At 39.2% G+C, this 144,179-nt stretch overlaps 1 protein-coding gene across 1 annotated transcript; it reads left to right on the top strand.

Annotated features, from left to right (window-relative positions):
• Positions 1 to 55,972: 55,972 nt before the first annotated feature.
• Positions 55,973 to 136,558, top strand: htr2aa (5-hydroxytryptamine (serotonin) receptor 2A, genome duplicate a). The gene is made up of 3 exons (XM_063500041.1): positions 55,973 to 57,889; positions 112,542 to 112,742; positions 134,538 to 136,558. The coding sequence occupies exons 1-3, from the start codon at positions 57,448 to 57,450 to the stop codon at positions 135,398 to 135,400; spliced, it is 1,506 nt and encodes a 501-aa protein (XP_063356111.1). The 5' UTR covers positions 55,973 to 57,447; the 3' UTR covers positions 135,401 to 136,558.
• The last annotated feature ends 7,621 nt before the right edge of the window (positions 136,559 to 144,179 follow it).

The raw sequence follows: 144,179 nt of genomic DNA, 5'->3' as shown, positions 1-144,179 counted from the left end.
CAACGTCCTCAGTGTGTGAAGACCTTCAAACTAGATCAATATTTTGGCTTAAAATGCCTTGGCAAATTCTGTTTTACAGTGAATAAAGCACCATCATCCTCACTTTCACATTAATGAAACAAAATGTTTTTGGGTGAATGCAATAATAAGGTTTTGAAAATGACAGAAGGTGTTTATGGACTGAAGAAGTGAGGAGCAGGCAGGATGTCCTCCAAGGTGTCCTTGTTCTAAAACTCTAATTGGCCCTCACAAAATAAAGGAGTGAGCACACTCACACAAGCAGCTCTTCTGTCTCTTCCACAGCACCACAGACACAGTACTGCTCTCTCCATCTCATTATCTTCTTCACCGTTTACCATCAATCATAAGTTTGTTTACTGGCTGCTCTTCTTCACAATTTCACTCATCTGTTTTTCTCTTCTTTACCTCATGAAATCTCCTGCTCTCCTTTGTTTCCTCATTCCTTCCTGGCTCAACATCGGTGAATAAAACCTGGACTTTTGTGCTTGTCTTCCTGCAGTACAGTACACCCTGCAGGCTGCAGTAAATAGCAGTGTTTGTGTGAGCAGAATCTCCTGTAACTGGAACACAGATGGGTTCCTCCAGCAGCAGCTGAGCTACAGATGGACAGTAAGTCCAAAAGTAAATGTTAAATGGGAAGGGTTGAGTTTCTATCAAACTCAAAGGCTTAAACAAAGCAATGTGGGAATGGTGTTTATTGGGACAACTAGTAATGATGGAGCTCGGCTATACTGAACAGATACAAAATAGGCAAAACATAAGTGCCACAATGGTGGCAGGTTACTGCACATTAATACATGAATGTGATGTTTCAATCATGTTCTCTCAGTCTGTACAAGTCTGAGGTTGAGGTTTGCAGAGGTTCTATATAGAAAAGCTGGACATCAAAAAGTGGGACAACTGGGACTAAAATTGGTATTCTATCCACTGCTATTTGAACGTCACAAGGCAAGACTCATTAGTGTTTATTTTACTCTTTAGATTCAGATTTGTTATAGTCAACACCATTTAGCCAACAGCAGAATGTAGTGCATCCTCTACACTGTTAAAAAAATTACAACAAATACATATTAGAAAAGTTAAACAGAATAAAACACAGTCGCACGTAATGTAAACTGTTAATGTAAATCATGGAATGTATTAAATTATAAGACAAGTGAAAAGTAAAAGGCTTTGTGCTTCACTTATTCCCTTATCGACCTCTTCACAGTTCTTTTTGCTACCGAGACATCCGCCCTCTGTTGGTCATTATGAAGAATGCAGTTTAATGGCACTTTTTCAGACCTGAAGGCTGTGTTCAGCTTTTACATACAGTTGTTTCCAGTAATTTTGCCTCTGTACCGCACTGGCAGATTTTAAATCAAACAGTCAAGATGTGATTGAAGTGCAGACTTTCACTTTTAATTCAATACGTTTTACAGAGATTTTGCATTAAATGTTCAGGAATTACAGACATTTTTACATATTGTCTCTTATTTTCAGAGGCTAATTGTACAAGCTAACATTATTTTATTATGGATATAAGTTGTTCACTTTCACTAAATACCTGAAATCTAGAACCCATGGTGTTGTTGTATCTTGATTGTAGTCTTTATAATGAATAATAATGATGATGGATTGCATTTATATAGCGCTTTTCCAGACACTCAAAGCGCTTTACAATTCCACTATTCATTCACTCTAACATTCACACATCACCACACTGGTGGAGGCAAGCTACAGTTGTAGCCACAGCTGCCCTGGGGCAGACTGACAGAAGCGAGGCTGCCATATTGCACCATCGGCCCTTCTGTTCAACCAGGACAGACAGAGGTGGGGATCGAACCGGCAACCTTCCAGTTACAAGATGAGCTTCCCAACCCCCTGAACCACATTAGCACTTTTCTACACTCCTGGAGCACTCAAAAGGCTTCAATACAAGAGGCCTCTTTCACACAAGCACTTTCTTCTATGCTTTTTAAGTGCTCACTAACTAACATTCATACTCCGATGGATGCATCGGAGAGCAACTTGGGGTTAGTATTTTGCCCAAGGATACATGGCATGCAGACTGGGGGAGCCGGGGATCGAACCACGCTCAGTAGACGACTTGCTCTACCTCTTGAGCTATAGCCACCCCGCTGTAGCGGGCTTTATATTTAAAATTAGAATGAAAGGCAATGAAATACAAATTCAACACTTACATCAAATTCACCAGGCATTAAAACTGCGTGCCAGTCAATTGTCCAGTTAATTTGGAGCAAAGGGGAACTGTGTATATTAATGGTTACAACTCCTAAAAGGTTAATTGGAAATTTGTATAAAACTCCTTTAAGCTTAAACTGAAAGATTTATGGTAAAAAAAACTCTAACTTGTTCCAGAGCAGGCCATATTCAAGATAATACTGCACTGGACCCTGCAAGAGCACAAGATAGAGTGCATCCAGAAAGTATTCACAGCATATTCACAGACCTTCAGATGCACTGAAAACAGAAAGCTATTCAGAAAGCTATGGACAGTGTAAGGTTAGCCACATGAAGCATCAAAATAAGTCAAAATCATTCCTAAGTTTTACACTATTTGCATACTACTGGTTACTAAAGTCACTAAAGTCACTTTACTGGATCATCCCTTACCTTTTCACCAGATGTAATGTGACATCTTTTTCTACTCTATTTCCACATTCATTGAGCATGTTTTTTAAGTTTCTTTGTTTCTGAGTGCTGCTTCCAAATAACTCCTAAAGTCAAGCTCACCTCCAAGTGATGCTCCAAGCAAACGGAAATTGACGTGGCCCCGTTGACATTTCCGTGAAGCACAAGATGGTACGTGAACCGGCTGACCTCATCTGCGCCGGCGTCGTCTCTCTGTTTGTGTCGCTCCTGGGTCATTACCAAAACCGTCTGAGTCTGCGTTCATCCTCTGTAAAAAAACAGAGAAGAGGTTAACTACTTCCCATCGCATGTTTACAAAAAACATGCACACGCGTTCAAAGGCACCTGCTGAGCCACCTGAAGGGCACTGTCTAATACAGAGTTTGACTGACAGGTGGTATTTGAGAGGGCGAGCCGGGGGGAGCGAGGCGCAGCAGTCGGCACTCGGGATGTGAGGCGCCGAATCAGAAAACACAGCACTAATAACGGTGACACAAACATACACACTGAGGCACGCTGCAGTGCGTGCACGCTCATCACCATAGGGAGGAACACTGGATGAATATAGTTTTAGACTTCACCTTTAGGCTTAGAAAAAGCTGGAATTTTAGATGTGTGCTTTTGAGTGCGTGCAGTATATTTACATTTATAAATGAAACGGCCATAATGACATCCTAGCAATGACAAACAGGTGTGCTTAAGTATTGTTTCACCACATTTTTTTTTGTTTTCTCAGAGTATCAGCACACTAAAAATCAAACTGAGTCACTCACTTTATTATGCAGTCCAATAAGATTTATTTCCTTTCTTCTTGTTTGACCTAACTAATAACCAGTGCTGTGTGGTAATGCAAATTTTCGTATCGGTCTGATACCAAGTAAATCCGATGCCTTTAACCTTAAAGGTATCTTATGTAGGGGAGAATAGTGTGTCGTGATTTATGAAATCAGTCATCATAAATTATAATGACACACTTTTCAGCCTTTTCCAGCGTTTTGGTTTAGCTTCTGTTGTTAAACTGTGCTATAGGTTATAAATGAAATAGATGGAACAGTCAACACAAGAAAGATATTTTTCATAGCGTATGTGTTTTCATTTCCCACCCAAAAAAGAGAAAATATTTACACAGTTCAGGCTACATGGTGAACTTGGAGGATAGAAACAAAGTATCAGACCTATCACACTGGTATTGATCCAATACCAATACCAGCGTTGGTACCGATCTGCCGACCTCTAGAAACATCATCTGTTCCCAGTCAGCCAGTGTGTAACTGGTATAAAAATGTAGCTGTTCCTTAACTTAAATCTACTTTAAGATTAATTTTTGGGGCTCTTATATTTTATCATCATCATTATTATTAATGCTTTTTACTGATTGTAAAAAGTGAGCTGTCACTTATGACAGGCATGGTCTTTCAAATAATTATGGATTTTCCTTAAAATGCACCAATATGTACTCAAATAACCTACAGATAACAGCCACAAAAACCCCCGAATTAGCAGATTTGGAACTTTGCAGGTGGAGTTGAAGAAGGGTATAGGGCTAAATAAAAGTAAAGGCTCCAAATTGGAAGATCCAGAACACCAATTTCAAGCTTTTTCCAACATCGTGATGAGCAGGGAGAAACGATGAAAGTGGGAAATGAAAATGACAGCAAAGGATGGAAAAGAAGCACTATATCCTACAGTAGAAAAAGGGCGGAATGAAGATAAAAGGGGTAGAAATGGTGTGACAGCAAAAAAAAAAAAAAAAAAAAAGGCAAGAGGAAAAGAGGTGATTCAGCGCAGGTGATGCAAGTCTGCCTGGAACTAATTCTGCTTAATCTGTCTCACCTACAGCTGTGGAAAACAAACTGGCTAATGGGCTTAGGAAGCAAAGGCGGTATGTGTGGAGAGTGTGATTTAAGAGAGAGCAAAAAGGTGAAGACTTTAAAGGGATAGATGGGCAGACAGAAAGCCTGTGGTTACTTCAAAAAGGGGGGGTATTCACTTGGTAAAAATGATGGACAGGGAAATGACATAACAGAGATGTAGACTGTCAGGCAGAAACAGGGGATTTCCAGGACAAGTATTAAAGTCCTCCGGAAGCTTTCTTCCCTCCTCTGTCACTTTATTCACTGTCTCAGAAGAAATTAACTAGAAGTAAGAGTGTGTTTTGGAGTTTCTTGTTATCAAAGATCATTTGGTAGTATGTCAGTAAAATAGGACTAGCTGTAGCTCTCTGGGGGCTTTATAGCATCCTTGAGCTCATGGTTTAGGCATATAAATAATAAGTCTCAGTCACAGCCCATGGGTTTGTACCTCTCAAGTACAGGTATAAGCACGGCAAAACACAGAGCTTAGCACCTCAAAGACTCTTCTATCCATATGGATACAAAATGCATAGAAAAAGTGGTTTGCAGTATATGTAATGTGTACTTTTTTAGATACCACTGGATGTACAGACAGCAAACAGTACACTTAATAGGTGAAAACACACGTGTTAGCTCTGTTTTAATTTGACATTTTCTGTCACGTATTAAAATGACAGATCTTTTGAAGTGCTTCACTCAGCTTTGGACATATTGACTATAGTGAATATGATAGAACAAAACGGCACACATCTTTGGTGTTCAAAGTGCCAAAAAACCCAAAACGTTTAGAAAAACATGTACTAAAAATCCTAAAAACACACATCCCAACCAAAGAAAGTGTGCAGCTTATCAGTCCAGGAATGTTTACATCATGTCTCACTGTCACAAGCATGAGCTTCCTGTCGAGGGTAGATTCATGCTTTTATCTTCCCACTGACATGACTTGTGGGTGCAGTAGCAACAAACAGCTCCTCCATAAAACTGGTCATATCTGTATTTATTATCTAATGACAATAGTGATTGTCTTAAAAAAGAGAAGAGTCTTTTGAAGAGTGCATCACTGCTTCTGTAGTTGCTATGATGTCCCACAATGGCATTCTAACAGGGTCAACCGCAACGGTGTGCTGAGTGAACTCAAATAGAAAACAGTGCCACAATGGTGTAAAAAAATGTAATGTAAGAAAATGTAATGCTTAAGTTCTCACTTCAATAAATAACTGAATGACTTGGGACAAAACTATTCTGGTCTAAAGTAGTTCATGGCTTTGGAACTCACTTAAATGCAGAGACACCTCACCTTTTACTCACTAAACAATATACAATTCTACCTTATAAGTCACATGATTGATGACCCCACTGGTACTAGATTTGACTGCAGCATCTATTCCTTTCAGTTCAATCCAGTTTTATTTATATAGCACCAAATCACAAGAACAGTTGCCTCAAAACCCTTTATATATAAGGTAAAGTCCTCGACAATCATACTAACCATTTTGAGCAAGTCCTTTGGCGACAGTGGGAAGGAAAAACTCCCTTTTAGAAGAAACCTCTGGCAGAACCAGCCTCAGGGAGGGGCGGCCATCTCCTATGACATGTTGGGGATGAGGGAAGGAAGACATGACAAAGACATGCTGTAGAAGAGAGTCGGAGATTAATAATAACTAATGATTAAATGCAGAGGTATATAAACACATAGTGAGTGAAAAAGAAACACTTGTGTATATGTCACTTCCTGGGCTGATATTTTACTGACATACTACCAACTGATCTTTGATTTTTAATATCCCTCTGCTTCTACTGGTGATTCTGGCTTAAGATGCTGCATATTCAAATGAAAATCTACACTAAACCTGTCGATGCCTTCCAAGTGCTCCAACAAAAGATGTCAAACAGCAGATCAACGTCTTCTCAGCGAAAAACATAATGTTCATGTTGACCCCACACAACCTAGGAACAGTCTGAAATATTAAAACAAGGTTGTCACCATGTTTGTAATGAAACAGTAACTGTGAAAAGTCTTTCTTCATCTCCAGCCATCTTTCTTAGCAAGAGCTAATGTGGAGCCCTGCTCCAGTAACAAAGACATCTCTTACAATGAGGGTGTTCACAGAGAAAATCAGCTTCTAAATGGCATTTGGTAACCAAAGTAGGCCTTTATAATTCATCATTGTTCATTCATGCAAGCCTCATACATCATCACAGATAATGTTACAGGCATCAGGAATGATATTAACCGCTTCACAGATGCAAGGACAGCCATGGATTCACACACTGATGACGTCGTTAATAAAGCCCGTCGATACAGGAACAAACACGCTAACATTTAAAATGACATTTGAGTATAGCATGCCACAGCAACCACGCAAATTACATGTACATACACAGAGGGCAGATGCAGCAACATCATCATAACATCCATCATTCAACAGTCCAGCTTCATGGGCGCTAACACACAGGACAATGATAACTGCCAGTCGAGCTACTCACAGTGTTTCCAAAGCATCTTGTCCACCAGACCTACTTTTCTTATTGAATATGTTTAAAGCTAAGCACATTTTAAATGTAATATTTTGTTCAGTAGTAACAGTCTGTATTCCATAAAAATCTGTTTGCAGTGTTGATGTTGAAATCATGTTTTATTTAAAGATATAAAGACATTATTTTAGATGATGAACTCATCTTGAAGTTGCTTAGATCTAGGGAGCTGATTGGTTTCCAATAGAGCTCCAGTTTGTTTTGGAACCAGAACAGTGATCTCTGCTGGCCATCAGAAAGAAAGCAAGTTTAAGGCATTTTCATACCCAGAGCCTATTTCCATCGTTTCCAGTCCCACAGTAACATTGAATTGGAAAAAAGGAAGAAAATAGATAAGAATTCATCATTTTAGTATAACTGCTTTGCCCGATATGAGTGTAAGCTTGACCAGACAGTGAGTAGCATTCAAAGATATCAAGGCTGAACTCCATAACAACTATTAAGCTACATTCTCTGATTTCACTGAGACATTTTGATGATATTTATTATATTTTTCTGCGACTACTCTTGGGCATGTTTTTCTTAGTTTGTGATGTTTTTGTTATGTGGCTGTCTTTCTCAACTTTGTAAATATTTTTGTACACAGGTCTGTGCATCATCCTCAACTGTAGTAATCATTACTTTGACGTCAGCAACAGCAGAGGCATTTTACGAACGCGTAAGGAAAAACTCAGTGAGTGAGGATGCGGGACGCTTAAATGAGGATAACTGATATGTGTCTAAAAGCTGGCTTGTGATTGATAAATATTTCTGTGTCTAATGTTACACTTTGTTATGTCTCTGGAGGACAGAATGACAGTAAATGGCACAGGATTATCTTAGACGATCTGAATGAATATTATGAGAGGCTTCTAATGTTACACTGGCCATACAGAGTATCAGGCCATCCCTTACATAACTGGTTTCTAAGACTGGTTGATTTGGCTTTTGAAAACTTTATGGTGAATTATAAGTAGGACTGCTTACTTCTAAATACTGAGCACAGGGCTCAGGAGCTCTAGCAGACTGTTCTATTGTTTCTATATTTTATTTTTTAAGGCTATTTGCCTGTATTTGATAGTTCAGCAGTAAAGAGTAGAGAGGAAAGATAGCGCAGAGGGAAGCACTCATACTCGTGCCCTGGACACTGCATTTCAGGTGTAAGGTATATGGGGTACCTGCTCAACTAGTGAGCTAAACTAGTGCCCATATATCAGTTTTTTTTTTCATGTAGATGGATCTGTGTATGTTTGTGTGGGAGTTATATATCTCAAAACTCAAAACCAAACCAATACTGATAGTAGAGCATATTATGTTAATTTTATTGAATGTGAGACGGTTAAATGATCTTGTCAAGAGGCCTAAAGTCTTCCAACATATTAAACTCCACATAGCTGATACTGTCTTCCTCCATTAAACCCACCTTAAAATTAGTTGTCACATGAGGTTTAGGGGGTCATGGTTGAAACGAGTATTTCTTTCCTTGTTTAACTCAAATACCAGGGGGACACCTGTTTTGATTTCCAATAAGCTTCAGTTTATAGCAGAAAAAATAGTACCTGATTGCAAAGTGCTAGAGTCTTCATCACTGTCTCAGACTGAATCTTTAATATACCAGTTATTCTAGTCTGTGTGAATGCCCCCAGCTTTGATGATGACAAAGTTTTCATTGCACTTTTATCCTCTTTCCAAATATGAATACACATCATTTAATCTTTTGAGGAAATCTAAATTGTGTTATGGAAACCCAGCTGGATTGCTCAAACTCCAGGGGATATCACTCTGTCAGTGATGCCATGATGCTAAAATCATTTATGAAGGACTATGGAAGTTGCGATCCCCAGAGACTTTTGCATCCATATTCCAAAACGTTCTCATTTTTCTCATGTGCACATCACATCTAATCTAAGATAGATAATTTTGCAATGAAGAAGCTTTATTACCATTTGAACACTTCTTTTAGTATTCAGCAGTAGTCTTATAAGACCATTCCACTTTATTTCTTGACCTCAGATTTTATTCTTCTGCAGCTGGAATAAAGATTTACTCCTACTGTATAATGATGCCTTCTGCAGTTCAATAATACAATAAAAAAAGACAAACTGAATAATTATTATCTTTGGGCAACTCAGATGAGACAAATATATAATCAGTTTGGGAAACCTTAAAGGCTGTTCTCAGAGGAAGAGTTAGCTCATATTTAGAGACATAGAAAGACAGCTGAAATAATTCATAAAAAAATCTGATGTTGACAGGCAATTTGCGATTAATCCAACTTCAGAGCTGTACAAAGAGAAGGTTATCCCCCATTAGAGCACTTCGCTCTCGCACTGCAGGCTTACTTGTTGTTCCTAGAGTATTTAAAAGTAGAATGGGAGGGAGAGCCTTCAGTTTTCAGGCCCCTCTTCTGTGGAACCAGCTTCCAGTTTGGATTCGGGAGACAGACACTATCTCTACTTTTAAGATTAGGCTTAAAACATTCCTTTTTGCTAAAGCATATAGTTAGGGCTGGATCAGGCTGGACCAGGTGACCCTGAATCCTTCTCTCACCCCAACCGGTCGCAGCAGATGGCCGTCCCTCCCTGAGCCTAGTTCTGCCGGAGGTTTCTTCCTGTTAAAAGGGAGTTTTTCCTTCCCACTGTCGCCAAAGTGCTTGCTCATAGGGGGTCATTTGATTGTTGGGTTTTTCTCTCTATGTATTACTGTAGGGTCTACCTTACAATTTAAAGCACCTTGAGGCGACTGTTGTTGTGATTTGGTGCCATATATATAAAATCGAATTGAATTGAATTATCCAAAGTCAATTCCAGCTCTGTTGAGATTGAGATATATTGAGATTAAAGGGGACAATCCATGAATGCAGTGATAAAACAAGTACTCTGAGGCTCTTCAGGTCATTAGTTAAGCAGAGATTTGACACTCCTGTTAGATCTCATTAAGGGTATCAATAATAGTAAGTAAGACTGGCAACCTGTCCAGGGTGTACCCCACCTCTCGCCCTATGACAGCTGGGATAGGCCCCAGTGCCCCCCACGACCCTGAAAAGGATAAGCAGAAGTGAATGGATGGATGGATGGATAATAGTAAATAAATAAATGAGTTCTATGAAAAAATATTCTCAATCATTAAATATGTTTAATCACTCTCTGTCTACAGGAGTTCTGACCAAGACTTTAACAGAAGCCTCAGTTTCAGTTAATCTTAAAAAAAGAGCCCAACAGAATGCAATTCTTATCAATCTATTTTGCTTTTAAATGTTGATGTTAAAATATTAAGAAAAGTCCCAGCAATGTAAGTAGAAGAATATTGCTCCTCAATAAAATCTGAAGACCAGACTTCCTACATGATGGCATTTATTCTCAGACATAATCCATCTGCTCAACATCATTTTTGCCCCATTGGAAGCAACAGACCCTGAAGTGGTACTTTTTTTGGATGTGGAAAAAGTGTTTCACAGAAATGAGGATACTTCTGTAAAACTGGGGTTTTGTAAGAACTGCACTCCCATCGTAAGGCTTCTTTATTCATCACGCTAAGTTTGTGTTCATAGAAATAGTCAGTACTCAGCATACTTTCCACAATCCTGCAGAATCCATCAAAAATGATCATTCTCACCATCATTGTTCACACTCACAATTGAACCCTTAGCTTTAGTGCTGAAAGCAACAACACAGCTGCAGGGTAAAAGATGGGAAAATGTGGAGCACCATGCCTACCACCATAAAACTACTAGAATTAAGAAAGGCACTCTGCAGGTTTGAGAATCAGAATGCTTTTTAATTCCAGAAGAAATTATGTAAGTGGTAGCAAGATGGGAGGAGGGGTTTTTTTTATGCTTTACTACTGGGCAACAAATACAGAAAAAAATACTTAGTTGGAAATATGAGCATGCATTAGATTTGTATCAAATGGAGTCCAGTTCTTGTCTAACATCCTCACTGCTGCCCCTTGCCAACCTCAGCAATGAAACGACACATAAAATCTCCTGCAAATAATTTCTTTTCTGCTATCTTAAGGTTTGTTGTTTTGTCATATTACTGCAGCATATTCCCACATCTACATGTGGAAGAATCAAATATTCTAGATAAACCAGCAAACCCAACTAGGTTATATACTGTACCTATATTTTTCACTCTGACTGCTCTCCGCTCACTTAAATCAAACAAAAATGTGAGGCTGAGTTGGAAGTGCAGCTTTAGGACTCCTGGTGGGACAAAGTCAAATTGAAAGTTAATTATTCCTCATCCTGGACACATCTTAATATAATGCAATTTAAAGAGCTGCACAGAAATCATCAGAGCAAAGCTAAATTAGCCAAATGTTTTCCTGGCACTGATGAGGCCCACAATACCTGTGCCTCTGTCCTCACCCATGTACATAATATGTAAGACTGCTTTCTTCCATTTGCGCAACATCTCTAAAATTAGAAATATCCTGTCTCAGAGTGACGCTGAAAAACTAGTTCATGCCTTCATTACTTCCAGGCTGGACTACTGTAACTCATTATTATCAGGATGTCCTAAAAACTCCCTGAAAAGTCTTCAGTTAATCCAAAATGCTGCAGCAAGAGTACTGACAGGGACTAGAAAGAGAGAGCATATTTCTCCTGTTTTGGCTTCCCTTCATTGGCTTCCTGTTAAATCCAGAATTGAATTCAAAATCCTGCTCCTCACATACAAGGTCTTAAATAATCAGGCCCCATCTTATCTTAATGACCTTGTAGTACCATATCACCCTATTAGAGCACTTCGCTCTCGCTCTGCAGGCTTACTTGTTGTTCCTAGAGTATTTAAAAGTAGAATGGGAGGGAGAGCCTTCAGTTTTCAGGCCCCTCTTCTGTGGAACCAGCTTCCAGTTTGGATTCAGGAGACAGACACTATCTCTACTTTCAAGGTTAGGCTTAAAACTTTCCTTTTTGCTAAAGCATATAGTTAGGGCTGGACCAGGTGACCCTGAATCCTCCCTTAGTTATGCTGCAATAGACGTAGGCTGCCGGGGATTCCCATGATGCATTGAGTTTTTCCTTTCCAGTCACTTTCTCACTCACTATGTGTTAATAGACCTCTCTGCATCGAATCATATCTGTTATTAATCTCTGTCTCTCTTCCACAGCATGTCTTTCATCCTGTTTTCCTTCTTTCACCCCAACCGGTCGCAGCAGATGGCCGCCCCTCCCTGAGCCTGGTTCTGCCGGAGGTTTCTTCCTGTTAAAAGGGAGTTTTTCCTTCCCACTGTCGCCAAAGTGCTTGCTCATAGGGGGTCATATGATATGATTGTTGGGTTTTTCTCTGTATTTATTATTGTGCTATCTACTGTACAATATAAAGCGCCTTGAGGCGACTTTTGTTGTGATTTGGCGCTATATAAATAAAATTGAATTGAATTGAATTGAATTGTAGCCCATACCATCTGGTAGTGTTCAAAAGTAACAGGATTTTGGAAGAACTTTTCCACAATCATGTCTGAAATCCTAGAGACTGAAACCATACCCTATTCATTCACTGCTATTTTTGAAGTTGCCTTGTACTATCCTGAGTTAAAACAAGAACTGTTTTATCATTTGCCTCTTTGCTTGCCTGCAGATGTATCATCCTAAGGTGGACGCCTTTTGGAAGATCAATTTAATCTTTTTTCTTAAACTGGAAATATTAAATTTTCTCTTAGAGGACCAACTAAGAAATATTACACCAAATGGCAGCCTTTCTTTCACATTGTTGTAAAAGGCTTACAGTTTGTTTTATTCAGCATTATTCAGTATTCTGTAAAACACCAAAAGATTTTAAGTATATATGCTAACTGCATGCTTGGTATGCTATAATATATTCATTTACAAGAGCAAACTAATTTGGGATGGGATGCTGTTTATTCATTGGTTATATCCTTTTTTGGTTATTTCCCTGAAAAAGCAAATATACAGTTATAAGAAAATACAAAATACAGTTTATTATACAGTTTTATACAGCATTGGCTGAAATAATATTTGTACAAGATATACGAAGAATGGTGCAAATTTTTAAATAGTTATATACAAACAGTGATCAGTGAGTAAGTATATATGGGAGGCACATTAGCTGTATGACTTCCTGCTCACTATAACACTTACTAGAATGGGATGTCTGCCTCAAAACTCAGTGTAGAAAGGGGTCATGTTATTGCAGACATAGTGTGGCTTTTTTAGTTATTAATTAACTCCCTATTTCTTTGTAGAGATAATTTGGAGCTTAATGGGGAAAAAAAGAATGTGAAAAGACCATTACATTTTGGTAATATACTCCAAGAAATTGAGACTAACATCCAGAAATAGCATCTGCCACCATTACTGAAAAGAGCTCTCCAAATTATAAACATGGGTGTTAAATACCTGCTGCAATTGTCAGTCAGCAGTGATAAAATCAGCATATATATACATTTCCATTTCCCTTTGCCTTATTTATTGTACTCTGAATAGAAATGCCACATATTTTCAAAACATGTCATTGCATTCAGTGTACCTCTGTCTAGTCGTATGAGAAAACACAGTTTGAATACATACCCACTAGTTTTTCTAACCAAAATTCTGGTAGAATTCCCAGAGTAATAACTCATAGATTTGTCAAATAGGGGAAGTTAAAAAAATGCTGTAACACCACAGAAAACTCAGGGTATGTGGGAGTAAAAGCTTAATTTACCTCCACTTTGGCCATAAAATTTAACAGAAAATCAGAACAGTGCATGCTGCTCTGGCTCTCACAGCTCACAGGGTCAATGCCAAGCTCATGTCTTCATTTCTTTTCTTTCTCTTCCCCCGTCCTCTCCTGACTCATGCAGTCATCAGGTATTAGTCAGTCGGGCACATGTGGAGCATCAACATCCCTGTACAGCCTGTGGACAGACAGGTCCTTTGGGTCCAGGACCAGAGAAAAATACAACCTATGAGTTTTTATTTTAGTGCTATTTACAGATTTTGTTGCTTTTTTAAAGTTCAAACTCTTTAATAGTGTTCAACCTGGAAAGTTGTACGCTGCTTTCATACTTCCTTTAGCCATTTAACAGAGGAGCAAATGGCATGGTGATTTAAAAACCATGAAGTTTTTTTTAGGCTAGAAGACCAGCTTGAAAACAAACCTAACATTCTTATTAATAGGTACTGTTAATATGCTTTATGCATTCTTTTTCTTTCATGTGAATTCTAATGTATTAACACTTTCAGTTTCATTTCATTTTATTGTTAAACATGGAAGGAAAGTGAGCTTTATACAATGTTTAATATCATGTCTATGTTCTTCCAATTTTTGGAAAGTAGAAGTGCTAACAAGTGTCTAACCTGTCATGAGCAAAATGCACAGAAAAGTGCCATCTCTGACTGATATTTCTTTTTTACTTCTGGTAGCAGGTTTACTTTAGTGGTTTTCCAAACCGAGAACCTCCATAGTATCACTGTGAAATGACTAATGGGATTAATAAAGAAGACAACTTTAATTATTTGTTAATACACAAATCTAATCTGAAGAACTAATGAATTATCCACTTAAATAGGTGACAGTGAGTGAAGAGTCCTCCAGTTTATTGGATGTTGGGGAAATGGGCAGGTGTAAAGACCTGAGAGGTTTTAAAAAATGCTAAGTGATATCTTGTATGGTGCTTTGACCAATGGCTGTGTGCCTTTTTAAAAGTCATCCAAGACAGGGAGGGAGTTAATCAACTGGCAGCACAGTGTTCAAGGGTCACTGCTAAGGGATAAGAGGTAATCTGTCTGATATGAATTGAAAGAAATGCTTCTAGGGCAAAACATGCTTGCATCACATCCTGACGTGTATTAGGCAGACTAAAAGCCCATGCCGACGCTCTCTGCCATTGAAAGTGTAAAGAGTTGACATGTAACATTTCTCTAGACATAACAGATTGTTGCTTATTTTATGTAATAAGCTTCACGTCACATAAACAGGGATTTTAAGCTGTCCCCTGTCTACTCGGGGAAGTGATGGTACAGACTCAGTGTGGGAAGAAGACAAGTCAGAAGAAGAGGTGTGATGCTCTGGGATATATTCTGATGGGAACCCACAAGTACAGGCATGAATGTGGGCATTCATTAAGAAAACACCACTAACTTAGACACTTAAACCTAAATGGCAGGGCCTCTTTGTGCTGTAGAATGTCAGCCATACTGCAGATATCAGAATATGACATACTCATGAAAGTGTTGTCCCAGCCTCCAGATTCCTTAGATTTCTATCTGATAGGCTAAAACAAAGTTGTCAGTTTCTTTAAATGTTTGAAAAATTAGCTTTTCTGTAATTTTTTTCCCTTTTTTTCAATTAGAGGACAAAAGGGAGAAAAATGGTGAACTGAAAAAAAGAAGAAAGCTCTGTCATTTCTGCATTAACAAGCCTCCGTTTGATTTAGTTTCCAAGTCACATCTAACAGGACTTAAAAGATTTGCCTTTGTCTTCTTCCTTGTAGCTGCTTTCGCAGCACTCACAGCACATTAAGAAGGTAGTCATAATGTTTTTATTATTCTGTAATTTGATTACTCTTTCTACTTAAATTATTATGCTAAAATTAATTTACATTTGTCCCTTATACAGAACTGATTAATCATCTGAACATAAGTAGTAAGAGGTTAACAACTTATATAAACTTATGACACACTTTTTTAGATCTTATTTTTTTAGAACTTTAGAGGAGAAGAATAATTTCACTGAAATTATATTGTAGTAATGACAGTGATTCAATTATTTCCTGTAACCTTGAAGCCATTTAGTTACTTAAACAGAGTGTGGTGTTGGGACCTGCTGATGATGTAATGCATAATACATTGGGGATCAAATGAGTCAATCCCTTTTTTGCTCTGATGTTTGAGCTGTTCTTCAGTGAATGTGGATACTAGTGAAGATTATTTTCAAGTGAAGTGTTTCCCTCCTCTGTTTTGCTAAAAGTCTCCCTCTAAATGCTGTTGGATCATTCAGTGAATGACATTAAGGAAAAGAGAGAGCACATTTCTCCTATATTGGCTTCTCTTCACTGGATCCCTGTTAAATCCAGAATCTAATTTAAAGTCCTGCTCCTCACATAAAAGGTCTTGAATAATCAGGCCCCATCTGATCTTAAAGACCACATAGTACCATATCACCCCATTAGAGCACTTCGCTCTCAGACTGCAGGCTTACTTGTTGTTCCTAGACTAATTAAAAGTAGGAGGCAGAGCCTTCAGTTTTCAGGCCCCTCTTTTGTGGAACCAGCTTCCAGTTTCAGTTCGGGAGACACTATCTCTACTTTTAAGATTAGACTTAAAACTTTCCTTTTTGCTAAAGCATATAGGGGTGGATAGGGGACCTTGGATCCTCCCTTAGGTATGCTGTAATAGGCGTAGGCTGCTGAGGGATTCCCTATGTGTTAATACACCTCTCTGCATTTAATTATGTGTTATCATTAATCTCTGCCTCTCTTCAATAGCATGTCTTTGGCCTGTTTTCATCCACTCACCCTCAACTAGTCGTTGCAGATGGCCGTCCCTCCCTGAGCCTGGTTCTGCTGGAGGTTTCTTCCTGTTATACGGGAGTTTTTCTTTCCTACTGTTGCCAAAGTGCTGCTCATAGGGAGGTCACATGTTTGTTGGAGTTTTCTGTTTTCTTTGTATTATTGTAGGGTATACCTGATATTATTTCCCTGAGGAAACTGTTGTTGTGATTTGGCGCTGTATATATAAAATTGAATTCAGAATCAGAATCAGAAAGGGTTTTATTGCCAAATGTTGAGCAGGTTTACAACATTAGGAAATTGCTGCGGTACTTAGTGCAAACCTACTGTCAGATAACGCTTAAATAAACATAAAAATAAAAATTAAAAGTGCTAAGTAGATAGATATATACATGAATGCAGGTGGTGATCAGTGCCAAACATGGAATGATGCAGTGAACACAGTGTAGGGTCATGTTTTAGTGGTGGGAACAGTCATATGGTTATTGTTCATGAGTCCAACAGCAGAGGGGAAGAAACTGTTCTTATGGCGAGAGGTTCTGGTGCGAATGGACCGGAGCCTCCTGCCTGAGGGGAGCAGGTCAAACAGACTGTGTCCAGGGTGAGAAAGGTCAGCTGTGATCTGAGCTGCACGCCCCAGTGTCCTGGAGGTGTACAGGTCCTGCAGAGATGGGAGTCTGCAGCCAATCACCTTCTCAGCAGAGTGCACAACACGCTGCAGTCTCTGTTTGTCCCTGATAGTGGCTCCAGCGTACCACACGATGATGGAGGAAGTGAGGAAGGACTCGATGATTGCAGTGTAAAATTGCATCATCGTCTGTGTTGGCAGGTTGAATTTCTTCAGCTGCCTCAGGAAGTACATACTCTGCTGGGCTTTCTTTATGACGGAGGTGATGGTGGGCTCCCACTTCAGGTCCTGGGTGATGGCGGAATTGAATTGATTGTCAGTGCACGGCAGCACAAACAACACAAATCACAGAGGAGTGCTTAACTACTGCAGAGTAAAACTACTTTATAACTAATAAAAAACTGTTGTGTTGGTGTTTTCCACAATTCTACTGTGTCTAATTATCTGAAAGTCTGCACACTTATATACACACAGATTTCCTGGATTGTCACTGTTGATGTATTACATAAAGAAAAAAAAGACCAAAGAAAATGAACCAAAAAAGCTCCAGTCTCACCAGTCTAGAGACTTTGGCAGTGGCCATCTGGCAATCACTGGGCTCTAGAGCACAGTGGTTGGTTGAAATTGGTTCCAAAGACTTACACAGTGTTACACAGTAAATCTTGTGATTGCTTTGGCCACTAGCATGTTACCACAGTGATCAGTAGTTTAGATGGAGGATGCCGACTTTTCTGAAAACACTACTCACTGAAAAAGTGAGTGCAATGCAAACCAGAAGCACCTAAAACATGTTAAAACGTGTTGATTGCAGTAGCAATGCATGACTTTTCCTTTGGAAGTGAACAGCCTTCTTCTCTGGTTTGTGATGCACTGTTTAAATTTCACTACTTGGAGAGTAAAAGGTGAATGTTTGAAGATAAGTAAGCATCTTTGATGCAAACTTCAGGTGAATCTGCTAGAGCCAAAGTAATCACAAGGAGCTTTTTGGTGTGGCACCGTTTTTGGGAACAGCCAATAATTTTTATACTAGGTAGTACATTTGCAAGGAGCAGCAAGCAATAGTCAGTGTTAGCATACTTATTAAAAACTGCAAGAGGGTACAGTGGTGGATTCACTGCTAAGGTGCTTACATCTCTATTCAGTCCCAATGTATTACCACTTATAGGTTGGTCAAGGATCAGCTGATGTCTTGGGTGTTCAACCTGGTATTAGTTCTCTTCGGAAATATTAGAATTGATTTCATATGAATCTTATGAACAGTATGACCGCAACACCATGTAAAGCAAACCAGAAAACCAAGGGAAAGAAAGCCTGATAAGTCTGATAGATGAGCCACATCACCATGACACGTTTGAGTCCATGATTTTTACCCAGTTACTTGTTTCAGATGCCTTTCAACTATACAATGAGACATCAGCACAGAACAAAGGATAGTTATACATTTAAATCAGGGTCAGGAGCTCAGTGGAAGACAAACAACAGACGGACAGATGTGTGTCAGCTGTGAGCTATTATTAATCCTGCAGAGAAGTAGGGCCGGCTGATTCCTACAAAACACAAAATGTGTACAGTGTGTTCACATATTTCTTACATAAGACAAGCACTGCCGAAGAAGGATTTCTGCATCATAGCTTTGCAATATGAGTGTGAGGATCTGGCTGGTGACTTTATATTTAAAAAAACCCTTCTTGGAAATCAGTCAGGAGGGCAAAATATAGCTAGATTTGTGTTTCGCTCCAAGTCAGATTCCTGATATGTTTTAATCTCTCTTGAATCACAGGAAGAAACTTCATTAGCTTATTTTTTTTGCCTCAAAACGTTTGAGACTTGATTGCGAGATGTGATTTTCTGAAGTTCACAACATTTCACTCTCTCCTCAGCACTTCAGAAGTCTGTGGTGATTGTAGATTAACTTTTTAAACTTGAATTGAAAAGGTGGAAAAAAGCTTCATGCTTTGATTTTCACCCCAAATAAATTTATGAATAATAATGATTTGCCAAAAAGTACTATAACCTGACGGTGACCTTGCGGTTATATTTTTGTGTCTGTCAATAAATTTCACTGAAAGGAAAAAATATAATATAAAGATATATTTCTGCAATAGTTTAATTTTAATTGAATGAATACCTTAAAACCTGGAATGCCACATATCCATCTACCAGTCCCAGAACACAACCTCACCATATTCTGCAGCAAGACATCTCTATGTCTTTGTGTATTTCCATGGTGTTGAGGCTTCCTGAAGATCTGTGATCAGCACATGTACCAGAAACATTCAGTGGACAAGCTGTATTTCACAATTATGTTAACTGATGACATGCAAGCACACATGCATGTGCAAGCATTTTCAGAACATATACTGTATTAAAGTGTCTTGTAATGTAACTTTCTGTAGCCTAACAGCCTCAACTGATTTTGACGTGGACTGAAGCCTTCTTTTTCCCCGTCGAAAGGGTATGGAGTTTATGCTACCTCCCAAGGCTTTGCCTCAGGGCCTCTCTTCAGTACTGCACTGTTGGTAATTTGTAGCTAGCCAGCAAATGTTCAGTGTCTGTTTGGCAATGTTATATCTAACAAGATGCTAGTGGAGTGGTGTGGTGGTTAGCGATGTCACCTCATAGAAAGTAGTGATGTGTCAGTCGCGAACGAAATGGCTGCTAGATCTGGATCTTTGACGTGAACGACGCGAGCCGGCTCCTTATCGCGAGCCGTGGGTTTTTCTTTTTCTTTCTCTCACACTGTTTTTCCGCTTCACTCCGCATGCGAGCCTTGTGCTTTGCGCTGGGAAGAGGGGGGAGGGGCGGCAGTAGCACAGGAACAGAGCAGGAGGGAAAGAGAGAGAAAGAGAGCCAGGGACAACAACGTCACATTAGAAAGGTATAGTAATCATCCACAACTATTTTCAGTTGCGGATGATAAAGGATTCAGAAAGTTTATTCATGCAGGCCTATATGACAGAGAATATGCATGTTCTTTTTGTTTTCATATTTAAATTTATATTTAATTGTGTTGTGGTTTGTAGTGTTTTGTGTTGTTTCATTTTAAATTTGTTTAAAAGGAAAAAGCTTAAATAGTTAAAAGTTGAACTGTGACTAGTTGGTTTTTGTATTATATGACTTATTTATTACATTTTATGTGCAGTGAATAAATAAAAGTATATTTACGGTGGCCCCTAGAGACAAAGGACGTACAAACTCCAAAACACGTACGAACTCGTAAGCACGTACAAACCCTGAAGCACGTACAAACTCCAAAACACGTAAAAACTCCAAAACACGTAAAAACTCAGAAGCACGTAAAAACTCCAAAACACGTACAAAACACAACAGAAGTGCTCCAGAATGCTAGGCGCAGTGTTGAGCTTTTGTTACCTAGTGGCTACACAAGCCAGCAAGTACCAACGACCGGATTTGGTGTGTGGTAGTAACAGGTAAATGAACATTTTTTTTTTTAATTATTTGAATATATATGAGTGCTTGTGTATAAATACACAAACAATACACATATGCTTTCAATTGTGTAATTTAAATGATCTAGGTAGCTCTGTTTTGGAAGTTCAGTTAACTCTAGGAATGTGTTTTGGAGTTTGTACGTGCTTTGGAGTTTGTACGTGCTTTGGAGTTTGTACGTGCTTTGGAATTTGTACGTGCTTTTTGGAGTTTGACGTGCTTTGTCTCAGGGGGCCACCACATATATTTATATATAAACATATATAAATAAAACCACACTTTTTTTTTTACATTAGTAATTCCTTTTGTGCATAATTTTATATTATTGTTAATAATAAATTAATTAAAGCAACAAAACAACCTGAAGAGCCGGTTCGGAGCCGAAAGAGCCGGCTCTTTTTAGTGAGTCGAGCCGAAAGAGCCGGTTCTCTAAAAAGAGCCGGAAATCCCATCACTAATAGAAAGAAGGTCCTGGATTCAAAGCCTTTTTGAAAATGTAATTTATTAAGGGGAAAAAAGCTATCCACATCTACCTGGCTCTACACTGTAAAAAATGGCAGTGAAATTGACATAAAAACCATGTAAAATCCCTACAGAAATGTATAGTAAACCCCAAAACACAATTTTTCTGTTTCAATCACAGTGAACTTTTGTAAACTATTAAACAGAATGTTTTTGTTATATTTATAACATCAATGTGTGATTATAATCAAATTTATTTGTTAAAACTACAAATATTGGGAACAAAAACAGTGAAATACTTTAATACTCATAACAAAACAATTATGTTAATTTGACATGCAAATATTGTAAAAACTATAGTTTTAATCAGTTGTTTTTAAAAATACATGAATTATATGTAAGTCACTTTACAAGTTTATACTGTAGGCCTGTAACGGACCTACTTTTAACATGATTCATGAAATTATGCAAATTCAGGTATAGGGCTAATAAAAATGTTTTCACAGAAAATGTCATTGTGAACCTGAGAGGTTACTTCTCTATTTTTATGCTATATAAAGATATACAATTATAATGACATTGTCGGTTTTTTAATCATTCAGGCTATTTGCAGCCTATTGTAGAGTAACCTATAAGAAATTATTATTATCGATAGCCTAAGTAACACTTCTGTTCAGTCATAATCCTTGTATTCTTTATGTTTATTTTAATTGTAATGTGATACTTAGACTAGACTACTGTTTTTGGCTTAGGTTAGCAATGTATCATATCACAGGCTAAACAACCTAACAGTGCCTCCCATAGGATGTCTATGGTGCCTCCTCTCCACAGAGCTGTAGGCTACTGTAGCCTGCACTGCATTGTTGCCAACTCCTCAGTAAGGAAAATCGCTATTGGCTGTCCTAAAAGTCGCTAGAAGTCGCTAAATGACGTCATCGCCTAATTTGCATAATTGATCATGCTAATGTAATTGTAACCCATGTTGTTGGAGAGAGAAATAACAGCGTGGAAGAGACATAAAGTGAGTAAAAATGTCCTAAATGCATTTAGAATTTATTTAGAACTACAAATTAAATTTCTTTTAGCAATTATTGTTTTTTTAATGTCACAATTCCAACCCTGCTCCTTTACCCGGGCTTGGACCGGCAAAAGTGACCCGAAATTGGCACTCTGGGGGAGTTACTTTGCGTGTGTGTGTGTTTATAAGTAGTTTTAAACCTTGTGATCCACAAAACAGTAAAAGACGAACTGACTGCGTTGCAGTCATTGCGGGAGCAGCGGCCGTTTGGACGCATTGGTGTGAACGTCTCCTCCCCTGATAGCAGCTGGGGGAGGACTATCCTCCGCCTGTGAGCACTTTGGCACAGGTGAGGTGCCTATGGCAGCACCGCTGCTTGTTAAGAGTAAGAGCGATATGCGTTTTCACGTCAAAAAGTCGTCATAAATAAGTCTCCAATAACACCAGAAAAAGTCGCCAGATTTGTCGCTAGTCGCTTTTTAGAAAAAAAAGTCGCTAAGGGGTCTGAAAACTCGCTAAATATAGCGACAAAGTCGCTAAGTTGGCAACACTGCTGCACTGAGTGCGCCTAATTTTGAATGTGCATCTGTAGCTCATCTCTGATTGGATAATGACGTGAGGGCGGGAGGAGCGGGAGAAGAGCTGCTAGTTCACGGCTACAGCGAACGAACCAGCAGCATGCACCATCTGCAGAGTGGAGAGAGAACATGGGAGCAGAAAACGTTGAGGTTTTACCAACGACATTTTTAGGACAAATCACAATTATGCGATTTTAATTGTTTTTTTGAGGATCTGTGGTTGTTCATCTGAAAGTTTGCAAGGTAAGTTTAACATCTAGGCTACTTTTTTTCGAGACCAAAACATCACTAGCACCAGTTGATATTTAGACTAATACTTGATAACTTAGCGCTAGCATGCTAGTTCAGCTGAAAAGCACGGGCAAACTTTTTAAATACTAAAAATGGTCACCTGCGTCTTTTGTCAAAAGATATTGGTCACATTAAGAGGCTGCGTACAGTGGTCCCTCGTTTATCGCGGGAGTTACGTTCTAAAAATAACCCGCCATAGGTGAAATCGAAGTAGCCAGCTTTATTTTTTACAATTATTATAGATGTTTTAAGGCTGTAAAACCCCCTCACTACACACTTTATACACTTTTCTCAGACAAGCATGAACATTTTCACACTTTTCTCTCTTGTTTAAAAACTCTCAAAGTTCAAACCTTCGTAGAAAAATAAGTCCAGTATTATAGAATGGTTGTATGCATGTGTTTACAAAAAAGTAAGGAAAAAGTGTAGGAAGCATAAAGCATGTTCCCCAGATGGTATTGATGACATGTACAATCTCGCCCTCAGCCCCCAAATGACAGTACAGATTATTAAGAAAAAGGAGTTAGCAAAGAAAAGCGTCTGGACTTCTTAAGGTTGCTTGAAGACGTTTCACCTCTCATCCGAGAAGCTTCTTCAGTTCTAAGGTCAAATGGCCGAGAGTCCCAGATTTAAACCCAGTGGGAGTATCCCCCCAAAGAGGGACAAAGGACCCCCTGGTGATCCTCTAATCACATGAGCCAAGGTGTGAAAGCGGGTGTGGGACCTAATCAGCCAGGGTTTCGGGTGTGCTCATTGTGAAACCTGGCCCCACCTTGTTGTATGAATTCCTGAGGTCAGATGGCCCAGCATGTGAGTGGGCATTAAGGCGTCTGGGGAGGGAACTCAAGACTGGATTATAGATGGCAGACAGTTGGTGTCGTAAACCACCGCCTCTGTTCAAAGATGGTCGTTCACAGTGGACATAGATGGCCTCTTTCACTACTCTTTCAAACCATCTGTCCTCTCTGTCCAAAATGGGGTCCTTTGTCCCTCTTTGGGGGGATACTCCCACTGGGTTTAAATCTGGGACTCTCGGCCATTTGACCTTAGAACTGAAGAAGCTTCTCGGATGAGAGGTGAAACGTCTTCAAGCAACCTTAAGAAGTCCAGACGCTTTTCTTTGCTAACTCCTTTGACTACGATGACCTGGATGACTGAGAACCTTCACAGACATATTGCCGTACACTTTGGGAGGAACACCCTTCAACTGGTACGGGAGTATGAAAGGGAATCAAGAAAACTGGCGGATTATAGGAACCACCTTCGTTTCAACCTAAGATGCAGACAAAGCAGAGTTGTTCCTAAGAGCTTGCGCCTTGGATCCACTGTCAGGGGACACAGAGCAGACTTGATTCTACAGAGAGCACAAAATCACCTTCTAAGTGAAAGGATAAGACAGGTCCATTTCACTATAGATGCCCTCCAGATCAAGATCAGCCAGACTCTGCAGGAACTGGAAACCCTTCTACCCTCTCCAATCCTAGAAGAGGTTTACAAGTTTGTGGACAAGGCTCAGCGGGCCCAACACTCTAAAGGAAAAGAAAGACAATGCAGGAAATTTCACACCTTGCTTTCAAAAACCCACACTGCTCAGTCTGAACCCACACAACTCAGAGAAGAAAACACACCTGAAGACAGTCGGGAGAAATGGGTAAAGAACTTTTCAGACCGGAATCTCACTGAACCTGAAAAGAAAGTGTTAGCCAAAGGACTCAATTTCGCCATTTCTCCGCAACAGTTGCCCATAGTGGACCTCATAACAGCCACAGAAACCGCCATACGGATTAATAAATTATCACAGACAGAAGCGGAGCAAATCAGGATGAAAGTCTCAGCCACCCTCTCCAGTGACAACAACACCTACGAAGCTTTAAAGCGAGACCCCACAAGCAGCTACAAAAAGAAAGTTATAGCTTGCCTTCAAGACCTTGAAAAGGACAAAATCATTGACCGCCTCACATATCACCGCCTTTATCCAGGGGATGCCATACCCTGCATTTATGGACTTCCTAAAATCCACAAGGAAGGGGTCCCACTCAGACCCATAGTCAGTAGCATAAACTCAGCCACTTATAACATTGCGAAACACCTTGCTACCATGCTTGCACCTCTCGTGGGGAACACCCCACACCACATCAAGAACTCCACCGACTTCACCGACAAGGTCCAGAAACTTACCCTGGATCCAGATGAAACCATGGTGTCCTTTGATGTAGTCTCTCTCTTCACTTGCATACCCACCATGGAAGCAGTGGAGACTGTCAGAAAACGACTACAAGAAGACAGCTCCTTGGAAGACAGGACCAACTTCACACCCGATCAGATCTGCACACTGTTAGACCTCTGCCTCACCACAACATACTTCAAATACAACGAAGGCTTCTACAGACAAAAACATGGCCGTGCCATGGGCTCCCCCGTGTCACCTATTGTAGCCAACCTTTACATGGAGGAAGTGGAAAGGAAGGCTCTTGGCTCTTTCAAAAGAAGAGTACCCAGCCACTGGTACAGATATGTAGACGACACCTGGGTCAAAATCAAGACACAAGAAGTGGAATCCTTCACTGCGCACATTAACGCCGTGGATAAAAACATCAAGTTCACCAGGGAAGACACAAAGGATAACTGTTTGCCTTTCCTGGACTGCGCTGTGCACATTGAAGAGAATGGCAACCTCAACATCGAAGTTTACCGGAAGCCCACACACACGGACCAGTACCTCCTCTTTGACTCCCATCACCCTCTGGAACACAAACTTGGAGTAATTAGGACCCTACACCACCGGGCAGAACATAGTCCCTCTAAGTCTGAGGGAAAAAAGAAGGAACACACACACGTAAAGGAAGCACTCAAAACATGCGGTTATCCTAACTGGGCGTTCATAAAGTCAGCAAAGAGGCACAGAAAAGAAGATCAGACACCAGCGAGGGAGGATAAGAAAGACAGACGCAACAACGTTGTCATCCCCTATGTAGCCGGTGTATCAGAGAAACTCAGGAGAGTTTTCTCCAAGCACGACATCCCAGTGTACTTCAGACCCAGCAACACACTCAGACAGAAACTGGTTCACCCGAAAGACAAAACTCCAAAACACAGACTTAACAACGTGGTGTATGCTGTACAGTGCAACGAGGAATGCCCAGACCTCTACATTGGAGAGACCAAACAGCCACTTCACAAGCGCATGGCACAACATAGAAGAGCCACCTCCACAGGAAAAGACTCAGCAGTCCATCTGCATTTTAAGGACAAAGGTCACGCTTTCGAGGATGCCAATGTTCACATTTTGGACAGAGAGGACAGATGGTTTGAAAGAGGAGTGAAAGAGGCCATCTATGTCCACTGTGAACGACCATCTTTGAACAGAGGCGGTGGTTTACGACACCAACTGTCTGCCATCTATAATCCAGTCTTGAGTTCCCTCCCCAGATGCCTTAATGCCCACTCACATCCTGGGCCATCTGACCTCAGGAATTCATACAACAAGGTGGGGCCAGGTTTCACAATGAGCACACCCGAAACCCTGGCTGATTAGGTCCCACACCCGCTTTCACACCTTGGCTCATGTGATTAGAGGATCACCAGGGGGTCCTTTGTCCCTCTTTGGGGGGATACTCCCACTGGGTTTAAATCTGGGACTCTCGGCCATTTGACCTTAGAACTGAAGAAGCTTCTCGGATGAGAGGTGAAACGTCTTCAAGCAACCTTAAGAAGTCCAGACGCTTTTCTTTGCTAACTCCTTTGACTACGATGACCTGGATGACTGAGAACCTTCACAGACATTATTAAGAAAACACACATAAAACCATGTCATCTGCTAGTTCAGCCAGTGATACGCCAGAGAATGATAGTCAGTCTTATCTCAGAAACATGTGTCTCTTTTACCTGAAACTACAAGGACAACTGCTAATTCCTGCCTCTATTATACAGACTACTTGGATTTGAAGGGGAAAAGGTCTTCTGGACTACATGACCACAGTTGGTGTCAGCAAAAGCAAGATGTTCCTTCAGACTGATGCAAGGTTTAAGAGGATACGGGACCGCAGAGTGGCTGCTCAGATGATGTGAAAGAGGTGGTCCTGCTTCTGTTCAGCTATTTTGAAGGGAAGGAGGAGTTCATGCTTTTCCATGTAGAAGATACATGTCTGGCAGATGAGGTGCAACTGGAGCAAGTGTCTCTGACACCCACTATTACTGTCTTTGGTAAGTCTGTTTCATAGCTCTCTCTCTCTCTTTTTTTAATTGCACTGTTTATAGAATGCCATGTACTGCAGTGCTTATTAATATAACCTGTTAAATAATTTGTTCACAGGACAGTCCTGCTATTCCTTAAGAAGACACATGCTGAGTCTTGATCGGAACCTCGTCAGCACAAACATATCCTCCTTCATTTCTGCATTGTGCATCATGTTCGGGAGCTACTACAATTTTAACATCCATTATCTGAGCTGGCTTCCACTCTGGAGGTTCTTCAAAGGTGAGCAAATATGTCTTTCTTATTTCTCAGACCTGAGAATCTCGCATTACAGCAATTGTGATTGAGACTCTGGGATCTGGAGTCTGGCTCTGAGGTGGCTGGAATCCAGGTCTGGCTCTGACTCTTGGCTGGGTTTGGACCCGGATTAAGACTGTTTTTATAAATAACAGTCTGAATCTGGGTCCAAGCCTGGCTAAGACTCGGGGCCAGACCAAGACTCAGCTGACGTTTGACTACCTATAACCTTTGCGCTGGATTTTTAAAATGCAAAAGTGTGATTTATTACTGCAAAAGACACATGTTGTGAAGGATGCCAATACTTTTGACCATGCAGTGTTCACTTCCCAAAGCATTTTGGTTATATTTTGTCTTGAATTTGGGGAAACCAATTGTTGTTGCAGTTTGGCCATGACTGTGTATGTGTACGTATATGCTTGTACTTATTTTTTAACTGATCAATTAAAATGCTTAATATGCTCCTATATGATTTTATTCTACAGGTGTTTCTTCTTCATAAACCCAGAAAAAGGAACCAAAAAAGAGAACAAAAACTTGAAGCATCTAATTTATCCCCTGCAAGGGATTCAACAACTAAAATACCAAAAAGAAATGACTTGCATAACAAGCTGAAAGGCTGCAAAGTAGTTTGTTACTGCACTACAAATCCTGCTTTATAGTGCAGACCCCTGAAGTTGTTGAAATTAATCCAAATGAGAAAATCTGAGCTAAACAATCAAAAAGAGATTTCATCTGACACCAAAACTGGGAGTGAAATGTCAGATTGAATGACATTTTCATGGCAATTTAATGAAAAATCTGAGCCTGCACTAAAACTCACTGACTTTAACAATATTGAATATATAAAGTACTTCAGTTAATGCACATTATATTGATGTCATTCCTTGATTAAACCCAGAGTCCCAAAGGCCTGTTGCTAAAAGATACAAATTGCTTGTACAGTACACGGTTTGACCTTTGCTTGAAGACTCTGCTTATTTCCATTCTTAGAGACTTTGATTTGCTGGTGATTGATTTTTTTTTATTTTGTTTTACTTAGTATTCATTGTGGTTTAATAGCTCTCATGCAGACACCCTATTAATGTCCCGGGCTAATTACGACAGCCAATAAAACCAGTCAAGCACACTTGTAATTATGAAATATGAAGTAGTTTCAAAGGCAGAACGAGAACAAGGACGAGAACAAGGGTGGATCGAATTTCAACCAAAAAAGAAACATGTCAGAGTTCCCCTCCATTGTGTTCCACGTTACTCAGGGAGTGTAAGTTATTTGTTATTGTTTATCTTTCATAATATTGCTGTAGTTATTACCTAGTATAAAAACATGCAAGTTAAAATATTCATCTTATTCCTATTTTATTTTTTCTAGCACTAGCACCTTCAGAACAGTGATATAGAGATGTGAAGCCAGGTCCTTGTTTAATTTCTTTCACATTAATTGGAACAATACAGAGTCATTTCTGCGAGAGTCATCACAAACACAGAGGGCTAGTGGACAGAAAGCAGTACTCCTCGTGGCACATCTGGCAGAGATGACAAGGAGCCGCTGAAGTAAAGAAACCAGACTAAAGATGCATGGAAGATGTTTAACACTTGAAATCTTAACATAGGCTTGATAAGAACAGAAAATTACAGAACCAGGGCATTGAAAAAAATAGCATGCATACAGGTTTTCCTTTATATAATTACTGGGCTTTGTGAGATAGCTGAACATATGAGGATTGCTGGTTACTTGGACTAACCTGAAATTCATTTGTGGTCTGAAATAGCCTCACAGCCAGCTAACTTTACTAACTTCAACTAAGTTAAAGCAAAGTTAGCTATTATACCAATATGGCTGTTCTACAAAGAGTATGTAGTGGGATAATTTCATTTAGAGACAGTATAACTGAGTCAACTGTAGAAACAATTAAAACCAACAGTGACAGTAAGTGATGAATAAAATAAGATTGAAAATGACTAGAACAGAGACATGAAAGGCGCACATGGGCAAACATTATGAGACACAGAACATGAGCCTGCAAATTAAAGCAGGATCTGGTGCTTAACAATATAATTTCAGATTTAGCGCTCGGTTTTCATGGTTACTTCTTGATTTAGTCTTTAGTTTTTAGGAACTGCACTAAAGAGTATGAATGGCACGCAGATCGTCAGCAGAGCAATATGATCCTAAAAGAAAAGGCTCTAGAGTCTTGCAATTTTTAGTTTGTGTGAGCTGATGACAGTTGTGTATTTTTTTTTCTTTATTTTTTTCAGACCATGTTTACATTATAGTGATATCTATCAATGCCTGAACAGTGGAGCAGTGATAATGAAGAGTCTTACATCTACGGCTTAAGACCTATTAAGCTACAACGTCATGATATACTTAAGTATCTTTGGGAGTATTAGTATAGTATTGTGTATATAGTATTACAGTATTGTGAAAAAACTTGTGGATGAAGTTGTGGAATTATTCTTCCTGTCTGCTTCTTTATAGGCTTCGCATAGAATTGTTCTAAACCGCACAAAAAATAAGAAATAAAATAAGAGCATGTAAAATTACCATCAGATTTATGAAATGTGTTTATTGGTCAGTTTTTTCAATCTGTATAAATCCGCAGGCTGCACTCCCTTCCTACAATCTGCATAAACCCACACCTCCATTTGTCTGTATTAGGAGGCACACTTACATCCAGTTGAAGTGATGTCTGGCTGAATAAAATAGGAGGTGAAAGCCAGAAAAGACACACCTTTCTAAAATGTGCTGAAATGTTTAAAGACAGACAGTCCTTCATTATTTGTTTTTATGGTCTAAAGCACTTCTGAATTTGCTCATAGAGTACCCACAAATTCAGGGATTAATACTGATGAATTAAACCTTCATAAGTATTGTTTAAACACACATATGTGTGTTTCAGTGTTTGTGAGGGCCTACCTCTCTTTTTCACACACACACACACACACACACACACACACACACACACACACACACACACACACACACACACATTATCATTAAGCTTTCATGTGTTTCTCCTGATTAGCATATTTTTAAAACCAATTGATGACAGAATGAAAGAGGTTTAATATACAGTGGCACAGAGCATCTACTTGTCTGCAACTGAAAAAAAAAAACATGACTGTTAATGAAAAAATTGTATATAAAATAATTTAAAAAAGAGAGTAAAAAAAAAAAAATCCACCCATAATCGTGTTCCTGTGAGCTGAAACATCTATCAGAGGCGTAAAGCTGTGGCTGAACAAATACAAATTAAATGTTTTTGCCAGCACACATATAATTTACATTTCAGCCAATTACAGTTAGAGATATGTGTGTTATGCACCAGTGTGGGTGAGTTTTCATCATTGAATCACTGTAAATGTGCTGTCAGCATTTCAACTCTGTGACAGCTTTAATTGGCTGAGTGCTCATATTTGTACATATATGTTTATGAGGGAAAAAGATTGAACTGGGGGATGAAACTACAGGAGAGAATCCGGAGATGAGAACTAGAAGCGAACTGGAGCGCTCCTGTTGCGGTCAAACTAAGACGGAGTATTAATCTTTATAAGTCCCCACTCATAAATGGTAAAAGAACTTAAATGTTTAAAACTGAATATTTTTGACTTGGACCTGATTAGATAATCAAATCATTTCATTAACTTTAATTAAATTTGTATATGATATCCTGAAATAGTGGCTGGAACACCTGAAAATGGACCAAGACTGTCAGCTACAGATAAGATATCCCACTCTGATGCATCCTCAGTTTTCTATAATAGACTCATATACGTTATCAAACACATTATTTTTATTTCTATCGTTGTATCTGTGCGAGGAAGTCACAGTTTGAAAGTCTTCTTGAACATCTTTAGGCGGTGATGTCTTTTCTATTGTTCAGATAATTGTGTTTCAGATTGTGTCATAAAACCCTGCAGGCTTTATGTGGCAAAAAGCAATTCTTCACTCCAAGTTGTCAGTGTGATGCTGATGAAATAAACAGCCCGTAATGTAAAACGTATTCCACTCGATGAATTAATGACTTCCACGTATGTTTTTCAATTGAGGGATGGTACTGAATAATAACAGTGCATACACATGCAGGCAGAGTGTGACGTCAAGGTGTTTGAGCTGAATGGGACATTGGGGGCTTGCAGGCTGTTCGATAATGTAGCACGATTCACTGGTCCTGGTGACAGAACAAATGGTTAATTGAGAACTTTTCTTCTGGAAAACACTATGATGATGACATCAATTCCTGATACTGTCCGAAGTTCCAAAGCCAGACATCAATAACTCTCACAGTGAGTTCAGTGAACACTTTGGACCAAGGACCACAGATTTAAACACTTTTCTAAATGTAAACTTGACATGAAATTCTGAATTTTATGAATCCGAACTTGCCGTGGAACTTATATACACATTGAACTTGTTGTGTTTTTGTGGAAAATTTGTCCTCAAAAAACACAATGTGTAAAAAATGAAGTTGACATGAAGTGATTATGAACTGGTCTTCCTGCTCCTAAAGGAGAAAAGGAAAAAAGAGGAGACTCTGGGTTCATCCATTTCTCATGAGAAAGCAGCAGCAGGGAGAATACCATGGTTTGATCTAGGAGTTAAAGCTTTCATACACATGAAAGGATGTGAGTGGGACAGTTTGGACTCTTGTTATTTCCCTATCATTGTACATTTAGTACTGGTGCAATATTTGAGCTATGAATGCACTTGTTACCAAAAGCAGTGATCTGATTGGTCAAATCTTGGTTCAAATAAATAATTGCCACAAATTCGTCCAGTGAAAATACACTGGACGAATTTGTGGCAGCTGCGTTAAGAGTAGGCAAGTCTTAAAAACATTTCAAATGCACTAAATATTCTTATTGATTTTACAGGTCTTGGCTGGTCACTGTAAACTGGCCTGTCTGAGTTCATTTTAACCAAATCAAAAAGCTAATGGGTAAAATATATAGTGCAGTTAACTTTTTGTGCCACCCCTGGCAGCAAGAACTGCAATCAAACATTTCCTATAACTGGCAATATGTTTTTCACATTGCTGTGGAGGAATTTTGGCCCAGTCCTCTTTGCAGAATTATTTTAAATTGGAGGGTCTTCAGGCATGAACGGCCTGTTTTACGTGATGTCAGAACAGTTGATTCCAATTCCTGTCTTTGACTAGGCCACTTCAAAACCTTTCTTTTGGTTTTTTGGAGCTATTCAGAGGTAAACAATCAAATTGAAGAAATATAAACATTTTGTAATTTTACTTGATGTTTTGTCATTGCTTTACTATTCTACTGTGGTACGAAAGACCACAATATTCCCGCTTGTTCATGTTGACTGTACTAAACTATATAATCACTTAATCGATTCAATTAAATAGCCCTTGTTTTGAACAGCTTTAATTTGACAGTTTCCAGCTGTCACTCTTTGTCAGTGGGTTGTTTAAAAAGCTCATCGGCAGCTTCCAAACACAGGAAACAACTGGTGAAATGCTAACAGTGCAATTACCGATGGTAAAAACTGCTTTGCCTGCTCAGATCAGATCTGCTTTTATTACTTTACTTCAGTGTGTACATCAGATGAATAAAAGTCATATCAGTAAAATGTCATAAAATGTCTCAGGATCCTGGAAAAAACAAACTTTCCTTTTGCATTTGTCATTTAATCCATTGAGGCTTCGAAAGAACTTGGTGTGCCCCAACAGCTATAGAATTTCTTCACCAAAGAGGGCATGTAGTCCTTCACATCAAGTCTAAATATATCAGCTAAATCAGAACTGAAAAACTGTCATGCCTGGTGTGTCCCTCCCACGTTTCTTGTCATAGCTGTTTTCACCTTTGCTGTTATTGAAAGAACGCTACAGAAACATCAAACTTGCTCACAGGATCACCAGACACTGAATGGAAGGTACAAAACGTGTATTTTTGTGTTTTATTGTGGGATTTGTTTTCTCTGCATGAGTGCTCATCTGGAGGATTTTGTTATTTATATGTGAAGGATAACAGGTGATCCTCTGCTCCTCTTCATCCCTCTTTATCTCCTTCCTACCCCACTGACTCCATCCCTGACTCCATGACTTATCCCTGCTGTCCATCTCTCTCTGCTTCTCTTATTGCTATAAAGGTATTTCACTGTGTGTGTCGCATTTATTTTCTATATGTTCTACAGCTCTATTCACAGTTTTTCAATTTTAATACTGTTTTTGGTCATGCTTTTTTCACCAATGCACATCCATTCAAAATGTGTGTTTTGATGTGTCAGTGGGAGTGTCTGGTCTCTCCTAACTTGTCTTTTGCCTGCAGTCAAGGGTGTGTTGTAACCCAAACCTCTATCTTTTCCTAAACCAAACCAAGAACATTGTTGGGTCTGTTCCCACAAACCCCGCTAGTTCTAGAGACTTATTCATCATGAAAGAAAACAAGGCAACAGCGTTCGATCGATTACTTGCGCAAGGGAGGCCTCATCTGTGTCCAGCACGAAAATGACCCCCATGATGGCCTCCTCTCGCTGGCTTTTATTGAGAGACAGTTCACACAAAACACAGCAAAGCAACGCCCCCCGCATTGTATGTATATGTGTGAACTTCTATATGTAAGTAGGAATGTGTGTGTGTGTGTGTGTGTGTGTGTGTGTGTGTGTGTGCTGCTGATCAAAGGGTCATAAACTCAGGAAGCTTAGATCAAAAGTAGATCCTCCAGATAGGATGTATCTGCAATAAAACCTTACAGCCCCCTACCCAGAACCCCGAGAATCTGGGTGGAAGGACAGTGGAATCCCTTTCATCAAAGTTGGCAAGCAAAAAATGACAAACATTTAACAATCCACTCTAACAAACATTTTAGTGCTAAAACCTAAAAAAGTTGTTTTTAAAGCATAAACCCAACCACCCACCAAAGGTGACTAAACTAATGGAAAACACTAGGGTTCGACAGGGATGCAAGTAGGGATGGGTATTGATAAGATTTTCACGATTCCGATTCCATTTTCGATTCTGTTTAACGATTCGATTCTTTATCGATTCTCTTATCGATTCTTTTTTTAAAAAAAAAGGAGAACACTAAGGTCGATTAGCTTAGAACTTCGTTTTATATCTTCTCTTTGAACAAGATAGAAATTTAGGAGTAGCATGGCCTTACAAACCTAACAGTGAGATCTTAAGAGATCCTTAAGAGATCCACAGCCTATGGCTCTTCAATGGGGTGTCACAGGGTCCCCGGGGGAAAAAAATTGTAAATGTAAAATAATAAAATAAATATTCTTCTGTAGCAATAACAAAGTATAACATAAATTATTCTGTAGCAATTACACAAGAATATCCAGTAATGTCCCTGCCTACAATTAAACACATTCACTTACCAAAAATCGGGGGCATCTGCTGTGGCAAATGGGTGCAAGCCTTTGACCATGTCAGGGTCCTGGGGCTGAGCGACCCAGGATCCCTGGGCAGTCATGGACTGGTGATGTTATATGTATTTTTGGTGTTGCTGCTGCTCTTTTCCATGCTTGTCGAAGTGTGTGTGTTTGGGTGCAGGTGTGTATGTAAACTGGTTTACAGGTGCCTTCAGGCCTGGGGGGTGTGGCCCTGCTAGGGGACTGGCCACACCCGAAGCTACACACCTGCCGCTGATCAGGGCTCGTCGGGGGAGCTACTTAGGAGAGTCTTGGAGCTCCCACCGACGCGGGATCATTGCGTGAGACTCCACGTTAGTCACCCAGTTTAGGTCCAGTTGTAAAGTGCATGCCTGCCATTGTTTAGTGTCCTGACAGCTGCCACTATTGTTTCCCGCAGGAGGAGCGTGGAAGGTCTGAAGAGCAGCGAGCACCGGGAGTGCAGACACGGGAGCAGAGAGCACAAGGAGGACACGACACGGGAGTCTTGGGAAACACGGGGATTTACTGTTGTTTTGCACCATACACTGTAAATAAACGCACTGTCTACTCATAGAGCACCGCGCCTGGGTCCTCATTCCCTACACCCCCCACGGTCCGCCATGCCGAACCGTGACAGACCACAAACTTAGTCACTGCTCGGTGACATTCGTCTATCCTGGCCTGAAAGGAGATGCTACCGGTAGACTGCAGCGACAACTGCCAGTGAGCGCCAGCCAGACTCTGTCTGTCTCTCTCATCATGGTCACCTAAATGCAGCGCACAGTAATGGCAGATTTTGTAATAAGGCAGATCGCGCTAACATAATATGCACTGTTAGTTGATTATTTACCTGCCGCATTAATGGGAGAGGACGTGCAAACGTTACCGCTGCTGCTGGGTTGAGATTCACGAGTCCGGAGCAGAATTAAAAACACGACATTCATTTAAGGTCATCGCGTGTTTTGTGAGCAAATGCTTTTGCATATTCGTACTGTTTCCTCCCTTAAATGAAATATCTACTTTGCAAGTATTGCAAGTTGCCCTGTTGTCTTCCGTTCTCGTAAAGTATAACCAAACTTTTTAGCGTTTGAGCCGCCATGTTTCCTGCCAGGTAAATGACGCTCTGCAACGTGGTGACGTCATTCGGGGCGACTGGAATCGATAAGGGAATCGTTTGCAAAAATGGCAAACAATTCCAAGGAATTGAAACAGTGGGAACCGGTTCTCAACAAGAACCGGTTTTCGATACCCATCCCTAGATGCAAGCCCCTTCCCCTTTCACATCTGTAAAACAGGGCCGTTCAGTCCTGTGCATCAGAGCACTAATGCTAAAGGACTCCTTGCACTTAATGGGAGGATGCAGCAGGGATCTGACAAAGTTGCAGCACACACACATATTTGATATTTGTTGTATAAAAAGTTGCATATTAAATAGTGAAATGCCACATGCATTTTCTTTTCTCGCTTTTCTAGCAAACATGTACAGTATTATATGAATCAAAATGCACATTGCTTTGTATCTTGGTCTCCCTGACAACACTAATGATGTTTTGGTTTCTGTCACTTCTGCAGCTGATCCATAACCAGGGGTGCACATAAGTGGTCCGCAGGTGCGCATGGGCTGTCAAAATAAAAGACGTGCACCAGATAAGAAGTTGCAACGCGCGTTTGCGTACATAAGATTTTCTGGAGGAGGACAGACATTTGTTTAGAACTCTTAAAGATGTCGAAGAAGCAAGCTCCTTTAAGCAATTACTTTGGTGTTCCTCCACCTCCAAAGAAATGTCAGGAGTCCGAACCGCAAAAGAAGCGCATATTCTCGGAAAAGTGGTTGCAGGAGGTGAGCTGGCTTCAAACAAATGATGAATGCACAGAGATGTGGTGCAGAATATGCCGTAAAAATCCCACTCTAGCGGACAAAAACAGTGCCTTTTATATGTACGCAAACACACGTTGCAACTTCTTATCTGGTGCGCGTCTTTTATTTTGACAGCCCATGCGCACCTGCGTCCCACTTATGTGCACCCCTGTCCATAACATTATTGTGTCCTTAAAAATCTTCTATTGGGTTTTGTGGTAGCTTGGTTTTGTCTACTTCCACTGTGTTTTATTCAACTTCTGTTGTGTTTTGTGTGTTTTTCTATTTGATGGTGTTTTCTTAAGTTTCTTAAGTCTGTTTGATCTTTCAGGGCAAACATAATTGTTATCAGTTTGACCTTCAGAGCAATTTACCTTAAAGGAGAGGTCAGAGGTCAAATGCCACAATAATTTAAATATTTATATTGTAATTTCTATATGTTGGGAATACATGCCACACTTGAACCGAGCCTGAAGACCTTGGTGAATATAAGGGAAATATCAATGTGTTGTTAACATGACCCCACTCAAGACCCTTACAAAGGTTTTTATCAGAATTCATTCAAAACTGTGGTGTTTACAGACAGAATGATGATACGCATGCACACAAACACTAACAAAAGGAGGTACCACCTTGGCAGAGGTAATGACAAATTGGGCAAAAAGTGTTTTGTGCTTTGTTGAACTATAAACCTTATTGTACTGATAAACTGTTGCAAGGTGCAATTAAATGTGATGTGAAATGGTGAGAGTTAAAATAAAATCAAGAGAAAGTCACATTCTAAACACCAGTTTGGTGGACATGTGCATACGCGCGCACACAAACACACACAGTGTCAAACAGCGTAAGTCTTTTGGCCAAGGCTTTAGCTGATTGATCTGTCAATACAGGGTTTCTGTTTTTTTGAAAGGCTCTGTGAGGCTATAATTCCTGCTGTCGCTGCAAAACAGGGACAGGAAACAAATTAGAAAATGAAAGTGCAGAGCGATGGCTCTGCAGAGAGGTTGACACACAAGTCAGCTAGAAAGAGAATGAAACTGAGTAAATGAAAAAAAGTGCAAGAGACACTTGGAAACTCAGTGAGTGAACGAGGGAGACAGTAATTACCCTTCTGACTGAGAAGGACCATAAGGTAGAAAGTGAAGATGAGTTAATGTGAGAGACTAGCTGAAAAGGAGGGTACTTTATCTAAGACGCACTGCACCCTTAAAACCTCTGATACGGTTTCAAATGAGAAAATTATCCTCAGTGGAAAAAAGGCAACATTTGTTCAAATTACTGTTGTTGAAAAAAGCTGTTGAGATTTTACATAACTGACTAAAAACAAACAAAAATCACATCAAACACACCTTTGTTCCACTTATCAAAACCAGTGCTTGAATCAGACTAGAACACATGCATGGCTTGTTTTTCTGTTGAACTGAGGATGGAAAGCTCCCTGGAGAAAACCTTAAGAACATAAAATCTGTGGTATAGGCTCAAAGTTCTGAACAATTAAAGGGAAAAATCATTATCCACAAATAAAGTCTGTCCATTTTACTATATACATTTTAGATGTGCCTTGTTATTGCAATTCAAGTTTAAGTGGCTATAACTGAAATGTGACAAGAATGTTTCAGCTGAAATAAATCAACACAAAGTAATTTTAATTACTGATAATTTTGTGATTTCCCAGTCTGTAGCATTTTATACATCTTATTGATTAAGTTTATAGATTAGGTTAACATAAAGTTATGACTCATAGGTGAGCCTGAATCCTCCCTTAGTTACACTGCAATAGGTCTACGCTGCTGGAGCTTCCCATGATGCACTGAGTGTTTCTTCTTTAGTCACCTTTTTCATTCACTATGTTCATATACACCAATTCAATTTCAATTTCAATTCAATTTTATTTATATAGCGCCAAATCACAACAAAAGTCGCCTCAAGGCGCTTTATATTGTACAGTAGATCGCACAATAATAAATACAGAGAAAAACCCAACAATCATATGACCCCCTATGAGCAAGCACTTTGGCGACAGTGGGAAGGAAAAACTCCCTTTTAACAGGAAGAAACCTCCGGCAGAACCAGGCTCAGGGAGGGGCGGCCATCTGCTGTGACCGGTTGGGGTGAGAGAAGGAAAACAGGATAAAGACATGCTGTGGAAGAGAGACAGAGATTAATAACAGATATGATTCGATGCAGAGAGGTCTATTAACACATAGTGAGAAAGGTGACTGGAAAGGAAAACTCAATGCATCATGGGAATCCCCGGCAGCCTACGTCTATTGCAGCATAACTAAGGGAGGATTCAGGGTCACCTGGTCCAGCCCTAACTATATGCTTTAGCAAAAAGGAAAGTTTTAAGCCTAATCTTGAAAGTAGAGATAGTGTCTGTCTCCCGAATCCAAACTGGAAGCTGGTTCCACAGAAGAGGGGCCTGAAAACTGAAGGCTCTCCCTCCCATTCTACTTTTAAATACTCTAGGAACAGCAAGTAGGCCTACAGAGCGAGAGCGAAGTGCTCTAATAGGGTGATATGGCACTACAAGGTCATTAAGATAAGATGGGGCCTGATTATTTAAGACCTTGTATGTGAGGAGCAGGATTTTGAATTCAATTCTGGATTTAACAGGAAGCCAATGAAGGGAAGCCAAAACAGGAGAAATATGTTCTCTCTTTCTAGTCCCTGTCTAGTACTCTTGCTGCAGCATTTTGGATTAGCTGAAGACTTTTCAGTGAGTTTTTAGGACATCGTGATAATAATGAATTACAGTAGTCCAGCCTGGAAGTAATAAATGCATGAACTAGTTTTTCAGAATCACTCTGAGACAGGATATTTCTAATTTTAGAGATGTTGCGCAAATGGAAGAAAGCAGTCTTACATATTTGTTTAATATGTGCGTTGAAGGACATGTCCTGGTCAAAAATTACTCCAAGGTTCCTCACAGCATTACTGGAGGCCAAGGTAATGCCATCCAGAGTAAGAATCTGCTTAGATACCATATTTCTAAGATTTTCAAGGCCGAATACAATAACCTCAGTTTTATCTGAATTAAGAAGAAGAAAGTTAGCGGCCATCCAGGTCTTTATGTCTTTAAGACATTCCTGCAGTTTAACTAATTGGTGTGTGTTACCTGGCTTCATGGATAGATAGAGCTGTGTGTCATCTGCATAGCAGTGAAAATTTATGCTATGTCTTCTAATGATGCTGCCTAGGGGAAGCATGTATAATGTAAATAGAATTGGCCCTAGCACTGAACCCTGTGGAACACCATAATTGACCTTAGTGGGTGAAGAGGACTCTCCATTTACATGTACAAATTGGAGTCTATTAGATAGATATGATACAAACCACTGCAGTACAGTACCTGTAATACCTACAGCATGTTCTAATCGCTCTAATAGGATATTATGGTCGACAGTATCAAACGCAGCACTAAGGTCTAGCAGGACAAGCACAGAGATGAGTCCACTGTCAGAGGCCATAAGAAGATCATTTGTAACCTTCACTAAAGCTGTTTCTGTGCTGTGATGAGCTCTGAAACCTGACTGAAACTCTTCAAATAAGCCATTCCTCTGCAGATGATCTGTTAGCTGTTTGACAACTACTCTTTCAAGGATTTTTGATATAAAAGGAAGGTTGGAGATTGGCCTATAATTAGCTAAGACAGCTGGGTCTAGAGATGGCTTTTTAAGTAAAGGTTTAACTACAGCCAGCTTGAAGGCCTGTGGTACATAGCCGATTATTAGAGATAGGTTGATCATATTTAAGATTGAAGAATTAATTAATGGCAGGACTTCTTTGAGCAGTTTTGTAGGAATGGGGTCTAAAAGACATGTTGAAGGTTTGGAGGAATTAATTATTGAAGTTAACTCAGAAAGATCAATTGGAGAAAAAGAGTCTAACTTAACATTGATGGTATTAAGAGTAGCTGTAGACGATATTACATCTGTGGGATGATTATTGGTAATTTTTTCTCTAATGATAAAAATTTTATTTGTGAAGAAGTTCATGAAGTCATTACTAGTTAACGTTAAAGGGATGGTTGGCTCAACAGTGCTCTGACTTTTTGTCAGCCTGGCTACAGTGCTGAAGAGAAACCTGGGGTTGTTCTTATTTTTTTCAATCAGTGACGAATAGTAAGATGTTCTGGCTTTGCGGAGGGCTTTCTTATAAAGCAGCAAACTATTTCTCCAGGCTAAATGATGATCCTCTAAATTTGTGACACGCCATTTCCTCTCCAGTTTACGAGTTATCTGCTTTAGGCTACGTGTTTGAGAATTATACCACGGAGTCAGGTACTTCTGATTTGAGACCTTAGTTTTCACAGGAGCTACAGTATCCAGAGTCGTACGTAGTGAGGAGGTAAAATTTTTAACAAGATAATCGACCTCTGCATTTAATCATTAATTATTATTAACCATTTCACGCATAGTGGTCACAACAGTGGACAGCTATTCAGAGGCTGTTTTCTTGTATTTGCATCAGTTTTGATGGTATACTTGCACATAAACCACTACATTGGACACTGATGTGTCACTCCATACCCTGCCACCCACTGGTCAGCCAGTGTTGCCCACCTAATTGGACATGTAAAAAACTCTTTGAAAAGTACATGTTTACAAAAATGAAGTTCAAAAATCTTGTTTTCATGCCTAAAGATGAATAAAAATACTTAAGACAAAAAAATCCTGATTGAGGTTGTCATAATTCATGCATGAAAGGGTTAATCTCTGGCTCTCTTCCACAGTGTCTTTTGTCCTGTCTCCCTCCCCTCACCCCCAGCCGCTGGTCCCTGAGCCTGGTTCTCCTGTTAGAGGTTTTTCTTCCTTCCCACTGTCACCAAAGCACTTGCTCATCAGAGGTTATATGATGTTGGGGTTTTCTCAGTTTTTTGTGGGTTCTTTGCCTTACACCATAAATCACCTTGAAGCAACTTTTGTTACATTGTACAACTTTTCTCTTTATCATTAACCCCATGTTACCATTTTAACATAAAATGCTCCCAAAAATACATCTTATGCCTTTTCCCCCTAATGTCCCATGTTCTCTTTTCTGTCATTTCCTGTCAGCAGAAACTTGGACTTACTGCAAGCAGTGTAAAAACAACTAATGCAATATGATAATTCCAAATGTCACCTAAAAAGTGTAACATATTTATTTCTAATAAACTTGTTTCACATACATGTGGGCTATTTCTTTAAGATTTTTGTGGCACTGATAAAGTAAATAAACTGATAAACAGCTCGCCTATTTTCCAAAGAATAACAAAGGTGCAGTCCCTCTGCTGTGAAACGTAAACAGTTAATGTGGACAGTAAATCATTCTTCATAATGGATCTGTCCTCTCACACAAAGAGCAGTAATAATGAGTCTGAGCCTGGCTTTGTGGCGTGCTCGGTGTGGTGAGGAGGACGAGAAAAGAAATCAAGTCCTTGCCGTTAATTCATTTTACGTATGTGCCGCTGTATAGAGTGCAAAATGGACCAATACAAAATGAAGAATACACACTATTTGTTACAATTAGTGAGAAGCATGTAGCACAAAAACACAATTAACACAAATCGAAAGCTGCGTTCACTGCTGTTGTCAATGGGCTTTTCTTTGCCTACAAAGGGGAAACAAAGCATATTGATGAAAAAGAGATGGTTGTTAGATCAGACACTCATTACGCGCATGAGTCGGAGACAGAAAGAGGCAGTGCAGGAGAAAATGAGGCAAATCGTCGGAGAGAGAAAGAAAATGGTTTATGCTCTTCATTATGATTTTCCTTTAACAGCTTCTGCTTCATTGAAGAGCGTCTGTGTGGTGACGGCCTTTTGTTTCACCAGCTGTTTTGGAGCGTAAAAACACCTTTTTACCTCACCTAAAGGGAAGTGAAAGGAGAGTGTCAGCAGCACAGAGAAATTACACAGAGTCGGATTCAAACATCGCATAAGTGGTATCGCTGAAAAACACACCTGCTGTCGCCCGACACCTTTATTACAAGCAGTAGCATGTACCATAAAATCTCAAGTGAAAGCTGGAATTCAAAGTTAAACTGACATGAACAATTTTAAAATGAAAGGTTAAAGTATAAACATTCATATTCCCACCTGGTTAATGCACTTTTCAGGCTTTAATCGAGACACAGGCTGTTCTGTTATCTTGGTCACTTTAAGTTTAAGCAAATGACAATAAACCTTTTACTTCCTCATATAGTTGCCTTCTGCTCTGTGCAGAAGTCCTATGTACGTTACACACTTCACCTACAGTAGGCCTTGTAAGCATTAATAAAATATAACCTGCAGCACAGCTTTCCAGCGGAAACAAAAGAAGAAAAACTGCATGGAAATATCCACAAAGATACACTCTGAGATGTAAATACACGTGTGTGTTAACCAGCTGTCATTTCCAAGGCACTGACGCTCCAAATGAAATCATTATCTCATGATCAAAACATCGTCTGACAAAGGAAGAAAAACACAGGTTAATAAGAGCAGCCGTGCTGTGGGATCCGCCATGCTGACATTTAAAATGAGTGATGACAGAAAGTTAGTGGGTTGTCATGTTCAAGTACAGACGTGAAGCATCTCAATGGGCCCCTTGCAAAATGTTTTTATAGCATCAATGAAAACATGGGTTTTAGAAAGTGTATTTAAGCAGTGACTCTGTCCTCAGTGTTCACAAAAAAGGCGCTAATTGCACTGCTATCTCTAGTAGCTTATTTACTTGTGAATTTGTAGCACTTAAGTCTTGATGGAAATTTTATTTGATTGATTATTTGTTTTCCTTATCCTTCATCAGAAGTTCTTCAATAGAGATATGAAAAATAGTGAGAGTGTTTTTGTTGTTTCTTTTGTTTTTAGTGAATGAAAATTTCTAAGAATGCTTTGGTGATTATGCAGGGGAGTTTCTAATTTCTTCCTCCAACACAGCACAAAAAACACTAGAGAAAAAGCCTCTCTGAGTCTCCAGCTGAGGGATAATCTTAATTGTTCCCCTGCCCAGGAGTGAGACTATTTCCTTCTCCTGCAGTGTTGAATTGTGGGATTGTGGAAGCTCAAGCATAACCCCTCCACAGTCCATATGCATTTTTTCCCTACAATTCAGTCACCTTTTTCTGTTATTTTCTGTTATTTTCATTTCGTTGGGCATACTTGTCACTCACTTGCAGCAAACTCAGTGTTTTGTTACTGAAAAGAAATCTGTATCCAAGGGTCATTAATCAACCATAATCATTATGTTACTATCAGGCAGACTTTTTCTGTAGAATAGTCATCAAAAATGGGAATTGTGCAAGTTTTCCTTTTATATCACACAGCAGAAAACTTGTAGAATGGTGTGTGAGTTTGTGGCTTGACATTTCCCTCTTGTATCCAGCCTAGTATACGTCCCAACTGTGTCTTTGTTAATTTGAAAGTTCACACTATGATGGATAACACCAGGAATTCCATTTTTTCATTGTTGTTATTTTTTACTTCTCTTTGTATTTACGTGTAATTCACATTTCAAATCTGCTGTGTCCAAGCCAACACTTGCCATCCCAGGTGTTGACGACTTTGCCTCAGCTTGAATTTGTCTAATAAAAGTTTTACTGTCTGAACTGTCTGTTATCTATGTAGTGCACAGTATAGTTAATCGCCCATTTTGTAATGCTGTTCAAAATCTCAAATGTGAATTTGATCCAATGTACAGTGCACTATAAAAGCATCATATGAGACACCGAAACTGACAGAGACCTTCATGCATTTTGACTCTTAAATCCGTTTACAGAAGTTAAAAAAAAAAAGAAAAAAAAGAGGAATCAGATAGGCAGCTAATGTGATTTTCTTGAGTGGAAGCTCCTACTTCTCAGAAAAATGGGACAAAGGCTAATCTCTCCTTTCCAAGGAGCAAATTTTTTTTTAAGTCTTCTTCTGGATAAATCTGCGTACAATTCAGCCACATAAATAACAGTGTTCAGGTGTCCACGGCTTCAAATGTTGTTGTGATGACCAAGATACGACAAATTCAGTTTTATCTACATAGCACCAAATCACAACATTCACTCCAAGGCGCTTTATATTGTAAGTTAAAGAAAGACCCATTTGAGCAAACACTTGGAAACAGTGGGAAAGAAAAACAGGAAGAAACCACTGGCTGAACAAGGCTCAAAGATGGCAGCCATGATTTGAATGATGGGATAAATGATTATGTGGCAGTGGTACAACCATATAGAGCCCCAAATTATCATGAGCTGTGTGCTGTTGTACAGTATTTATGTCCAGACTTTTATTTCAGTCATTTATGTATTTGTGTGATGACTAGTCAAAGTGGTGGACCCAAACACAGACACAAAACACTCATTGATAGTGGTTGCAGGCTGAGCTCCTGAGTGGAGGGGTTAATAGAAGGGATGTACCAATCTGATATACAGTCCGATCTTGGCCCAAATTACTGAGTCTGCTGGCCATTTGGGTTCCCTTGGAGAAATTTGCAATGTAATCATATGCAAAGAACAACTCGAGTAAAACAAAAGCCTCATTGTTATGCTGATTATACTTAACTGATAAGTATTGATATGTTGTAAGTTGTCACTTTAACACAAACTTTTACCAAAATAACTGAACGAATGGGACTGTGTTTGCAGAGTAAGCACCACAAGTGTCAATGTATAGCCTATTACAATGAACTGAGATGAAGATAATACTTAAGACAATGCTACACCTAAAGCAGGACAGAGTGACAGAGAAACCTGTCAGCAGACAGTAACATACCAACTGGCTAGCACTAATGCTAGCTAAATGTGAATAGGATTTGCAGCCTATATTTCACTTTTCCCCTATCAAGCAGGCCACCCGTGCTGTTGACATTGACAATGAACGAGAGACTGAACAACAGATTAGGTTATCCTCAGGATAAAAATAAGAACTTTTTATGCTCTCCACTCGTAGTCTGCAATTTTGGTGATCAACGTCAGAACTTTTGGATTGACTGCAAGGTTTTTCTTAAACGTGTTCCACTCCACTTTGGATCCCTTGTCGGGGTTTATCTTAAGGCATCTGTCGAATGAAAAACAACAACTTCATAATTAAAGTGAGGACTGGACTGTGTGTGTTTTTTACATTTGCAATAAATCTAAGTGTAGATTGAGCTTGCTTTTGAGTGCGTGTTTGGACATACAGGTCATTGTGGAACAGAGGGGTGATGCAAAGATGTTTGATTAACCTGTGAGTCTATTGCAAATGCTGTTTCAGGGTAGTGAAACATCTGTGAACATCTACTACTCAAAGGTCTCTTTCTATAACTTGACATGAGCATGAATCAAGGATATTTCAGAGACAGCCATCTGAAATGCAAATATTAGTTATTTGTTGATTTATCAATCTACAAATCATCTCAACACTCAAGCATTGCTCATTCTTATGTGTTTTAGCTAGAAATGAAAGGAGATCTGATTATTTGATTTGGATTGCATAACTTTAGATTTCACTGTCTCACCAGTCTTATAATTCCATGCATAAAATTGACTGGTGCCGCCTTACCGTTGCAAGAATTCCAAGGTTGCTGCTTGGGCTACTGGATAAGAAGTGTTCATGCAGTAGTAAGAGCCAAACATCAGGATAAGTGCGTCGCTGAAGATGAAGTGATATGGCCATTCATAATGGCTTGGTCCACAGATAACATGAAGTGCTCAGCTGCCAAAGCAGAGTTTCCTGTTGTGTACATGAAGAAGAGACAAGGGCAGTGTTGGGTTACTGTAATTAAAATACTTTTCCACTGAAAAAGTAGAGTAACTAATTACTGTTCATTTTTAGGTATTTTAATTACAGTTACTTACAATGTACTTGCGTTACATTGTAAAATAATTAAACTCGCTGAATATCATTATTTAATTTCATTAATTTATCTTCTAAACGTAAAAGTAAACTCTGCCGCTTTAACATCGCTGTAGTGCAGCTGCACGTCATTTCGCGCCAGTTTGCTGCATAGTCGTATTCTACAGCGGAAGATGTCGGACTTGGCTGAAGCGAGTGGCTGTTTTATGACATGGACATATTCCCGTCTCTTCACTTTTCTGAAACAAGCAGACAAGAACATTACAGCAATATGTAAGCTATGTCCTGGGGAGAAAAAACTATCGGCTGCTGTTAATAGCGCGAGTAATCTACCGAAGCGCCTGACACAGAGCATAGACGAACACTTCTGACTGATTCTTGTTCATCATCCATGGATAACACCGCGGCAACTTATTTTCATTATGCTGACTTTTTACAGTCAGTTACAATAACTTGTTTCTATACTGCTGGGCGGATGATATGATATTATTGATGTTGAACTTGTTTTATCTTATTTATAAGGTTAGTTATTAGAGTTTCCAACCGTCCTGTAAAAAACGGAATCGTCTGGTGTACAGAGAAAATATTGCGCGTTTGGTATTGAGGTGAAAAGGAACACAGTTTGTCCCGTATTTCAGCTACAATGAAAAAGACACAAAGCTGGAGTTATTCTGTGTCTTTGCTGCACAGCTGCCTCTTCTCCTCTCATTCTCTCCCCCTCCCTCTCCTGTTTCTACTTCAATCATGAAACTGATCAGTGATCAGCTGATCGGCTTTTCTCTCTTGTTTGTTTATCGCTCTGAATCTTACAACAAACGTTTTCATCTGATGTAAAATGTATAGAAATCCATTATTGTACATAGTATTTTTTTTAGGGTCCCATCATAATTTCTTCAGAAGTAGCTAAGTACTGTATATGATGCCAGTATTTTCCCACATTTTCTAGATACTGTACCAGTACTGTGTGTGAAATGCCATCAAAAAGTCAATTAAGTTTTTCTTTCTCATCTGTCTTTCTGTCTCCTTTCACTTTTTAAAGGTTGCCATGTTAGAAAAAATATTTTGCCCTGCCATGCTGTTTATTGATGTGGTAAATGAATGGTTTATGAAAATATATCTAAATCTGTCATCAGTAATCAGCAATGATCATGTCTCCCCTCTAGTCTTCTCTGTCTTAATTTCAGGTTTTCACCATGTGTTGTAGATAGTTCAGGAGGTTAACTCGACCAAGCAGTCTACTTTCGGGTTCTGTTTAGAATACCAGAATAGGGAGGATGGTGAAGGTTTAAGTTTATTAGACTGATACATATATACCAACAAGACAGTGTACATCACTGTGACAACAGCGTTTGTTTTCATTCAAAGGCTTTATGGTTTTTCCTATAATACCTGGTGGGGCGGTCTCTAGTCAAAATGCCCTGGCCGATTTTTTTGTCCCAGTCCAGCCCTGGCAGGCTACATTGTGGAACAGATGCTACCGCTGCGTACTGTAGAGTGTCCATCTTTAAAAAAGTGTATTTATTATTTAAAGAGTTTAATTTCTATTGTTTGTCCACTCAAGGTTTATATGGATTTTAAGAAGTATTTAGTTAAATACTTATGTAGTACTTAAGTTACTTTTCTGACACAGTAATTAGATAAGTATTTTAAATACAATATTGACTAAGTAATTAGTAATAATAATTAATTACTTTTTTAAAGTAACTTACCCAACACTGGACAAGGGGACAAAAAAACAAGTCCACACATGACTCAAACAACTAACTGCAATGTTACAACTGATGTACATCAATTACATACACTGGCATGCAGTCCCCCCCCCCCCCCCCCCCCCCCCCCCACACACACACACACACACTGCAAGGTGTCCAAACTTTTGCTATGGGCCTTTTCCTTTTCTGTTTAAAAGAAAACAAAAAACAAATTAAATTGACTTTATTTAAAATTAAATGTCATCTGTAACTTCATGCCATTTGGAGATTATTTCATCTTCCACTTGCTTAACTTTTCACATTAACTGAAATTTTGACCATGGGTGCCCAAACATTTACATTAAAGCAACACAACTGCAACAGGTGTAATCTTTTGACATTCTTAAATGCAGCACAATACTCACCTTTACAGCTTACTGAATAAATTTGAGAACTCACGCCACTAATCTGTAGAGGAAGAAAAAAAAAAACCCTTATGAATCATGAAACCTGCCAAAATCCAAATACATATATGCAATGTACGTATATATGTAGTCAAATAATTCGCCTCAGCTGCTTTAGCCCTACTTACTTTCCACTAAATAGAAGGAAATACTTGGCTTACATGTCCATTTCATTTTACAGGGCAAAGCTAGCACAGTGAGCTACTTCCATTTCCTATTTCTCTCACTTCATCATGCAGCACATCTTGGTGCGCACGAGCTCTCTACAAGAGTGCAGGTGTGTTGCTAGAGTGGAACAGCTCACCTATTAGCTCTTAAGTTGCATACGTAATTTCACATTACCACAAATGCATCAGTGGCAGCTGTCGTCGCGGGCCCCCTAACGGGTATTAGCGGTGTAGAAACCGCGTAGCAACTGCTGTGTTTACACGGTCACAGAAAGCTGGCAGCTAACAAATTAGCGAACAACAACTCTGCTAGCCAGCAAGATAGCGGCTGGTCTAGCTGTATACTAACTGCACCTTATACTGACAGACGACATCCTTTGCCTTCATAGCTAGGGATTCTATGCCTTTTACCGTCTCAGTAAACTACTAGCCATAGTGGTCAAGCAATTCCAAGTTAAATCTACTAAGCTGAGTTTGATATACTTGCCTTGCAGCACTGCATGGATGATCTTTCACCAACCTCTCTCTTCCACCGCGCTTTCCACAGCCATATGCGCGAATCATGAACGAATCGTTCAATACTCGAGAATCACTTTACTGACTCATGAATCATGATTCACAAGTCCAACTGACTCACTGACTCATCCCTGTTGCTCTTAGCTAACTAATTTCATTAGTAGAAATATATCTAGCTTATAATTAAAATTGTGGGGAAAAAACAACAGCCAGTTTCTTAACAAAAACATTTCTGCTCTGGACAGGAAGAAAAAACCCTGAGTAGAAGCTCACATCAAGACAATAGCTCCTCGGTTCATAGTAGTATCACTCTGCTAACATGCTAACAGCACATTTTAGCTACTCACCCCCTCCCTCCTGTGCTGAATCGTAGCGTAAGCGAATCACTCAGGACTCACTCACCCCCTCCCTCCTGTACTGAATCGTAGCATAAACGAATCACTCACTCACTCGCCCCCTCCCTCCTGGCTCACAGCTTCTTCTTCTTGGTTGGCAACCAATGTTAAGGCCCATTACCGCCCCCTGGCTCACAGCTCAGTGGACATTTAGATGAGAAAATATATATTTGACACATTTGAGGAAAATACTAATAAAATAAAATAAAAAGAAATAAAATAAATGTTCCCTTTAGAAATTTTTTTTTGCTCTTTTTGCTCCATAAAAATAGTTGTTTTTCTTTTTCATCTTAGCAGTAGGATATACATGACAAGAGAAACAAATTAAGTTTGAGTGAAAATGTACATTTTTTGCACTCTCTGGTCAACTGACTCAGTGACTCAAATGACTCAAAAAACCCGATTCACTTTGGTGAGTGACTCATTAAAACTCGATTCAGTAAAAAGAATCAAATTTACCATCACTACTTTCCACAGTCATACCCACGACCTTGTGGTTGTTAGTTCACATTCATTGGCCGATGTTTAGCGTCATGTCGTTATGTGTCCCAACATCCAATGGCATGTCACATTGTTTTCATGGCCGCGCCCTCACCCCAGGTGCAGAGGCCTATTTCTGTTCAGGAATGTTGTGAATACTTTGAGATTTATATTAATTGCAATTCCTACCTCCGCATTTATTTTTTTAAATATATAATTAGCACAGCGTGGCCGTGCAATGTTTTATATGTTTTTTTTAGTTTTTATTCCTATTAATTATATTTTCACTTGTTACCTCTGAATTATTGAAACAGACCTAGATGACATAAAATTTTCAGCAAAATTATAATTCAAATACTCCTTTAATTATTAATTTTTCTCATTAATTTTCGATCATTTTATATATTTTTCCATAGTATTACATTTGAATTTAACAGATTAATCTCTCAATTAACAGACAAATATTTGTGAAATTATGATACATTTGTGAATGTATTTTTACAATCTAAATATGCATATGTACAAAAAATATATTTAAAAAACAAGAAAATTGTGTTTTATTACATTTACAGTGATGTTATGTTATTTTACATTTGACATGTAAAATCACAGTCTATTCATGTAAATTTAATGATATTCTAGAAAAACAGTACAAACCTGTAAAATATACAGTAAGATACTTTTATATTACTTTTTTTTTTTTTTCAGTGTATGAAGGAAATGTTGGAATGAAAAATTTCAAAGAATTAAGTCCACGTTATTTTGCAAAATAATGCCAGCAATATAACAAAGGTAATGGATCAGCAAGGAGTTACAAGTTTGGGATGCTTTGAGCACACGTTGCAAGTCGTGGTGAATGAGGGACTGCTAGCACCAATGTAGTGGATGTGATGCTGTGGTAGTTGGAAGAAAAATAGTGGGTCACCCTCAACACAGGCATATTCACGTTTAGAGGACATTTGAATGGACCTGAGTATGCCATCAAGAGGAGAGAGTGTGTGTCAGAAACGGTGACGTCATTCTAGATTAGATTAGATAGACTTGTCGTTCAGTCCATACACCACCAGTGCATATTAGAAAATATGCTGCCTGGCTCAAAATAGTACAGCAAAGTATGTTGAGATCCATAAAATGGACATGGAATAAAGAGCAAGAATGAGGGCCCAAGTTTAATCACCCTACCTGATGATATATTTAATATTATCATTTGGCTATTCTTATCATTTCAGGGACTTCACAAGTGTAGAAACCTCAAAACAATCAAAAGCTACTTTAATGGTAGAGGTATGGAACATGGACGAGGTTTTGAGGAGAACTAGATTAGATTCATCAGAGTGACATAATGTTTGGCAGTCTTGGAGTCAGCAAGGAAGACTCCTCAGGTGGAATCTACAAGTCCAAGAGACTTGAAAGTGTTTTGGATAAAATCCAGAAGGAAAACACTGTAAATCCTGTTCCTCAGTTAGCCATGACAATTGCAAATGTGCCTCAGTGAGCCAACCATTGAGCGCTCAGACAATCCACTGCTGTACTGGAAAGTCAACCAACCTAGATTGCCCACTCTGGTTTCTACAGCAGCTAAATTTCTCTGTGCACCTACAACAAGTGTGGAGAGTGAGAGACTCTTCAGTACAGCCTCTATTATTATTGATGAAAGGAGAAGCAGCCTGACAGCTGAGAAGGCTGAAATGCAGATCTTTCTAAAGAAAAACCTCCCTGTCATGTTAAAGTGGACACATTACAAAAGGGTTATTAAAAGAATGAGCTTTTTTTTTTTTGCATTAGAGTTTGAGCAGCTAACGTTTTATCATAAAAAAGTGGTATCGTGCCATCCCTAGTTAATAGCATAGGGACTGGGCAGGTAGAGAGCCTATGAGTGGACAGACGGAAATCGGCCGAAAGGGGAAGAGGAATCAAGAGGGTGCTCTCGAATAAACAGAAGCCTGAGACACTGAGACACATACTAGAGGAACCAGTACAAGGTTGAAATCACCAGAATGCTAAAGACAACTTAAACTAAACTGGTTACCACATCACTGCAATGTAATAATCTGGCAATCAATGAATGAGTCCTTTTATTCAGGCAGTGATCAACGGATGTTGCAGGTGTGCCAGCGAGAAGCCAGACTGGATAGAGAGCACTCCCTCCTGGAGGACATCACACAGCTGGAAAGACCTGTCTGTATTCACATGCTCACAAAAAATGGGTAAAAGGGGGAGAGAAAGAGAAGATGAGAAAGAGGAAGAAAATAAAGAAGAAGAAAGGAGAAGGATAGTCCTGTTAGAGGAGGATAAAAGGGGGAAATCTAGGAGCTGACAGGCACTGATTGACAGCCTGGCTCTAATGGATATCTACTCCCTTTTCAGAGCACAATCAGGTGAGGAGAGTGTGAATCATGCAGAACCCAGATGTTCAGAGGCTACCTTCTGGTCCTGAACACAGGTACTTTCACGCAACAGAGCACAAAAGCAATGTTGGAGGGGAATGAAACTTGTCCATTACAAGTCATGGTTGTACATAAGGCATTGTAAAAGGTACCTTTTAAAGTGAGCTGAATGGTTCCCAGTATTCCTGGGTTTTAGTCAGACTTCTACACAGAGATCAGTCCAGAAAAGCAATACTGCAACATCACAAATCATGCTCATGACTTCTTTTTTTGTTAAACTTCCTACTAGTATTAGATATTTAACGCAAGGTATTAAAATCTAGGTCGATATGTAATCATTGATGTCACTCACGTATCCGAAATGAGTTTAAAAAATATCTGAATTGTCTGAGTCATGTCCACTTTTGAATAACTAATGTGTTCTTGTACAATCTAACAGGTCCAATTGTACACATAAGTGGGTCTGTATGGCAGACTTTTGTTGTAATGAAGAATTCCTTCTCTGCGCTCCACCTGGGCTGTCAGATGTATCCAGAGAACAGTTGCTTTTCCTCCAAGACCCCACAGAGTGCCCATCAATTTCTAACAGAAGAGTTTGCCCTGATGTCACAACATCGATTTTTCTTAAGCTCTCTCTCTTTGATCTGAACTGCCATGTTGCTCTCAGAAACAAACACTTGAATAATACCTGCATTTTTATATTGGATTATGTTGGTTAGTATGTTACCCACTCCCGCTCATTTTTGATCACCTAATTTGCACTGCTTATGGTGGATGGCTTGCATTCATACATTTATGGATTTTTTTAAAAAAAAATTAGCATCCCAATAGCAGTGTGCTTGTGGCCTCTGTAATATGTACACGAGCTGAGTGTTCAAACACCAGCACAGATGGCAGCAAACTAAAATGCATCTGTTCAAATGTATCTGCACTTTTCGCCAGCCAACCAAATCATCAAAATATTGGCAGCCATCAAAAATCTTCTGGTATAATTCTGGCTGGATGTTTGACCATTTTTCTTGTCAGAGTTCGTTTAAATTGCTTTGTTTCCTGTCATTTACACAGCTTTTCAGTGTAGTCCACATATTTTCAACATGGTTAAAATCAGGGCTTTGGGAAAGCCTTTCAAGAAGCCTATGTCTGTGAAGGTTCTCAGTCATCCAGGTCATCGTAGTCTAAGTCTAACATTTCACCTCTCATCTGAGAAGCTTCTTTAGTGCTAAGAGCAATTTGTGGAGAGTCCCAGATTTTAAGCCCTATGGAAGTGTCCCCAAGAGGGTCATGGACCCCCTATTGATCTTCTACCTAATCACACGAGCCAAGGTGTGAAAAAGGGTGTGGGTCACAATCAGCCATGGTTTCGGGTGAACCCATTGTGAAGCCTAGCCCCACCCTATCATGTGATTTCCTGAGGTCAAATGGCCCAGGATGTGAGTGAGAGTTAAGGTGTCTGGGGATGGATCTCAAAACTGGATTATAGATGGCATACAGTTGGTGTCATAACCCACCGCCTCTGTTCAAAGATGGTCGCTCACAGTGGACATACATTGCTTCTTTCACTCCTCTTTCAAACCATCTGTCTTCTCTGTCCAAAATGTGAACATTGGCATCCTCAAAAGAGTGACCTTTGTTCTTTAGATACAGATGGACAGCCGAGTCTTGTCCCATTGAGGTGGCTCTTCTATGTTGTGCCATGCGTTTATGAAGTCCACTTCATAAATGTCTTCAAGGAAACTTAAAGAAGTCCAGATGCTTTTCTTTCCAAGGTCCTTAGACCTTTCCAGAAGCCTAATGTTAGCCTGCTTTATCCATTTAAAACATAGTTTTGATGTGTGTTTGGGATAACCATCCTGTTCGAAAACTGAGCTGTGTCAAGTTTCAGCCGTCTAGCTGTAGATTTGAGGGTAGGTTGAATCATTTGTAGGTAGTCCTCATTATTCAATCCACTTTAAGCAGTACTACTAGCAGAAAAACAGCTCCAGAGGCTTGATGCCATGATGATTGACAGCTGGTAAAATGGCCATAAAGCTCAATCTTTGTCTCATGTGACCAAAATTTTTCTCCAGAAGGCATTTAGCTTGTCCATGTCAACGGTTGGAGCAGGTCCTTCTTTGTTGGTTGGCACCTTCTCATTTCATAAAAATGTAAAACACCTCACTGTGGACAATGATGCTGGTGTTCCAGTGGTTTTCAGGCTTGAGTCCTGGTGGTTCCTGGGTTGATCCTGAATAATTCTGTCATGAGGGTGACAACTGAGGTCTTCTCCCAAACCTTGGCAGTGTGGTGGCGACATATCTAAATAATTTGAACTTATATACAGTTGTTTAAACTGATGATCCTGGAATCTGCAGGAAGTAAACTCATTTAAATGAAGTCTACTAATTTTGCCAAGAGGAATGGTCAAATAGCCAGGCAAGCTTTTTGATGGCTACAGCAAGTTTGACCAGTTGCACCTGGTCAAGGTACAACTTGCTAAAGGACATTTTACAAAATATTAGCACAAATGTATGTATACTTTTGACCCCTGTGTGGATTAGAAAAGATGTATATATATATATACATCTTATGTATATATATATGTTTGTATATATACACACATATACATGTGTATATATGTATGTGTATATATGTGTATATATGTATGTGTATATATGTGTATATATATATATATATATATATATATATATATATATATATATATATGTGTATATATATATATGTGTGTATATATATATATATATATATATATATATATATGTATGTATATATATATATATATATATATATATATATATATATATATATATATATATATGTATGTATATATATATATATATATATATATATATATATATGTATGTATATATATATATATATATATATATATATATATGTATGTATGTGTGTATATGTGTATATATATGTGTGTATATGTATATATATATGTGTATATGTATATATATATGTGTATATGTATGTGTATATATGTGTATATGTATGTGTATATGTATGTATATATATATGTGTGTATATATATATATATATATATATATATATATATATATATATATATATATATATATATATATATATATATGAGAGAGGGCTTTGGCATATTGCTGAATATTTTAATGCTAGTAAAGCCATTTGAAGTGAAGTGAATTGAGAGAGATGCAGGTTTAACTTGAGTGAGAGAAACACAGAGAGAGTGTGAGAGAGCGACTGAAGGAGGGAGAACAGGACTTCCAGATTCAGCAATAAGAAGAGGAAAGAGAAAGCGGCACAATAAATAGAAGAGAGAACGCTTGAGAAAGAGAGAGAGCGAGAGAGGGAGCATACCAATATGGTATGCGGGGGAGAGACCCTGGGTAAAAAGGGAGAGAAAGAGAGAGAGCGAGAGCAGGAGATCCCAGTGAGAGAGCTGCAGAGAGAGAGGGAGGGAGAGAGAGGCTGCATGTGAGAAGCAGCGTGAGGGAGTAGAAGCAGAATAGCATTCAGCTTCTGTTCACCACAGAAGACGACTCAACAACTTAACGGCACTCTCCTGGAAAGCTGAAAACACACGGAGCCTCTTCAGTCTGCTGATGGGAGAGAGAAAAGAAGTTTGCTTTCCTCCTCCTCCTCCTCTTCCTTCTGCTTCTTTTTTAGTTTTTTTCCTTTTTGGAAAGTGACAAGATGTGGAAATGTACAGAATGAATGATCAAGGTCTGTGAAGGAAGGAGATCTGTGTTTATTCATGAAGGATTTGAAGAGTGACTGATATTTTCCACTGAGGGCTTATGCAAGCACAAGGAGGAAAAATGTAAGGAATATTTAATTCTCTGGAGGACTGACATTGTTCTTAGTTACAGTGAACAAGGAATACTTTCTTACTATGAGTCAAGAAATGCAAGTGAAGGAAGGAAGGAGACTGGAAAGTTAGTGACACATACTCACACATGTCAGATATCATCATGTTCATCATCCATGTCTGTCGGCTGCCGACGCACTCTCACAGGTGCAGGGATGAGTTGAGACGAGAGCGCGAGGACGCTTGAAGATTTCCACACACATTAGGAAACACGCACGTACAGCATAATGACATCTGTGCAGGAGTGTCAGTTAGGATAAACAAACTCTGAACATTCACACGTAAGTCAGGGTTTGTGTCAAACTGATAACACCAGTGTGTCATTATACTGTTTAAGAATGACTATTCCAAGGCTAGAGGTTTTTTTTTATTTGTTTGTGTTCTCATACTCCTTAAAGATCATACATTAAAGACTGACTGAAAAGTTACTGAATAACTGCTTCAACCAGGCGATGAAATTCTGATTTGTAACATTCCCGACTTCACATGGACCTGATATTTTTAACATGAACACAGCTTTGACTTCAAACTCCAAGGAGGAGAAACATGCAACTGCCATTGCGCCAGCTTTGAGTGGATTCTATAATCAGAAGAGAATTTTTTTTTTCTAAATCACTGAAGACATGGGAGTCAAAACAACTCTGTTCTGTTTGGGATATTTTGGGCAACGGAATACTTTTGTTTCTTTGTTTTCACAGAGCCAGATGACGGACTGTTGGCACAGTGAGGTTATTAACCAAGCGAGATATCATTTTTAAGCGTTCGGCATTGTCCTGTGAGATCAAACAGCTGCTCTTCTGGTTGCGCTGAATTCAGCAGAATGCTATTTTTGTTTCCCCGTTGTGGAGATGATTTGTTGATCCTCTGACAGTCAATCCGGGGACTTTTCTTCTTTTTTTTTATTTGACATGATGGAGCAAAGAAGTGGTAAACCATATTGAATTACAGGTTAATTGCTCGAGTGATGAACGGTGTTGTATTTATAATATTCAGAGCAACGGGAATGGAAAACAAGTGAGTGATGAACAGACTTTCCTCTTTTCTCCACCACTCTGACCCACTTTCCAGGCAGCGGTCCTGAGCATTTATCGAGCTGACACCATGAACCTGCATGGTGGCAATGTGTCAGAGTTGATCTCTAACACTGTCACAGCCGTTACCACTCTGGGGTCTAACCCCTGGCCTCCACACGAGGAAGGTGGCCTCCAAAGCGGCAATGCCACGAACCTGGGCTGCCAGAGGAACAACGTGGTTCATAATGGCAATGACGCACAGCTGGGGAACTGGTCTCACCATAACGTGGTGGGAGTCTACGGGTCTCAGTGTCCTCCCTCGGAGCAGCTGATGCAGAAAAACTGGGCAGCCCTGCTGATTTTAGTGGTCATCGCTGTCACGGTCATGGGCAACATCCTGGTGATCCTGGCCGTCTCCCTGGAGAAGAAGCTACAGAACGCCACAAACTATTTCTTGATGTCACTGGCAGTAGCTGACATGCTTCTCGGCATCTTGGTCATGCCGGTTTCCATGGTGACCATTCTCTATGGTAAGCATTGAGTGACACTCATATTGGGCTTCATTAAGTTGACATTTGGTGTGTTGCTGACTCGAGTCCAGCAGGCACAGTGCTTTGTTGTTGTTGGTGTGGGCTTTTTTTCTCCTCAAAGAATGAATGGTTACATGACTAATGACTAAACAAACTCCACCTGCCTGCATGTGTAAGGCTTTGTTCAACTGCAAATCATTTCTGAGACATTGGTGAGAGCAGGAAGTGAAGAAATCACATTAAATCTGACGTTTTTCTTTGCATTTTGAAAAACTTATGTTTGGTTTTTAGAGAACTGCTCTTGAAAATATGTCTTATGAGGCAATCCCAGTCTGTGCATGTTAGAATTCATGCATGGCTGTGGCTTGAGGACAGATGGAGAGCAGCAGTGATGGAGGTGTTCGGTGCTGTTGTTGTGAGTGAAGTGTTTACTCCAAGTGCTACTTCAGCACGACAAGAAAGGGGCACACAGAGGTGGTGCAGAGACCAAGTTACTGCAGTCCTTCAAATCACTGTTTCACAAAAATACGGCAGCATGCAAAGGTTTGGACATCTTCAGATTTCTGTTACTGTGATGAACACAGCATGAAGTGATCTTTAAAAGGCATAAAGTTATAGATTAAAAACTTTCTCTTTTTTTAGAAAAAAAGGGAGAGTGACAGTAAATACGAAGAATGTGATTCAGAAGTTTGGGGGACTCTTTAATAGAAATGACCAACTATTACCAAGTTGTGTCAGATTTACTTGTTGTGCTTGGTCACACAGTAGTCATCAGGAAAGTATTGCAGTTTTCAAATCTAACGGATCCCCATTTTCCAAGAGAATGCTATAAGAACAAAGCAAAAGGTAGCTGGTCTGAGGAGCTTGGAAAGAAAAGTGTCTGGACTTGTTCAAGTTGCTTGAAGATGCATTTTTGGAAACAAGTATTGTGGACTAATATAGTTAAAACAGAACTTACTGAAAGCAATGAGAAATTGTTAAATATAGGGCTGATCAGTCACACTTATATATCTGTTCCAACCAGTAACACTATGAGTGAGCAAGAATGAATTTCATTAAATATCAGTGAACAGTAAAATAAATAATAAATAAAACTAAAGATTAAATTAAAAATATTTTCTATAATCCGTAGGTGGAAGCTGAAGGTTTTACTATGGCCCTCATAGTCACCCTGATCAAAATATCAAAAATCTGGGGCTTTATTTCAAGACAGCTGCACATGCAAAGCAACCAAGAAATTTCACAGAACTACAAACCTTTTGCAGGAAGGAAGAAAAGGCAAAAATCCTCCCAAACAAGAACTGAACAAATCTTAGCTGCTACAAAGCTGCAATAATTACTGAAGAGTTCAATTCAATTCAATTCAATTCAATTTTATTTATATAGCGCCAAATCACAACAAAAGTCGCCTCAAGGCGCTTTATATTGTACAGTAGATAGCACAATATTAAATACAGAGAAAAACCCAACAATCATATCATATGACCCCCTATGAGCAAGCACTTTGGCGACAGTGGGAAGGAAAAACTCCCTTTTAACAGGAAGAAACCTCCGGCAGAACCAGGCTCAGGGAGGGGCGGCCATCTGCTGCGACCGGTTGGGGTGAAAGAAGGAAAACAGGATAAAGACATGCTGTGGAAGAGAGACAGAGATTAATAACAGATATGATTCGATGCAGAGAGGTCTATTAACACATAGTGAGTGAGAAGGTGACTGGAAAGGAAAAACTCGATGCATCATGGGAATCCCCGGCAGCCTACGTCTATTGCAGCAGTGAGCTTCTAAGTTCCCAAAGCTTTTCTTCAGACTCCTTTACTTATTTGTTACTTTAAAACTGTTCTGGAAACAGAAAGTTGTTTTCTTTAAATCAGGTATAACATGTTAATCACTGACAGGTGCAGTAGATAACACTTATTATCTCTTCACCATGGCACCTGTTAGTGGCTGAGATATATTACAGAGCAAGTGAACATTGATGGTGAGGGGTGATGTGTTAGAAGCAGGAGAAATAGGCCACATTGTGATAGTTAGATGACTGGGTCAGAGCATCTTCAAAACTGCAGCTCTTGTGGGGGGTTCCTGGTCTGCAGTGGTTAGTATCTATCAACAGTGGTCCAAGGAAGGAACAGTGATAACCAGTGGGTCATGGCCTGCTAAGGCTCAGTGATGCACACTAACTGGTCTGCATTGCTGCAGAACAGTCAGGGTCCCCATGCTAACCCTTGTCCATGACAATGGGCACGTGAGCATCAGAACTGGACCACGAAGGAATGGAAAAAGGTGAGCCGATAAATCACGTTTTCCTTTATATCATATGGAAGGCTGGGTGCATGCGCATCACTTATTTGGAGGACACCTGGCACCATTATGTTCTATGGGAGGAAAGAAAGCAGGTGGAGGCAGTGTGAGGCTTTGGGCAATGCTCTACTGGGAAACCTTGGGTTCTTCCATCCGTGTGGATGTTATTTGACATCCACCACCATCCGTTTGAGATCTCAAATCTAATTTAAGCATATGTGGGGTGTGCTTGACAAATAATTCCGATCCTTGGTGGCCCCAACTCACAACTTTTTCAATGGAACAAGCAACATGGGGACCAACACAATATTAGGCAGGTGGTTATAATTTTGTGCCTGAACAATGTATATACTACCAGCAATCACACAACGCCATAGTACTGTTAGGTAAGATTCAGTTCAATTTAATTCAGTTCAGCTTTATTAATATAGCACCAAATCACTGTGGCACAGCCAAATAAAGATGTCGAGATGTGAAATGACCACAGTGAAACTCACAGTGGCTGCATGCCTGTTGTCTACTCCCAGCTCCTATTGTCTCATAACCCAAAATGAGGTTATTCAGAATTCAGAGACTGCCATTTAGCAAAGCCTCTGGGTGTCTCTAGAAGTGCCTTTAAAGAAAAATGGAGACCACATAAAGGATGAGGGAGGGATGATTATCACAAAAAAAGAAGTCCAATGACCCAATCAAGCTTTCATATTTGGGGTAAGTAGAGATGGCCTCTCTCTCCATTGTATGTAAGCACTGCTGTCATTTCTGGTGGTTCAGGTGCTGCTGATTAATGCTGCAGGAAGCTGAGAGTTTCCTCTACCCTCCTTCATTTTCTTTGTTGATTTGCCTCTCACTGTCCCACCATACCCAGATAACCTCTCCAAGACATACACACATACACCCACCTTCCACTGTCCTTCACTGTTGCCCATTTCCTGCTGATCCATTCTCATCTTCCTTGAGCTTCCCTGTGTCTCTGTAAATGTCACGAGCTGCTGCTCACATAAGAAGCTTTAAGCCCTAAGTAGCAAATTCATTTGCATGAGAAGAAGTGCAGCAAATTAGTCAAAAGGAAGAGTGCTTCCAAAAGAATGACCTCCAGTGCCTATTACTCGCCTTCCCTGGTCTTTAATGAGAAGACAAAGGAACTCATTAGCCACACTGATGCAAAACAAACACACACAAAGCAATTATTTTCTCATGTTGTTACACTGTTGCAGTGATTCTGATTTGTTTACTGATTCACTGAGCAAACGCAGCTTTGTTTCAGGGTGAGAAGGCATAATGATGATATTACAAGCGATCTTATGAAATGTGATAGTGGCCATGAGTGGGATTTTAAGAGGTTATTATTGATGTCAAAAAGAAGATTATAGGTGAAATCAAGTGGCGAGGTTATGAATGGTTATTAACGAGGTCACGGATGAGTTTGTGCTGCTGAACTTGTCAAGATTATATTTGTAATGGGGTCAATAATGAGGCTAGGAGAGCCCACATTTTATGCATAATAATAAGTGAGATCGCTGATAAAGCTGAACCAGTTGAGAGGCCCTTGGGCAAAAATTTATTGCGCAAGTGCCAAATTACCATTCCAGCCAAACCTCCTGTGCTGAGTCATAAAATTCTAACAGCTAAAACGGTGCAATTAATTAGAGAAAGTGTAGAAGTGAAAGAAGCCAGCTCAAGTTAAAAATGTGGGCTATTTAATTACTTTTGGCAAGTTAGACCTTTCATCAATTAAATGTGTTGCAGAAAACTCATCTAGCTAGCACGTGCTCCACCTGACTTTCAGTCTACAATCTGAGAAGGTGCGGAAGTTTTCTATACATACACTGGGATAAATTGCTAGCTATAATTTAATAAACTTGTTCATTTTGTTGGCACTCAGCTAGAGTTTGGCTATGACTTGAATCACCTGATAACTCTCTTGGGAGAATCATCGGAGCATCATCTACCACAGTTAGCATAACTTGCCTGTTTTGCTTGTTCAAATGTTCACTAATTAAGCAATATGGAACAGGGTGCTGCACCAAAAACCAAGTTGTGATTACTTTGGTTGCTAGCAAGTTGCAGCTGTGTTTACATGAAAGACATGAATTTCTCCTTGAATACTCTACATTTATTCTCTGAGATGTGCTAAAACTTGAATAAGTGGAATACAAATGGAGATGGAGAACCTTCACCTATAAAGTTGCAGCAAGTGAACGCATCTGTTTCACTTTTCACAGCTTACTACCATTTGGCAGGTATTCAGGATCTTCCATGCAAACTATAGGTGACTGTGACAACCTGCCAGACACAAGTAATCACAAGGAAGTTTTTGATACAGCACTGTATACCTCGTTACAACCAATTTCTTGCTTGCAACTGCCAGCAACCATTCACAACCCCTAGCGTACTGGTTGAGGACACTGTACTTTGCTCTAGTGACTGGTAGTTACCAAGATATCACTGACCAGTGTCTAGGGCTGTGCAAATGTGGCTTTAGCAATCACTTCATATTGACTTCCACCAACGATTTGTAGCCAACTGGGGAATAAAGTTACCAGGGTTCACCAATTGGTCCCTAGGCCCGTGTGACAGTGGCCTAAGATGGTAAGCATGGTAAATAGTATACTGGCCAAGTCAGCTACTATGAGACAGAAAATGACAACAATTAGACACTTAAAAACTTCAGAACGATGCATAATAGCAATAAAAAGTCAACATGACTACAGAGAGATACGTCAAAAGACACACAAACAAAAGTGATTACAGAGGTATAAAACCACTACAAAGAGACGTAACATGACAAGTACAAAGACACAAAACAGCAACATTCAAATTGACTACAGCAGGGATAATGCAACCACAGAAGCAAGCTGGACCGTAACTACAAAGAGACTAAAGCTAACTTTAAATCACTCTCCATTGTTTTATTTTGTTTTTTTTATCCTGCTGTCCTGCTGCGTAGAGGAGTTGGGCCTTTTTCTTGCCTGTGCTCAGGGACTCAGTCCATGGCAGCCTAGGCATGCTCACACTGTCACTGTATATCTGTTGACACTCATAGCATAGTGTCTCACAGAGATGCCAGCATAGCTGTTATTTGCCTTGATTTTGGGAGAATCGGATGTACCCAACATGAAAATGCTTTGTCTTTAAAAAGGCCACCGGAAGCTTTGTGGAGCAAAAATATGTTTCTTCACTTTTCACACTGCTTTGAAATTGCATTCCTTGAATGAGCCTTGCTGAAGCAGTCAGGTTTATTCTCTTCAAATTCACTGTTATGTTACTCAGACAGGAAGCATAGCCATATATCTTATTAGGGAGTATGTTAAACATGCCACGTGCATATCAGCTTACCAGCCAAATGCTAATACTTTGTGGCGTTGGCTGGTGTGCCTGTCTTGTCTGGCCATGTTGGCAAGTGGCCAGGTGATGATTTAGAGATCCAGTTCTGCTCTACAAATCTATTTGGCTAAAACAAACACCCCAAGTGTCTTGGGAAATTGAGGATTAACATAACATTGTGGCTGTGTGAACACTGTGGACACAGAGCTTGTTTCTCATCCATTTTACATAAAACCACAGGGGGCAAATACAGTTCTTACTGTGCAGTGCTGGTTTGCTTCTCCCCTCTTCCATGCCTTGTTTTTGTCACACGGTCCCTGGAGATGAGCTGTCAAAATATACTTGACAGACTGAAGTGCTCTCACACCTTATAAAACCCTCCTGACACTCCTCTTTAATGCTTTAAAGAGCTTGAATAACTTGGGTTTCACTTGACTAGAATTTGCACCCATGATAGTTGAAGATGTACAGTCATACATCACCTAAAACAGAAAAATAACTGTTGTTTCCTTTTAACAGATGTTTCCACCAAGTTTTAGAGATTTCTTTGGAGACATTCAGGGACTATGTTTACTCTCCCTTCAGAGATTGACTGTGTTTTGTAATATAACTTTATTTCAAAGTGAAGGTGAAAGTGTGGTTTGTTAGACTGCATTGGAACTCTTTTGCTGTTCTTCACTACAAAAAGAAGCATTGGGAAACTTGCCATTGGAAAATGTCAATATTTCAAAGTGACCAAGTGTTAAAAGTTTAGGAAGCACAGAACTGGCAGCATCCTCGAGAGAGAAACTTGACTAATTGGCAAGCCTGAACACTAGACAAGGAACTTATATAAATAGAAGTAGTTGTCATGTTATTCTTTGGCCATTGTGTTCGAAGGCCAGTGTGCTCAGTTAGCAGCAGTAAAGTGCAATTCCTCCGAGACCTAATGTGGGTTAGTTAGAAGTCACATTACTTTCTCACTTTGACATCACTAAGAGCATAACTAGTGTTGTTTGACCGCGTATACTTTAAGTAGGGACATGATTGCAGTCTGTCGTTATGTCCAGACTGAGATCTCTTGACAGCTACTGGATAGATTATAAAAATCTAAATACTAATCAGTGTCAGTTTCTAGCTGTTATTCTACAAACTGCATTCATTTCTCCAGCATGCTGCCATATACTTGAATCTTCAGAACTTATATCCATATTTTATTATGTTTTGAGACTGTGTGCAACTGCCAGGAATTTGAAAACATGGTACGGAAAAAATGAGCAGTTACTAAGAAACACATGACGAATGAATACGAAACAACCTGATAATTAATGAATTCATATTAAGTGGTTCCTGAGCAACACAAAATTGCAGGGAACTACAGATAATGATGAGTTACCATGGCCTAAATTTTAAAGTACTTTAACAATGCATCATGAGGTAGCCTTACTTCTGTAAAACAAAGACAAAAAAGTCAGTTTTGTGTGGCACAAACCACAATCCCTCATTCATTAATTAACAGTTAAATTACTTGTTGTGACTTCCCCAGAAAGAACTCAGTGGCTGTTTGCCATATTCAAATAATGAAAGACTACATAGTAACTACCCTGTAGAGAAGGGAAACAAGGCTTTCCTGAAGAAACTAGGCCTTATGGGAAAGTTCTCAGAGGATTCACGAATTCATTCATTAAACAGCATTCAATGGCCGCTGTCATTACACAAATACCTAACTGTTGGTTTTCCATTGACATTCAATAAGGGTGTCTTCATGCATTTCCATAATCATTATTAAGTGCCACCGACATCATCTGCTGTGACATTCGTAAATAAAGGAAAAAGGACAGACGGCATCAGGAAGAAGATAGGAAAAAAGTTTCTAATACAGAAGGTGAATGGTTAGTAGGGAAATTAAATAATTACTTTTGGCTGAGTAAAACCAAAGCTTTGTCATTATCTGTAACATTACCTCACATGTAAAGCATTATTATGAAACATGTATTTGGACTGCAGTAAATGGATTACATACTGTGGTCCTGCTGTGGTAGTCAAAACACAAGTTATACAACATCATTCAGAGGATTAGGATAGAGATATAACTGTGCAAGGCAGTTGCACATGGAGACCACATGAAGCATACCATCAGTCTGATATCATTAAGATTTGATTCGTGAACAGTTTATTGAAAGTAAAGATTATGGTTTACATCTGAAGTCATTTGTTTTTGGTGGTATGGCTCTGTTCTGGCACCTGAGCAAGCAGCAAGACCACAGATATGACATTAACTAAGTCAAATACAGCATGAACAGAGGAGCTGTGGTGAAGGTGGGTTCCAAAGTGGTTTGCAGATGTGCAGAAGAGTAGGCACCACAAATAGTGCATTCATTGAGTATCAGCTGATTTAGGTTGGCATTGAGATCAGCTGATCTCCTGGGATTGTGGCTGAGTGTCACTATATGGACTGCCAGAGGTAAGGATAGGCTTGATTTGTGAAATTATTAGTTGTATTGTATACTAAGCTAAAATCAAAATAATTATGAGCTTGCTAAGAGTTAAATTGGGCTGCAGCCCTGGATCAACTTCTCTTGCTGAACTTAAATCCATTCCTGATGGACTTTTAGAAAACTTAGTTTAACTTCTCCTGGTTCTAAATCCTGCAAAGGAGGAATTAGCCATACCATCTGTTCATCAGGAAAACTAATGAATGCAAATAAGAGGGAAATATCCAGGCATTCACTCTTGCCTTATGACCCCAATTCCAAAAAGAAGAGATTCAGTGTAATAAATAAAAACAGAATGCAATGATTTGCAAATCTCATTGACACAAGTTTTATTTACTATAGAACAAAGAAAATTTATAAAGAATTAAGAAAGAGGTAAAGAGAATATGTACTGAAGATCACATTTACCAACATGAGGATCCTCTTTTCTTTTAATATCAGTCTGTAAACATCTGGGGATTGAGGAGAGCAGCTGCTGGACTTCGGGGAGAGAAATATTGTCCCGTTCTTATCCGACAGGATTCTAGCTGCTCAGCAGTCCTGGGTCTTATTTATCTGTGAATACAATCTGCAGTTTGCCGCTGTCTTGCTGAAATGGGCAAGGCTTTCCCTGAGGTATGATCTATATGGGAGCACTTGTTGCTCTAAAACCTGAATAAACCTTTTATCAGATGTGTAAGCTGCCAGTTCTATAGGCACTGATGATGCACTGCCATACCATCAGAGATGCAGGCTGATAATAAGTTGGATATCCCTTCTCTTCTTTAGTCTGGAAGATGCACTCAGTGAAGTTTTCCAAGTTCAATCGTCCGTCCACAGAACAGTTTTCCATTTTGCTTCAGTCCATTTTAAATGAGCTTTGGCCCAGACAGGAATGCAGCATTTCTGGATTATGTTCCGGTATGGCTTCTTCTTCAGAACTGTAACCTGCATTTGTGGACAGCACAGTGAACTGAGCCCACGCAGTGATTTCAATGACAGAATCATACCTGTTTTTAATCCAGTGCCTTCTGAGTGCCTAAAGATCACAGGCATCCAATACTGTTTTTTGGCTTTGTCAGTATTGGATGATATTACGTATGTGATATTCAAAGTTTTAGGATTTTATGTTGAGCAACATTATTCTGAAACCCTACCTCTCTAAGTTGCTCTTTTTTATATCCAATCATGTTACTCACATGTCGCCAGTGAATGTAATTATTTGCAAAATGTTTCATTTTACCAATTCTTATTTTCCAGCCTTTTGTAGCTTTTTATGAAATAGTGAAATGTCTCATTTTAAACATTCGATATGCTTTCTAGGTTCTATTGTGAATAAAATCTGGGTTTATGAAATTTTCAAATGATTGCGTTCTCTGTATTCTTTGTCTTCATTTTTAAATCACATTTCCCATATACTGTTTCCTACCTCATAATAAATCAGAATTTATGGAACAAACTGATCACCCCAGGGCAAGTACATCTCATTCGTCAATCAGCCTGTGCTGACTGATATCAAAAGACGTTGTCTGTAGAAGCATGTGTGTTTAAGTGATTTAGGTGTGTTTCTGTTCAGTGTGGACTAACAAAGCTGTCCTCACACTCAAACAACTTCTCAAATGGAAGCAGTGTCTCCTCTTAGCATAAAAGGCCAGCCTTCTTTCCAATTCAGTTGGTTGGTAATCAGTGCTTGTTGGTGCTAAAACACTAGTCACTGGTCATTTGGTAAATAGAGACAATAGTGAAAAACAGGCTCTGTGGGAACAGAATTTTCCAGCTTCAAGTCAATGAATGCTTGCCAGGTTCTCCAGTTTGCCAACTTCTGCTCCTGCTCCTGTCTCAGTCCGACCTCTGCTGTCTAGATAATTTAATATCATATAGATTTTTTTTTTTTTTTTTTTACATTTTAGCTTCAAATGTTCATTTTCTCCCTCTCATCCCTCCCTCCCTCTGGGCTTTTAGGCTTGTTAATGTCTTTCCTCTTGCTCTGCAGACTTTAACGCCGCTATTCATCCATCACTTGCAGCGTTTGGTTCCTGTGTTTCTGAAAAGTTTACCTCTTAGAAGGTCTCTGGTAGAAAGAAAAACAAGCACTTCTGTATCAAAGCCACTGGATTTTGCCCGCTTGTCTTGGATGGGCAGCTGTGTAGAATGAGATTTACTTAAAAGATTAGGCTGTGTTTTTCCTGTGGATTCCCCTGCGATTCTCTGCCAAACCAAGCACTGACTCCAGATCTTGTGCATGTTACATAATTCAATGACGGAAAAACTATAAAGCCAAAAAAGGGAATTCTTTTTTTATTTACTGTCTAGTTTTGGTAATAGAAGTTAACTCTGATGTAATATCAAATGTCAATAATATTTTTATTTATTTATTTTTTGTTAATATGTATTAACCATTCCCACTCATGCTAACTATTAGGGGTGTTATTATATACTGATTCTGATACAGCTAAATATGCTGATTATGAAGGACAGGGAGGTGTAACAATACAAAAATAAAACCACGCTTAAGAATTACAAGTAAACATATAAATAAATAAATGAAAGGTTAGCTATAAAGCATTAAAATGCAAGTGAGAATGGAGCGTGAAATTCTCCAGGTAGATTTGCGTTCGTGGTAATGTGGGAAAGCTAGCAGAATGTTGAACAGGAACCACAGGCAAAGGCAAACCTTTGATCTTCTTTCCAATGCTCCCCTGTGTTCATGAACTTTGAGGAGCAAACTAAAGGAATGAGAGTGTGAATACAAGAAATGAGTTTCTTCTTTAGGATGTCTGGATTCACCCTTCAAGACAAGGTGAAAAGCTTAAACATTAAGTTCAGAGTCAAGCTCATGCTTCTTTAGATTGGAAGGATGCGGTTGGAGACCCAGGAGTAGATCCCGAGTGGGATAAAGAGATTATATAATTCATCCAGCCTGGCAATTCCCAGGATCTCCAAGGAGGAGCTGCAAGATCTGGAATCTGGACTGGCTTTCTTTTCTGATAGCGACCCAATCTTTAGGTCTTAATTAAGTCCTAATGTGAAGCCTCGAGCTGAGCATTGACTGAGAAATCATGGGGTACTTCACATTGAAACAGTAGCAATGGTACTCTTGTGCTTTTTTTCTTTCTTTCTGACTCAAATGAATTCCAAAATCCGTGTTTTGTAAAATAAGACTTGAAACGTGTGACTCAAACTAGAAAGCGAAAATTTCAGAAGAAATTTTAAGTGTGCCTATGCCGCTGGTAAACAGTGTAGTTTGCCATTCATACAGCTACAGAGAGCAAAACTCAGCAGAGCAGCCATTCTCCACCATGAACTATGGTAAAAACAAACACCGCTCGCACCTCACAGATGACAGCTTACAATTTTGGGTAAAGATGAAGTGACTTTGTACAGCCCCGATTTGCAGACGCTGTGCACATAGTTTCATGAGCAGAAGTCCCATTGTACCACGGCAGACCCGACAATGTTTGCATGAACACGCTTTGAAGCATTACGTTATGGACCACTTTTCACACATGGTTGGTGTACCCACACAGCCGGCTGTAGCTTTTCAACTCACAGCCCGACACACACCCAAAAAACAGCCGAGAGAGCACAGACTACGCCAGAGAGGCGTGATTGCAGATGCCGCTCAGGTGGGTCCACCTCCCCTGCAGCGGCACTGCAGACCACGCCCCGCCACACACATCAATCACGTAAAATAAATATTTATGCACTTTTGCATTCACTTTTTGTTTTTTGTTATTTTTACACAGTGTTCTGAATGATTAACAATGGTCTACAGCCAATCTTGTGTATTATTATACAAACTTTGGTTGTAAGATGCCCTACCTGGCCCCCTGGCAAAAGCTTTGCTAGATCCGCCCCTGCACAGTTACCAGCTGTCAGCTAAATAAAAAAGGAGCTTGGTGTTTATTTCTCTCAGAAACAGTTCATAACTTCCCTTCAACTCATTCATGTCACCTAAAAAAAAGGTAAACCTGTTTCTCCATCACCAGTTCAGCTCTGATGATTCGGTAAGGTCATCTCCTGGTTTCCACCAAACTACACCTAAACTCGGTTTATATCTGACCCAAATAGAGTGCAGTTCATAACTTCTTACCTGAAATTCAGTTCACCTCACGCTCTGACCGGCAGCCGCCTGCTTCTCCTGCCTTCGGTTTCCCTGATCCACGATCTACCACCGGTTGATCGGCGGTCGCCTCGCCGCCTCGTTCCCTGCATGCTCTGTCTGACACACACCGGTGGATAGCTGCCCTCGGTTGTAGCTCCGCGTCAGCGACCACCAAACAACTCAGTTATTTTTTCCACATCGACCAGCATCTGGACAATCCACCGCCTTTCACTGTTTGTACCGTTACTAAAAAAAAACCCTCATCGGCTCATAAAAACGAAAAATAAGTCCAGCTATGACCCTGAGTCAAAAAGACAGCCAGTTAGCTAGCTAGCTGTCTAGCTCTTTGCAGGCACCGAAACCATCAGAGCTAATATGGGATGTCTTGGTAACACGAGCACATATTTGAAGTTTACATCTGGCCAATCCACCACCTTTCACTGTTTATACCGTTACTAAAATGAATAAATAAATAAATCATTTATTTATTTAAAATAAGTCCAGCTGTGACCACGAGACTTTACGAAGGACCGGGTGTGAAACCAGAGTAAGCCGCTCTCACTGTCATCCAGGCCGGCTGTAGCTTGTTAGCAAAGCCGCGCTAGCCACACTAGCCAGCTAGCCTCAAGCAGAAACGACATCGTCAGAACATTGTCGCTAATATGGGATGTTTTGACAAAATGAGCAGATATTTGAAGTTTACACACCTATATTCTCGCCTGAAAATATCTTAAAAGTTTATTTTGTGACCTAGAAACAGTATTAAGAGGAAAATAAAAACTAAGTGATGGCCGCCATTGTTTGACTCGGCAGAGGCGTGCTATGAATTGTGGGATATTGAGTTTTCCACCAAGCATTACCGTAACTTTTGAATGATTTGCGCAACCTTAAAAATTCCAATGGCTCCTGAAAGCAGCGACGCTGTGCGCACCGTTGATATTGTCATCATTACGGTAATCCAAATAAGGGTAGACAGGCCGTACTACTCCCGGCATACCACTAGAGAGAGCCAACACACCACAAATGAAGTTTGAAATTTGTATCAGTGGGACCAAAAGATGGAGCCAACACACCACAAATGAAGTCTGTTTCTATGGCGCCAAAAGAAGAATCTTTCTAAATTTGCACTAAAATATTAATATTTAAAAAACTATAAAAGTCATAAACACCAAAAGTGTATACCATACTAGTCCAGCTCCAGCCGCACAAAATGATCTAACATATGTAACCCTATTGTCAAAACTGTTTGGCAGAGAAGCGCGGGAAAATTTTCACTAAAATATTAATATTTAAAAAACTATAATAGTCATAAACACCAAAAGTCATAGCACACCATTCCTGATCCAGCCGCACAAAATGAGGTAACATATATGAATCTTGTCTCAAAACTGCGAGGCGAGATTCGCTGCAAAATTTCAGGCGGAAACTGAAGAATAATAATAATAATAATAAATCCGACGAATAGTAATATGTGTGCCTCTTGGCATAGGCACACATAATAATAAACTCATGAGCAAAGTGTTGTCTGCAATCCCAGTGAAATGAAGCTGGTGTCCATTTTCACATTGACTCTCATGGTCTAATGGCGCCCCCTGTGTGCCATTAGAAAGAATGCAGGTTTAAAGTACTTCAGATTCAGATTCGTAGGAATCCGTAGGAATACAGCTAGAAAACAGCTAGCTTAAAAACAGGCCTAAGTAAAGAATGAGCCTTTGATGCATAATATTTTTGAAAAAAATGACATAGAACATAGAATTTTCCTTTTTTTCACTGCTACTGTGCTTAATAAAAGAAGATTAGATGTTTGGACAAACACATTAATGAACCTAATGCAGGTTTTTTTTCTTGGCTATAAACCAGTTTACAGACTTTTTAGTCCATGCAGATTTGAACCATTTGACTGGGCATTCACTCTTCTGCAATAAACTGTAGCTCCCCACATTATCCTTTGTTCCTGTGTTTAAAGAACACAAACCTTATAAAAATTCATAGGTTTCCCAGAACCTTGAACTTAACCCTGTCCAGCTCCTCTGGGATGTACTAAAACACAGACCGTGAGCCAGACCCAATTGGATGTTACATTTAATAGCTACTGGAAAGGGTGTAACTAGAATAGTGCATGTCTTTACAGCAGTATAGTGATAATATTGTGATTTCTAATGATTCCCATTCAGGGAACACTTATGGTTGTTGTCTTTCTTGCCTATGTTTTCGGTCCTGACTGTGTGATATTATTTCAGCAGCCTCCATATTTTTGTTCGGTTCATTGTTTTATACTTCAGCAGAGTGAGTTCATGATTCATGTGGTAAACAGCCTTATCAAGCAACAGATGAAAATACAGCTGAAGTCATTACAGGCCGGGCTGTTTGTTCTTTCACCTCATCAGGTTTTGTACCATCTACTGAAATAACACTGCAAGAGCAGCTGGGTTCTACACCATCCCGGCCCCCACACATTCAGAATCAAATGGTCCCTAAGTGTAAAAATTGAGCACTGTTATAGTCTAAAAATTCAAAATCATAATAGAGGCCTCTAAAGGATGCATTGTTTATTATGTTTATGCAATGTGCAAGTGACATAAAGAACAACATTGTAACTAAAACTAAAAAAAATCACATTGGTCCAGATTAATCTCCAAGGGAAGTGTTGTGTTGCCCTCATAATCCATCATTTTATGCCAACCAAGGGACACTTTCAGCACTTTAGTGCTGAACGGATTACTTGATTAATTGCTTAGTTAATTCGCCATCTTCGTTTTACTCACTTTTTAGGCACAAATGCCCTAAAAATATGCTTATTCCAGCCTCTCATTATAAATATTTTCTTTCGGTGCAACCAGCTCACACAACCCTGAAGAGATTTGTGTCTCCTCATGGGCTCAAACCTGGCACATGTGTAAATCACTACACTACACTGAAAGTCCAAATACAAATAAAGTTAACAGCTACAACCAACACAATCACATCAACACATTATGCATTATACATACAATTATAAAATAACCTTGCTATATAAAAAGAAATCTGCTATGCAGATGATACCCAGCTTTATCTATCCATGACGCTAGATGATACAAATCAATTAGTTAAACTGCAGGAATGTTTTAAAGACATAAAGTCCTGGACTTCCTCTAATTTCCTGCTGTTAAATTCAGACAAAACTGAGGTTATTGCACTCTGCCCTAAATATCTCATAAAGATGGTGTCTAGTGATAATCTAAACATGTACTGGACAAAAGAACAGAATGGAATACTGGTGTACAAGAACAATGAGGAAGCGATAGATAAAGTAACATGTAAGACAGTAATGACAAGGTAGCAAAAAGAATGGTTTATTAGCGTGCAGGAACATCCACTAATCATGAGAAAGAACACAATGAAAACATTTCGTAAAGCAAATCAATACATGAACATGGATTAAAATTTACCAGTGGTTGTTATCCCAATGCCCAGTTATGTGTGTGCACTTACTAGTCTGTAAAAAGGAGCAGTTCCAATGACAATCTGCTGCCAAGGCTGGAAAGAGTTGAGTCTTTAGTGAGGCAGGTAAGAGGAAACTGTAGTTATTCTAGCTGCACAATTAGCAACTTAATGCTAATTTGCTATATGTTATTTCTGCTGCTTGCACAGTTACTTGGTGGATCTTGTGCCTGCTGAAGCTGCATACACAAGCCTTGGCTTCATGAATATATTTCTTAATAAATGATAAATAACTGCTTTAACACACCACTTGTAGCCCTTGTATTCATATCGCTACACTTTAAGACCATGCATAAACATTAGCCAAACATTTCAGAAGAGGCATTTGAAGAATAGTAGTAGAGATGCGCCAGTCTTTGCGAGAACAGGTGGTAGGTCAAAAGCAGAGCAGGCAGGAATATATGGACAGAGATCTCTGAAAAGCTGTAATAATAATTCAGCTGCAAATCATCACACAACTACAGTACTGATAACAACAAGTAAACACAGCATTTGTGAATTTCTCTTGTCGAGTAAACTTTTCTCTTTTGGTCAGATACCTGCAGACAAGCTGACTTACATGTATGTAGCCTTCTTTTACAAATTGCAGTCTTGCAGGTGTGGCTGTGCAGGAGTGAACCTTCAACATAAAGCCTTCATATAGAAAACTAATTCAAATGCCTTTTTAAAGGAATTTCTCAAAAGCTATGAATGTATAGCACTACAGCATCTTCCAGCATCCCTTTATGTCAACTTCTTAGGTGCCGAGACCAAATAAAAACCAACTAAGAACAAAAGGCGGGAAAGGTTAAGCAGATCAAACATGGCTTAGGAAATTCTGTTTTATGGTGCTCTGGGGTTCTTTCCTTTTAGAGATAAGGACTTCTGACAGGCTGCGGACACAGTTTGAGCTTTAATATCCTGAGCTCACATTTTACACTGCGAAGTAGGGCGGGTGTAACAAGTCTTATACAACAGCTAAAAAGTCTTCAGACGCTGGTTTTGTGGTAGCATTGATGAGGCGTTGACCGCTCTACGCAAAAATACTCTCTAATTCCTCTCTTGATAGAAGTGGGGATAAGGAAGGGATGTAAGCAGAATGTGACTGAAAGTCAGCTGAGATACAACATCCCATGTGGAAAATATCCTCTGTTGTGCTCATCCATTTGTGCTCAACTGCTCGAGATGGAGGAGATTTTTCTTTTTGTGTGTCTCTGAGCCGTAGAGCGAAGCACAAAGCAGCCTGAACAAAAACAGAGCAGCAGGCAAGCGTTCAAATCATCCAACATCCTCCTTCTCCTGCTCGCTCGCATGACCAGATGGAACAAAGTGAAACAGATGCAAACAAAAGGGCAGACCCATTATAAGGTTCTGCTTCCCAGATGTGAAACCACAGGGCAAAAGGTCAAGATGTGAAAAACAAAAACAAAAATATGATCATGGGTGGAGGGTAGTGAATAGGTTAACAGATAAACAGAGATACTGTATAGCGAGATGAGAGGAGAGGGGGCATGAGATGAATGCAGCCTCTGAAGTCATTTAGGGCAAATACAATGGCTGATATCTTATATAACACACTTTATTTACATAGAAAACCCAGAGGCAAAATTCTGCCAAAAAAGATGAGATAACGCTTCATTGTCTGTTAACACGAGAATCTGCCGTGGATCATATGTTCCAACAGTCACCAGAATAATGATGGTAGAACATAAAAGAAGCTCTAAAAATACTGTATAAGAACATAAGCCAAGTGAGCAGAGCAGTCTGCAAGTGCCATAAACAAAGTCACAAAGAAAGAGAGACAGAGTATGTTTGACAAAATTATCTCAATTTCAAATTTTATTCCTCATGAAAAAAAATCTCCCCACCAACCCATATTTCTGAGATGCATTCAAATATATAGGCGAACAAACCAAAATGATTTTATTATTAATTAAAAATGTCAAAAAAGGTTTCAGGAAAAACAAACAAAAACACTCAAAACTTGTATAAATGTTAAAATGCAAGAATAAAATGTCAATCCATCCATCTCTAAAAATGTTGGGACAGAAGCAGCACAGGTTGGAAAAGTGAGTGATGCTAAAAAGAGAAAGCTAAAGTAACATTTAACTAGTTAGTAAAACTAACTAGTTAAATGTAACATTTAACTAGTAGCATTTAACTAGTTAGTAAAACTAACTAGTTAAATGTTACGGTTTGCAGCAAACCGTCAGGCGTCTCAGGAGGGCAAAGCGGTGCTCTACCTGCACTGTGTATAGTGCTGGCGGAGCGCTGCTGACTTCGACTGAGAAAATTGTCGGGTAGTGGAAGGAATACTTCGAGGACCTCCTTAATCCCACTGACATGTCTACTGAGAAGGAAACAGTCTGAGGATGAGGGGGATGACCCGCCAATTTCCGGGGGGCGAGGTCACTGAGGCAGTTAAATAACTCCTTGGTGGCAGAGCCCCTGGTGTGGATGAGGTCCGCCCCAAGTTCCTGAAGGCTCTGGACGTTGTAGGGCTGTCCTGGTTGACACGCCTCTACAATTTTGCATGGAGATCAGGGGCAGTACCCCTGGACTGGCAGACCAGGGTGGTGGTCCCCATTTTTAAAAAGGGGGACCGGAGGGTTTGTTCCAACTACAGGGGGATCACACTCCTCAGCCTCCCTGGGAAAGTCTATGCCAGGGCGCTGGAAAGGAGAGTTCATCTGCTAGTCGAACCTCAGATACAGGAGGAACAATGCGGTTTTCATCCTGGTCGCGGAACACTGGACCAGCTCTTTATCCTCTCAAGGATACTTGAGGGTGCATGGGAGTTTGCCCAACCAGTCTACATGTGTTTTGTGGACTTGGAGAAGGCATTCAACCATGTCCCTCGTGGTGTCCTGTGGGAGGCGCTACGGGAGTATGGGGTGTCTGGCCCATTGCTACGGGCCATTTGATCCCTATACATATACTTCAGTGGCCTCAGAATCTCGTCTCTGCTTTTCGCGGATGATGTGGTTCTGTTGGCTTCATCAGGTGATGGCCTCCAGCTCGCACTGAAACGGTTCGCAAGCGAGTGTGAAGGATGAGGATCAGCACCTCCAAATCTGAGGCCACGGTTCTCAGCCGGAAAAGGGTGGAGTGCCCACTCCGGGTCGGGGATGAGTTCCTGCCCCAAGTGGAGGAGTTCAAGTATCTCGGGGTCTTGTTCGCGAGTGATGGGAGAAGGGAGCCGGAGATCGACAGACGGATTGGTGCTGCACCGGTCCGTCGTGGTGAAGAGAGCTGAGTATAAAAGCGAAGCTCTCAATTTACCGGTCAATCTACGTCCCTACCCTCACCTATGGCCACGAGCTGTGGGTAGTGACCGAAAGAACAAGATTGCGGATACAAGCGGCGGAAATGAGCTTCCTCCAAAGTGTGACTGGCCTCTCCCTTAGAGATGGGGTGAGAAGTTCAGCCATCCGGGATGGGCTCAGTGTAGAGCCGCTGCTCTTCCACATCGAAAGGAACCAGCTGAGGTGGTTCGGGCATCTGACAAGGATGCCTCCTGGGTGAGGTGTTCCGGGCATGTCCCACCGGGAGGAGGCCCCCGGGGCAGACCCAGGACACGCTGGAGAGATTATATCTCTCGGCTGGCTTGGGAACGCCTTGGTGTTCCCCCAAATAAACTAGAGGAGGTGGCTGGGGAAAGGGAGGTCTGGGCTTCTCTGCTTAGGCTGCTGCCCCCACGACCCGGCCCCGGATAAAGTGGAAGAAGATGGATGGATGGATGGATAGTTAGTTTTACTGATTTACAAAAAGCATCTTAGAAAGACAGAGTTTTTTCTGCAAAAAACCCCACAAAAATAACCCAACACAAAAATGCTAAAGAAAAAGAATTAGTGGAATAATGTTAGAATAATGTTACTTAATATAACATTTTGTGAAGACTTTGAATATCTCATCATATTAAGTACATTGTCAAAATCTGGAGAAATCTCTGTGCGTGGGGATAAGGCTGGGATGAAGAAATGAAGAAAACACCACATGTAAACATGATACAGAATAAGCTGTCATCTTTTAATTGCCACAGCTCATTTAAAGTGAACTGAGGCAAAGTGGAAAACTGTTCTGTGGTCAGATGAATTTAAATTTTAAAATGTTTTTAGGGAAAAATGGACACTGCATTCTCTGAACTAAAAAGGTGAAGGGCCATCAAACTTGTTGTCAGCGCTCAGTTCAAAACCTGCATCTCTTATTGTATGCGGGTACACCAGTGACTATGGAATTGGCAGCTTGCGCATCTGAAAAGTCACCACCAGTGCTGAAAGGTATATACAGGTTTTAGAGCAACATGTGCTCAAATCTAGATGATACCTTTGTCAGGGAAGCCCTTGCATATTTCAGCAAGACAATGCTAAACTGCATACTGCATCTATTACAACAGCGTGGCTTCATAACAGAAAAGCCAGCCCTGATTGCAGTGCAGACTTTTTACCAACTGAAAACAATTGACATTATAAAATGAAAAATATGCCAAAGAAAAACCAGGACTACTGAGCAGTATTGTTAAAATGACAAATTTTCACATCTTAAACATTTCATACATTAGCTATGTTCTATTGTGAATAAATTACGAGTTTATGAGATGTGCAAATTGGGGTTGCACTGCAGGACTGACACAGAGAGACAGACAACTATTCACAATCACACGAGGGACAATTTGGAATCAATCAGGCCTAAGAAACAGGTCTTTGGGAGAAACTCTGAGTACCCAGGTAGAGGCGATGCAGGCACAGAGAGAACACGCAAACTCCGCAAAGAAAGGTCCCGGCCAGCCGGCCGGTGGATTCACTGGCCAGACACAGTGATTAGCACTGTCACATTCTTCCTGTGAGGTGACAACATTAATTACCTCAAAAAATGCTAATTTTGTCAATATTGCAACATAAGTGAAAGTGTCTTGTGAACTGATCCCAGTGTCTGTACTACCTTTTAATTTCAATAATAATCTCTATGACAACAGATATTCAAAAAAGGCACGTCTTTTAAAGTCGTGAACCAAACCTTACATTATTGCAACTTATTGCAAAATAATCAAGAGAGAATCAAACACTCTTATTTAAGCTAGTCGATAGTTGTGGACGTTCACTTCTAAACACTTTTCTCCTGAGTCCTGAGAGCAGCATATAATTAATGTTGAGTAATTAGGGCTTATGATGACACACTGAGTCAGAATGTTGTAATTTGGACTGAGCACGTTCGTTTCATTCTCAGGGGAGGAAAACTCACGTTTCTTTCCAAGTCCACTGAAGATGAAACTCATCAGCTGCCTTCTCACACGTGTAGCCATCTCAGTGCTGTTATGTCACATACCCGTTATAGCGTACATGTGCTCTATAACAGGTAAGTGACACAATCTATAACTCAGACACATATATGCATATGTGTCTGAGTTATGACTGACCTTTAACTTAAATTTCTGTCTTGTTGTTGATTCTAATGAAATGTGAAAAAAACAGTGTTGCACCTGCCATAGCTGCCCTCTTTATCCCTTCACCTTACTCTTCCTTTAAATAACTTCAAATTATATTTTGAACGTATATATTGAAACTATATTTTTATACAAATATACTTTTACCAATTATATATGTATTTTTGTACTCACTTACTGCTTTACATTGTATTTTGAAAAAGCTCTCTCCAGCACAGACATAATTTCCTTCACTGACTTAAAAACATCTTTTCAGCTGGTACTAAAGCCTTACTGTTCATTGTTAACAGTTTTTCATTAAGAAGTTAAGTATTTTGTCATATGGTGCATGAGGGCTGAGTCTTCAGCTGATGTAATGTGTATTAAATAAAAGCATTCACTGCTCATATAATTTCTTTAGAAGTATTCATGCTCACATCCACTGGAAAATGTTACTGGTTTCATGATGTTGCATTAGACAATGTTGCATCTTGGAGCTTATGGATGTGTTAGCTGGTCTAAACTGCGGATGGAAAAATCCATTCATATAACAGTATTGATTCTTATTTAAGAATCACTGCCTATAGAAAAAAAAACACATTTTTGTAACACCTGAATATAGGCCTTGAGAAAATTACTGCTTTATTGATTGGGATCAGCTTTGCTTTAGAGCACAAAGCCTCACAATTGAAACACTGAAACCGTTTAAAATAACCAGCACCACAACAACATCAGGAATGGTTTCCTAAGAGTGTGTCCAACACAAAACTCTACTGTTTAGTCTGTTGAGGTAAATATGTGGAATGTGGGTGATCTTGACACAAAGAAAACTTTCATTGTGGCTCATGTTCACAATTAAACACAAACATGAGGAGCTACGGTATCTTCTGGACAACAGAGCAGCACAACACAAGTGTTCATACTGTATATACGGGCGGCTGATTGGGGATAAGAAATGGAAACGTGAAAGTAATCATACACGGGTGAGGACAATCAGAGAAAAATGAAGGGAGACAGGAATTAAAAACAAGAAAACAAATCACATAAGGAAAGCAACTATCAAAGTAAAGTAGGGAACAAACCAAAAAGGCAGATGATTAACAGGAAGAACATGATTAAAAGGAAGACCATAGTCTGGATTTGGTAACTTAATAATTAGCTTCATAAGGTTTGAAAACTTTGTGCTCCGTTGACACAGATTAATGTCTGCATCCAACTTCAGAACATCTGACCACACTGAAGCAATTTACAAGTATTTAGCTAATATCTGCTATCATTAAATATATCCAGCATACAAACACATTTCTTAATGACAGCGCTGCATTTGGTCATAATTTGGTTGCATAATTTTGTAGCAAAATTACCAAATGCTAAGCAAACTACACAGAGGCTTTTCTATAGATGTGGATGTGTTTTACTAATCTAAGTGTGATGTTACATGAAACTTGGAGTAATGCTATTACAATGCTATTATCAGCATGTTGGGTCCCTGCCTGTTTGCTGGTCACATCAATGTGGGCAGAGACCCTGAGGCAAAACCAGAACATACTAGAGGGATTATATCCCATCTGGCTTCAGTGTCCTGCGCAATGGGGGCAGGGGGCTTATCCTGATGTCACCCTGAGTTTGGCCTAGTTGGATGGATGGACTTTAAATGCCATTCTTTGTCAGAATAAGAAAATGAAAAGAATGAAGCCTGGACACTAAGGGATCTGTGTCCTGAGGTTTCACAGGCCGTCATCCACGTGTGTGGAAATGAGATCACTTCTGAAAGATTTACTCAAGTTCAGTCTCATCAAACGCTGCTTTTCAAAGTAGCCGTGTACCATGAGTTAACCATTGAGAGTTTGAAATTTATTTTCTGTTATTATCAGTTTAATGAAACAGGATGTTTGAATAGTAATTATCCCTTTTTTGATTTACCTCTGTTTTCATGTGGTAGTGTTTAACTGTGTACATGTGCACTCTGTCTGATCTCACCATGTGCTCATTGCAAAAGCTTTTCATGTGCAAAACAGAGTCTGTCCCAGCTAATTAAATGTCTGTTTAATTCTTTACTCTTTTGCTCTGAACAGTTCGACAGAAAAGACAATTAAGATGCTGACAAAGTTCCCTGCAGCAACAGAAACACACAAACACAGATAAACTCAGACACACACAGGAAGGTGGTCGATGAGGATTAAATAAATCGCAGCGGGGGTCCTGTTGGTTTATTTACATGCTTTATCTTGTGAGCTCGCAAGCTAGTCACTAGCTAATTAACTGCGTGTTGACAGTAATAAAGCATGGCAAGGTTTGTTGTCAGAGCCCATTCATAAACAGAGATAATTTCCAACACGAGGGGAGTATTGAATGGGCCTACCTAGCAACTCCCCAAGGGGCCTAAACTTTTAGAGCAAAATGTCTTCAAACCAGTTTCACAAAAGAAGCTCTTCAAAGAAGTCATATTTAATGTTTGCATAAAATGATGCAAAAAAAAAAGGAAAAGAAATCATCAAGAATGTTTCAATTTAAACTCTTCACAAAAATATGCGGCAGTAGCCCTGCTATTTGAAATTTGCTAATATTTCAATAAATAATAATAAAATCTTAACTAATCGTTGAAGTAAAGCAGAGGTTAAGTCAATTCAACTTTTTATTTCTACAGTACAATTTTAAACAATGCCAGGTGCTGACCAAAGTGCTGTTCAGGTTGTACATAACAGCCACCAAATCAATATTACATACAATGCAAATAAAATAAATAAGACTGCATGTTAAAGACAGAGAAGTCTGCTCAATTAAACCTGAGAGCAAGCACACCACTGAGACATTTAAGAACAAGTAATACAATTTTAAACTGGATCCTGAAGTGGAGGTCAATATTGGTGCAATGAGACCATGCTGTTTCTTTCCTGTCAAAAGGCAAGCTACTGCACTTTGAACAGTTTGCAGTCAACAAAGTAATGACTGATCAGAGCCAACATATACAGAGCTAATCTGTTTATCAAGAGTCACACCAAGGTTCCTTGTAACTGGATGATAGTAAGAGACCAATGACTCTGTCATACCAATCTAACAGGCTGGGTTGCCCAAATAAAATTTCTGTCTTACTTTTGTTCAGACTGAAGACGTTTATATCTACAATCATGACATCTCTAAGTATGTCTCTAAGACAATTCACCAGTACCTGAATAGAAACATGGATGCTGCTTTGTCAGGGCAAATATATCTGTAGGTCATCCAAAAAAGCAACAAAAATAAAAAATGGACCTTAATGGAACTCTACAGAAAGAACAAGGAACAGGGCCCAAAACAGAACCTTGAGGTACCCCACAACAAAGAGATGACAAATACTACCCTAAATGGACAGAGAAATTCCCATCTGACAAATACAACTGGAACTATTTAAAAGCTGTACCTTTAATATCTACATTCAATTCAAGCTGTGACAGAGACAAGCTCTGATCTATATTGTCAAATGTTGCAGTCAGGTCCAAGACCACGAGGACAGCAGAATTACTGGCAACAAAACTTAAAAGCAAGCCATTAAAGACTCTTAGAAGGACAGTTTCTGTGCTATGAGGTCAACCCCTGGTGTGCCACAGATGTCAACAACAAAACAAAAAAGGCACACATGCAAACAAACAAGATGGACCACAGGCCTTTGTCAGAGGCCATCGTCAGCTTGCGATAACTGTCTGACTTTTTCTTTCAGGTTACCTGAAATCAATCACTATCGACATTTTTGGTTTACAGGTACAAATGTTCATCTCACGCTCTTTCTTTTCTCACTCTCTAACTTACACATATTACACAAGTCTATATAAATGTATGCGAATCCGTTTTTTTAGAAAGAGAACAGAAGTTACATGGCCACTGCAGCTGTGTGACTCATGGACGCAGGGATGAGGGCTGTGCGCACACATCTCATGTCGATGCCGTTACCATGGGTGATTGTAAAGCCCATCGTGTTGCGGAGTGGAAATGCAGTTTTTAGTCGTCAGACACACACAGAAAGAACAAAAATATATTTTAAAAAAATCCTTGATTGTTGCCCACACAAAAGACCTGTCCATATATAACTGCAGGTTTTTGAGCAGCACATCAAAAATGACATAATCATGTGTTTACCGTGATAGATACATTTCAAATGTATGTTTAACGTTATATTTCTTTAAGTAACAAGAACATGACTAATTTCTAGTAAACCTTTTTTTTGTTTTCCTAAAACTGCTAGAATTTTTCAGTGTGCTTCACCTACTGACTGATTTTAAACAATATCTAAACATGCGGACTTACAGTACTGCAGTAGTTTGGACTGTTTCACAGCAAGACGTTCCTGGATTCAAGTCCACCGTCCAGCTGTGTGGAGTTTGCTTCTTCTTGTGTCAGCATGGACATGAACTCAGATTCCTCAGTCCAAAAACATGCATAGGGTAAATCGCTGATTCTAAATTGGCAGTAGGTGTGAATGTGAGCATGAATGGTTGTGTGTTTTTCTGTGATAGACTGGCATCTCTCCAGGCGGTATCATACTTTTTGGACTGGACTGGATAAGCACAAGAAGTTGCATGGATGGAATATGAGCTTAAAATTTTACTGTAGTTGGAAACTCCAATAAAATTTATATGGCGCTAAATCACTACACGAGTTACCTCAAGGCACTTTATATTGTAAGTCAACAATGCTAAAATAATACAGAAAAAAACTCCAACAATCAAACAATGGAAATGGTGGTTGTGGGGCACTTTGCATATTTTGACCAGCCCAAAATAAAAAAGTCAATTTAAAGCTATTATATGGACCTAGAGCTTATCTTTGACAAGCGAATAAAATGCATCAATATATTTAAACTCTGTAATGATAATCTAAGCATATACATTAATTAATAACTGAAGGCTTTAAATGAATGTAGCCTTCTAAATGCTGTAATCTCCTTTAGACATGCCCCTGCATGCTGCCGGTATTGCTGCTAGAAAGAGAGGGAGTACTGTTTCTGTCAACCTCAAATAAAAGTCACAGAATTTTAATGGCAAATTTGAAGATTTTTTTAACAAAGGTAGGACTTTGGCTGTATTAGGCAACTTTTTTTTTTTTTTTTTTTTTTTTGTGGTGGTGGAAGGAGGGGGGAGATAAAAAGACAACATTTTCTATGTTTAGGCTTATTGAAAAATTGGTTTGATAATGGGCATTTAGTAGCCCATGTATGCTTTGGTTGCACTCAGAATAACGAGCATTGCTGTGGTCACTTCTGAGTCGTCGAGTCCCCGGTTCTTTTGAACACCAGCTTAATAAAGATACGTTGTTGAGCATCTTTAGACTTCAGCGACTTTGACATTGTCTTTTGGCTCCTTTGTCTACACTCAACAAAGCCAGAGGAAACTGATGTGATTAGATGAGACAGCTCCTTGACAGACAAATGACTCGGCCTTTTATCAAGGCAGTATAATGTAATCAAAGGAGCAGATTATGTGCTGTCAGAACGTCTCAGAGACTAGAACAAAGGTGTGGAAGCAAAAGGGAAAAGAAGTCCAGTTCATCCGATGATTGGTGTGTGAATTAGCCGGTGAATCAACTTCCTTTCTCTCACACACCTGATTAACGGTCACAGAGTATCGCTGAGTTTAGGATCATTTAAAATGTAAGATTTGTAATGTACTGCTCAAGACCTTGTATTTCAAATTAGTATTTTCTGACTTGGTACTCTAATGGTGAATGTCTGCTACAATATTTTACATTTTGTCCATGTTGTGTTAGAGGGGAACTCTTTAGTGGGACAAGATGAAACCACACGTGCACGTCGGCTCTGGTTTATATAGACTGCAAGGCCATTCATTGAGCTACTCTCTTGATCTTAATTTGAAATATTTTCACTTAATTTCACAGATTTATTGTTTTTGCCTAAGGTTTCAGTGCGTGCTACCATAAAGTTCCACTCTGCTGCTGAACGTGTACATTAAGGTCATTGTGGGTGGAAAACATTAATCACAGAAGCTCGCAGCTCTCATTGTAGAGTTGCTACCACGTCTTTGTTGTGGCTGCACTGACAGATCACTGTTTACTGATTACAGTGATCAGAGCTGTTATTTGTGCAATTACATTAACACCGAGAGAGTGCACAGTGAACTTTGAACACGAGAAGCTTGAACTTCAAATACAGAGCAAAAGAAGGGGCAAAATAATAAATTGCAAGTGTTTGACACATGACTAATCACTGTATGTCTGCTGTATGTAGCTTCCAAACACATCCCCTGGAAATTATGTTGATAAAACACATATTCAAGGAGCTAGTTCATCAGTATAGGGACAGACCATTTGTCACTGCTCTTGTTTCAAAAACTGTAAACATGCTGTCTTTATCTTAAAGCTGTGTTTCCTGAATGCTCATGATTAACAGAAGGAAAGAGAAAAAAACACAAAATCAGATTTTCTTTTTAAATTTATTTTGTGAAACTATGCAATGCAACGGCCTGGGATTCATGCTCCAGGTGAGGCAGCTGGATACTTTATGGTGTTTTGACAGAAATCTTTTGAATGTCTACAGCAGGGGGTGTCAGCAGGGGTGTCAAACTTATGGTCCACGGGCCATATCCGGCCCATGATACAATTATATCCAGACTATGAGATAATTTCATACATCAATAATTAATGGCCCATTGGTATGTTGGAGTCGAATCTTCAGTCCTTCCAAGAATCCAAGCAGGCAGGGGTGGGACTTTATTTTGATGGGCACACTATGCGGCCAATCACATGCAAAAACAGACTGGATACCATTAGGTCAAAGAAGGAAGGAGGGAGTGAGGGACTGAGCAGGGTCAAAACTAGGACGATGACCAATGATACTGGAGAATGCAAAGCTGAGTGTGGAAATTATAAAATTAGGAGCTGGCTAAAGTGATACCTGTTTTTATTTTCAGCCATTTTCCATTGTGGAGGACAAAAGGTTTCTAACTTGTCCAGGCCTTAAACCTGATGTATGTTCTCCCTAGTAGTAGCAAGTGCACAAAAATAAGGCTTTTATGAAAACACTAAATACTGAAATAACACTGATATAATAATAACAATTATTATTATTATTAACTTGTTTGATCTGCTGCTCACCACAAACAAGCACAAGTAGAAATTTTGGACTTTTAACTGTGTTTTCATTCGTTTTACAGGTTTACATACTAATAAAAACCTCCTTTATGGTCATTCATACTACACAAAATAACTAAGCAAATTACAGAAAAGTTTCTATTTTTTACTTTCTACTGTAGAAATTTCATTTTTTTTCTACTGCAGTCCTAATATAATTATTATAAATAAATAAATAAATATATATATATATATATATATAAATTATACTCATAATTTAAGTCCAAAGAGTTGTACTGATGGATTTCTTTCTTTGTCATGACAGTTTTTCTTTATGCTGTACAAAAACAGTTAAATATGTAACTTCTTTACACTGACAGGAAGGGGAGTTTCACTGGTCTGGAATGTAAAATGAGTTTGACACCCCTGTCCTACAGTGATGCTATGGTAAAGAGAGAGCTGAGCAGTAAGTAAGTTGATGCGGGTAGTGATTGATAAAACAAGTCTTGAAGAACAAAAATGAGCTTCCTCCCAAGAGTGTCTGTGGTCAGCTTTAAAGATAAGATGAGTTCAGTCCTTCAGAAGGGCTTCAGTGTAGACACACAGTCTTACACATTGTAAGGAGTCTCTTGAGGCAGGTTAAGCATCTGTCGAAGATATGTCCTGCATGCATCCTAGGAGGGGTTTTTGTGTGTGTGATATATTTAACCAAGTGGAAGCGCACACAAGAGTTTCAATCTCTTGTCTGGCTTGGAAATGTCTCAGTATGAGTGACATTTTAATCAATTTAGTAATTTCGGGACATGCAGTTTTGGTCCACTGAAAGGGTTGTTTTGTAACGCCAGGGTACTTCTTTTTTTCTACTTCTTTTTTTTTTTTTTTTTTTTTTTGCCTGTCCCATTTGGTTCTTTAGCCGTCAGAATTGTTGTCTGAAGACCAACAAGGATACCAAATGGATTTATTTTGTCAAATGGATCATCATGGCATTGCCGTATTGGTCCATTTGATCAAACTTTGTTGTTATTATTTATTTTATTTTCAGTTGTTACAGATGGGACAGACATGACTGGGGGATAGGAAAGGGAGAAAGAAAGAGAGGAAGGAAAAGAAAAACAGAAGGGAAAAGGGACAGTGAGAAAGGGCACTTACAAAGACAAAGAAAAAAAAATATATAAAAAATCTCCTGGATCACCTGTTGAGAGAAAAAGAAGAGAAAACAAGCAAAAAAAAACAAAACAAAGCAACATACTAAACACAACACCATCACGTTAATCTAGCTAAGTGTGAACAGCAGTAAATACTAAATATTGAATGTTGTTGTGCAGCACACAGGACAGACAGCGCACAATGTGCTTTGAAGTAGCAGCTAAGAAAGGTGTAGTTTATGTCTACGAACAGTGAACACCCGTGTGCACACCTGTGTGGATCAGCGCGCTTGTATACAAAAGGTTTCTCCATGTAATGGTCTGCTAGAGGGTGTGGAGGGCCATAGCCCCGTCCCCCAGGGCATGAAGCAGGCATGGAGGAGATCCAGGCTCCAGACATCCAGAGGCCCCAGAGGCCCGACCTGACATATAGACACAGACAAACAGGCACACACAGACACAAACATGCTTTCCCACCCTCATGCACACATATACAAACACTCAGCACTCACCCAACGTAGGGTGCTTTTTTTCTACTTTCTACTTCTACTGAACGTCCAGTGTTGATGTCTGTAGGACCTCCATGTACGAGCTATTTATAATCCAAATGTGGTCATTGTGGATGTCTTTTCAATGTCAAAAACAAGACTCATTTAAATGTTGTTTTTATACTGCTTCTATAGGCTCTGTAGTCCCGTGTTTTCAGAGGGTGGAGGGCATGTTTTCTATACAGAAACAGTTAAGTGTGAAGGAATGCAGAGTGATCAGCAGACATTTGCATGATGGAGCAGGCTGTTGATGCTAAAACAAAAAGGAGCAGCTGCACCGTGGATTTGGAGCAGAAATTTCCCCAGCCTCTCTCAGGCAGATAGTCCAGTTCATACATACACACTTGCACAAACTTCTTGTATTTTCGGTCGCAACTTCTCTCAATCCTGCTACCGATCACAACCACATTCACTTCCTCTTACAATCAGCTCTCAGTAAAACAGGTCACTTGTAAAAATGAACCATATATAATGCAAATTCCAAATTTTTTTCCAAATGCTTTAGCCATTATTATTTTACATTTTAACATGAATTTCAACGTTTTTACTATTTCAACACATTTTACTAAATGACAGTTTTAACCCAGCTACAAACAATTAAGTTGACTAATTAAAAAAATAAGACAGTTAAAGAAAAAACATGAAAATGTAAATGTTAGAAGACACTAACGTCAAAACTATCTCTCTTTTGGCCAGTTGATTATCTGAGCAGGCTATCTGGCAACCAGCAAGGTCAAGTTTATTTATATGGCACATTTTCAAACAGTCCATGCTGCGCAAAGTGCTTAACAATGTAAAATGCCACTAAAATAAATAAAATGCAAAACAATGACGCATTAAAATATAGAAAAACAAATAAGTCAATAAAATATGTCAACAACAACAACAACTAAGGCAGTTAAAACCACAATATTTGGGTCAAAGTATGTTAAAAGCCAAACCATAAAAATGTGTCTTTAGTAACAATTTAAAATGTTCGATTGTTTGTGCAGATCTAATATTAAGAGGAAGTCTATTCCAGAGTCTGGACCTGCCATAGAGAAGGCTCTGTCACCACGAGGCTTAAGTTTAGTCCGTGGAATAGTTAAGGATAGTTTTGGCATGGACCTCACAGTTCTTTCTGGAGCATAAATAAATACGAAGGGGCTCAGCCGTTAAGTGATTGAAAAACAATAAGTACGGTTTTAAATTGGATCTTGTAACGAACTGGGGTTACTCGTGCCTTCCGTTTAGTGCCGGTTAGTAAACGAGCAGCTGCATTTTGGACCAACTGGAGATGATGAAGAGAGGCCTGGTCCAAACCAAAGTACAGAGAATTGCAGTAGTCCAGTCTGCGAGTAATGAACAGATGAATAACACGTTCAAAGACATTAGCTGGATGGTATGGCTTAACCTTGGCAAGCTATCTTAAATGAAAAAAGCTGGATTTGATTAATACGTTCACCTGCCTACACAGTTTGAAGGAACCATCAAGGTACACACTGAGGATTTAACATTTGACTTACAATCAGAAGATAAGGGGCCCAGAGGTGTCAGTGTGTTTATTAACGAAGTTCCCAAAAATGACGACTTCTGTTTTGTTTTCATTTAATTTTAAAAAATGTAAGGACATCCACTATTTAACGTCATCAAGGTAGCGTAATAATAGCTGAAGTGAGTCGGTCCCTGCCTTTTAAAGATCTGCAAGTCATCTGCAAAACAGTGAAATGAAAGGTTGTACCATGAGAAAATAGACCCCGGTGGCAACATATACAGTGCAAATAAAGCAGCAAGGTGGTGATTACCCAGATCTTGTTCTTCCCATTCAGCTGACTGCTCAAGACATGCGTTACTGTTGCCTTCACCCTCCACATATTCTCGAGCTCTTCTGTGAGCCCTTGGTACTTCTCCAACTTCTCATGTTCTTTCCTCCTCATGTTGTGTCATTCTGTAATGCTACGTCTATCATTACAGGTGCCCTTCTCTGCTTGTCTACCACCACTATGTCCGGTTGGTTAGCCTTCACCATTTTGTCTTTCTGTATCTGGAAGTCCCACAGGATCTTAGCTCGGTCATTCTTGACCATCCTAGGGGGCGTCTCCCATTTTGACCTCAGGATTTCCAGGCCATACTCGGCACAGATGTTTCTCTATAGTATGGCGATCACTTGTTTATGGGTTTCCATGTATGCCCTGCACTGCCACTACTATTATGTGCTGGACTGTCTCAGGGGCATCTTTACACTTGCACCTGGGGTCTTACCTGGTGTGGTAGACCCCGAACTCTATGCATCTTGTGCTCAGAGATTGTTCCTGTGCAGCCATGATTAACCATTTCACTCTTCAAAAGTAAGTTGGAAAAAAAATCTAATATTTGAACTCCTAAAATCAGTACCTTATCACTAATGGAGTCAAATCTGAAAACGGGGAATGAGAACTTCCAAAAAAGTTTTGGGACAGGAGTTGAGGAAATATAGTGCATGCTAAAAAGGAAAACTTTTCTCTCAATGACTTAGAGATCATGAATCCATTCAGTCCTGATTCATTTCTTAAGCTTATGCCTACTAAGTTCTGTCACAGCTATGGTGATCAGTGTGTAGGTGCTCTTATTTAATAACGTGAAGCAGAAAGTTTGAAAGCTTAATATGTGATGGAGATGTTGTGCTGACTCAGTTTCTTGTGTGATTTTCTTCAATTACCAGGAAAGTATGGGTGCGTCTTGCTGCCTTTATAGATTTGTTCAGTCACTTCAAACACAATTGTGCTCAGTTTGTCCTTCATCTATTAAATCGTGCCACTTTCTTATGAGACCTTATGTTTAGTATTCAGGAACTGGTTTTATCTCAAGCTGTAAGTCAGAGAGAACCCTCCCGCTGACCTCTTCAGTCTCTCCTGACTTCATATTCACAATGACCTCCTGTCTGCACACTGAAAAACAGACAGCTGGTGTGATGCATTAATGTCAGCTCCTGCAACATAATTCAGTTTCTCAGATATCAAAAGGCAGTAAAAACGAGGGAAGTAGTTAAACCATTTTACGAAGGACAGTGTTCAATATGTGTGAAGGATAAATCTCTTTAACATACAGTGGAGTACAAAAGCCTGAGACACTTATGAACAGACTTCTCTTTTACATTCATTTCAAATTAAAAACTTAAAATATTTAATTAATTAATTACAAATGATAATGTTCCATTCAATTTTATTTATATAGCACCAAATAAAAACAACAGGTGCCTCAGGGAACTTTATATTATAACCCTACAATAATACAGAGAAAACCCTACAATTAGAAAAACCCCTATGAGTAAGCACTTGGCAACAGTGGGAAGGAAAACCTTCCTTTTAGCAGGAAGAAACCTTTGACAGGTTCAGGAGGGGCAGCAATCTGCCATGATCAGTTGGAGGTGGGGAGGAAGAATATCAGTTTAATAATATGACTGAAAAAATACGTATACATTTCAAAATATCATTATAGGTGGTTTGACCACCTTTTGCTTTACTGACACGACACTGATACCACAAGACCGATGACCGAAGTATGAAACCTGATAAAAATATCAAGATCCCCTTGTGCATCAGTCTTATGAAAGTTATGAAATAGTCACAAAATTTTATCTGATTTGCTGTGATGAACACATATTTTTCACTTTTAAAAATTTTTTTATGTTCCGGAAATGAAATTTATGGTGTCTATCAACATTTATTTATTTATGAACTGCAACCATAACTGCCCAGAGCTGTTACCAAGATAGCTAACAAGTTACAAGACATGAAGGACTTTGATAACTTGCTTTTTTCTGTATTTTGTGTTTCTATATTTGCTGAATATACAGCTCTTTAGCCCCTGAGGCAGCAGAAGGAGCACATCAAATACTACCCAGAACCAGGCAGAATGTAGGTTTTGATGCACCTAATAAAACACCTAACTGTCATCAGAATCCACCCACCATCCATCTTCTGCTCAAAATGAGGGTTGCAGGGGGGCTGGAGACTTTCCCAGCTGTCACAGGGCAAGAAACACTGCACACTTTAGACAGTGTGCCAGTCTGCTGCAGGGTAAAGTGAATACAGCAGTTCACACTATCCTTGTTTGATTTATGCTTGATATAAATGATGTAAATATCCCTATATAAAAATATTTTAACTTCTAACAGCTGATTTGTCTGAACAAATGTGTGGGGATTTTGATCCTTAGTTTAAGACAACTTATCTACAGTTTCTGGTCAAACAGCTACCATTGAACAAGTTCAGTGTTACAGAATTAACTGAGATTTGCACCACTGCAGTTTGTTAAAGTCAACTTTGAAAAAGCTGTGCGAGATGTTCAGCCAGCACTTTCCCAAAATAAAGGGGTTTTTATTGCAGCAGCACTGCTTTGCTTTAAAGAAATTTGCATACTGGAATTCATTAGCATTCAGCTACAACACATCCCACGAGTGTCAATCGATGGTGCACTGTCACAGCTGCTGAGGTCGAGAGCAAGGAAATACATATTGTGCTTTGGTCACAAAGAGATTTTCCAGCAGCTTCACGCAAAAGAAAATAGATAAAAAGTTGAGCTGACAAGCGAAAACGCCGGGTCACAGAAATGAAAAGACCATCAACACCCATCACTGAGGAAAATGAAAGGAAAACACAATGAAGAAGTGACAAAAGCCTGACAGCCTCATCTGGATGTACTGTGGGATTCATATTGTAAAGGAGCAGCACAGCAGTGATTTGCCTGACCAGCTCTGGCTGTTTCTGATTGCCAGTGGCAACCTTTCACTTTCAACGATGACTCAAGGCGCAGGAGTCAATTTTGTTTGTTCTGGCTTTTTCTTCAATGTTATGGACTATTTCTACACTCAGTCTGATTCTAATGCAGTAGTGACCCAAGTATGGGATGGTCCTAAGTACCATTTGACCCATTTTCCAATATCTGTTTTTCACAGTCAGGAAACACTATGAACCTCTCTCAGAAAGTTTTGCAGAGGTACTATTAATTCAAGAAGTGAGTCCTTTATTTCCTAACTGAAATGGTAAAAGCCAAGCTACTGTATATTTTCTATAATATATACACTCTCCTTGTATTCTATTATACTCTTGAAACTTAGTGAAAGGAGAGCATGTGAAAGATGTAATGTGAAAAGGTTTAAATTAGTAGCTTCCAGTGCAATCAGCGCTTTCATTTTGAGGGCTTTCACATCTTGGAGTTTTGTTTATACTAGTGGGAATAACGATGCTGTCTGTTGATTTAACAGAGTGTGATGAATATTTTTCAGCCAGTGATGAACACACAAAAAAAGAATACCACCACATTTTGCATGATATCATGATGTTTGCGTTGCTTTGTTCTCAGCTTCCCTTTTTTATCATACACCGAGTCGCACAAAGTTTGAGCTGCTGGAACCCATAATCCTTAATTCCCACCTGCTGCACCATCTCAGGGTTTCATATTAATGATTTTTCCCATTTTTTCTTGTTTTTCGTCTCCTTGTAATTGGTGGTTTGAAGATTTAGAGTTTGATAATACAGGAAAAGTAGTAAGCTGGTATTTTATATCCTCACCATTGTCCTGAAAGGTAACTGAGATCATCATTACAGTTTAAATGCAAAAGCAGAGAAATATTGAATTTTGAATGACAGGTATTACAGTCTTTGTTACACACTGAGCATATACCTGTTACATTACCCCATCTGTAGCACTATGTGCTGTGAGATCTTTGCTCTTTGTAGTTGTCTCCATGACTCCTGTTGCTTCTATGATTAATAATCCTCTCAGAGTCACCTGCAGATGAATATGTTGCTGATTATAGCAGCTCATGGTATAGCTGCAGAAAAAAAGTCAGCCAGTTGGAGTTTTCTATATTTTTGCATAAATATGACCTACTTGCATAACATCATGTTATTATCACAGAGCTTTTCAAAGTAGAAAAAGGAACCCAGTAATCCAAACAAAATGAAAATATTGAACCTGGTCATCTTTTTAATGAGGGAAATTTTTATACATGATCTTATATACCTGATCACATATTGTTATCGTCTTACGGAGCAGTAAATGCAAGCAGGTGCTCTCAGTAACTGACAGCCAGTTGTAGGTATTAACTTGGAGAGGCTTCAGGCAATCCCTCCATCCAGAACTGGTGGTTTCCTCACATTTAAGATGCTTCATTTGTCATTGTACAACACAATTTCATCTGGTGACTCTATTAACCAAAAAACTTTAAAAAAAAATAGACATAAAAAGCTAAAGGACATAAACGAATACAAGCTATACTGTATATCTTTTCCATATGGGATACCTCGTTCTTGATATTTGTACATATTTGCCCCTTTTTGTTATGTAGTATTTACCTGGGTGCTCTTCTTCTACTTTTAGGACTTGAGTGAAAATCTGATATAGTAGTAAAACCAGACAAAAGTCAGTAATGAAAATAAAATTTAAGACCTCAGTGGAAAAAATAGAAATCTCAGATGGTTCACCGTCTTTTACTACAAGTGTAGCTAATTTTGTGCTTTATTTCTATTTATACAATTGTGAGCATTTTCATCTCTCTGCTTCTGATCCTTTCTGTCTCATGCCTCACTCACTTCATTTTTGTTAATCATCAACATTGTCTCTTCCTTTTCGTGGCTCTTGTCATCATTATGTTATTTGGGTTTTGACTCCTTCTCTGTGCCTGCATGCGAACCTCCTGCCTCTTTCCCCGCATGCTTCGCACTGGTGTCTCTGCTCTCTGTTGTTCAGCTGCTGGCTTTCCTCAAGTTTCATCTCCCGTGCTGTCATTCTGCTCTTCAAAACTAGCACAATCAACTTATTTTATCACCACAAACATGCTTTAGATGGAGCACTGGAATAATTACTGGCTGAGGCTTTCTCTCAGCTCCGCTGGGTGCTGTGGTTCTCTGGGGGAACAATTGCATTTGCAGCTGAGCATTTTCCACCCTGATTTCTGGAATAAAAAAGCAGCATCTGAATATACAGCTCTTTAGACCCTGAGGCAGCAGGAGGGCTGAATAGAAACCCAGAATTAATGGTTTATTTATAGTGCCAATTTGGGAATTTAACATGATTACCATTATAATTCTCTTCACATTTTCCAGGAGAGTATACATTTCACCTGTTGTTGTTAAACCTCTCCAGTGCCGAAGAAAATGATACTTAACCTTTAACCATTGTATTGATGTTTCCCTAGGTTTGGCATTAAACATTTCAGTGTTGACAGCATGTTTGTCACTAATAAACAACACGTGAGAGTCCTTTTCTAGTTTGAGAAAGAATATATTGTTGGTTTTTAGACATTAAAAGCTGTTCTAGTGGAAGGACATGGTCACTTTACTTGGCATGGATGCCGAGTTGCAAATTCTTCAAGGTTGCAAGACCTGTGTCTGAATTTGCCTGTGAAAATGTAGCCTGTCAGGACATGAACTCAAAGCCTGTCCCATTAATAGATTTTTATATATGTTCTAATTGTGATGATCAACTGTTGCATGGATCAAGAGTTTTGACAGCAGGGCAGTTCACTGCAGAAGGTCCAGGTCACAAGCCTAGACACCAATGGCAGCATATGAACTTGCTCGTAGAGGTTCGTTTGAGTGTTTGGGTTTCTTTGTATTACTGTAGGGTCTTTACCTTACAGTATAAAACGCCCTGAAGTGACTGTTGTTGTGATTTGGAGCTATAAAAATAAAATTGAAATAAACTGAATATGTCAACCACTGGTCATGGAAAATGGGTATTCCAAGACCATTTGCAAGAGGTTTGGATATCGCTAGCTGCTTTGAAATTCTTTGCCAAAGCATCATTAAGACAGGCCTAGTGACCGGTCAGTTACCACCTGCCAATCGGCAGCCAGAAAAGGTTATCTGTGATCAGTGTTGGGAAGGTTACTTTTAAAATGTATTCCACTACAGAATACTGAATACATGCCCCAAAATGTATTCTGTAACGTATTCCGTTACGTTACTCAATGAGAGTAACGTATTCTGAATACTTTGGAATACTTAATATATTATCATGCTGTTTACAACTACGTGGATGTACTATTGCTGTGATTTATTACTGTTACTGAAGGTCCGAACCGTAGTAAAGGGACCTCTGGCTAATACGTCGGGTTAGTGTCGGGCTGGTAGCTGAAAACTAGCTTTACTTTGTTGTCTGGGTCAACTTTGCTAGCGAGAGACAGAGAGAGGCGTTGAAAGGCTGCTCCAACGGAACTTATTGTTTCCGGAGGAAAACACGAACACAGTGTACAGTTGAGTCTTAATAGCTTACTTACAAATGGGCTCGTCAGGCACTCTTCTTGGCTGCAGTGGTTATTATTATATTTACATGCTTCCAGCTCCCGTTTTTGCTCCGTGACAGCTCGGACTTTTCCTTTCTCTCCCTCCCTCGCTCACAGACACATAACAGGTATGGCAGTCCATTCTCGCTGCAGCACGGACTACACTGCCCATGAGGCTACATGCTTTAGGGCTATGCCTGTAGCATTCTGCCTTTTAGCTTAGCACAACAACAACAACAAAAAAGCGCTCTCTCACCCAGGAAACACGCAGAGAGAGAGCGTCACCCTGTAACCATGGCAACCGTAACGCTGCCGCCTGGAACAACAGAGCGTAGCTGTCAAACAAAACCCAAACAGTCCTGACCCGCGACAATATGAAACAGGAAAGTACCGCCGTGTAATCCATTTATTTCAACAAAGTAACTGTATTCTAAATACCACCTTTTTAAACGGTAACTGTAACGGAATACAGTTACTCATATTTTGTATTCTAAATACGTAACGGCGGTACATGTATTCCGTTACTCCCCAACACTGTCTGTGATAAGTTGAAGGGTGGTGGCAGCTGCTAGCAGGAAATTGGTCACAAAGAAGTATGTAGTGCTTTGTGATTACTTTGGTTGCTCACAGGTTCCCTGTATGGAAGATGACTTGTCTGCAAACACATGCAGGCTGCAGAGAAACTGGAAACAGAGACTGTTCACCTTCAAAGTAAAAGTTTTTCCTTTTCAAATGTTTGCAGAAGTAAGATACAACTTCCACTCCCTGCTTTCAGTTTGTGTTGCACTTTTTCAGGTTTCACTGCTGCTCAGAGATAATGACAGCTGTTTGCAGTCAAGTCAGCATCTTCTAAACTACAGCAGACTGTAGCAGTCAGCTAGCAACCAAAGCAATCACAAAATGGACGGGGCAGTACCGTCTTTTGTGACCAGTTTCAACAAAACAACAACCAACCAACTTCAGCAACCACTGACCAATTGCTTAGGGAATGCACTTTTTTCCCTAATGACGGGAGATTGCCAGGGGGTCACCAACCGGTTAGGCCTAAAACAGAAAACCAAACTGTTAGTTGACGTACAGGGCACAGGCACACTAAGCAGATGAAACATTCAGAAAGCAGACAAAAGAGGAGGAGCAGCAGCATTAAAAGCAGCAATTACATTAAAAATTAAGTCCTCATTAGCTTTTCTAGCATGTGTGAGTGACTCAGTCTAACTTGAGTGAGTTGCAGCAGTCACAGAAAAGTGAAGCTGTTGCCTTACTTCAGTCAGCCATAAAACATGTAGATAAACTGAGGCTGAAGTATAGAGGGAACACAGGCATGAATGGTGGAAGAGTTGGTGTATGAATGACTGTGTGTATGTGTGTTTTTGACATGATGGAAATTATTCATTTTTTAAAAATGATAGCAATTGTAATGACTTATTTATCACAATACTCCTTGTAGAGACAGCTCTTTTTAAAAAGTTCTGCGTTTTCCTACACTGAAATGTTACAACATTATTCATTTTTTATTAATGAAATTTTATACATATTTTGTTGTGTAACGTTAATTAGATGCGATATTGATGCTACAGCCAGTTTCTGGCCACTTATTGAAAACTCTATTAGTCAAAAGGAAGATGTTCCACTATATTGAAATATGGTGGGGGAACATGGCAGTTTTCACAAACTGGTGCCCTCTCCTATATATAATTTAAAAGATTAGTCATACATTCATGAGAATTTAACCATTTGCACATTTACAATAGCCTCAAAACTTTACTGACTGTATCTTTAACTCTTTACTAACATCATTAGGTTTAAGTCTTCAGGAAATTAATGTAGATGAGTGTGAAGCTTTCTAAAATCAAAGACTGTGTGTGTGTGTGTGTGTGTGTGTGTGTGTGTGTGTGGTGTGTATGTGTGTGTTTGTGTGTGTGTGTGTGTGTGTGTGTTTGTGTGTGTGTGTGTGTGTGTGTGTGTGTGTGTGTGTGTGTGTGTGTGTGTGGTGTGTATGTGTGTGTGTGTGTGTGTGTGTCTGCGTGAGAGAGAGAGAGAGAGAGAGAGAGAGTCTTCTTGGCTTCATCTTCTTACATCTGGCAAATATTCACATGAAGTAAACACATTGGATTTGGGGGAGACGGGAGAGCCGGCTTCAAGAGTTCGGGTATCTAAAGCGTTGTGATTCAGGTGTGCGTGTGTGGGTGTGTGTGTGAGAGAGAGAGAGAGAGAGAGTTTGTGTGTGTGTGTGTGTGTGTGTGTGAGAACATGAGTCAGTGTGAAGAATTCATGCTGAGTGTGTTTGTACGTGATCATCTGTCTTCATCTTTCCTGCGCAAACTCTCCTCCTTCCTCTCCTCCTCTTTCTTTTCAGCAGATTTCTGTATCTGTCTTTTCTCTCTGCTCTTCTTTCATCAAATCAACCTTTCTGTTTGCGACTATGCCCTTGTGGGAGCTCATTTTCCCGCTCTCCATTTCCTGTCGCTCTTCTTCTATCAATTATTCTCATATTGCTTCACTTTTGAAAGCACGCAAACCTGGCCAAGAACAAGGTCGTGTCTGAGCCTTTGCACTGTTCTTTGCTGTTTGCTCTCGCTGTTGAGATGAAATCCCACCCTCTTAATGATGACAATATTCTGTTTCTTCTCATCTGCGATCCTTTTCGAATCAAAACCCAGACAACCTTGCGCCCTGCCTCTCCAAGCCTCTTCTTTGTGTTTACTTTAAAAATCTGCATCTGTTTGCAAATGTTGGTTCTGGATAGGAAAAGTCTGAAAGCGTGTTTGTCTCTTTTCTTCATCTGCACTGATCCAGTTTTATAAGTTACATCACAAATCTCTAAGCTTCAGCTTCTGGCTCCATTGCGTTCTGAGTACTTCAGATTCATTCATTTTCTAGCCAGGGTTTAGATTCAAAACTCAGTAACTGAGTTAGAAACGAGAGCATGCATATATACTGTATAAGTAGCCACATATTGCGAGGTTAGGTAAAAGTGCTGCAGTTTTTTTTCAAGGAATTTGCATTTGAATTCCAAAAATCTGATCTGCCTGAACAGAATGATACCTTTAAAGGAGAGTGATGTGAGGAATAATAACATGTAAATAATAAATGTGCATGTAACATAATGGTAACAAAATAATGTCCCTATCTAGTGAGATAATAGTGCTCAAGATCAGGCCCATTTGAGACCATTTGACCCAAGGACACAACTAGTACAACCGGTACTTTCTCAAGTACTAGAACTTCTGAAGACTTAACTGTGTGCTTAACTGTGAACTGAGCCCTTTGTTGGTAGCTTTTAAGGCAGTGCGTCTTCTAAAACAGTACAAAGTCTGGGGGAAAATGTTGACTTAAAGTGGACTTGCTATGTTTTTGCCCTATTTTCTGTTATATTATTACTGTTAATTCTATTAAGGTCTATAAAACATCACTGCCAGAAATGATGTTTTCTACCCTAATGCTGAACTGAACCGTGAATCAGAACTCGGAAGAAAGAAAATAGCCATTCTAAATTTCACACAGCAAAAAACTATTTACATATTTATCTTTTTTTGATACCCCAGAGGCTCAGGTCCATACTAGATCATGCATGACCCAAACAAATATGATTGTAATCTCCTCAAGTAGCCAGGACCTGTGATAGTAAATGTAATGGTTCTTAAATAACACTTTTCTAACCGACGTGAGAACTCGAGGCACTTTATACAGCATGTCGCTTTCTTACAAGCACTTTTTTTCCTCCTACATGTAAGTGCTTTCTATCTAACATTCTCGCTTCATTGAACACATCTGGAGCAACCAGGGAATGAACCATCAACCTTCTGATTAGTAGATGACCTGCTCTACCTGCTGAGCCCCATCCATTTGTGGTGCTGTATGGTACAGACTTTTGTACCCTGACTACAATCTTAAAACTCAAATTGCCTTACAATATAACACACCATGGGGTCACTGGTGTGAGCTGGCGCTATATCAATAAAACTAAACTGAAATAAATAGAAATGTCTGGGGAGAAGCAAGCAAATGTCCCACATCCTGGTGCACATCAACCTGCAAGCTTCATATCTCACAGTTACAGTTACACAGGCACACATCAGTGCATCTTTAAACTTTTTCCTAAAAGAAAAGCATGTCTGCCAACAGTGGGATTACTGCACGCTATGCGGCGAGTTTCCACATAATGTCAGAATCACACTAGCAGACACAGAAGGGCATGTTTAAGTGGCAGAGGAAGCAATAAATTATTAAATATCGGCTTGATTATTTCATTTAGGACAGTGAAGGATCAAATGTTTAATAATTTATCTTCTGGTTTCCCATTTTCACTTTTAATATTCTTTCCTGGTGGATTTATTCCCATGAAGATTACACCGCTGCGAGCTACGAGTCAGACTCCATCATTTTTGTTTTGTCATTCAAGTCTAAAATTTAACAAGCTTAAAAATGCATGAGTTCAGCTTTTGTGTGTGTATGAAAAAGGCATCTGTTAACCAGCAGTTGGCAGATGTTACACGTAAAACTCCCTGTAACTCGAGCAGTGCACTTAAACAAAAACCTCAAAATGAAACACACAAAAAAACTCTCCAGAAACATCTGAGACCTGCAGTTAACACAGAGCTAAAGAAATAAAAAATAAAATCTTTCACTTATGTTTGTTGTTCTTCCTCAGGGCTCCGACCTGCTGAAGACCTCCAGCTTGACAGCTTAACTGTAGGTTATGTCACATTAAAGTGTGCGCTGTGCTTAACAGTCTGAAGCATTCACGCAGCGCAGTCACCCAGATTTAACCTCCCTGAGAGACGACTGAAGTGATCCAATCTATTTACGTCTGTGTCCATTGGCAAATCGATACTTTGCACTCGGTTCTCCTGCTGTTCAGCTCTCCAGACAAACCACATCAAAACCCCAAAGAAGATTTAAAAGCCTGACCCACTGTTCACCCTAATGGTTGCACAATGAAAACACCCCAACTCATCCCACTATACCTGCTGGCTCTCCAGCTCCACGGTCTCACCCTGTAACCGCAGTAAATGTGTCACAAAAGCTTTCATCAAAGTAAAACAAAGGCTTCCTGATATTTCTGTCATAAATCTCATTACACTGTGGGTTTTTTGGTGGTCATAGCGGAGGAAGGCAGGAAATATGAGGAAAGATAAGGAGCAAGGTCCCACAATTAAACTGGAGACTCACTGCCGGATGTGTTTGAACCCATGTGGTATGTGCCCTAACCACTGAGCTGGGGGATCTTTTGAAAGATACAGTTCTGTACATGCAAAAGTTTCAAGCCACCGTCATTTCTTTATACTTCCAAGGAGACAGATTTTTTCTATTTTTTCTTTTTACATGCTCTTGAGTGATAGATATCCAGGGTTTCTGAACCTTTGTCTTTGGACATTGGCTGCTTTTTCACTTTTGCTTTTTTACTGCTTTTTCCATTCAGCCCTTCTACCTGACCTTTTTTTGTCTGCACATAACAGACAGGTGAACAAAGAACCACCTTTAAATTACATCTTTAGGCACTTTGTTACAAGCAGCATGTCAAAAAAAGACATCACTTGTTCCAATTTCTTTAGTCTAATCAATCAGAATCAGAATCAGAATCAGAAAGGGTTTTATTGCCAAATGTTGAGCAGGTTTACAACATTAGGAAATTGCTTAGTGCAAACATACTGTCATATAACGCTTAAATAAACATAAAAATTAAAATTAAAAGTGCTAAGTAGATAGATATATACATGAGTGCAGGTGGTGATCAGTGCCAAACATGGAATGATGCAGTGAACACAGTGTAGGGTCACGTGTTAGTGGTGGGAACAGTCATGTGGTTATTGTTCATGAGTCCAACAGCAAAAGATTGCCAACGATAATGAATGTTTGACATTCATAACACTGTATTTTGCACCAACAAGCCATTCTCAAAGAACTCTTAGCTGAAAACTTGGCATATCTTAGCCTAGTCTTGTGTGTCCTTAAGAATTGCGATGATTTTCCAATTTCCCATGATCCCTACAGCCCCCACCCTTTTTTCAGAATTGTCTCAAAGTTATTGTGCTGGAAGCCTGAAGTTACAAACAAACAGTGAATCTGAGCAGTGGACGCTGCACATTGATATGGTAGTATGGTTTTTAGCGAGCCAAGTAGGCTTTCCCCAAAACAAACCCTGTTTTATCCCACTTTGTGACTCCAACAGGGGATCATAATTTACAAGATGAACAACATGTTTTATTCTATAGGAAACTGGGGATGACAAAGCCCGAAGAACACAACGATTCTTTGGTCTTTGAACTGTGCTGTGTCACCTGAACAGGCAGAAAATCCATTGTTTTCCCACTGATTGAACCGTGGCACAGAGCTGACTGGGTCTAATTGGTGTCAGGCACTGAGAAATAATGTCACAGTCTCCTGCGGTCTGACACCTCTGAAGCTGTTGAGGCTTTACAAGCTGGGGAAACAGCAACATCAAACTACTGGTGGCTCTTTGAGAAAAAGAAGGGTGAGGTGACAATGCCGGAACATGTTGGGTATAAAGCGACAGCAGCAGTTTCATGAGGACAGCTCTCTGTGCATCAGCAGGAGTGGGAGCAAACAGCTGCATCTTGGCGGGTCCTAAGAGATTTTTTTTTTTGCTTCTCCTCTTTTTTTTTAGGTACATGTGGGGAAATCTCTCAGAGAGGGATAATTCAATGTGGTTCCAGGTCATTGCTATCAGAAGTTATGGAGCCGGTAATAATGTGATACTTTGTAGATCCCTGAGGGGGATTGTCTTTGTGTTGCTCTGTGGGAAAGTGAGAATGGAGGATAAGCCACAGCACAACATCCTTGTTTAAACACAAGATCCAGCAAGCGTTAATGCAGGTTTTTCTTCAGTGTATGTGCACAGGACAAGAAAAATCGCTTGGTCATCAGAAAAACCTTTAATTTGAATGAAACTTGCCTTTATTACCCACTGAGTGTATTTCAGCACAGCTGCCATTTAAAGTTTCATTATCTCATTCAGAAATTAGAAAACAGTTGACTAAATGTTCAGTGAATCATCAAATTAAGTTATTAGGAAACACTATTAGCTTATTCAGCCACACAAATGCTCTGCAATACAGGAAAGATTCACCTTGTGAAAACATTTCAAGACATGATAGAGGCCTTTTTCATATCTCTGTATAGGTAATGTGTTTAAAAAAAAAGAGCTCTGTCTCATCCAAATGAAAGCAGTGCATACCAGCTGTGTAGAATGACAGCAGGTCTCCACACTGACTTATTTCAAGCTGATGTTCAAGGGCCAAGTAAGGGCCAAGTAAGGGCCATTTAGGGACGTTTTGTCAGAGCCTCCAGCATCTGATACGAACACAAGGTGTCCTGGGGTGACGGAACTGGTTTCCAACTCTTCTCATGTAAAAGCTTGGAATCGCACTGAAACACACCCTTAAGCCCAATTTTTCAGCGTGCATGGTTAATGTTTTGAATTGGCAAAGCAAAGCAATGTACAAAATGCAGACCTGCTAAATACAAAACAAATGAAGTCTACTAATTGTAGGTCTTGTGAACGCTACCCTGGGTTTTATTTCCCTGCACATGAGTGTCAAATATTACTTGATTACACACTGATCTGGTGCCCAGTTTGGAATATGCGTAAAGCCAGGGTACAAATGCTCCTCAGTTTAGCAGTGTTGATCATTTAAAATGACAAATGTCACCAGTGGCAGCTCATAAAATCTGTAATGTATGTGTCTAAAATTGTTTAAAAGAGGCATCACTTTGTGTAACAACTGTAAGAGTTCACATTCTTGCTACTAAATGCTGTTTTTAGCAAACTGGGATCGACACTGGATCAAATAACTGACGTACAATTTGGGAAGATGTGCTATTCTAATGGGGTGAAAAAAAAGTGACGGGCTGAAATAACAGGGTGCTGAAAATTATTTGATCACCTGATCGGTCAGTCTGAGATGAGAAAAAAATCCAAATTCTCCAGGACCAGGACACTAGACTCAAAGGGAATACATTCAGCAGAAACAGAAGTTTTTAATGAATGATAACATGAAGACGGTACGTCTATTGAAATATATGTTTACATTAAAAGCTTACAGCTTTTCATTTAGTATCTTGTTTTCTTTACATGCCATTCATTTATTTTTATTTATATTTTTTGACTAATCCTGATTTGGAAAACTGTATATAATAACCAAAAGGAATTTGTATTATTATTTGTTATTACTATAGTAAATTAAATATATCATAACAATCGCAGCATACATATGTATATATACTATATTGCCGAAAGCATTTGCTCGTCTGGCTTCACACACATATGGACTTGAGTGAGATCACATTCTTAATGCATAGGTTTTGCTTCCTACAAGGTTTACCAATGTGTTTATGTAAACTTTTTAAAATTCTTCCAGAAGCGTATTTGTGAGGTCAGGCACTGATGTTGGACGAGATGCCTAGCACGCAGTCTTCACTCATACATCACAAAGTTGTTCTGCTGGGTTGAAGTTAGGTTGACTGACGCAGGCCAGTCGAGTTCTTCCATATCAAACTCACTCATCCATGTCTTTGATGTAACATTTGGATGCCGCTGCTCGGGCATGGAAACTCATTCTACGAAGCTCACTATGCACTGTTCTTGAGCTAATCTGAAGGCCACGTGAAGTCTGGAGGTCTGTAACGACTGACTATGCAGAAAATTGACAATCTCTGTGCATTATGGCCCCAAGTATCTACTGGTATAGCTCTGTGATTTTATGTGGTCTACCACTTAATGGCTGAGTTGCTGTCGTTCCTTATCTCTTCCACTTTGTTATAATACCACCAACAGCTGACTGTAGATAAGCGAGGAAATTTCATGACTGGACTTGTTACACAGGTGGCATCCTATTACGACACCACACAGGAATTGACTGAGCCCCTGAGAGTGACCCATTCTTTTGTATGAATTAAATAATTTGGGTGTTTGAGGGAATACTTTTGGCAACACAGTGTAGGTCTGTAGGTGCCCCGTCGCCTCCTTAAAAGGTGGGCCAGTCTGAACTGTTGCGCCTGTGCATTTGCAGAGACATTTGTTTATATCATTTCCTTAACTCGGCTGTGCATGGGAACGATTGTATAAAAAGTACAGGAGAGACAGATAAGATATATTTTTTAAAACTAGAACATATAATTGAACTGTAGGTCTAAGGTAAATAAGCAACTAACCAGCAAGTGCTATTAAGAAATATTTCACAACTTCTAACCAATGTTCCCTCTAAGCTGCGCACGTGCGCAATTGCGCACTGCTGGCACGGTCTCTGCGCACAGAAAATCTGTGTTGCGCACAAAAAAATCTAACCTGATTTGAAATTAAAATTAATACTTTAACAATTCTGTTTTGCAGTGTTAGTCAGTAAGTGACTGGCTGCTCCCGTATGGGATTAGAACAATGCCACCTTATCCCATAGTCCAGCCAATAATGCGATTTACATTCGTATATACGCAGCTAATCAAGGCTATGACAGCGTCCTTATATGCGACACCGGTGTTTTAGCTAGCAAAGCGGCGTGACTGATGTGGAGTGAAGCCACGTTAATGACAACGTGTACAACCATTGGAGATGTGAGCAGGACAGACGGAACAACTGACGGGAAAAGTGTGGACTTTATACCAGTTTTTAAATTGTGTTGATAGGCCATGTAAAACCAGAGTTATGATAAAAATATATGCAATGTTTGGTTTTCTTCCTGAATACTGTCGTTGTTTATATTTACTGCGGGAAGAAACGGTAAAAACTGCGTTTTATAAGGAAAACGCTCGAAAGCACTCTCCGCCTGTGAGCAAAAACAAACTCCACCCCCCTTTCCTATTCGTCCAAAAAAGTACCATGTCGACCAATCAAAAAAATGATATGGCAACGTGGCATCTAGTTGTTAAGTAACGGGGGGAAGTTTTAGGAGTGACGGCAGTGTTTTAAGATGTGAGAGATTTGAGACGTTTAGCGCAAATCTTGTGTAGTTAGTGTGTAGTGTAGTTTTTGTTGAGTGTGTCAGAACAATGAGGCGACTGCTGAATGTTACAGGTGTTACAGGAGTGATACATCTCCTGTTGTCAGGCCTGCAGGTATCAGGCTGTTGTTCTCCTTTATGTGGACAGAAATTATTTTTTGGAGTGGCACAAATAATTTGTGTGGCATCAGACTTGATGCAGAACAGCTGATTGTTCTGTAAATAGTTTGAAATGTTTATTTAAAAACACCTTGGCTGCATTTAAAAAAATAGCTGCAAAAAACTTTGTTTGCAAAACTCAGTTACTTTTTTTTAAAGAAGTAACTATATAATTAATTGCCCAGCATTGGTCATTATATACTGTATTTTGCAGACAGAGTTACAGGACTCTCTCCCAGACCACAGACTCATAATACAAGTCAGAGCTTTATTTAAAAAAAAAAAAAGAAAGTTGTGTTTTCAAAATTGGTGTTCAAGTAAATTTTTACTTCCAATAGTGTTAACATACTACACAGGTCATGAACAAGATTTTTTTTACATTTTCATTGTAAGTGGGCTAAAGCAGTTAATTAAAAGTAGTCTAACATAAATGTAAATGCTGTAATTTGATTATTTTAATAAACCATGTAACTTGGATGGATTCGATGCTGGCGTGACCACAGTGCACACGTCTGATGTCGCTCACAGTGGTCCAAGGGATCGCTCAGGGAGTTTGTGTGTTCGCTCAGACACATGAAAAATTAGAGGGAACATTGCTTCTAACCATTCAATTGATATCCACTTACTGTATGTTGGTTAATTAGTCAGTTATACAGAAGATTTGTTTAGGCTTAAAGTGAGAAATGCAATGTTATTGGCCATCAGTAACGCAACACTGGGACAATAGGACAACTATTACCCAGTGGTTATTAGAATTTCGTTGATCAAAATTGATGCAAAATCATTTTGATACAGTTGCCATTAATAAGAAAATAAATAGACACTAAAACTGAATAAGACACAAGGCTGTAAATATGTTTTTTCAATCCCTGAGAGTTCTCTTCAAATCTAATACAGCATGAATTATACACATTCAATATTAATACTGATAATATCAGTAACTTCAAGCATTTATGGTATTCAGAGGACAAAGTTGAAAGATTTTGGCAAGCTGCTAACTTTTCATGTTGTCATGTTGTCTCATTAGCTTGCTCTTTAAATCTAATTTGGAAATTGTTTTCATTTATTTAAAATCTCATCTGATAAAACGCAGAATCTGCCCACCTGAAACACAGAACAGCACAAGTGCAGGCCATAAAAGAGAGAAAAGAAAGCGGTTTGTGATCAGTGCTGGAGTATAATGGGCCTGATTGAGAGAGAGAGAGAGAGAGAGAGAGAGCAAAAGAGATTCACAAATGTAAAACAAGGTCAGAGAGACAGAAAAGGACATATAGGCAGACAGAGGACAGAAATAACTGTTCAACATGACCATCAGACAGAGACGATGACATAAGCAGTGCGATTAAAATAAAAAATCTACGGGAAAAGAGGAAAGTAGTGAAGTGATGAAGTGATGATGACGGTGAGGAGAAGGCGGTAGAAGAGAGTCTGGCGGTGACCATGGCGACATTGAGCAACGTGGGTGAGTCATCTCCTTCCAAATAATAAAAGCCTGGATCAGGTTGTCTCTCACCTGTCGCATGGTGGGAACAACAGAGAATGGAGGTGGATGAGGAGGAGGGTGCGTAAACACTCCATCATGATCTGGAATATGATGGTGCTCATGATGATCTGGCTCTAATCCCCTCAGCTATGGCTCTATTTTTGTCAACACCCTTGGGATGAGATCCTGGGGGAGGTGGTGACAACTTGGCCACAAAAAATCTCCCAGATACTGACAGGGACTTTTTGTTTACATATTCTATATGGGCTGATGTTAAATTCACATGGATGAGCTGATTTATTCAATCAAGGGCTGGTTTCTGTATGCGTACATTCAGTTTTTCATGATTATGCAAAATTAAGGTCCCAATTGTCCTTAAAGATCTGCATCAAATCCTCAGTGCCATTGGTGAAATCTCTTAAAAAAGCAGACATGGTAGATGCATTTATTCTTGCTTTTCTTATGGTCTTTACAAAGAGTAGGAGGCGGCCTGGCTGCAGATGCATGGAGGATTACATTTTGTGAGGACTGTAACTCACCATAATGTCAGCTATTTAGCTGTGAAAATCAGTTTTAAGCAAGCACTTGGCAACAGTGGGAAAGAAAAACTCACATTTAACAGGAAGAAATCTCATGGTTTACAGAGGGACAGCCATCTGCCGTGAGTGGTTGAGGTTTAGGTAGAGCAAGACAGGACAAAAGGCACACATGAGAAGAATCACTAATGGTTAAATGCAATACTGGGTTGTAAACACAGAGTGAAAAAGAAGTGAGTTAAGAGGAAACACTCATCATGGGAGGCCCCCAGTATCCCAGGACTATGGCAGCGTAAGTAAGGGAGGATTCAGAGTAATTTGATTCAGGCTTATATAAGATTCGTTAAAACGGAAAGTTTCAAGCCTAATCTTAAAACTAGAGACGGTGTCGTTGTAGTTCCACAGAAGAGGGCCCTTTCACCCACATTCAGTTTATTAAAACTCCTATTGTGATAATATGGTTCTATGATGTCTTTCACATGAGAAGGAGAAGTTGAGGAGAAGGATATTGAATTCAGTTCTTCATTTAACAGGAACCAACAAAGAGAAGGCAATATGGGAGAAATGTGGTTGCTTGCTCTATTCTCTGTCAGCATTCTTACTGGAGTGCTCTGGATCGACGAAGTCTTTTTAAACAACTTTTACAACCTGATGATAATGAAATAATCCAGGCTAGGAGTAAAAAATGCAGTAGTTTTAGTTTTTCAGTGTAACTCTGAAAATATTTTTTCTAATTTTAGAGATATTGCACAATATCATATTAGGATATATTTTGGTCAAAAATGAGCCCAAGATTTGTCACAGTGTTACTGGAGAGCAAGTTTATGCCATCTAGAGTAAACATCTGGTTACACACTATGTTGTACGTAAGAAACCACGTTTATCCATAGCCAGCGTGTCAAATTCCTTTCAGTGTCACTTGCTCTGGTGCCTGGAATACCATCAGCTAAAGTCACTGGAATCTTTAGCTTCGTAAATCTAAGAATGGACTTGCCAATAACCAGTTTGTTTTTTGTTTTTTTATTTGAGAGGTGTGTTGCTCTGTGGGGAAAGCTGATTTGAAACATAAGGGGCTTGGTGGTGTGCTTGCTCATCATAGCCACACAGCTGGCCAGATTTCCCAGCTGCTGGGGTAATATACCAGGACTAGTTACCTTTGCTCACGCAGGCTACTTGGGCCTGGCTATCGACAGGGTTGTTTTTGTTTTTTGTTTTTTATGGTGTGGACTCAGTTATCCAAATAAATGAGTCTGATCTCCAAAGCTACAACCCAACAATATTTATTTCAAGTGCCATTAATGCTAAAGGAGGGCAAAGAGTGAATAAACATTTGACAAATTGAGCAGGAAAGTGCTGCTGCTATGGTGCAAGAGTATTGATCTAAGCTAGCAGAAGCTAACCAAGCTAATCACTAAAGACACAAGAGTGAGTACCATTCAAAAATTGTTGAGATCTCTTTGAAAAGTGTTTATTGAATGGGACATTACCACATTTTAATCTACAGATGCCATTTATCGATTTATAGACATCTCCTGATGTATTGGGATTGGAGCAATGGAACTAGCAAGCTGCTAGCTTTATCAGCTTTATCAGTGATAAATAATTATGATAACGTTTGCAATTTCAAAGTTTTTTAACCCCTTCAGTGACAAAGACTCAGTAGTAATCTGCACTTTTTTTTTTTGTTTGTTTTTTTTTACTTTCCGTGTCTGCCATGTAATAAGTATTGCTGAATTTGCTTTGTAAAGAAATTTTTTTCTACACTCAAAATGGGAGGCTTTTATTTGTTTTTAGTTTTTCACTTTCTCATTTCATTCAATTTTGATTTTATAGTTTTGATTTTCACTGCTCTGTTTCTGTGTTATGCAGTTTGAACTGCCCTGTGCAGAAACAACCTCTATAAATAAACTAACCTTGATCTATAGAACATAAAAAGCATATCTGCTTCCATTCATGATAATATTCATAATATAATATAATTTACATCAGCAGCTGAGTAGTTTCAGGACCAATTTAGAGGGCTATATTTAGAAATGACTGCTGCAGGAGCAGCACGACAGCCATGAGGGAGACATGCTGTGGTTGTGTGTGTGTGATTTGAAGATACGTGCATGTGTGTAGAAACATATAGTTCCAGCCTGTGCACCTGCAGTTTAGTCAGTGGTGGATGTATCTGGAGCACATTCTCAGTTCGAGGCGGGTCTAAAAGCTTTCGGCCCTGTTCCATCTGTATGACTCATTCCATTTATCACTCTGCAGTCACTGTGTGATCAGCTTTTTAGAGGCTAACAACACACAAGTCCATGAAAACCACCATTGTAGCACAGCTAATGTTCTTTATCACAGACACAAGTTAAATTAAAGCAAATCTGCAGTCTGGAACAGAAACAAATATTGTCCCTGTGCATCATTACTATTCATATTAGAAAGACCAGCTGCAAAAACCTACGAAATAAGCCACTGGTTATCATGAAGCCACCTCCCTTCATGGGAAAATTTCCTGGAGATATAAAAGGAGAAGAGAGACTTCTCTGCTTTTAAGTGAACTATGAAATATATTGCTAAGTTTTGAGGGACATAGACATACTTTCGGTACATGAGGTATAGTGACTGTATTTTTCCAGTTAGTCCTCACGTTTCATCTTACTCCACAATCACTAAAGTTAGATTTATTCTGTGGCGTCATGCCTCCTGCTTTTTCTCGTTCTTGTAGTTATGCACCATGGTTTCATACTTCCCGTGTAGATGCCCGAGCCACATCAGCAGGCTCCTTTCTGTGTTAAAAAACAGAAAATCAACTCTGAGCTCCATTTCCTCACCCATGACTCTGAGTCCTGTATGATATAGTAGGAAACAAATTTTATGCCTCCTCTATCCTCGGTCTGATTCTTTCAAACAGTACATAAAGCTTGTAAAGATGAGAATGCAAACATACCATTCGCTTTGAGGCTCAGCTAATTCTTCAAAGCAGCATACTGGTAAAGCATTAGCATTACTTCACTTGGGACAGCAAATTAAATATATCAACAAGAATCAAAAATATCACCTTTTAAGGTATCTTGTGAGCATATTTCTTGCTAAAAAAATACTCAAGCATGAGGTCATTTTACACATATTACAATCATATATTATTCTTAAGATTCCACTGCAGCAGTTGGGGTTTAAACTACCTCCATTTCTAACCTGGATTCAGCCATGAAGAAATAAAACAGTGAGGTCATGACCTGAAAGCCAGGTTAGGCTTTGTTCCACTAGCTTAAATGCAAGCTCTTGTGGGAATTTCAATGGTCTTTGTGAAAAAGGATAAGCATTCTCTTGAGTGTTACTTTGTACTGCTGCTCAGACACATTTTATAACAAAATTAAACCTGGATTCTTGTTTGAGAATAATCCAAGAAAAATATACAAGTTTAATTTCATATCATTATCTCTTCTAATGTCAGTTCTGTGAGGACCTTTCAGAGTAAATAAAATAAGATTGTTATTCAGTAACAATAATTTATGTTTGGAAGTGGGACTCTGTTCTGAGACCTTCCTGGCCCGCCACGCACAAATGTGCAAAGTCAAAAGGCAGCGAGAGCAGCTGCAGATTTGTCTTATCAGTAACAATGACATGACTTTAATTAAGTGAGAAAGAACATGAATAGCATGATATGGAAGAAATGAGGGTGGAGGTGGCTTTGTGAAGGAGCATGAGGGGTAGCTGTCACTGTATGCAGCTGTACAGAGCACACCCCAAGTGAGATTTGCCAATAGGATGTTCATCAGAGTATCCGCAGAGCCATCAGCTGATGATTTTGAAAACAACTGATCTGCCAAGATTGCTGGCTGAGCTTCAGGCTACGGCCTGCCAGAAACAATGCTATGCAAAGATTTTTCAACATTTTCAGCAGCTCGCACAGTCTTTTTCCCCTCTGTGATTTTGTTATTTCCAAATTTTGTGCACCCAGACTCATTCATGGATTTACCTCACTGGTCAAGCACTGACAGTTAAGATCAAGAGTGATTTTAATTGAAAGTTGCTTAAAAACATCAGTATTTGAAAAAGTACCATTTCTGAGTGATTTTGAAACACTTTTTTAAGTGGCATGTTCTCAATAAATGGTCTGTACTGAATTTTAATTTTAAGCCTGTGAATATCAGTCAGGTGTAAATAAAGCTTACCTTTGGGAAAACCTGAAAAATGCAGTTTTAAATAATTGAACAAAGATTATCAGTCAAGTAGCAGAAGATGTAATGTTGACACCACACAGCACTAAAATGCATCACTGTGTTATTGAAGTATAGCCACAACTAGCAAAAAAACAGATAGGTTAGTCTTTAACTTAATGTTCAGATTTGATACAATGCAGTGAAATTACCTTTTGGAGGATATCACTGAGACTAAAGCACCATTGTTCATTCAGGCAAAGCTATTTTCACAGATTCAACAAATATGTACTCTCTGCCCTTCTGCAGATTATGGTTGGCCCCTGCCCTCTGATCTTTGCCCCATCTGGATCTATCTGGACGTCCTGTTCTCCACAGCATCCATCATGCACCTTTGTGCCATTTCTCTGGATAGATATATCGCCATACGCAACCCAATCCATCACAGCCGCTTCAATTCTCACACCAAGGCCCGCATCAAGATCATGGCAGTGTGGACCATTTCAGTGGGTAAGTACACACATGCAGACCTAAACACCAACTATCTATGGTCTATATATCTGTCAGTAAATTGTGGGATACTGAAGTCTTCAAAGGCCAAAAATGCTGCATTAGATTGAATTTGAGATGCCTTCAACACTAACAGGGAGAAAACACCAACTGGCAGCAGCATGCAGTATGTCAGTGAACAGAGCAACAAGGATATAATGGGATGACAGTGTGGGACATTTTCAGTCTTGGCAGAAGAAGCTACGACAAGCAATGAGAAGGGACAAGAAATGTTGGAAGTGCAGGTGGATCAAGAGTGGATATTGCACTTCACACTGATTTAAAACAGGGAGAATACAACTTTGAAATCTAACCAAAAAATAAAATGGTTCAGAAAAGTGTTATGAATCAAATAATACTACAAAAAAATCAAAGCACATTCTTCTGAAACACAGCTTGAAAAGCCTTTAATTTCCTGGAGGTGTCCATCGTTTATTTTGTTAGGTTTCTTATAGAAAAACTTGTCCTGTACTGTAGGTATTAAGCATCAGACAGAGAAATGCAAAATCTGTACAAAATTGCGGCACGGCATAAAATTCAAAACTAAAGACATGTCATGTGACAAAAAGATCTTGGATCACGTTTGCTTATGTGTACTTAAGACCTGAAAAGATGTTAAGCGAATCTTTAAGGTCGTGATGCTCAACTTATGACACAATTTTCTCATTTACAGAGAGGGGACCCTTCTTACTCATGGTCCTAAGTATATGATAGAGTTAATACGCCAGATAACAATCCATAAGTAACTCAAAGAGCAAACCTTGTGGGACACAACAATTAGTGAAACACAGATTATTTAAAGATTGCCGATTTGTAAATTTAAGCTGCCAAATATCATCCTGGGTAATGCTAGCTTGCCAGGTACAATAAGGCCTCAGTCACACAGGCCTATGTGACCCCCTGACAGCCTCCAGTTGCTAGAGAAAAATGTGTATTCCCTGAAGAGGAGCTGCTGGGTGCTCCTGGCTCTTGCTAAGTGAAATCAGTCAGAAAGCACCCAAAATCTCTTTATGATTGCTTTGGTTGCTAGCACATTGCAGTTTTCACTCTCAGTTTACATGAAAGATACTGACTTGTCTGTAAGCACTTGCCAATTAATCTTTGAGCTGTAGTGAAACTAAAAAAAAAAACCTCTGTGATGCAATAAAGAAAGAGAGACTGTTTGCAAGTAAATATTTTGTCTTACTACTGCAATTAACTCATTTGCAAAGGAACATCTTTTACTTTGAAGGCGAATGGTTTCTGATTTACATCACACATTTCACAGTTTCAGTACAGCTCTTGAATAGTTTGTTAGTGTTTGCAGGGAAACACAAAACTACTGGAAACCACGGCAACAGACCAAATTGATTGCAAGGAGGTTGTCAGTGCAGCACTGTGTATTTCTTTGTAACCAGTTTCTCATTAGGGACTGACAGCAACTACTTGCATTGCAGAATTTACACTTTTCCTTTCCAACTGGTTGTTGGCCTCTTTATATGACTGGGGTCTAACCATGTATATAGCCATCTACTAGGTCATCAAGGTGTGGTCCTTACCAGTATCTACAGAGGATTCAGGCCCGGCTTCTGTCAGAGCGAGAGAGGGTTTTTGAAACCTCTGCTTTGTGCTTGATTTCAAAGGCAATTATTTGAACATTTAAGTTCACTTTGTATCTTATTCTGTTTTTATAGACTGTGGGCTAGCGGTCTTGTGTGTCTTGCCTAAAGCAGCATTCATACGAGGAGTCACTTTTATTGACTTCATTAAAGTACAGAAAAGGTGAAATGAGGATAATGTGCTTCTTGAGGCTAAGAGCCATTTTCCCCAAAGTTTCCCAGCCACACTATCGAAACAGTAATGGGAATGAATCAGTACACTGAGGTTTTAAAACTTGGAACTACACCAAACCTAAATCACTCGCAGAAGCCTTGGTCTACATATTTTACATTTATTATTTCAGTTCAGGATTTTTTTACTTTATTGTTTATGCTGCTGAAATGAAAAGAAGCAACTCTGTAAAAATGTAGCCATGTACATGTAAAATGTTGCCTCTCTTAATTCTAATTTGTTATGTGCAAGAGCATCATAAAAATGACCTTATATTTAGCAAGTCTTAAAACTACTTACATAAAAATGAACAGCAAAGCAAGAATGTCTTTTTTTATTTAACAAAAATGAAGTCAAAATGCAGAAGCAGTGTTTGAAAAACGAATTCCATCCTTACTACTTCCACAGGAAATAACAGGGTAAGTAGCAGCCATGTCCTGCTAATCAAACTACTGGATTAACTGATCATCAGCAAATGTGAGCACATCTATAAAAATATGGTTTTCGCTGTTAAAACAATGTCAAAGAGGAAATACATCACAAATCTTAGAGAAGCAACTGTTGCTGCCCATCAGTCTAGGAAGTCTAGAAAATATGTGACTTCTTTATCATGTGACTATACAATATATTAACAACACTGTCTTCACCAGATTTACATAAAAAATTTAATATTCACTCAAATATTTGCTAATTTTTCAATAATTTACTGTTGAACTCATCATGTAAACTAACCTTGGAGGACATTTTGGCGTTTGATTTGGCACAAGGGTTAAGGCAGTACATCAGTGCTGTATTTTATTTGACATGTGCTCTTTGTAAATATCGGATCTCTAATAAAGGCCAGGATTCTTTTGCTATGATTTACTTGGATAAAACAGCACAAATTCAAGTTCTCTGAGTTCATAAACAGCTAAACTGAAGTTACTTAAGAGAGAATATAGTGAAGAGGAATAAAAAGAGTACAATCCTATTCATCCAAAACATTGCAGGCAGCTCCTCATAAGATGCAATTTTCCACAAGATGTTTATGGCTTCATATAATTTTTTGTAAAGGATCGAGAACAATCAAGTCTTGATAATTGGTTTCTGCTAGTCTGGCTGGTCTCCAGCTGTTCAGTTCAATGGACATAGATGAACAGGAAATGTAATGATGGGACTGTAGTCAAAGACCTGCAGCCACAGTGGTGGTGGGATGGGAGTGCATATTAGCTTTAATTATTTACTCAGAAAAACAAGAAACATAAAGATGAAATCAAAGATCTCAGCTTCACGTGATTGCATGTAACCGGCAGTGTGCAAAAACATCATCAGATGTTGGTGAAGTTTGCACTTTTTCTGCTTCAGTTTTTCTGTCCCTGTTGGTTTCCTTAACTCATTAGTTGGCATGCTCTTATACTAAACTAATTAAAATGAGAAATGTTAGAAAGTTGATCTTTCTCCAAGTTGCAGCATGCCGAATCCTCAAATTTTATCAAATTAATGGGTGATGATAACATTCAAGCTATATGTCTGTGTGGTTGGGCTCTTTGTGATTTTCTAAGTCTATAAACTGAGTTATCCTGATTTAATATAAGAAACACTACGAGCACAATGCCAAAATGAAAGAACAAATATAACAGTGAGTGATATAAGAAGAAATATGTAATGTATTTTTTCTGTCTTCAGTTTTAGCTTGACACTTTTGTAGTTTTTAGTTCATCTGTGTGACAGACTGATCACCTTATGTCATGGTGAGGGCTCCATCATTCGTCAGTCCACAATTCACAAGAATCACTATATCCTTTAGAGTATTAGTCAGATTTTAGTAAACTTTCACCTAATGATCACCTAATGGGTTTTCCCCAAAACTTAATATCAAGATCAATCAATGACCAATAAATATATCCTGACAATTATGATGAGTGAGCTGGATGAGCTATGACATCACTGATGTTCTGGATTTTAGTATCCTTGATTCCTGTTCATTCATTAATTTTATTTTTGTGTGTGCTCCCTTTTGTTGACTTACTTGTTTTTCTTGAAAGTGTGAATGACCTTTTGCTTGCTTTTAGTGCATGCTCTTTTGGTTTCCGGCCTGACTTTCCAAACGTGTGGTATTGTGTGTTTGGGGTCTGTGATCTATTAAATACCTAAATACTGATGTGTTGGCATAGTGTCAGACCAATGGCAGCACAAAAAAATTCAGATTCACCTACATAATGTAGTCAATTTGCATGTAAAAAAAAAAAAGAAAGAGCCAAATTACTTACAAGAGTCAACATAGCCACAAAAAACATCTACAACATAAAATGACTGCAGACAGAACACAATTACTGTAAAAAGAGGCAAACCTACTATAAAATGATGCACAACAACCAAAGAAGAAAAACCTGACTTAATGAGAAACAAAATTAGTACAACGATAAAGCTGCAGAGAGATAACAACAACCAGAATCACAAGACTCACAAGACCCAAAATCAAGATTACAAAAACAAAGTTAACACAAAATCTGTCCAGTCAATTACGTGAAAAACCTCAGTTATTTAATGTGATTGTTCATCAACAATTATTGCCCTTTAAAAATGTCTAATTTTACAGGGAATTTTCTAGAAAGCTGAAAGGTGTGTTTTGTTCCTTTGGCTAATTATTTACACACTGCTCTCCCCTGCATAAGCTGTCTTTACAGGTTAAAACTATCAGTATTGGAATCAGCATCAGCAATACTGGTTCTGTATTTACTTTGTATCGGAATAATACCAACACTTGGAGTATTAAACAGCACTAGAGAAGAACAAAGTTATAGCACAGAAAGAGCTATGATGAAACTGAGTGTTGAAAATAGTTACTGCAGTCACTGTCTGCGTTTTTCACATTACGTTTTTTCTTTTATCTTTGGTTGCATTTTTCGGGCTTCTCCAATTTCCAGAGAACTTCGATGTCTCTCACTTCCCTGTTGCAGCCAATGATTAACCAACGAGCATTAGACCGCTGATTGTGCTCATCCACATTGGACAACAGTCAGTTTGGATTTTGGAGGACTTCATTAGAACAGATTTGCATTGGTTTTAAACCCCTGTCTATAAGCCCTCTACATGTAAATACCAAACAGACACAACCATGGTGGCAAAATTTAAGCATAAGGCCCATCCTCAAAGGCAACGGCTTCTGGTATGCAGCCTCAACCATGATATATCCACAAGTGCACCCAAGGACAGCAAGAAAGTCCAATGACAGTGGACTTGTGAGTCTTGTAAAACCATCAGTTTTAGCTGCAAAAAGAGCAACGGAGAGATGAAACTGGCAACCAGCTGACACCTTGGACACTTGCTGCCAAACGCAAGCCGTGTTGTAAACCCTCGGAGATGTGGAGACAAACACAGTTGGTAACCTTAACCCTAACCTTATATTCAGGACAAAGGCAAAACAAAATATCTATGGAAAAAAAACATGTCTATTGGGAAGATTTTCTTTCTTTTTTTTCCTACTGATTGCCAATACTTTGGGGTGATCAGAACAAGAGGAACCAGAAGATCCCAAAGAGTTAGTGACGTTTTCACAGAGTTACTTACAGAAACCTTTTGCAACGTTTGCATCTTATTGACCTTGTTTACTAAATGAACTCAATTATAATAAATTCATTATGTTGGCTTCAGCCAAATTAATCCGTGAGTGAGTTTGGACCTTTAGGGAGGGTAAGAATTGCAACACCGAAACAAACCAGTGAAAAAAGTTTTCCCTGAAAAAAATTCTGATTGTGAATGTAATAATGATTAAGTCTAAAAATCAAGATTAGAAATCAGCATGGTGCTTGGTTAAAAGAAAATAATGTCCGACCTGTGTTACCCTCTTGTGCTTTTATGTTAGTTATGAAAATGGAAATTACTCACTCATTATGTTCTTTAAATAGGGGGACGATTTAGACACAGTTAATATTTCATCAACTGGAGAAACTGTCAGGTTAGCTCTGCCCATTTTCTGACCTTGTAGCTGTGACAGATGCAGCAAAAATCACTGATAAGATCTTTTTTCATCAAAATACTACTGTCAGTAAACACAACATCCACAAAGAAATGTGACATACCTGAAAATCTTCAGCTCCATACAAACACATCAGTCCAATCTTCAACACACAGTTAAACAAAAAAGGTAAGAGGAAAGATCTCGATGAGCTTTAATGAAGCATCTCAGCCTCAAATAAGCACAATACAAGCATCAGCGTGAAAGACATTAGACTTTCTAATGGTAGAGGTAAAGGGCACTGGAGGAAACCGCACTACGAATGCATTAATGGTTTTGGTTATTATCCCGCTTTTTATACAAAAAGCATGGTGTACTGCTTTTAAAGAATGACAAAAAGACCATTTTTATCTTCGTCTAATTTATTTCAGTGATCTCAGGGTCTAGTCTGCTGCATCTATACCACAGTCTGTATATAAAGAAAAAACTTTTCATCACAACGAGAACTTGAAATCCAAATATTGCAGTCGTGGCCGGGAGATACAGATGTGTTATTAAGGTCCCGCCTAATTAACAGTGTAAAAAGTGTTGTTTTTAGCACCTGCTGTAACTCTGTGGAATTCCAGCTCCAAGTGTCAGGAAGAGTCAGTGAAAAAACTGCATTCTGTATAATATGTTTTAATTATTGCTTTAATGCCAACAGCATTATCCAGCCTCTCTTATAACATATTGGGACCAGAGGGGACAAATGCAGCACTGACATCTAGCAGGACAAGAAGAATCTACTATCTGACGACTTTCCCCAGTGCTGTTTCTGTGAATCTTTCAAATAAAAACATAGTTACATAGTTGGAAGGATTATGAACGCTAGTTTGGTCCCAAGTCTGCAGTTCGTTAAATCGCCTGGATCAGTAGAAGGGTTTCTAATCAACTTCAATCACCAGCTTAGAAAGACTGGTGCATAGCCATTTAATAAAGGTCAGATCTAATGTAGGTGTGTTAATTAGTGCTTCGGTATCCTTGAACACTTTAACTGGGATGGTGTCTAAAAGACATTTGGCATTAAAAGACATAAAGACATTTCCTGTAGTTAACTCCTTAATAGTTAACTCCTTAACTCCTTAACAGCCTTAATATGAATGAATGAGGTCTTACAGATGATTTCAAAGATGCTGCTCTGGATGGTAAAACATGCAGCTTGGAGAGGTCACATTTGGACTCTGGAACTTCGGGGAAAAAAAGGTGAAGATATACAAAGTAAATGGTCACTTAAACACTAACTCAACAGGCACAAGCCGATGATTGTGTCATGACCTAAACCTAAACACGAAGGAAAATCAGTGGAGAGACCTTAAAAGAAAGCATCCTATGGGATTCTATGATGAAAGACGTCAGTTTCTTGATGCTGTAGTGTGGATGAACTGAAGGGTACTGATGCTTCCAGGCCCAGGTGATAAAAGCACTCCTGCTAGCTAAAGGATAAAACAAAACTGTAACTGTGATCCTAAAAGCTACTGTTGGGTGTGATTTAAAATCTGACACACTTCCTTTTTGTAACTTTTTCTTGAGAGGATTCCTTTTGCTGTCTTTTATTTAAATACATTTGATTTGACATTTGTACATTTTCAAATAAGGCTTAGGTGTCCAGATATTTGTTTCAAGGCTAGCGAAGCGATCTAAAGGGAATCTGTACACCTTTATGCTCATCTATAAAAGAACCTTCCTTGCAGTTTGATTCATTGTTGGTCAAGTAGTTGCAATCAAATTCAAGAAGTGATTTATTTCGGTGGAAGAAACTAGCCACAGATGTTTGTATAATAGCAAATCTAAAGGTCTTAAAGGCCTCACAACATTTACAGATAAAGAAAAAATGAAAAAGGAGTTCAAAGGAGTGAATGTCCTTCCTTTGATGGCTGAGGAGGCAATAAGAGCTGTAAGACGGGAAAAGGTGGATTACAACAATTTAATATTGTTACAGTGTGTTGTTGAGAAATACACAATTCAGCACTGAAATTATAATAAACTGACAAAGTCTGTTGCTATGACAGGACCATCATAATGAGTCAAATTAAACAGTTCAAAGAAATGATTGTGAAAGAATGAATTCAATAGCAGCCTTCACGTTTGATGAAGGAGGTGGGGTGGAGAAAAGAATTAAAGAAGCAAAAACAACCATAAAAAACATTTATTTATTGGAAAAACTGAAACAAGAGACAACTTCCCTCCAAATGCTTTGTCCATTAAACCAAATAACATTTTGTCCAGTCATTATATTGTCTCCAAACTTTATTGACCAAAAGCAAAGACACTGATTTATTTAGAGCTGTCAGCCTCCCCTAATGCCTCCGAACTCCCGAATGACCCTGAGTTCCGTGTTTGCATCCTGTTGGCTCCACTTCATTACCTCTGTCCTTCTGTACCATGGCTGCTAATGACTGACTCATGCCACAGTAGCTGACTAATAATTTAGCCTGTAATAATTTACTGTATACTCCAAATAAACTGATGCAGGTAAGTAATTTCCATGTGATCCAGTTTCAGGCAGAGATAAGTTTGACTGCTATAATTGTGCTGTTATACATTTAATGGTAGTGATGTGCAATACCACTGATGTCCTTTCCAATCTGATACCACACATGACTCTGCTTATAATAAGCTATTACTGTCAGCTGATTGAGTGAGCACATGTGTGTTTTATTGCAATAAAAATAAAATAAATGTTCATATCTCCACTCCTCAGAAACTGTAGATGCACCACCAGTTTTCACCTCGCTAAACGTGAATTAAAATCAGCTGACTGAAGCTCAGTAGCTCGGTTTGAAAAGTAAAAGCTAAGTAGATGTTGACCGGTCGATTAGTGGATGGCCCACTCTTCTTCCTGTGCTGCATCTCCCCAGTAGTTATTTTGTGTATATTGTTCATTTTTCTTAAACCTACACATTGTCAGTGTAATTTAGTAGCGCAATATAACTCACTAAAAACAAATGCCAAATAATGCAAAAACACAAAACCAACCAAAGAAGAAGACAAAAAAGCCTAATTGCTAAAAAGAAATTCTGCTATTAAAAAAAAAAAAAAGTAAAACAAAGAAGCAGTGTACAAATGTTGCTCAGGAGGTACACCTGATTGTCCACTAATGAAGACTTTGTCCACATATTCACATTCTTTGTTGTGTGAGTGTGTGTGCGACATCACTGTATGAACATGCATGCAGAAAAATACCATAAAGAGACAATTTAAGTGAAACATTACAGCAGATAAAACCTAAATAAAGGACTAAATCTACTTAAAATTGACAGATAGTTACAAAACAGATACAGTGTGAACACAAGATGCAAAAAAGACCACAGACACACAAACAACTAAAAACAAATGTAACCAAAAAACTGAGATGTAAACTCAACAGAAACACATAGAGAATGACTTTAAAATCACCCTGAAAAATCAGAAATTGGTTCAAAGAAAGAGTCACTAATAACGAGAAAGAGGTTAAACTGAAAGCTAAAAGGATAATACACACAGATGTAAAGTAAGCACAAAAAGACATGACTGAGAGACTCGACACGACCAGGAAAAGGGGAAAAGAATGAAAACAAATATGTGCAAAATGACCAGAGAGATATAATCAAAATGAAAGAATGAGTGAAAAATCAGCCACAAAGAGATTCACAACACATCTCAGTGTCTCGTGTCTATGAGGGGAGAGTGGGAGGGCTTTTTCACATCTGTGCCCGGGGGCTTTTTTCTGATTTTGATCATTTCACCCATCCTGCTCAGTTTCATTTCCACACTGTTTCCCCAAAGCGTCTCTTGTGCTTGGTTTCTGACAGGAGACATGTTTTCTGTCCTCCAGCCTTGAGGGGCTACATGACTCACAGACAAAGTTTGTTTTGGTGATGCAACTTCAGACTGGTTAACATTTGGCTGAGAACTTTTCTTCATTACTCTCAGTTATTTCACGCATGCAGGAACAGTTCTGCCCGTGATTAGTTTTAGCTGGAGAACAAACTTGTCTTTTCAAACATCCTCATTTAAACTATCACCTCACATCTCTTCAGGCCACTGGTTATTTTCATTAGTTGTATTTCCTGGCTAAAGCAGTTCTCCTCTTACTGGGCTTCAGCCTTGTGACCTCTTAATATCCACCAGTGGGCATGATGGTGGTTAGCACTGTTGATTGGGTTAAATTTACTGGTCACCCGGGGTCTTTCTGTGTGGAGTTTTCTCCTGTTCCCGTGTTGGTGCCCCCCAGGTGCACTGGCTAAAGCCTTAATTATAGTTTACTTGTTTGTCCACATGCTAGGGTCTGCTTCGGTCCAACTAACATAAAGTTCATCATCAGACCATCAGCGGAAGAGTCCACGCCAATGTTTGAGTGCCTCCCTGTTTTTTGTGACTGCACAGACTCAAAACAAGACTTACAATATGCCATGCGCTACTGGCAGCAGACTTCAAAGTATAACAGGAAAAACTACTCATTATGTTGGTAGCACCAGAGTATAATCAAATATAGTATATTCAAAGCTTAACTCAACAGTCCAAAAGCAAGCCTGAAAGGTTAAATAGTCACTCTAAATACAGCATAGGTGTGGATGGGAGAGTTTGTGGCTCTGCATCTCTTTGTTTGCCCTGTGGTTGGAGTGCTCTCTCCTTCACTCCATGTTGGCAAAGCAATTGAGAGTATTAATGGACACCCATCAGGTTACCTACAGCACTCTAAGAAGAATTATGCCAAAGCTGCATTTTCAGCACAAGCTAATCAAGAATCATTACAGGAGCTAGAACACGTTCCTGTTCAAAAGAAGTCCCTTACATGTCTTCGGTCTTCTAGTATAAATTCACTTTGGGTGAGCCATTAAGATGAAAAGTCCATAGAAGGTGGATGTTATTTAGGTTAAGGTCTCTAAATAGTTAATATAATCTGCTCCTGGGACTCTGGGAAGCATTAATCCCCTGCAGCAGAGGGAACTCTTGCTCTTTCTTGGGGCCATCCTCATGTGAGAGTTTCATCACAGTGTTTGATGGTCGTTGCAACTGCACTTTAAACTTTCAAAGTTGTTAAAAACTTTCCAGATGTGTTGGAGTTATTTCTTTTTTTCTTATTTTGGTCTTCATTATTCTTCCACACTGTAAACTGTGAAGAAAAGGAAATAAAATAAGCCTTTGGCTGACTGGAAGGTTCGACATCAGTCTAAAAGCTGAAGGTATTTTTTTAAATTGCTGAGTGGTGAAGTGCTGGTAAAGTGCACCGCTGCATATAATGGATAAAACCAGCAGTATGTTCTTTAATAGTGCTCAGTTTCGATGTTCTTGGTTCCTTTTAAGAGACTGACCCAAGTCTCCCTGGCATTTTCGTTGCATTTTCTTCCTTCCTTACTCTCGTCTTTCTCTCAAAACATTACTACATTGCATTGACATAACATTGACTCTTTCTTCAACATGATTTTTCTAATTAACATTTTAAACTGCACTGACACTGAGTTAAGAACCCAACTCCCTGATATTCAACGAACTTTTCAGTTTGATAACTAAAATGAAGCTGCTGCTGATGAATCAGTCAGTATGTGAAAATGTCAAGATGCAGGGAAACAATCGACATGTGACTAAAGATTATGGCTACGCTAATAATATATAGTTTGTTTAGAATGAGGCCTGCTACAGTGGAAAAATGTTGCCACACAATGCTGGAAATGCCATGCTATACAGAAAAACAGGAGCATCACACACCCTTTGCATTAAGTTTGCTCTAAAAGCCAAGGACACGTGACTAGCAGGCAGTATGCAAGACAAAATGTGAAACGCACTAAAAATATTTCTATAAATTGTTTTAGCAAATTGGTTTAATTACACAAGTGCAGCCAGCAATCTGACATATGTGTGAGGAAAGAGATCACAGCATTTAAGTATTATTTGATAAATAGAAACTGTTCCCTGCAGTATTTTTGAAAGCCTCCTGTAAGTGCTTAGAACTTTTATGTGTAGTATACTATGCATGCAAAAACCTCAGGGCTAAAACCTACCAACACTGTGACGCAACTAAGCGGAGGCTCCACAGAGTCAACATCACGATGAGTTGAATAATGCAATGTCAGTGGGGCAGGCAGCCAGTGCTGCCTTCAGGCACATTGGAGCACCCCAAACACGCCTCAGTGGCACACCACCCCGCCTCCTAGGGATTGAGTTTGTCTGAGAAAGGAGGAGAGCGGAGCCCCGTGGCTTCCTTGTCGGAGTGTTGTGGTTGTTGTTAACTCACACCTGCTCAAGCTCCTGCGGTGAGCTGAGGTTACAGTCTGATCTGATTGGACCTAGCATCAGGACTTACACATTCCTGCACAGAGGAGGATAGGAGAGTGTAGATGCTCACACTGACATGCATGAATGCATGCTGATGATGTGCGAGTGTGTGAGATAGTGAGAACATCTCTAGAGTTACATAACCAGACTGAAATGTTCATGTATTTCTTTACAGATATGTTACCCTGCACTCACAAACCACACACACACAGGCCTCAAAAGCACCCTGAAAAGGATTTTAGAATGCGGCAAATGATAAACTAAAAATTATAAACATCCTTCAAGTGTTATCTGAAAACATCATAAGAACTTGTAGATAAATTTTGCCATTGTTATAAAAATGAGGACCTGAATTTTTAGATTTTTAGATTTTTTAGATGGGTTATTTTGACGCGGACCCCTGCATGTGGTGAGGTCGCTGTGCTGACTTAATCCTGAGAGCAGCCATTGAATTAGGCATGAACAGTTTTTTTGAAGAGTAAATGTTAAAACTGAATGACCACATAATCTTTCCTGCTTGATGTAAAAGACCTTAATAATAAATGCATCAGTATTATGTACAGAGGAGAGAGGAGGAGAGAGGTACAACACTGAGCGTCTACAGCCATCTGTAAAACACCTCGAAGCTCTGTCATGATTTGGGACTGACTTTCAGCCAGTGGTGTTGGACATCTTGTTAAAATTGATAGAATTACAAGTGCAGAGAAGTACTGCCAGATCCACCATGCAATACTGTCTGCAAAGTGTCTGATTGGAATCGGCTTCATTTTTTACCATGACAATAATCCCAAACGCGCTGCCAATCCAATAAAAGCATCACCTGGTTAGAAAAACACACAGTGGGACACTCAGTCATGGCCTAAATCAGGGGTGGTTTAAATCATTTGTACAGCACTGCATATATTTTGCTTGGGAAATTCCTTATATAAGGTAAAATTATTCAAGCTCTATTTTAATGAGTGCATAGTTATCTATTTATACCAGAGAGTATCTTGAAGTGGAATCAGAACCTTTTAGAAAAAAGTGCCTACTGTTCTAATTTATGTTTGTTTAACTTACAGCATTTTCTGTCTGTGAATGGCTACCCAAGCAATATGGGCTATGTGGGTCAGCTGCTAAGCTTGCCAGGAAGAAGGGGAAGCTTCCCTTTATGTGTCACTTACATGGTTCACGAGCGTCATAATATATTCACTCAGTCTGATTTCATTATACTTTGTCAAAAGACTGTATTTAACCAAGCCTGAAAGATTATTAGAATTTGAAATGAAAATACTTTCAGAATCTCAGCATCAGGGTTTGAACTCAAAATGCACCTGAAAACTGGATAGAAAGAGTATTGACATGATGTATAAGCAGGTTACCTTATGCAGATGAGCTACTGCATAACAATCAGCACACTGTTTGTGCAATAACAAACAATTTAGGTGTCACAATCTGTAACATGGCTATTATAATGAAAGTGGAGATTATATCAAAGAGGAGAAATGCTTAGAAAAAGTGTTAGGTGACAAAAAAAAAAAGAGAAATGAGACAGGGATGTTGGAAACGGGCCAGATGTGTCTCCTTGTAACAGCAGTTGATGTGTGAGACATTCGTAAAAGTGAGACTCCATCTGCTTGTGTTGGACAAACATCTTTAAAGACTCATGAATTTCTAGCATTGCCTGTTAAGCATGAACACCACAAATATTGATTCACTGGAGTGGAAACATATTTTGACACAAACCACATTTATTACAGACCATTTCCTGAGAGGCTTGTTTTCACTTTTCCGCTCAGTGAAGTCCGAGAGAAGACATCTGCGTCACTCAGTACTCAAGTCCTCTTTTGTTTTTGCTGCTTTACTTCCTGCTGGGGCTCTTACCTGATATTATGTGAATAAATGATCACGAGGCAGAAAGCTTCAGAGTGAGCGGAAGAGACTGCATTCAAGTAAACAACATACAGTTAAATGCGTAATATTTACATCACTTATAAACAGTTGCTAGTGTCCAAGTGCTCAGCAACTTGGCAGAAACTAATTGCATATAGATGGTTAAGATCAGGCAGAGCATCAGAATAGGGGAACAGAGGAGATTTAGGTGATTCTGATTGTGGAATTCAGAGTTACTTAAGAATGTCATAAATTGTTTCAGAAACTATTGAGCTACCGAAATTTTCCCGCACAATCATCCGTAGGGTTTACACAGACTGGCCTAATAAAGAAAATATCCTGTGAGAGGCAGTTGTCTTGGCACAAATGCTCTACTGTTACCAGAGCTCAGAGGAGAATTTGGGCTGACAGGAAGGCAAAAGTAATTCAAATAACCACTTGTTGTTGTTTGGAAGAGCATCTCTCAATGCACAACAGCAGAAGACCACACCGGGTCCTTCTCTTTTTATCTAAGAACAAAAAACTGAGCCTACAATTTGCATAATTTCACCAAAACAGGACATATGCATCTTGTTTGTTTAATCAGTGACCTTTACTCATGTTAATTTTGTCAAATTTCAAAACCTGCTGCAAAAGAACTGGGACAAAGCAATCACTGAACTGTGGAGAACCTGAAAACCTTTCATCTGTTAAAAAGAAAACAATAGAATTTTCAAATTTTCAACTGGACGTTTTGTTTTTGTAACATTCAGGAAAACCTTACCCAAGAACTTAGACTTACACTAAGCTCAAATAACTGACATTTATCTCATTCTCAGTTTGAAAGGGAAAAGCCTCAGCATACTTCCTCCATACCCTTCAACTTTGCCTTTAAGTGCAGTTTACTGTTGTCTTTGTCATATTGCAGCTTGCTGTACCAATAGTAAAATTAATTTAATTAAAAAGAGATTATGATCCAAGGCGCTGCAGAAAGATCCAAAATAAACATTCACGTCTGGAGACATGAATGGCACAGTCCCGTGCATGAAGATAGAAAACAGGCCCATTCAAAGGTCAGAATTAAAATGGATTTAACAGAAGAATAACATGACTTGGATGCTGCCAGCTCTTTGTGAAAAATTGACTAATTAAAGCCAACAGCAAAGACCAGAGTCTTTGTCACCACGACATGTTTGCCAATTTTGTAGCCACTTGCCATCCTGGTGTCTTCCAGTACTGAATGTCAACATATTTACAGCAGGAAATAAGACTCTAATCCATCTAGAGCTGCTGCTGTGATGTGAACAAACCCTCATCTAACTAACACAGTCTGCTGGCCACAACACAGAGCTGACGGCTGGCAGGAAGAAAAAAACCCTCATGTGGTTGTGGTTGTATTATTTTTCAGTCTCAAGATAATATATATATATTCGTATAGGTTTACAATCTACTTCCTCTACTCCTCTTTTCTATGATTGAGAACCTGATCTTCTTCTTTGGCCCGGAAACAGCATTTATTGAACTGGTTGGTTCTGGGTTAACTTCAGGATCACAACTTTCTTGAAATTTCTCAAACTGAAGAAAATTTCTTAAGAAGTCCAAAATAACAAAGGAAATAAATGTCATGTGCTTTTGATTTGAATGTGTGTGTGTGTGTGTGTGTGTGTGTGTATGTTCATGAGACGCCTACAGTAAAACTACACATTAAAGTACTTTTGACTCTATTGTGGATAGTGTGATCAAAATTTATTTTAACTGTGTATTTCAGACCAAAATTAAGGCCAAGTATAAAGATGGGTGAGGTCTGGCCCATGAGTACTCTTGTAATAATGTGGTAATGGCTTCTGATACTACTCATGGATTTGACTATCACCAGTGATTCTAGATGAATCACTGATTTCATATTCATCACTATATCCTCAGTGGCTCTGATAGAGCAGAGCACTGGATTTTCTCCATTTGAATCATCTCATAGCAGCACTTTAGCCAAAAACAGACACAAACAGCTCAAACGGATGACACATCTGCAAACCTCTATGGCAAACAAATCAAGACTCACAGATCAAACAAACCAGCAGTAAAAAGGTTGTGTGATTTTCGGAGTGTCTTTGAATTCAGCTCTCTGAAGGTTGATCATTTTCACAAGAGAAGAGAAACCCAATATCTTCCTTAGTAGTCCATTGGCCTCGAGGCTGAATGTGTGCTACAGTAGCCTTTCTTTCAGCTCCAGACAGAAAACTAATCTAAACAAAAGTTTTTTCCATCTGTAGAACTGCAGCTCTATGGACTGCTTTGTAAACACACAAAAACAGTAGAAAATTCATCGAGTTCACTGAGATCACATTCTCTACATTCTCATGATATGAACATAAACTGCAGCTCCTGACCTGCATCTGCAGGATTGTATGCACTGCACTTATTTCATTTTTCAATGCAAACATTTCCCCATCGTAGGATCAATAAAGTCTTATCTTATCTTATGATTCCCTACTTAGATGAACAAGCAGGTGTTTCAAAAAAAGCTGCATGTTGACTGGAGTTAGAGCTTTGCTTATCCTTGTAAATTTACCCAAGCATTGAGTGAAGATAAATATGCTATCATAATTCAAAATATATTATCCTACAACACAAGTTTGTGGAACATCTGGTATCAAATAATAGAGATAAAATGAATACAAGTTATTAAATGGTTGTAAATCTGCTACATTTCTTCAGCTCTTTCAGTTCTGATTGTAGTATTCCTGTAGTTTCATCTGTGGTCCTTTTGACGTCTCATCAACAATAGATACAGCCACTCAAAGTTGCCGGCTTTAACCAGAGGTCAGCCAACAGGGATTCCCCCCTTCATTCCTTGGGGCGTATCTGCTTTCCACTATAAACACACCCCTTTCACTCAACTGCAGAGTGTAACCAAGAGATGCTGCTTTCTTCAAAAAACCTTTGATTGTCAGCTATAGATGATTTTCTCTGTATTATTGTATGGTCTTTGCCTAATAACATAAAGCATTGAGGCCACTGTTTTGATTTGATGCTATATAAATAAAACTGAAATGAATTTCACATTCTGCAATAGCTTTCATTGTGAACCTCAACACCCATTAAAATATATATTTTTTTTTTAAAAAACCCTTAAAATTAAGTTTTGAACATTTAAATCAGATGGATAAAACTTTACAGTCAGTTTGACCATTCAAACATTTACTCTGCAAATAACCAAAACTATTTCCAGTAAACAGTTCCTCATTCATCCGTTCAAATCTACTCTAATAAATAGATACAATTTAAAAGTAAATTAAATACAGAAAAATAATATTCTTGCACACAAGCCTCCTCATAGATCCCAAACCAGATGTGGAGTTTATTTCTGAGACTGGTAGAACTTCATTTTTCATTGAGCCTATTGTTGGCAATAAATTGTTGTTTACAATAAATGCAGTCTACTACTATGTGACTTCCATAAATTTAAGGTTTTCCTTCCTGTTATTTAGGGGTGTTTTTTTTGTTTCTGGGCGGAGAGTACATGCTCTCACAGTTACCCCAAGATTAATAAAAAAGAGTGATATACTAAGTAGCAGACTACTTGAATAAGCAGGCAGAAGTGCAATATTTTCCGCTATGAATTTATTTTATAATTTTTAAATTGATATTACGCTCATCTATCAGCCGGTAATCGGTCAGGACTACATCAGGCATCCATCATTGTCCTGTCAGGGATGAGCCATTTTAAGCGGCAGCATCTGTTAATTCATATAATGATATTCATATTATGTAATCAGTTATTAATGGGAATAATTCAAACAATGAAAAAACAGGGTTTTTTTTTTTATTTTGTGCTATTTTGTCCTTTCTGTATTTGCAGCCTGTTCACGCTGCTTCCTAAATCCCTCTTCTTCATTGGTAAATTGATGATGTTGTTAACCTAATTTTCCTTTTTTTGTGTGTATTTGCACCAAACAGATATTATACAATATAACAACACGTAAGAAAGTGCCCCAAGCAAGTTTCCTGTAAGCTTCTTTGTGTCTTTCTATTTCTACAGAGCTCAGTTTCCTAATCCCCAGTGACAAATTTCTTTTAAAATCTTTTTATCAGCTATGTTGGCCCATATAAATCCTAATGCACATCTAAGCAAAGTTGTTTCTTGGCAGGAAAAATAGTCCCCTGTTCCTTAATCTAACAGCTCATTCCACCTCCACACCTCGCAGTTAAAGCAGGTACAGAGAACTAAAAGAAATCACTGCTTTTATCAGATGAATGCAGTACAATAAAAAGCACTTATAGTCATCTTTTTTTTTTTGCTTTCAGAGTTCTAAGCACAAACCAGCTGTTTGAAGCATTTTCCAATCAGATTTCAGGCTGCACTGATTCTCCTAAATTTCTTGATTTATACTTCCAGACTGAAGCATTCTCCATCATCTCTCTCTTCTTCTTCATCTGCTTTTTGTCTCCCTCCCCTCTATTTTCTCCCACTTGATCGTCTTTGATCTTCTTTTTCACCTCTGATAACTTATTTCCTGTCCGATTTGTTTCATGTGCTCAGTGTTGAGAGTTTGCCATCAGGGAGAAGTGAAGGAGGCCAAAAAACAGACAAAAAACAACAACTAGCTTTTGATTTCTGTGATTCTGTGTGATGGATGCTTGAGGGACTTATCTGAAGAACAAAATTAATCCAGGGACTTGTATCACCGTCACCTCGACAAATAACGTTTGATCGGCTGGATATGAAGCAGACAGCAATTTAAAGTTACTAATGATATTTCCTTGGTCTTTGAATCCAGCTCTGTTTTTCAGTGTTTCTTTTTCTCTGACACCTTCAGTCCGTCAACTACCTAACCGCTCCACAGTAATGATGAAAAATACGTCTGTGCCTAATCGCCTGCTTTTTAAAAACATACAAAGCCACATATCCACAGCAGACAGCCTCTACTCACCTACAAAATGTAATTTTGTAATGAGGAGCCTGATAGCACATCGACATTTAGCCTGAATGTTATCACCATGGAGTTTAATAACAGCACAGCAGATGCCATATCATGCTTGTCTGTGAGCCTCAGGGTCTAAAAGCACTCTTCAGCTCTCAATCAAACATTGTGAGCGTGTCTGAGTTTGCATTTGTCACGGAGGGACAGGCCTGCTACGTAAGAGTCTTGGGCCCAAAGTGTCAGGGCGGCTCTGGGTAAAATCCATCTTTAATGTTTCTCATTAGAAGGTTAATCAAGCAATAAGACATGCCAGAAATGACCAAAAGTTAAAGACTCTGACAAACTCAACCTAAACTACATAAAAATTATATGAAGAGATTAAATGGCAAAGAGATCAAATCCAACCACAATAAGACTGAAGACATGACGAGAGTCCAAAACTCCTTTTAAGAGAACAGTATCATATTTTATATAGATATTCTTTATTCTTTTTAAACGTACTTTATCTCACTTTTACTTCTCTACAAACGTCTTAATGGAAGAAAGATTTACTTACTTACTTTACTTTCATTAACCAAACTTTTATGGGAGCAGGCAATGGATAATGGGTATTAATTTGTTAATACCTGGACATGAATAACTTTATTTGATTATATAATACTACACCACAGTATATTTCCAAATAACTGGTCAGCTTTTGTTTTTAGTGTTTTAGTGTTGTTTTAGTGACGTTGCAAGAATTTCAACATTACATTGTAACAAGTTCAAAAGTTCAAAACAAGGATTCAAAAGCATCATATTAAAATCCAGGTGGAAAGAGACAAAAAGGCTGCAAAGTGGCACAAAGTCCTGCTGTATTATTATCATAATCACACAGGTTATCACGACCTCTAAAGCTGCCTATTAGACTGCACACTAAAGATCTTCAAAGCTGTTCACATTTCTCCCAATCAAAAAAAACAAACAAACTTTAGTATCTGAAGCAGCTGTAAAACCAGATTAATTTTTTTTTTCCTTTCAGATTTTACACAAATAAAGCATAAACACTCGTGAAATATGTACAGCTCTTTGGACTGTCACCAAAGCTTTTACAGTCCTTTGTGCTTTCTAGAGGACCAACAGAGCCAGCAACAGCTCAAAGTTACTACAACTGCTTTAATACAATTCCCAGATGATGTATCTTACCGATTTTGCTGTTGTCATTGTTGTGTTTTGTAATGCAGAGCACCTTCTGAAACTGCACTACAGCATTTGCAGCTTTAAATACAATACCATCGATACTTTTAAAGTAGAAGGATGACAGTCCACCCATGCTCCCTGAAGCAGGCAGCTGTATGTTCCTCTATGTTCCAGAAACACTGTTGTCATGGTGTTTCTGTTTCACGTTTCAAAATTAGACATGCACAACTGTTGTCAATAAACTGATTAACTGGCTGATCATTTCTGCACCATCTTTCTCTTGAGAATAAAGCAAGACGAAGGCCGACTGGGATGGGAGTAAATATCTCTGTTATGAGGGCTGCAAAGCCTCACAGTGAAGCACCGAAACCAGTTTTCTGTCAAACCAGCCAAACTTAATGAGAATTATCCATCTTTGACCCTCCTGCTCCTAACGTGCAGCAACAATTTCGGTCTGCCTTTGCTGCGCCCGTCCATCTCCAACCATCTCGCCCTCCTCCTCTCCCCGCTCTATCTCTGTCTCTTTCTGTCACTTTCCTTCTATTTGTTATGAGCCGGTAATGAGAACATGGCGTGAGGGAGATTGCTCAGTTTATCTCCTTCTACCCAGTTCCTGCTAGTATCATCCAAAACCTTTTTTTAGACATTTTCTTATTACATTTATCATAACGTGTGACTGCCAAAGCCCCTGCAGATAATTAAAAAGAACAAATAACCCAAAACAATAAAGGAAGTTCACCGTTCAACGTTTTAAAGCAGGTGCTTTTCCTGCCGATGTATATCGGGTGATAAAATGGGAGAGTATACAAGGTGAACTGCTACTGTCAGCCACAGAGAGAGAAGGAAACACTGTCAAACCTCAGATTCAGCCCACAGGAGTAAGGTGGAAGCAAACCTGCACTTTCCTCCCACACTGTGACAGACAGAAAAATGGAAAAAATTGTTTTAGCTTCAAATTTAATGGAAAATTTGACGCCTTTATTTGGGAACAGATACGGTCCAACTGTTGTGTTCGTGTGGTGAAATAGAACACACTGGTGAGCTACACTCAAAAGAAATATTTAAGCTCAAAGATCTGACTTAAAGTAATTTGATTACATTTAAATGTAATCCATGTAATTTTGTTACATGATTACAACGTGAAATGTTAAAGTTAATGGAATCTGGTCAAATAAGTGCGTTTGATTGGTATACATTCAGTCTATATTTTACTTAATAAATAATTATTTGACTACATAAACCTTTGATTTAATATATGTGAAATATATGTACACACTGTCTGTGTGTATACAGTACTTCTGCTAAATCAGTGGTTTCAAACTGTGGGGCAGGGTCCTGGAGTGAGACAAGGAGCCACCACAGGTGTGGTTCTATGACGTGAAGTTGGATGAATGCCATTTTCTTAAGGAAAAATAAGCTGAGCTTTAAGTAACTTGGATCTTTGTTTTATTCTTAATGAGTGATAGAAACCGTGGGCTGTGGGACGTGAACTTTTTTCAGCGTCTCTGTGCCAAAAAAGTTTTGCTTGTTTACACAGATAAAGCCTGCAAATCAGTGTGCTCCGATAATAGTTTTGATTTATGACTATAAAACTTAAACTCATGTGAAAATCCGTCCACTGCTGCACAAAGCCAGGTTTCCTCTCACCAGCCGACCCTAATCTCCTCTGGTACAGACACAAACACTAATATCTACATGAATCACAGAGGTTGTTATCTAATTGTAATGTTCTCCTCATCTCTCTGCTATTGTCTTTCTCTGTAGGGATCTCAATGCCGATTCCTGTGCTGGGTCTCAGAGACCACTCCAAGGTCTTCAAAGATGGCAGCTGTCTGCTGACAGATAACAATTTTGTGCTGGTCGGCTCCTTCGTGGCCTTCTTTATCCCCCTCACCATCATGGTCGTCACCTATTTCCTGACCATCAACGCCCTGCAGAACGAAGCCACCCTCTGCTTGGACCAGCTGGTCCCACGGCCCAAATGGAGCACTACCTTCACCTTGAGCTTCTTTCCACAAACGTCTTTGTCCTCCGAGAAACTCCTCAGGCGATCGATAAGCCGTGACGCCACAGGCAGGGGGAGCACCAGCGGGCTGGGTGGCGCCCGCGGGAGCATATCTGGCTCTCTCTTTGGGCGCCGCACCATGCAGTCGATCAGCAACGAGCAGAAGGCTTCAAAGGTCCTCGGGGTGGTGTTTTTTCTCTTTGTGGTTATGTGGTGCCCATTTTTCATCACCAACGTGCTGGTGGTGGTGTGTGAACCTGACGTTTGTGACCCGGGAGTCATGGGAGGTCTGCTGAATGTTTTCGTCTGGGTAGGCTACTTGTCCTCTGCAGTCAACCCACTGGTCTACACGTTATTCAATAAGACGTACCGCGCCGCGTTTCTGCGATACGTTCGCTGCCAGTACCAGCCAGAGAAGAAACCTCTTCAGCTTATACTGGTGAACACCATCCCCCCACTGGCTTACAGCTCCACCCAGCTACCTTTGGGAGACATCGGGAAGTTAGGAAATGGAGTGGCGCACTGTAGCAGTGGAGCGAAAGAGTTCTCTTCTCCTGGGCAGGAGACGGAAAAATCCAGGCAGGACAAAAGCCACGGAGACAAAGACGAGAGCTGTGTGTGAGAAACTGAAACAAAATCCTGGTTAAAGGGCAATCCAGTGCAAGCAATTTCAGTTTCCCCCCTCTGTGATTACAGTGTACTCAGTAGGAAAGGGTCTGAGATTTTAAGTGCCAAAGACAATGTGCCTCAAAGTCAGGAGTTCAGAAATATAGAGGTCACTGAAAAAGCAGAAGAAGCCTTTAAATGCTCAACATTTCCACAACAGTTTCCTCAGATTCACACAGCTTCATCAACAGAGTCTGGATCAGGTGAATGAGGTCTGTGATTGCTCCTCAAAAATGTTGTAAATGAGCATGTGCATCACGGATCATCATCCCCATCTTCAGTCTCGCTGCTCTTTCAGAATCTTTTGTACACTGCCACAAAAGACAAAATTACTCTTGAAAAACATATCAATTTATTTATTTTTTTTCACCAAACAATCTTTGAACGTTATCTTCCAGTCTGAGAGCCAAATCAGAGAGATGAAAAGACGGTACCGTCCGTGTGAATGACGTGAAACACAGTTGGGCACATCCCAACAAAACAGTTCTATTTTGTTACAACACTTTGGACAACAAGGGTGAAAAAGTCAGACATTGTTAACATAACTACATTTTCCATGGATGCTCAGCTGCTCTAACCTCAGCTGGCCATTCATTTTGCCAGCTCCTTGGCATCAGTCATGTGGTGTCTACCTTCCATCATACCTTTGGGTGGATCAGTGGGGATTAGACTGGATTTCCTGCCACCTTATCAGATGATAGTGTTGGGAGGAGGAAGAGCCAGGACGAGCCTAATACACCAGAACTCCAGACACTTGCAGAGGTCAGATGAAGCTGTCAAAAAGGGATGAAAAAAAAAACTTCTGCTGCTTCTGTATTTTATGTTGAAAACAACAACAGGAAGAATATGTCTGAGGCAGACATTCACTAATTAGAGAGAATCCATAAATGAATCTATATTTGTATTTTGTGCACATTTGTGAATAAATGCATATGACTGTTGAGGTTAAATAGATTTTATTTGCAAATGAGAGGATGATTACTGAAGCTGACATGGTGCAGTATGAGTACAGCAGAGTAGAAGACATTTGATTGGCAGGAAAAAGTGTATTTAAGTGCAGTTGTATCCACTGTAAAGGTCATAGTTTATATTATGTTCAAGCCAAACTATCCGTGCACACTGGCATTTTTATGATGACATTTCCAAAAAAATAATGCTTATATACTGTCCAGTGTGTTTTGTTTTGTTTTGGTTTTTTTTGTTTTTTGGGGGGGGGTGGGGGGGGGGGTTACTGTTTTTGCTAATATGAGGAGAAGGATGTGAATGGAGGAAAGTAGCTGAATCAGTGCATGAAGGGGAGCTTGTACCATGGATTTATTGCCAGGAAATATTTGGAGCGGCGTTTCAGACTTGAATTTGGCGGTCTCAGCGCCTGAGACTTGCATGGGCTTGGTCTAAAATTGTGAAAATTACTGTCTGCACTATGAATGCACACACCAACCTTGTCTCACCCCTAACTCATCACATAGTGATGTTTGGTCAGGACCACATGGATTCAGATTTTGACACCCTGGATATCCCTTTAATGTTGCTTTTGCAAAGTGCCATCTGGTACGGTTTACCCGGAGTCCATCAATGTATGGATCAGGCAATAATGAGCCTGAAGGTAAAAGTAATCCTGTGGTGTTTAGTCCATTTAAATCCAACTGAAATTGAAGATAATAAAGTACACCCATTATTAGAATTAGAGCAGAAGAAGTTTCTGACCAAGCATCACTATGTAAGGAGTAAGGAATCAGTTTAAGGTGCCCTGTGGAGTTGTGTTTAAAACAAACACTAGTTATGTTCAGCAGTTCTTACCAAACCCACTCTGTTTATGAGGTTGTTTCAAAGAGGTCAGAATGACACAGTATTAGCAGAACCCCACTTTTCAGTTAGTGCAGGTCCCAATGAGCCTCAGCAGCAGTCACTGTGAGAGCTAAATAATTTCACCTACTGGTTAAAAACCTAGAATATGGGAACTCCCACTGATAGCACAACCATCAGTGTTGTATTACATAGTTATGTATTACTTTACCATGAGCCAAAATCTTTGCAGGGTACCTTTAAGTGAGTCACTGTCTTTTAATACTGCACCCAACATCCCACCAAAAGTCACTAACCAAGTGTAAGGAAAGGACAAAAGGAAAGTAAATAAATGGTGTTGCATATGTTATGCAGTTAAAACACACACCTACTCAATAATTTAAATTAGATTAGATGAAACAGATGGCATCGTCATGGCAAAGATTCAATGAATAATGAGAGGAAAAAGAATGCACCTTTTTTTTTTTTTTTTTTTTTTTTAAACACATTGCTGTTTCAGTGGTTTTATACACTGAGAGGATGTTGAAAAAACAGCTGTTTAACAAAAATTAAGTCCTTGGAGTTGAGAAGTCATCATCCAAGTAATGAATCAGTTGCAGTTTAACATGTCAGGTGTTTTGTGGACGCCTATCTATGCCTCATATGAAAAGCATTATTTTAACCCCTTTGTGGAGCAGATCTTCTGCATCAGACAGCTTCTCTGGTTCTGCTCTGCATTGTGACTAAACAGCCAGTGATTTTTAAAGTGTTAGAAAACTATCAATACCTTCTCATATGAAAACAGCATCATTATACTCAGTGGCTGAAATTTAATTTTAAAGATTACTAAATCTCTATAAAGACAGAGGATATTGAATTTTTTTAGAAGCCTCTGCACAGATGTACAATTCACTACGTTGTAATAAAATGAAATATGGTGTTGGATGATGTTTTTCTGTGGTACAAAGCCACAGTGAAACAATAAATTTGTTATTAGCCTAAACATGCTCAGCGTTGTGGGACCTGTATGAGACATTGATATTATCAGCATTCATAAGCAACAACTTTTTTCCTTGTAGACAAATTGTTGAGACCAATCAAATAACAGGAGATGCTGCAGAACAGGGTTAACGTAAGTGCTGGAAAGCAAAGGCAACCCGAAGCAGAGATTGGAGTAAAAGCTGAATGTATCTGAACTTATTAAAGCTTAATATTAATAGTTCCTCCAAATATTAGCTTGGCTTTTGTAAGTGGAATGTAATAGAAAGTTACAAAATGGTATTGGCTTGTAATTTTAAAAGCTAATACGTTTTGTTTGTTGGTTGGTTCATTTAAATTTTCTTCTCTAAGCCATTCCATTCTGAAGAACTGGCAATATCATACTGAAGTAGAATTCTTCACATCCACCAAGAAAGTTAAAGGGAGCTCAGAGAAAGAAAAAAAGGTTAAAGATGTGATAGCTGTTGCTCTACATATCGCACAGTGACTGTCAGGTCTGCTATTTGAAGGAGGGAAAGGATTTTTCTGCTAAAGGATAATGTAGCCGGGTTAATTACTATTTGCCTCACCTGTTTTTCCCAACAGCAGGTGTAAGAGAACCGATAAAAGATTTAGGATCAGAGCAGCGAGGCTGCTTGTAAACAACAGTAATGAAATAAGAGAAGCATGAGCTCTGGAACTGTCAGTTTTTTAATCAATATCAACATTAAGGGCTGACTCAGTGAGTGTGGGCCTGGTGGGAGAGAATAGCTAAGTGGCTAATTAAACCTACAATAATACAGAAACAATGAATTCCTGACTAAATTCAGTTTATTTTAAACCCAGGTCTTAATTTAAATTGTTTTGTGGATTCTATCCCAATCATTGTGAAATTATTTTCTTTTTATTTGCTTAGGTCAAAGTGCAAAATCAACTGTAGGTACTCAGATGTTAATTATGGTTTAAAAAAGAAAGGTTGGGTAATAATTTCAATATTTTCTTTTCTTTTGGTTTGGTGAAAACCTGTTTTAACAAGATTTAATGTAATTTTAATTTGGAAAGACTCGGTAGTATTTTACAAAATTTTGTCCCTCCCTACAGTGTCTCTAACTAGGTTATGTTTAGCAGGTTTGGTTGATGATTTAGGCACAAGAAACGAAGCAGAGGTGCAGTAAGGCTAGAGCCACTGACTAAGTAACTTTTCCCTTTGTTCCATTTTAATTTCATGTGAAGGAATAATTTTGTATTCTGTTGTATTTCATTGTTTTATACATGCAACACGTATCATCCATCTCTCTCTATACACAGAGTTGATGGCTGGGTGGAATATAACAGTCATTTACTTTATCAGGCCAAATTTAAAAAAAAAAATGGATTTAATTTTGTGATAATAGTTATTAAAGTTTTCTCTGTGTACTTATTTGGTCAGATTGATCAGGCTACTGCTGTGTTGGACTATGTTGTGATCATTCACTTTGCAAAAAATCCTGATAAAGTTTTAGGAATTTTGGACAAAAGTATCAAAAATAAAAGCCAGGATATATATAAAGAGAATTTTCCTAAAATGCCAAAGTTTTCAGAATCAACTGTCTTTGTATTTTTGTAAGTGCAGCCATGGTGTGTAAAGGACTCTGTGGTTTGACCATATTGTTTGCCTATTGTGTTACACATTGTGGTAGCACTCCTGGTTTTGACTTTTTTCAAATCTGGAGTCACTGAAGTAGCTGCTGTCTGTGTAATTCTGTTACTGTTGCAGTGATGTAAAGATCATCGACAAACTTATGCAGACAAATCTGGATCCAGATGTAACTCTGATTTTGAGGCGTTTTTATGTTTTATAAACTAGTGTCAGTTTTGGAATTCGATGTTTGACGGTAACAATCACATTTCTTTGATATGTCAACTGTATGGATCTATTTTGTTTGTTTGCTCTTGTTTTTAATTCAAAGTAAAGAGAATAATTGGAGATAATGTAAGAGAGTCATTTTTTTTGTTTAAGACTACAGTGGGTGAGATAAAGTGGGAACAAGTCCATCCATCTATCTGTTACCTATACTTGTTACCCACCTGGGCTCAGTGGCCATTGACAGGAAGTAATACAAAAGTATTACATATAATTACCACAGAAATAGTTAATAAAGATTATTTATTTAAGCAGCAGGTGTCCTGAGGTCTGGTTCTGCTCTACAGCCTGGTACCTATGAACATTTGCTGCCTATAGTCTGAATCCAAAAACCCTCACAGCACATCTCCCCAACACAGCTCGCTGCGATACGATACAGCATCACATACCAACAGCCAAAGACGCTCCACATTTACATTCACAGAATAAACTGGGTCAGGAAAGAAATGGGGCTAAGGTAAAAAAAAAACTAAAAACCATGTTTACATGTGATGCTGGAACATGATTACTATAAAAACCCAGGAAAGGGAATACTCTGTAAACCTCCATGCTTCACTTTTTTTTTTTTTTTTTTGACTAAAACTAGCATATTTGCGGGTTATTAATAATGTATGATGCATCAGCCATAAATCAGCCATTTTTCTTTCATCTCTCGTTAGTTTTTTATATATCTTGGATGGATCGACAGCTTGGTGAGAGAAAAACTTTAATGTCATTCAAACATTAAAAAAAACAAAAACAAAAACTTTTGATTTGTTTTTATGGTTCAAATTTGAAATAACTGACTTTACCAATACAAGACCAAGTGAGAGGGGAGGGCCTTCTGCAGTGAAGTGCATGCCATATCAGCCTATTGTGGGTCTAACTGTGGGTGGTGACCACAAGAACAAGACCAGCAGAAAAAAGCTTCCTGTTGGGGGAAGGAACTCAGTTATTTGGTGGCTGTACGAGCAACAGAAATATATGAATAGCCATATTCATAATCAACAGCTGAGTAATTGATCAAAAAATCATTTCATTTTCACAGGAAGTAGAACTAACTTTTTCTTGTGTCAGTTTTTATTAGTAGCAGGGACAGCCTAGGGGGATCCGCATGACTTAATAGCACAAAATATTGAATTTTCTCTTAATTATGGGTCTCCCATCTATCTTCAGGGGGTGACTGAACCGAGCAAAGTCAAACTTAGAAAACAGCTTCAGAAATTTCAGCTTCGTTGGAGAAGATAAATTAGATCAGATAAAGATCTAACTAAAACAAAGTCAGAAATATTTCTCATTGAAGGACCTGTAACAGCTGTAACCGTGGTTACCCCAATCTTACCACAAAAAAGTCAAGCTCTGGTTTTACATAAAACAATTCTCAAACTTTAGCAGTGACTTGATCCCTCTAGTTAACAGTAAACAGTATTCCCGCTGAGGCTAAGCTATCTGTCCAGGAAACCTTTTCATATTTGCTGAGTGTAAGCAGAGTCCTCCTGCTTGTGTACGGTAGCAGCCTTAGAGCGCTGCTCTTTGCTGTCCTTCTTCTGTTAACCAAGCAGCTGCGGCTATTTATCATGCTGCAGTGTGTTCAGTGTGACTCCCACAATTAAAGGCAGGTAGGAAGCCACTTTTTTGTGCGATGTAGGTCTTTGGGATTGTGTGGTCGCTAATAAAGCAGTATCTTCACATCATAGTTTTCCTTATTTCTCTCTGTGGTTTTACCTCGTCTCCTCTGTCCTTTAAGCCTCAATTCCTAAAACCCTTCTAAAAGAAAGAAGATTGATGACAGAGGAGGCTTGATGAGGAGTTATAATCAAGCAGGTACTAGCGTCTCCTGGACCTACAAGAAGAGCTATGGCACACTGCCAATTTACAAACCAGGCCTGAGCAAAAGTCTACAAATAATCCTTCCTTAGCATTAACAGGTTTTGTTAGTAATTTAAGATGATCATCTGTGTGGTTAAACTTTTTGGTCTTCACTATTTGTGTCTGATGGCATCTCAGATCATAAAATAAAGCAACAGGCTGTAACATAACAATGACCAGACAATGCAACCGTGCCACATATTTAAATGACTTCCTAATAAAATGAAGGCTGCAAAGCAAGGATGTTTCATTTTACCAAATACCCGTCATCTGCACTGCTGGAACATCGCTTCTGCTGAATAGATCCACTTGCCTTGACTTCATTATAATATAATTCAGCACCTAATTATAATGATCACAGTGTATGGATGTATAGATGTCTGTATGTACCCTATTTTCTGCGTAATGAGTGGTGCAATCTGAACGAAACTTTGCATGAATATCATCATCCATACCGCACTCATTCACAGCCATATCTTTTTGAAAAAGACCTGTCTATTTCATCTTTTCCCTCCAAATGAGACGTTATGTTCTACATTTGTGCTTGTTTCACGTGTCATGTTCATCGTACATTGCCTGTACGTAATCGGCTTGTCTCCAAATTTTGGATGTGGGACAAAATTTAGTCTGACTCACGACTAAATACGACATTAAGAATGGGAAAGAGTGCTGAAAGGCTGGCAGAACCTCAAATAAAATTATTGATAGTCAAAACACCGCCCTGCGTCAGATTGGCAACCTGTCCAGGTTTCCGCCAGGATCCCACCCAGTGGTAGCTGGGACAGGCTCCCCCTGCGACCCTGATAAGGATATATGGAAGAGAAGGAATGGACAGACAAATACTTACCAAAATAATCTTCTCAAGGGATTGGTTTAAAAGGAGCATCATATCAGATTTTTACAGTTTGTACTCAACCAGACATTTCCCATCATAAGCCAAATACATGGAAAGAAGATTTGGAAACTGAGATCCCATTAGAGGATTGGAGCCAGCAGATCTGGAGCTCAAACTATACCCTCCTCAGTTTAACAGACTTTTGTTGGTTAATCTGAACATATATAACTCCTGCCAAGGTAAACTGTTTTAATAAAAATATACCAGAGGCTACAAAAACACTTTCACTGAGTCTGGCAGAACCATAAAAATATTTTAGTAAGAGCTCAGAGAGATGCTCACACGAAAAAATTAACAAAAAACAAAATAAAAAAAGAACAGTCTTCTAAATTTCAAAACACACAGGTTTCTCCTCTTGTGAATTCTTTTTTTAAAGTATGTTAGTTGCCGTGTTTTGAGCTGGAGCAGAGACGTGAAAGTCATTTTACATCATCGTCCACAAACAGCCCACTTTGAACTTAAGTGGCTCGGACCAGAACAATGAAACTGCTCTAAATTCTCTAAACCAGCGGTCCCCAACCTTTTTTGCAGCACGGACCGGTCTTTAAGGTGTTGCGGATAAATACAACAAAATAAAACCAGTACCGGTACCAAAAAAAAGAAAATGTATTCATAACACACAGGAAAAGACCCAGGGAAACCAAGTTAACGATAAAAAAGATATTTTTTTTTAAATTATAAAAACCCTGAAAACCATAAATTTCACACTCGAGCCTTAACTCTCGTGGCCCGGTACCAAACGACCGACAGACTGGTACCGGTCTGTGGCCCGGGGGTTGGGAACCGCTCCTCTAAACTCTTTTAATAGTAGATAGTGGACAAACAGGGACTGTTTTTGTGTTTGTTTATTTCTTGTCTAATTGCTTTGGTGTTTAAACGAATGTGTGTGAATGTATGTATGAATGGCCACGGTGGCCAGCTTATCAACAGGAAAAGCTGCAAAACTTGCAAGTAAAAAATCAATTCACTCCTCCACATTTATAAAGCTGTCCAGTGGGCCGGACTGGAGTCTTTGCCGGACACATTCTGGCCCCTGGGACATATGTTTGACAATCCTGAGCTATAAAAACATTTTTTAATGTATTTTTTGTTGAAGAAATAAAATATTGTTGAGCAGTAGGTTACACAACGATTAATTGTCAGTTTTGTTGATTGTTATTTGCATTAACAGTTTGTTTTTGCAGTCTCCTTTACTTTAATGAACAATGCCTCAGTGCTTTCTGTGCTGAAGGATGTGATACAGTAAGCACTAAAGCACCTTTCCGTAGTGTTTAGAGAATTTGAATGTCTTATTATGGCTGCCAGATATTTCAAGGTAACTTCACT

The sequence above is a fragment of the Pelmatolapia mariae genome, linkage group LG16_19 (genome assembly GCF_036321145.2).
Source record: "Pelmatolapia mariae isolate MD_Pm_ZW linkage group LG16_19, Pm_UMD_F_2, whole genome shotgun sequence".
Classification (NCBI taxonomy): Eukaryota; Metazoa; Chordata; class Actinopteri; order Cichliformes; family Cichlidae; genus Pelmatolapia; species Pelmatolapia mariae.
This window is presented reverse-complemented; position numbering and strand designations above follow the sequence as displayed.

Coding starts and splice junctions, on each gene's coding strand:
- htr2aa (XM_063500041.1), top strand. CDS start 57,448: ATGAACCTGCATGGTGGCAATGTGTCAGAGTTGATCTCTAACACTGTC. Junction 57,890..112,541: donor CATGGTGACCATTCTCTATG/GTAAGCATTGAG, acceptor GCCCTTCTGCAG/ATTATGGTTGGCCCCTGCCC. Junction 112,743..134,537: donor AGTGTGGACCATTTCAGTGG/GTAAGTACACAC, acceptor CTTTCTCTGTAG/GGATCTCAATGCCGATTCCT.